The following is a 115,724-nucleotide window of genomic DNA, read 5'->3' on the forward strand; positions in this document are numbered from 1 at the left end:
CTATAGAAAATAAATCTATAGAAAATAGATCGACAAATTTCTATAGAGAAATAAGATCGACAAATTTTCTATAGAAAATAAATCGACAAATTTTCTATAGAAAATAAATCGACAAATTTTTCTATAGAAAAATAAATCGACAAATTTTCTATAGAAAATAAATCGACAAATTTTCTATAGAAAATAAATCGACAAATTTTCTATAGAAAATAAATCGACAAATTTTCTATAGAAAATAATCGACAAATTTCTATAAAATAAATCGACAAATTTTCTATAGAAAATAAATCGACAAATTTTCTATAGAAAATAAATCGACAAATTTTCTATAGAAAATAAATCGACAAATTTTCTATAGAAAATAAATCGACAAATTTTCTATAGAAAATAAATCGACAAATTTCTATAGAAAATAAATCGACAAATTTTCTATAGAATAATCGACAATTTAGAATAGATCGACAAATTTTCTATAGAAAATAGATCGACAGATTTTCTATAGAAAATAGATCGACAGATTTCTATAGAAAATAGATCTACAAATTTCTATAGAAAATAGATCTACAAATTTCTATAGAAAATAGATCGACAGATTTTCTATAGAAAATAGATCTACAAATTTTCTATAGAAAATAGATCGACAAATTTTCTATAGAAAATAGATCGACAGATTTTCTATAGAAAATAGATCAGAGACACATTTTCTATAGAAAATAGATCAGAGACACATTTTCTATAGAAAATTGATCGACAGATTTCTATAGAAAATAAATCGAAAGATTTCCTATAGAAAATAGATCAGAGACAGATTTTCTACAGAAAATAGATCGAAAGATTTTCTATAGAAAATAGATCAGAGACAGATTTTCTATAGAAATTTTATCTATAGAAAACTGATCAGAGACAGTTTTTTCTTTTTTATAGAAAATTGATCAGACAGTTTTTGTAAAGAAAATTGATCAGAGACAGTTTTTCTATAGAAAATAGATCGACAGATTTTCTATAAAACGAGGTTTTGGTAATTGAAATCGTTTTTCAGATTTTTCTGTGTAGAAAATAGATCGAGAGATTTCTATAGAAAATTGATCAGAGACAGATTTTCTTTAGAAAAAAGATCAGACTCAGATTTTCTATAGAAATTTAATCAGAGACGGTTTTTCAATAGAAAATAGATCAGAGACAGATTTTCTATAGAAAATAAATCGACAGATTTTGTATGGAAAATAGATCAGAGAGAGATTTTCTATAGAAAATATATCGACAGATTTGCTATAGAATTGATCGGAAGACTGATCGATAGATTTTTTATTGAAAGCTGATGGAGATATTTTATATTTTCAGATCGAGAGAGTCGGAAGACAAACGTTATATAGACATCTGCCATACACTGTAGTTCATAAAAATATTCGCCTATAGCCGCCCATTATTTTCAATAAATTGTTTTTGTCTTAATTAAATGTAGGCGTTTTGGCCCTCTATTCCACATATATTTTCATTTTCAAATGTCCGTATCCGTTGTAGCAAAAGTGTATACGTGTGTGTTCTCTAAACACCTCAAAAGTCTATAAATTTCAATGAAAAATCTTTTTTCTTTTTTTTTCAATTTCTTCTAAATATCTGTGCAATTGGAATGCATTAGTATTAGTGATAACAAAAGTTCAATTTGTGAATAAATTGTGTTTTTATGAAAACTTAATGTTGAGGTTTCGTAAAACTGTCCAATTTAATTAATATAAAAATAAACTCACACAATTTATGTTAAAATTTAGCTAAATATGAGAAAAATAAAACAACAATATTTTTTCAATTTGAATTTTGACATACAAGAAATTTGTTTAGTTTGGCATGTCATTAGTTGACATTAGTGTAGAGATTATTGGAGGAGAATATTGAATATTTCTTTAATTTTTTTTTTTTTTTTTTTTTTTTGAAAAAGAAAATTTGTCTCAAGGAATTGAAGGTAAAGTATTTATATGTTTTTCTTTTATTTATTTTTATTATTATTTATTGTTAACTAGTTCATAGTCTTGTTTTTACAAAAGTGTTGACTTTTATACATAATTATTACGGTTAGACAATGATGTGTAAATATATATTTTTTTAAATCTTAAGGTCTTTGTCAACACTTAATCATAGAGAAATTTATTTATAAATTTTGTGTATTTATTTTGAAAAAATATTATAAATGATTTTTGTCTACCCTTGTGATCAAGAAAAATTTTATAGAAAACTCATCATGAGATTTTGTAAAGAATCCAAATATTTAAATAGATATATTCGACAGAAATTTTCTCAATGAGTGTTCTGTAGAAAATATTTAATTTCTTACAGAAAATAAATGTATATAGAAATTACGATCAATATTTAAAAAAATTTTTTTAATATTTTTTTTTCTTAAAGTATTGATGGTGATACATATTTCTACAGAATTTTAATATAAATATTTTCTGTAAGAAATCAGATATTTTCTGCAGAAAACTCATTGAGAATTTTTTCTTATATAAAAGTGGTCGAAAAATTATTTAAAGGAAAGTGATCGAGAAATATTCTATATACTGATGGAAAGGTTTTCTACAGAAACGCGATCGAGATATTGAGCAATTTTCTGAAGGAACGCTACAGTAAAATGTTCTATCTATCTATCTATCTATCTATCTATCTATCTATCTATCTATCTATCTATCTATCTATCTATCTATCTATCTATCTATCTATCTATCTATCTATCTATCTATCTATCTATCTATCTATATATCTATCTATCTATCTATCTATCTATCTATCTATCTATCTATCTATCTATCTATCTATCTATCTATCTATCTATCTATCTATCTATCTATCTATCTATCTATCTATCTATCTATCTATCTATCTATCTATCTATCTATCTATCTATCTATCTATCTATCTATCTATCTATCTATCTATCTATCTATCTATCTATCTATCTATCTATCTATCTATCTATCTATCTATCTATCTATCTATCTATCTATCTATCTATCTATCTATCTATCTATCTATCTATCTATCTATCTATCTATCTATCTATCTATCTATCTATCTATCTATCTATCTATCTATCTATCTATCTATCTATCTATCTATCTATCTATCTATCTATCTATCTATCTATCTATCTATCTATCTATCTATCTATCTATCTATCTATCTATCTATCTATCTATCTATCTATCTATCTATCTATCTATCTATCTATCTATCTATCTATCTATCTATAATGAAACGTGATCGAGAGATTTTCTATCGAAAACTGTTCGGGCTGTTTTATTTTCCATTCTTTCTGATCGAGAAATTTTCTATAGAAACAAAAGATTATGTATTGAAAATTGATCGGGAGATTCCTAAAGGCGGATCTTCAGAAAATATATAGACATATTGTTATAGCATAGAAACATTATGGATAGATTTTGAGTAAAATATTGAACGATATTTTTTCTATTAAAAGATATGATCTAGATTTAGGAATGGCGGAGTTTTCTATAGAAAACTACTCAAGACTTTTTGTAGAAAACTTACAGACGATTTCTTTACTAGAAAACTGATCGATAGATCGTTAGAATTCCTATAGAAATCTGATTGACAGAAACATGTCTAAAATACATTTCGTAGAGAATTTATCGTGAGATTTTGGTGGGAGTTTTTCACTACAAAAAATGTAGAGAACTGACAAGATATACTCAGTAGAAACATGTGCTCGTGAAATATTTAACAAAATTATTTTCTATAAAGAGTTGTTTAAGTGATTCTTTATAGAAGACTAAAAATATTAGAAAAGTATTTTTTTTATATCCTTAACGAAAAATATTTTAGTTTAACTTATTTGTTTCTGTCTAATGTTGGGTTCCACCCCTTTTCTATTCCTTTTTATCTACATTCGTTGGTAAACACAGGATTTACTTAAAAATTAACTCAAAATAAAAAGGATTTCACTCATCATCCCAAAATATAGAAACACGCTAAGACAAATGTTTCTAGCAACATTTGCCTGCTGAGCAACATTTTTTAAGCGAAGACACACACCTTTAGCTAAACCAACATTATAAGCAACATATGTTTGGTATTTCCTGTTGTAAACAAAAATAAAAACAAACAACAAAAAGAAAACGAAAGTAAAAACACTTTTCCAAAATGTAAACAAAATTACCGAAAAGGAAATAACAAACAAATGTACACACACTTATGGCAAGAGTCATAACAAAATAAAATAGAAAAAAAATAGAGCACATTTCGAGCACAATAACAACAAAGTGAGCAGCAACACAGCTGCTCAGCAACAATGATGACAAATACTAAATGAATGAGCAATGTGTTGCCCTGGCATTCGTCCACAAACCGTGAATGAGGCAACAACGTTGCTGCGGGAAAACGTTAAATTTGAAAGTTTTTGTAAAATTTTCTTAAAGAATGATAAAATTTCTAAAAGAAATAACTAAAAATACGCAAAGAGAATTTTAGATAAATTATGAGAGTGTGATTTTGAGATAAATTTTCAAAAAATAAAAGAAAATTTCAATGAAAAGTGTGCGTAAAACGTTAAACTTAAGAAAACGTTGAAATCATTGTGAAATATTGAGTGCTTACGATAAGATCGAACACAAGAATCATAAAAAAAGGAAAATTATTTAAAATAATAAGAAAAATATTGGGGCCGAAAATAAAGTGAATTTTGAAATAGAGTGGAAATAATAAAGAAACAAATATTGAAAACAAAACGTCATCATGGTTAAAAGAAATTCAAATATTTCGATTATAAATGGAAACTTAATTGGGCGTAACAAATAAATTTGATTTAAAAAAATACAAATTAATTAATTAATACCTATTGAATAGAATGAAAAAAAAACAAATAAAGAATTTTTATTATTTAAACAATTTTAAATGAGTTTGAACCCTAGAATCTGCTAAATTGAAACAATTTTGAAGAAAAAAATCTTAAAAAATATAAAGAAATAAAAGAAAATCAAAAAGAAACCTCATAAAAGCAAATGATAATGACGATGAAAAGAAGAAAATGAAAAACACTTTTCCATTTTATCTAAATTGCTAAAAGCGTGCGCCAAAGTGTTTTTTCCTTTGTTGTTGTTGTTGCCTAAAATGAATGACTGCGTAAGTGTGTTTCGTGTCGTTTTGTTCGTTATATAGATTACGCTACTTTTAGTTTTCTATATACAGGAAAATTCGTCCCCCTTTTTCGGACCAGCACTCCCCACTATCCCAACATACGAAATAATCATCATCAACAACAGCAGCAACCAATACCAAAAAAATACCAGACACTATGTTCTTTTTCCTCTTGGTTTTGTCGTTAAAACCAGAGAAACAACAAAAAAAAATAAATTAAAATAATTTAAAAATAAACTGCAGTTTTTTTTATAAAAATACACCACAACTAAAAGCAACAACATTAAATTTGAAATAACAAAACAAAACAACAAAATCATGTAGTTTTTTATACGCCAAGCAAAACGAAAATAAAAATTTTGTGTTACAAAAGTTTAAATTAAAATTTATAGAAAATTTTATTAATTTTTTTTTAAAGCAAAACCAAAAATTCAATATTTTATATGAAATTTAATTAAAATAAATAAAAATTTGTTTACAAAATGTTTAAAATTGTGTAGAAATTTTGAAAAAGATACAAAATTTCAAAGTAATTTATTAGAAGTAATTATTTAAAATTTAAATTAATTTATTTTTAAAATTTTCGTGAGATAATATAAAACCCAAAATGAAGCTGTGGAAAACTAAAAAACCCATCAGCTGTGTCTCGGGCAAAAGTGGAGCCCTTAAAAATGAGGATAAACTTGATACAAATGGTGCCAACATACAAATGGGACCAATGTTGTCGGGTAAGTTTTTTAGTTTTCTACATGATTTTGTTTCAGGAAGACATTTCCAATTAGATTTTTAAATGTTATAGATAGATAGATAGATAGATAGATAGATAGATAGATAGATGATAGATAGATAGATAGATAGATAGATCGATAGATAGATAGATAGATAGATAGATAGATAGATAGATAGATATAGATAGTATATAGATTAGATAGATAGATAGATACGATAGATAGATAGATAATGATAGATAGCTCGCTCGCTCGCTCGCTCGCTCGCTCGCTCGCTATATACGATCGATGCCGCTCGCTCGGATCGCTAGCTCGATCGCTAGCTCGCTAGCTCGCTCGCTCAGCTCGCTCGCTCGCTCGCTCGCTCGCTCGCTCGCTCGCTCCGCTCGCTCGCTCGCTCGCATCCTCGCTCGCTCGCTCGCTCTCTCGCTCGCTCGCTCGCTCGCTCCTCGCTCCGCTCGCTCGCTCGCTCGCTCGCTCGCTCGCTCCTCGCTCGCTCGCTCGCTCGCTACGCTCGCTCCGTCGCTCGCTCGCTCGCTCGCTCGCTCGCTCGCTCGCTCGCTCGCTCGCTCGCTCCTCGCTCGCTCGCTCGCTCGCTCGATCGCTCGCTCGCTCGCTCGCTAGCTCGCTCGCTCGCTCGCATCGCTCGCTCGCTCGCTCGCTCGCTCGCTCGCTCGCTCGCTCGCTCGCTCGCTCGCTCGCTCGCTCGCTCGCTCGCTCGCTCGCTCGCTCCTCGCTCGCTCTGGGTTCTGGGTTTGTCGCTCCACAAACAGCCTAAGACCTCCAGGAAGCGCTCAGCTGCTTATTCATTTCGATTAGCACTATAGACAAGCTCTTTGTCGATAACTGTTTAAGATTATTGTGACCATATTTAAATATTTTGCTCGACAAAATGATGTCAATTTATTAAAAGGAAATGAATGAAATAAGGTATGTTAACAGTATTAAAATAATAATAATAATAAAAATTACCAAGAATTGAAATCAAGTAGAAAATTAAACAAAAAAGAGACACTGAGTAATTCGAATAAATTAAATTGGGTATGTCACAAGTCATACAAATAATTTTGCTGTGTTTCATGCTGTGAATATAAAAATTAGAAAACACCCACAAAATAATGCGAAAAAATTTAGACGAAATAAAAATATTTTCATACAATGTTTTTTTTGAAAAAGATCTTAATAAAGAATTTAATTAATTAGAATTTCTATGAAGAAAAAGTATTAGCGCCAGCGAATTTTAAGAAATAGAATTAGATTTCAAATAAATTATAATTTATTAGAATTGAAAGAAAAAAATCATCATTTAAACTTTACTGATTTGTTTTCTAATCCATTTTAAATAATTTAAAGTTTAACTAATTGAATTAGCCTATGGCTAAGCATGCGTAACAAATACAATTTTATGAAATCTTTTAAACATAAAAAATTATGATTTTTCTTGTAAGCTTTTTATAGTTAACAGATTTTTTGTTTGTGGAAAAAAATAATAATAAATTTTGTAATAATTTTTTCTGGATTCCTATTCTAATCATAAACAACTCTGCCTAAGAATTGTAATAAATAAAATACAAATACAATTTAATAGAAAAATTGCTACAAAACTGCTATAAAAGCTAAATAAATGCTCATAAATTTAAATTAAACTTTAAATGACACTCTGGCACTCGTATTTTCAATTCTAATAAAAAAATTACTCATATGAATAGAATGAAAATGCGTTAGAATTATGATGCAATTTCATTTGAAAAAAAAAGACGCAAACAAACAAATCTTCCATTGAATTGTATACAAAAGCTATGTAATTGAGCTCCAAAGCCAGATAGACAGACAGACGGACAGGCGGTTGCTGCTGCAAAGTGTATAATTTATTAATGAAATGGCATCGATATTTCTGAATGATACAAATCTCAGGCATAAAATACTTTAAAAGGAATTAATTAGGGGATGTTACAGTTTAGGGCAATAAGTTGTGATATCAAAAGTTGGAAGTTTATGAAGGGATATCGCAGTTTTTGTTAACGAAAATCTAAATTTAATTGAAATATGAGGGATGTTTTAAATAATAGCAGTTATCTAGATATTAGCATTGTTTTTAATTTAAAGAGTAAGTTTATTTCCAATTACCGTCTATTGAAGACCATTTGAAGAGCCCTTTGTTTATGTTTCAACATTCGACCGGATACGACCCATTTTTATACCCTACACTACTTCAATGCCCAAAATTAACTTATAAACAAAAATATCGCGATGAAATTCAGCACAAATAAATATTATATAAATATAAATACTTTCACAAAACTTTTGGCCCATATTTACCCCTAGCCCCCCATATAAAGCCTCCATCTTACTTGTTTTCTATATAAGGAAACTTAATTTTCTATTTAAATGCATATTTATACCCTATAAAACTTGGGAATGGTATATTGGATTTGTGCTGATGTTTGTAACGCACAAGAATATTGGTCCTGTACCCACTTAAAGTATAGCAATCATTTTCTGAGTCGATTTAGCTATGTCCGTCCGTCCATGTAAACCTTGTGATCAAACTACAAGTCGCAATTTTATGATAATTCAATGAAATTGAATTGAAATTGAATCTTCTAAGATCGGTCTATATTTCACCTAGCACCCACATAACTGAACCCTCGAATAGGGCTTGAAAATTTTGTGATCAAGCTACAGGTCGCAATTTTTATGATAATTTGATGAAATTTGGCACATGATCTTCTATGGTACCGGAGACGAAGCCTATTGAAAATGGTTAAGATCGTTATATTTCACCTAGCCCCCATATAACTGAACCCTCGAATAGGGCTTGAAAACCTTGTAATCAAACTACTGCTCGCAATTTTGAAGATAATTCAATGAAATTTCCCATACCCACCTTAAGTTATACCGATCGGCTTATAATCATTTTCTGAGTCGATTTACCTATGTCCGTCCATCTGTCTGACCGTCCATCGATGTAAACTTTGTAATCAAACTACAGATCGCAATTTTGAAGATAATTCAATGAAATTTGACACATGATCTTCTATTGTACCAGAAGCCTATTGAAAATGGTTAACATTGGTATATTATTTCACCTAGACCCCATACAACTGAACCCCCCGAATAGGGCTTTTAAGTTCATACTTAAGTTTAATATATTCGTATCTCGACAAAAAGCTGCAAAACCAAGTTCTATACTAGCCTTGATGACTTTCATGAATTTTATAATTATAGGGTCTCATTTGACCATAGCCCCTATACAAAGTCACCTTCAAAATATGACTTAAATGTCAACAATTTTATTCTTACTTGTTTTATAGCTATCATTGAAAATGTAGTCAAAACTGTTGAAAATTATCGAAAAAAATCTCTATTATTTAGAAAGTGCCACGCCCACTATTTCAATTCCTCCCATTTTTATACCCTTCACCTTCGTGAGAAGGGTATATATAAGTTTGTCTTTCCGTTTGTAATTTACATAATATAATTTTCCGACCCTATAAAGTAAAGTTATATATATTCTGGATTCTTATAGATAACGGAGTCGATTTAGCCATGTCCGTCTATATGTCTGTGTGTATGTGTAATATTAAAAGGATGCCACGCCCATTATTCCAAATCCGCCCATTTTTATTTCTAAAACATAAATTATTTAATTCTTGCAATATTATGATACTGTCAGTTCAATATTTATCGAGATAGTTGATAATGAGAGTTGTAACGCCCACTTTATGACTCCGCCCTTTTAATTACAAATACCATATTTATGCTTACAATTTATTTTACAAACTTCAGCAACAAATATCACAAACTGTGATAGCCCTTAAATAATTTGCTCATTTCTTTTTATATAAACCAATTTAATTTAAGCTTAAAATGTTCAAAAACACAACCAAAGAAAGAGAAATGCCCTTTAAATTACAATATAAAAAAACACAGCAAATGCACAAAATTTAAACTTCCTACTTTTTTTCAAACAAAATAATGTATTTATGTGCATTCGTCAAAGTATTAGTCTTAAAATTTACTCATACTTTCGCTGGTATCTCTACAATGATTTTAATCCATCAGACTCTCAGTCCGTTTGCCAGACGATGTTTTGGGCATAGTAGTATGGTATGTTTATGCAGGGTATTTTTTGTCGAATGCTTGGTTAAATTTGTATATAAGTAGTATTTGTGTAAAATTTGTTTGTATTTTTTTTAACAATTTGGTGGCATGATTGCTGCATTTCCTTGCCTTACAAGTGCGTCTCTATGTGCCTTTTTTTTAAAATAACGGCTAGAGTATGTGTGAATTGCATTTAATGAATTTATGGCATTTGTACGCGTAATTAAGATTTTAATTAAATTTTCTTATAAATTTTTTTCTACTTCTTTTTTTCCTCTATTAAAATATAAATACTGCATACCAATGAGTATTTTATGTTCTTGTATTTTTAAGGAATTTTAGAAATGTTGTTGTATTGTTGAGAAACAATTTAAATTTAACTTTAAGTCTATAGGAAATAATTTGTAACTTATTTTTATCTGATTTTAAGTTTTAATGGGATGACAGTGAAAAAATATTTTTGTCTTGTTATCGATTTGAAAAAATCTTTGGAATTAAAATAGAAAATTGTGTTTGTTAATGTAAAATGGCATGAATGCTAAAGTGATATGAGTGGGAATGTAGAAAAAAATTCTTTAGTTAGAAGTGATGCATCGAAATCTTAATATAGATTTAAATGAAATTGAAACTATGAGTCTGGATCTTTGAAATTTTTTCAAAACATTTTTGATTGTACAAAAAATGTACAAAGAAGGCATTTTTCTATATAAAACTGTTTCCGCAAAGAAGAAACTTTTCTATAGAAAACCGTCTCTACATAGAAGACACCTTTCTATATAGAAAACTGTCTTCATACGGAAGACACATTTCCATAGAAAACTGCCTTCTCAATGTCTTCAAAAAGAAAACTCTTTCTATAAAAAATATCTCCATATGGAAGACACATTTGTATATAAAACTTTCTCGACAAAGACTACACTTTTCTATAAAGAGACTGTCACACAAGGACGACATTCTTCTATAAAATACTGTCTCCACAAAGAAGTCACTCTTCTATAGAAAACTATTTTCGCAAAGAAGACACTTTTCTATAAAAGACTGTGTCTATTTAGAAGAAACTTGTCTATAGAAAACTGTTTCAATAAAGAAGGTACTTTTCTATAAAAAAAGTTTGTGCACAAAAAAGACTCTTTTCTGCAGAGAACTATGTGCTCAAAGAAGACACTTTTCTATAGAAAACTGTATCCATAAAGACATTTTTCTATAGAAAACTGTGTCCATAAAGAAGACACTTTTCTATACAAAACTGTGTCCATAAAGCAGACACTTTTCTATAGAATACTGTGTCCATAAAGAAGACACTTTTCTATAGAAAACTGCGTCCATAACGTAGACAATTTTCTATAGAAAACTGCGTCCATAAAGACACTTTTCTATAGAAAACTGTGTCCATAAAGTAGACACTTTTCTATAGAAAACTGTGTCCATAAAGTTCATACTTTTCACACTGAGTCCATAAAAATGACACTTTTCTATAGAAAACTGTATCGACATAGAAGACACTTTTTTATAGGAAACTGTTTCCACATAGAAGACACTTTCGGACAGAAAACTTTGTCCATAAAGAAGACACTTTTCTATAGAAAACGGCGTCCATAAAGAAGATACTTTTCTATAGAAAACTGTGTTCATAAAGAAGACACTATTCTGTAGAAAACTGTCTCCACAAAGAACACTTTTCTATAGAAAACTGAGTCCATAAAGATGACACTTTTCTGTGTCCATAAAAAATACATTTTTCTATAGAAAACTGTGTTCATAAAGAAGACACTTTTTCTATAGGAAACTGTGTCCATAAAGAACACACTTTTATATAGAACACTGTGTCCATAATGAAGACACTTTTCTATAGAAAACTGTGTCCCTAAAGAATACACTTTTCTATAGAAAACTGTGTTTATGAAGAAGATACTTCTCTATAGAAAACTGTTTCCATAAAAAGACACTTTTCTATAGAAAACTGTGTCTCTAAAGAAGACACTTTTCTATAAAAGACAACGTTAATTAAGAAGACACTTTTATATAGAAAACTATTTCAACAAAGAAAACCCTTTTCTATAGAAAACTGTGTCCCAAAGAAAACTCTTTTCTATAGAAATCTGTGAACATAAAGAAGACACTTTACTATCTATACAGAAGGCACTTTTCTATAGAAAACTGAGTTCATAAAATTAACACTTTTCTATATAAAACTGTGTCCCTAAAGAAGACTCTTTCCTATAGACTCTTTCCACAAAGAATACACTTTTCTGTAGAAATCTGTGTGCATAAAGAAGACTCTCTTCTGTAGAAATCTGTGTGCAGAAAGAAGACACTTTTCTATACAAAATTTTTCTATATGAAATAATCTAATCATACAATTTTTTGATATCTTTCACTTACTTCCAATTTTGTTAATTTTATATTTATTACAAAACATCAATTGCTTCCTTAATAACTCCCCTGTAACCACTTATAAGACAAATAATAATAAAATTTTTTAAAAAAAGTCTTACAATTTTCTAATAAAAATGTCAACAGTGTAATTTTATCAACAAAAATTCCTTAAATTGTTTTCCTGACATGTGAATTTTATTTTTTTTTTTTAAATAAAAACTAATTACTTAAAATATTTTCCCATAAAATGTAAGATTTTAAGAAAAAAAAAAAAAAATACACAAGAAATAGAAAAGAAATAAAGCTTTAATTAAATGTTACTTAAATTATGAGAAAAACTTTGATGATTGAGTAGTGGGCGTTGAGGTTCTATAAGTTGTATAGAGAATGGATTGGGTATGAAAGAAGTTTTAGAGCATGAAATAAAAAATATTGAACTATTGATCATTTTAATAGACAATTTTATTTATTTAAGTGGGGCTTAAGATAGTTTTTCTCAAATGTACTAAAACAATTATAAAATGAGAAAAATGTCAACCAAATAAAAGTTATTAAGAAAAATTTAAAGCGAAAATTAGAAGAAAAAACTTATAGAAATAAAATAGATTTGAACTATAATAAATTAAATGTTAAAGAAATACTTAAAGAAAGCCACCTAACGAGTTTTCTTAGTTATAACAACCAAATTACAGTTAAGACAACTAAATTGTAAATGAAATCAGTCATCGCTATAAATTTTTCTTTTTTTAATTGTAATTTTCTTCTCAAAGATATTTTAAGTGTAGTTTTTCATTTAATTTTGACTTTTAAGTGACAGATAAGGGTTTCAAGAAGTTGTGAACAAGAAAATGTGTGGCATTTCTTACATAAAAGATACTTAAACTGTACAAATACACAAAAAGTACTTGTACGAGTTGCAAGCAAGTATGAATTGTATCTTTTAAATAAAGTGCAATAAAAAAAAAGAAATAAAAGGTTTGTGTAAAAATGAAAGAACACCACCATGACAACAATGAAAAGGCCAGATGTCATTTGTTTATATTTAAATGAACATGAATGAATAAATAAATTAATACAAGTGTAGTTTTGTTTATACATTATATTATGTATATAGTTTGTAAATCCATGAGATACATTTATATTAATTGAGATTTTTGACTCTTCTTTTTTTCGCTTCAAATATTGTTTATGTTGTTTGTTTAAAGGTTTTAATTACTCTTTGTTGTCATTTAATTATATTGTTGTTTTTATTTTCCTTGTAACCAGATCCAAAAAATATCTTTTTTATTTATCATCATGTGGAAAACAAGTCCTTTTTATATTTTTTTGTTGTTGTTTTTGTTTAAAGCAAAGAAGAAAAATTGATTTTTTAAATGTCTCAATGTCATGTCATTAATGAAACGCAGAGTAGAAAATAACATGTCGTTAAAAACTCATAAAATTTAAAAAAAATTAAAAGATGTCAATTTTTTTTTCTGAGTATAAGTATTTAAGTGTGTTTGTTGTTGTTGTTTTTTTATTTGAAACTTTTTTTCTTGTGTAAAAATAAATATTTTGAAATTTTGTTAAAAAGAAATGTTATTTTAAAAGAGATAAAATAAACTTTTTAAATTATAATTAATGATCCAAAAAAAATAGTGTTGCAAAAATATATGTTTATTTTAATAATTAGTTTTAAGAATTTGAAATGAATCACAAAGTTTTTGAAAGAAATAAGAGAAATTTTCTGAAGACAACACCTTTTCTTAAAAACTATATAAAGAATACAATTTGCTATAGAAATTTATAGAAACTGCTTAAATAGAACAATTTTATGTATAAAGAAAACTCCTTAATGAAGGTATTTTTCAATAGAGAATAGATCAAAGAAAAAACTTTTCTATAGAAAACTATTCTTTAACGAAGAGACTTTTCTATATAATTTTTTAACGAACTTTTTTTTTATAAAAAAATAGTTAAAAAATTATTTTTGAATAAAAATGTTTAAAGAAAACAGTTATCTATAAAAAATTGTTTAAAGAAGACACTTTGCTATAGAAAATTAGCGAAGGTAGACACTTTTCTATAGAAAACTGTTGAAGGAAGACACTTTTCTATAGAAACCGCTTAAAGAGAACACTTTTCTATAGAATAGAAGAAAATGTGTATTTTTATAAAAAAATGTTTAACAAAGAGACTTTTCCATAGAAAACTTTTTAAGAAGATACTTTTCTATAGTTAAAAGGTGTAAAGAAAACAATTCGCTTAGAAAATACTCTTTTCTATAGAAAAAAGTTGTAAAGAAAACTATTTTCTATAGAAAACATTTCAAAGAAGAAACTTTTCTTATATATTTTTTAAAAAAACATAATTTCTTATAGAAAATATTGCAAAAATTATAGCTTATAGAAAACTGTTTAAAGAAAACACTTTTCTATGGAAAATTATTTAAAGATAACTTTTTTCTATAGAAAATTATTCAAAGAATACACTTTTCTATAGAAAACTGGTGAATGAAGACACTTTTCTATACAAACTGCTTAAAGAGGACACTTTACTATAGAATATGGACCAAAGAAAACGGGTATTTTTTAAAAATTTTTAAAAACTGTTTAACAAAGAGGCTTTTCTATAGTAAACTTTTTAAGAAGATACTTTTCTATAGCTAAAAGGTATAAAGAAAACAATTCATTAAAAAACAATTCATTAGAAAACTGTTTAAAGAAAACAATTTTCTATAGAAAACATTTCAAAGAAGAAACTTTTCTTTATATTTTTTAAATAAGATAATTTCTTATAGAAACCCGTGCAAAAATTATAGCTTATAGAAAACAGTTTAAAGAAAACACTTTTCTATGGAAAATTGTTTAAAGATAACTTTTTTCTATAGAAAATTATGCAAAAAATACACTTTTATATAGAAAACTGGTGAATACAGACACTTTTCTATAGAAAGTGCTTAAAGAGAACACGTTTTCTTATAGAAAACTATTCAAAGAAAACATTTTATTATAGAAAATGGATCAAAGAAGAAACTTTTCTATAGAAAACAGGTTAAAACTATTTTTTATAAAAAACAGTTTACCGAAAAGATTTTTCTATATGAAATTACAGTTCTTTCATATAGAAACCATTTTTATATAGAAAACAATTTAAAGAAGAAAACTTTTGTATATATATCTTTTAAAGAAGATAATTTTTTATAGAAAACAATTCAAAAGTAATTGTTAATAGAAAACTGTTTAAAGAAAACACTGTTCTATAGAAAATTATTTAAAGAAGACATTTTTCTATAGAAAACTGGTATAGGAATACACTTTTCTATAGAAATTAATAAAAAAAACACTTTTCTATAAAAAAAATTGTTCAAGATAGTTGTTAATGGAAAATTATTTAATTAAAACACTTAATATTTAAAGATAATACTTTCAATAAAACTTTTAAAGATCATTTTCGATATAAAATTTTGTAAAAAAGGAAAATAGTGTCCATAAAGAAACCACTTTTCTATAGAAAGCTGAGTCTATAAAGAAGACACTTTTCTATAGAAAACTGTGTCTTAAAAGAAGACACTTTCTATAGAAAACTGTGTCTTAAAAGAAGACACTTTTCTATAGAAAACTGTGTCTTAAAAGAAGACACTTAATTTTGAAAATTTTAAGGAAACAGTTTTCTATAGAAAAGTGTCTGTTTTAAGACACAGTTTTCTATAGAAAACTGTGTCTTAAAAGTTTTCTATAGAAAACTGTGTCTTAAAAGTTTTCTATAGAAAACTGTGTCTTAAAAGAAGACACTTTTCTATAGAAAACTGTTTCCTTAAAATTTTCAAAATTAAATAAAATTTTTTAAAAAAGGAAAATTATGTCCATAAAGAAACCACTTTTCTATAGAAAGCTAAGTCCATAAAGAAGACATTTTTCTATAGAAAAATGTGTCCTTAAAGAAGAAACTTTTCTATAGAAAACTGTGTCCTTAAAGAATACACTTTTCTATAGAAAACTATGTCCTTATATAATACACTTTTCAATAGAAAACTGTAGAAATGTTTATACAGAAAAATGTTTAAAGCTGATACTTTCCATAGAAATATGTTTAAAGAAAATACTTTTTCTTTGGAAGTCTCTACTGAAAACCCTTTCATTAATAAAATGTTGCTCACAACAAAGTTTCAAATTAATTGTTGACATTTTCCATAAACTTTTTTCTAGTCAAACTTTTCACCAAGTTGTATTAGACTTATTCCCTAGAATGTGCCAAATAATTCTCTTGTAATGTTTCAAAAATCATTAAACTTGCCCCTTTAATTAACACGTGTCCAAATAATTTTTGTTAAAAAAAAACTTTTGACTGCAAAAACTAAAAAAATAATTACTATGAAACAGTATTAATATGTCCCCTGAATGTAAAATACTTGTAGTAAAATCTATAGATTTAATGAGCAGACACAAAGCACAACAATTATAATCCATAAAATTCAAAATTTTAAAAATTCATTTTATTTTTAAATTTAGATTTATTTATTTTTTTCTAGTCTTCTAGCGTTGAAATTATGGCATTTCTCAAATGAGTCTCATTTACAGAAACAACACAGCCACAGCAACAATAATTAAAATGAAAATTATAAAAACGTAAGCATCTAAAACAAGGGAATCTATGTAAATAGAATGGTATGGGTTGTGTAAAGACTGCTCCTGCCTAGCTTCGATTTAGCGGAAAAATCATGAAAATTTTTTAATTTGAAAAAAATTAAAAATGATTTTATGGAATGGAAAAATGTCTATGATTTCTCATAATAATGTTTGTGTATAAATTTCCCTATTTTGACTTGACTTTGAAGAGCAGTCCCCGTTTTTTCTGCAAACATTAAAAGCAGGAAAATATATAAACAAAAACGGGAAACAAACATGGGTAACAGGAGGGATACACATTAAAAGAATATATCAGTTTATAAAGGAATTTATTAATTTGCTGGAAGTTTAAAATCAGCCATAACCCAGGACTATTTGGAAAAAGTAAATTTTCTATAAAAAACTGTGTCTATAAAGAAGACACTTCTCTATAGAAATCTGTGTCTTTAATGTAGACACTTTTCTATAGAAAACTCTGTTTTTTAAGAAGACACTTTTCTGTAGAAAACTGAGACCGTAAAGAAGACACTTTTCTATAGAAAAATTATGTCCATAAAGAATGCACTTTTCTATGAAAAACTGAGACCATGAAGAAGATACATTTCTATAGAAAACTGTGTCTTTAAAGAAGACACTTTTCTGTAGAAAACTGTGTCCTTAAAGAAGACATTTTTCTATAGAAAATTGTGTCCTTAAAGAAGACACTTTTCTATAGAAAACTGTGTCCTTAAAGAAGACAATTTTCTATAGAAAACTATGTCCTTAAAGAAGACACTTTTCTACAGAAAACTATGTCCTTAAAGAAGATACTTTTCTATAGAAAACTGTGTTCTTAAAGAAGATACTTCTCCATAGAAAACTGTTTCTTTTAAGAAGACACTTTTCCATAGAAAACTGTGTCCTTAAAGAAGACACTTTTCCATAGAAAACTGTGTCCTTAAAGAAGACACTTCTCCATAGAAAACTGTGTCCTTAAAGAAGACACTTTTCTATAGAAAACTGTGTCCTTAAAGAAGACACTTTTCTATAGAAAACTGTGTCCTTAAGGAAGACACTTTTCTATAGAAAACTGTGTCCTTAAAGAAGATACTTTAAGAAGACAATTTTCTATAAAAAAGTTTGTCGAAAATTTTCCATAAAAAAGTTTGTCGAAAATTTTCTATAAAAAGAAAGTTTATCGAAAATTTTCTATAAAAAGAAAGTTTATCGAAAATTTTCTATAAAAAGAAAGTTTATCGAAAATTTTCTATAAAAAGAAAGTTTATCGAAAATTTTCTATAAAAAGAAAGTTTATCGAAAATTTTCTATAAAAAGAAAGTTTATCGAAAATTTTCTATAAAAAGAAAGTTTATCGAAAATTTTCTATAAAAAGAAAGTTTATCGAAAATTTTCTATAAAAAGAAAGTTTATCGAGAATTTTCTATAAAAAGAAAGATTATCGAAAATTTTCTATAAAAAGAAAATTTATCGAAAATTTTCTATAAAAAGAAAATTTATCGAAAATTTTCTATAAAAAGAAAATTTATCGAAAATTTCCTATAAAAAGAAAATTTATCGAAAATTTCCTATAAAAAGAAAATTTATCGAAAATTTCCTATAAAAAGAAAATTTATCGAAAATGTTCTATAAAAAGATAATTTATCGAAAATGTTCTATAAAAAGAAAATTTATCGAAAATGTTCTATAAAAAGAAAATTTATCGAAAATGTTCTATAAAAAGAAAATTTATCGAAAATGTTCTATAAAGGAAAATTTATCGAAAATGTTCTATAAAAAGAAAATTTATCGAAAATGTTCTATAAAAAGAAAATTTATCGAAAATGTTCTATAAAAAGAAAATTTATCGAAAATGTTCTGTAAAAAAAAATTTATCGAAAATGTTCTATAAAAAGAAAATTTATCGAAAATGTTCTATATAAAGAAAATTTATCGAAAATGTGCTATAAAAAGAAAATTTATCGAAAATTTTCTATAAAAAGAAAATTTATCGAAAATTTTCTATAAAAAGAAAATTTATTAAAATTTTTTTATAGAACAATGTTTTTACGGAAAGAAAATTTTCCACCAAAAGAAAATTAATCGAAAAATAATACTCAGGAAATAATTAATTCTACAAAATCTCTGCAAATTCGTTTTATTATTTTTTAGACTAGACTCTTAATTCTTTTTTTCGATTTTATTTGTGGCATTCTTAGTTAGTTCGTCAGTCAGTCTTTCTGTCTGTCAGTCACTCAAGTAGGGAGTCATCATCAACAGCATTAAAAACAAACAATAACAACATACAGGCGGTATTAGTGACATTTTTTTATTTGTTGTTGTTATGACATTTAAATTGTTGTTGTTTTTTACGAGAGATTTTACTCCTATTTATGCCATTAATGATGCTTCAGCTCCTTGTGATATCATTACAATTCCAAAGAGTTTAATACATGTTTGTAAAAGTGTTTGAGAATGTTGCTCATGGGTTTTAGTCATCAACAACATCATCATCATCATCTTTATTGTTGCATTTTTATTATGATTATTATTTGTATTTGTATAATTTTTACTCACTTATACTACCGACCGCCAAAGTGTTTGTTTATTTGATTTTCTTTTTAAAACAATTCGTTTTAAATCGTAAAACGAACATCAACGAATCAGTGAATAAGTGAGTGGTAGATAGTTTCTTTGTATGAGTGTTTGTGATTGAATATAAATTGTATCTATGAGTATGAAAATCTACATTGTAAAGCTCTCGACAACAACAACAATTGTTGGTATTCGTCATTAACATGCAACAACAAATATCATATAAATATTTTTATATGTCTCTCTGTTTGTTTATGTGAATGTCCCCCAAAGGATTTTGAAAATTTTCAATGTTTTTTCCATTTTTAATTTGTTTTGTATTTTCTGGGGGTAAATGGCTTTTTCTGTTTTTTTCACTTATTTTTCCTCTTTTTTTGGGATTTACATCTTGCAATCTTTAATTTCCACAATTTTAAGTGTCTTTATGATGTGTGAAAAATGCAACAAATATTGAAAATTCATGTTTTGTTTCCCTCAAACGAATTTAATGTTCATTTTTAATTTGTTTGTTTATTTCTTTTCGTACAAGTATTTATTTGTTTAACACACAATATGGCTGCAAGAGGTTTTCCATGTCATTTGGCAGTTGTTGTTGATGTTTTTCGTTATTCCTCGAATATGTTCATTTGATAATTATTATTGGAAAAATATTAAATTTCTTGTTAATTCCCCCTTTAAATTTTTAGTGATTGTTATTTTAATAAAGTATTTTGTTGAGATTTTAACACAAATTTAACAGAATTTGTATAAAAAGTCTTGTATTTCTTTGCTACTTTACGGGGGATTGAAAAAAATATTGTAAAATCGGTTTTGAATTTCAAATTTGAGGATATAAAATTATTTTTCTATTTAAGAGGATATAGTTTAATAAGCTATTGAATATCAAATCAAACCTTTTTTTGGTGAAAACTTAAAAATTATTATGAAATTTTGAATAAAAAGACTCAATTTTATATATTACTAGCCATACCCAGTGTGCTTTGCTACCCTAAAAGGAATATGTATAAATAAATACCAGTTCGCCAGTTTCTATCTATCGCCAATTTCTATCTATCTATAAAAAAATTTAATAATATAAGAGTTTCCAATATGCACGAAATTTTGTATTTAATTCATATATGTTGGGCCAAGCCTCCCATTGAAAGTCCGCCCGTTATGCTCTAAATGTTCACATGAATTTCAAAGTTCTCCATGTAAAATTTTAAGATTCTAGCTCTAATAGTTTCTCAGATATACGAATTTTTCTATTTGATTCATGTGGGGGCTTCAAGACCCCCCAGATGAAAGTCCGCTTTTTTTTTCCTCCAAAATTTTCAGATGAATATTTAAGTTCTTCGTGCGAAATTTGAAGAATTTAGTTCCATTAGTTTTCCAGATAAACGAATTTTTGTCTTTAATTAATATGGGAGGTGCCGCTCCCCTCATGGGTAGTCCGCCAATTTATTACCCAAAATGTTTAGATGGATGTTAAAGTTTTTCGTGCAAATTTTGAAGATTCTAACTGTAATAGTTTCCACGATAAACGTATATTTGTATTTAATTTATATGGGAGGTGCCACGCCACCTAATGATCCGCCTACTTTTTGTCCTAAATAATTATATTGACACTAAAGTTGCTCCGATAAAATTTGAGGACTCTAACTGTTATATTATCTAAAATATACGTATTTAATATTTTCTTAATATAGGCGTGGCTCCTCGCCCACTTGGAATTTAAAAATAAAAAGTAGCCTATTACCTATTCCAGACATACAGCAATACGCTGTGAAAATTTGAATAAAAACGGTTCAGCCGTTTAGTAGTCTATAACGTTCAAACATACAAACATATAAACATACAAACATATAAACATACAAACAAACACACATTCATTTTTATATATATAGATAACAGAATTAGAACTAAATTAGAACTGAATTAGACTAGAACTGAACTAGAACTAAACTAGAACTGAACTAGAACTGAACTAGAACTGAACTAGAACTGAACTAGAACTGAACTAGAACTGAACTAGAACTAGAACTGAACTAGAACTGAACTAGAACTGAACTAGAACTGAACTAGAACTGAACTAAAACTGAACTAGAACTGAACTAAACTGAACTAGAACTGAACTAGAACTGAACTAGAACTGAACTAGAACTGAACTAGAACTGAACTAGAACTGAACTAGAACTGAACTAGAACTGAACTAGAACTGAACTAGAACTGAACTAGAACTGAACTAGAACTGAACTAGAACTGAACTAGAACTGAACTAGAACTGAACTAGAACTGAACTAGAACTGAACTAGAACTGAACTAGAACTGAACTAGAACTGAACTAGAACTGAACTAGAACTGAACTAGAACTGAACTAGAACTGAACTAGAACTGAACTAGAACTGAACTAGAACTGAACTAGAACTGAACTAGAACTGAACTAGAACTGAACTAGAACTGAACTAGAACTGAACTAGAACTGAACTAGAACTGAACTAGAACTGAACTAGAACTGAACTAGAACTGAACTAGAACTGAACTAGAACTGAACTAGAACTGAACTAGAACTGAACTAGACTAGAACTGAACTAGAACTGAACTAGAACTGAACTAGAACTGAACTAGAACTGAACTAGAACTGAACTAGAACTGAACTAGAACTGAACTAGAACTGAACTAGAACTGAACTAGAACTGAACTAGAACTGAACTAGAACTGAACTAGAACTGAACTAGAACTGAACTAGAACTGAACTAGAACTGAACTAAAACTGAACTATAACTCATTGTAAATTATAAATTTTCTTTAATATGTAATTTCTCATATTTTCTTGTGAAGCTCACTGTATGGAAACAAAAATTGTGTAGATCTTTCAACACAGTTGAAATTGTTGTCTGCCAGTATTACAAAAACCAAAAATGACATTCAACAGAATTAGGACATTCAACAGAAAACAGCCAAGTCTGCACACTAATGCAAAATTAGGAGAAAAAAGATGACGTGTAAAATTCAAATGACAACTGTAATTAGGAAAATTTTAATTGCATTTCAAAACTTAATTAATAAAAGAATTTTAAACAAAAATTATAAAAAATAGCAGCAAATAAAATCGTATTTTAAAATCAAATAAAATAAAGTTAACAAATATCGGCAATTGATAAAACAGCTTGAATTGATAATTTAAATTTATTACATCAAAATCTTACGCATATGTTTTTTTTTTCAAGCACAAATCCCTTCGAATTATAATCAATAAATCCACACTTCATTAGAACACCTAAATAAACATGTTGATCCTAAGTCAATACAAATAGTCACACACTCCACTTAAACAAAAACTTCAATACTTAATCTACATATTCAGAAAAATAATTGACATTTGTGTTAAAAATACATCACAACAATTTTATCACCACTTTTCCTACACTTTGACAGACTGAAATAAATTTTTCGTTAAACCACTCAATCAGTTCATAATGTTTTCAGGAAAATACGAAAAACAAGATAAAAACAATTTGTCACTTTTAAATATTTTTGCTGTTGTTGTTGTTATTATTATTTTGTTGCACTTAAAATGTTGCATGCATTATAAGGCGTACAATGGGATTCGTCAGGCCTAATTTAATTTTATTAAGAGGGACGAAATTACTCTACAACAAATTACCGTTCCATAGTATAGAACATCGAAAGTAACCACCCCTATTTTTGTCCTAAAGTTATTATTGAAGATAAGGGTGATATTTTTATAATCGTGTTTAGTATTCATAAAATGTGTTTATTTATTAATAAATAATTTTTCGCTGTTTATTTATATGTGGTAAATTAAAATACACATTTAATTATCTTGATAAAAAGTTGAATTTTGATAGATTTAAGTGAAATATTTAAATAGAAAAACTCAGATAATTATGAATGAATGGTTGGATTTTAGAAAAGAAAGGGTTAAATAGGTTTAATGAACTCTTTATAGGAGGTCTTTATCATGTTTATATACATATATACATGAGAGTTTTTGTTTAATTTCGTAAATAAAAGGGTATTAACAAATTGCTTTTGATGAGTCGAGAGACAAGAGTTTGATTTTAAAGATATTTTTATGATGGCTACAGACTGTCATTATGAATTTAAATATAAAAGGAATTTGATTAACCCGCATGAATTATTTATAAGATGAAAATCTAAATTTATCTATTCATAAGAAAAAGTCGAATTTATTGCTTTTAAAATTCGAAGGACTAACTGACTCACAGTGGGGGCACTTAACAAAAAATGAATAATCGAAACAAATACGTGGTACTGTTTTTAAAAATGGAACAAATCTAGAATAGAATTGGAATAGAACAGAACTAGAACAGAACTAGAACAGAACTAGAACAGAACAGTACAGAACTGGAACTAGAATAGAACTAGAACTGAGCTAGAACTGAACTAGAACTGAACTAGAACTGAACTAGAACTGAACTAGAACTGAACTAGAACTGAACTAGAACTGAACTAGAACTGAACTAGAACTAAACTAGAACTGAACTAGAACTGAACTAGAACTGAACTAGAACTAAACTAGAACTGAACTAGAACTGAACCAGAACTGAACTAGAACTGAACTAGAACTGAACTAGAACTAACTAGAACTGAACTAGAACTGAACTAGAACTAGAACTAGAACTGAACTAGAACTAAACTAGAACTGAACTAGAACTGAACTAGAACTGAACTAGAACTGAACTAGAACTGAACTAGAACAGAACTAGAACTGAACTAGAACTGAACTAGAACTGAACTAGAACCGAACTAGAACTGAACTAGAACTGAACTAGAACTGAACTAGAACTGAACTAGAACTGAACTAGAACTGAACTAGAACTGAAATAGAAACTGAACTAGAACTGAACTAGAACTGAACTAGAGCTGAACTAGAACTGAACTAGAACTGAAATAGAACTGAACTAGAACTGAACTAGAACTGAACTAGAACTGAACTAGAACTGAACTAGAACTGAACTAGAACTGAACTAGAACTGAACTAGAACTGAACTAAAACTGAACTAGAGCTGAACTAGAACTGAACTAGAACTGAACTAGAACTGAACTAGAACTGAACTAGAACTGAACTAGAACTGAACTAGAACTGAACTAGAACTAGAACTGAACTAGAACTGAACTAGAACTGAACTAGAACTGAACTAGAACTAAACTAGAACTGAACTAGAACTGAACCAGAACTGAACTAGAACTGAACTAGAACTGAACTAGAACTGAACTAGAACTGAACTAGAACTGAACTAGAACTGAACTAGAACTGAACTAGAACTGAACTAGAACTAAACTAGAACCGAACTAGAACTGAACTAGAACTGAACTAGAACTGAACTAGAACTGAACTAGAACTAAACTAGAACCGAACTAGAACTGAACTAGAACTGAACTAGAACTAGAACTGAACTAGAACTAGAACTGAACTAGAACTGAACTAGAACTGAACTAGAACTGAACTAGAACTGAACTACAACTGAACTACAACTGAACTAGAACTGAACTAGAACTGAACTAGAACTGAACTAGAACTGAACTAGAACTGAACTAGAACTGAACTAGAACTGAACTAGAACTGAACTAGAACTGAACTAGAACTGAACTAGAACTGAACTAGAACTGAACTAGAACTGAACTAGAACTGAACTAGAACTGAACTAAAACTGAACTATAACTCATTGTAAATTATAAATTTTCTTTAATATGTAATTTCTCATATTTTCTTGTGAAGCTCACTGTATGGAAACAAAAATTGTGTAGATCTTTCAACACAGTTGAAATTGTTGTCTGCCAGTATTACAAAAACCAAAAATGACATTCAACAGAATTAGGACATTCAACAGAAAACAGCCAAGTCTGCACACTAATGCAAAATTAGGAGAAAAAAGATGACGTGTAAAATTCAAATGACAACTGTAATTAGGAAAATTTTAATTGCATTTCAAAACTTAATTAATAAAAGAATTTTAAACAAAAATTATAAAAAATAGCAGCAAATAAAATCGTATTTTAAAATCAAATAAAATAAAGTTAACAAATATCGGCAATTGATAAAACAGCTTGAATTGATAATTTAAATTTATTACATCAAAATCTTACGCATATGTTTTTTTTTTCAAGCACAAATCCCTTCGAATTATAATCAATAAATCCACACTTCATTAGAACACCTAAATAAACATGTTGATCCTAAGTCAATACAAATAGTCACACACTCCACTTAAACAAAAACTTCAATACTTAATCTACATATTCAGAAAAATAATTGACATTTGTGTTAAAAATACATCACAACAATTTTATCACCACTTTTCCTACACTTTGACAGACTGAAATAAATTTTTCGTTAAACCACTCAATCAGTTCATAATGTTTTCAGGAAAATACGAAAAACAAGATAAAAACAATTTGTCACTTTTAAATATTTTTGCTGTTGTTGTTGTTATTATTATTTTGTTGCACTTAAAATGTTGCATGCATTATAAGGCGTACAATGGGATTCGTCAGGCCTAATTTAATTTTATTAAGAGGGACGAAATTACTCTACAACAAATTACCGTTCCATAGTATAGAACATCGAAAGTAACCACCCCTATTTTTGTCCTAAAGTTATTATTGAAGATAAGGGTGATATTTTTATAATCGTGTTTAGTATTCATAAAATGTGTTTATTTATTAATAAATAATTTTTCGCTGTTTATTTATATGTGGTAAATTAAAATACACATTTAATTATCTTGATAAAAAGTTGAATTTTGATAGATTTAAGTGAAATATTTAAATAGAAAAACTCAGATAATTATGAATGAATGGTTGGATTTTAGAAAAGAAAGGGTTAAATAGGTTTAATGAACTCTTTATAGGAGGTCTTTATCATGTTTATATACATATATACATGAGAGTTTTTGTTTAATTTCGTAAATAAAAGGGTATTAACAAATTGCTTTTGATGAGTCGAGAGACAAGAGTTTGATTTTAAAGATATTTTTATGATGGCTACAGACTGTCATTATGAATTTAAATATAAAAGGAATTTGATTAACCCGCATGAATTATTTATAAGATGAAAATCTAAATTTATCTATTCATAAGAAAAAGTCGAATTTATTGCTTTTAAAATTCGAAGGACTAACTGACTCACAGTGGGGGCACTTAACAAAAAATGAATAATCGAAACAAATACGTGGTACTGTTTTTAAAAATGGAACAAATCTAGAATAGAATTGGAATAGAACAGAACTAGAACAGAACTAGAACAGAACTAGAACAGAACAGTACAGAACTGGAACTAGAATAGAACTAGAACTGAGCTAGAACTGAACTAGAACTGAACTAGAACTGAACTAGAACTGAACTAGAACTGAACTAGAACTGAACTAGAACTGAACTAGAACTGAACTAGAACTAAACTAGAACTGAACTAGAACTGAACTAGAACTGAACTAGAACTAAACTAGAACTGAACTAGAACTGAACCAGAACTGAACTAGAACTGAACTAGAACTGAACTAGAACTAAACTAGAACTGAACTAGAACTGAACTAGAACTAGAACTAGAACTGAACTAGAACTAACTAGAACTGAACTAGAACTGAACTAGAACTGAACTAGAACTGAACTAGAACTGAACTAGAACAGAACTAGAACTGAACTAGAACTGAACTAGAACTGAACTAGAACCGAACTAGAACTGAACTAGAACTGAACTAGAACTGAACTAGAACTGAACTAGAACTGAACTAGAACTGAACTAGAACTGAAATAGAACTGAACTAGAACTGAACTAGAACTGAACTAGAGCTGAACTAGAACTGAACTAGAACTGAAATAGAACTGAACTAGAACTGAACTAGAACTGAACTAGAACTGAACTAGAACTGAACTAGAACTGAACTAGAACTGAACTAGAACTGAACTAGAACTGAACTAACTGAACTAGCTGAACTAGAGCTGAACTAGAACTGAACTAGAACTGAACTAGAACTGAACTAGAACTGAACTAGAACTGAACTAGAACTGAACTAGAACTGAACTAGAACTGAACTAGAACTGAACTAACTAGAACTGAACTAGAACTGAACTAGAACTGAACTAGAACTGAACTAGAACTGACTAGAACTGAACTAGAACTGAACTAGAACTGAACTAGAACTGAACTAGAACTGAACTAGAACTGAACTAGAACTGAACTAGAACTGAACTAGAACTGAACTAGAACTGAACTAGAAACCTGAACTAGAACTGAACTAGAACTGAACTAGAACTGAACTAGAACTGAACTAGAACTGAACTAGAACTGAACTAGAACTGAACTAGAACTGAACTAGAACTGAACTAGAACTGAACTAGAACTGAACTAGAACTGAACTAGAACTGAACTAGAACTGAACTAGAACTGAACTAGAACTGAACTAGAACTGAACTAGAACTGAACTAGAACTGAACTAGAACTGAACTAAACTGAACTAGAACTGAACTAGAACTGAACTAGAACTGAACTAGAACTGAACTAGAACTGAACTAGAACTGAACTAGAACTGAACTAGAACTGAACTAGAACTGAACTAGAACTGACTAGAACTGAACTAGAACTGAACTAGAACTGACTAGAACTGACTAGAACTGAACTAGAACTGAACTAGAACTGAACTAGAACTGAACTAGAACTGAACTAGAACTACTGAAACTAGAACTGAACTAGAACTGAACTAGAACTGAACTAGAACTGAACTACTACCTGAACCTAGACTGAACTAGAACTGAACTAGAACTGAACTAGAACTGAACTAGAACTGAACTAGAACTGAACTAGAACTGAACTAGAACTGAACTAGAACTGAACTAGAACTGAACTAGACTGAACTAGAACTGAACTAGAACTGAACTAGAACTGAACTAGAAACTGAACTAGAACTGAACTAGAACTGAACTAGAACTGAACTAGAACTGAACTAGAACTGAACTAGAACTGAACTAGAACTGAACTAGAACTGAACTAGAAACCTGAACTAGAACTGAACTAGAAACTGAACGAGAACTGAACTAGAACTGAACTAGAACTGAACTAGAACTGAACTAGAAACTGAACTAGAACTGAACTAGAAACTGAACTAGAACTGAACTAACTGGAAACTGAAAGAACTGAACGATAGAACTGAACTAGAACTGAACTAGAACTGAACTAGAACTGAACTAGAACTGAACTACTAGAACTGAACTAGATCTGAACTAGATCTGAACTAGAACTGAACTAGAACTGAACTAGAACTGAACTAGAACTGAACTAGAACTGAACTGAACTAGAACTGAACTAGAACAGTTCTAGAACTGAACTAGAACTAAACTGGAACTGAACTGGAACTGAACTAGAACTGAACTAGAACTGAACTAGAACTGAACTAGAACTGAACTAGAATTGAACTAGAACTGAACTAGAACTGAACTAGAACTGAACTAGAACTGAACTAGAACTGAACTAGAACTGAACTAGAACTGAACTAGAACTGAACTAGAACTGAACTAGAAATGAACTACAACTGAACTAGAACTGAACTAGAAATGAACTAGAACTGAACTAGAACTGAACTAGAACTGAACTAGAACTGAACTAGAACTGAACTAGAACTGAACTAGAACTGAACTAGAACTGAACTAGAACTGAACTAGAACTGAACTAGAACTGAACTAGAACTGAACTAGAACTGAACTAGAACTACTGAACTAGAAATGAACTAGAAATGAACTAGAACTGAACTAGAACTTTTTTTAGAGAATTTAAAAATTCTCTCTTATATATAGAGGTCATATTTTTATAATACGCAGATTCCATCTTTACCCTTTCTTTCTACTCTGCATTTTATATTTTCCATAATTTATTTTATCAATTTAAAAAAATTATTTTTAACCCTGTTCATTTCTCACAAAGTAATTTTACCTTCTTTGTCCTCTTTAAAGTGACACAAGGAAAAAAATCGCAATTTTTTCTTCTTTATCATCATGTATGTCTAGAATTTCTTTAATAAAAATTTTCGCTTTTCATTCAAAATATGAAAAAAAAAGAGAAATTGATGCGGTTGTGCTATTGTTGGTGGTAGCAGTGGCAATTGCTGAGTTTAAATACAAATAATGTTTATGACTTTTCAGATTGACGTCATCCACAAATGCGTTTTGTTAAAAAGGGAAAATACAAAAAGAAGAAGTCTCAGACAGACTATATACAAAAATAATGGTGCTGTTTATGCATATTTTTTTTTTTCACATTTTTTGCAGATTTTTGTATTTATAATCTGTAATCTGGTGAGATAAACAAATTATTTGGAAAATATATTGAAATAAAATGGGGGAGACAAATGTCAGGAGGCGGAAAAAATTGTGAATTTTCAAAGATATCAAGTAGTGCGTTTTAAATTAAACATTAGGCAGAGGTCACATTTTAAGTGTTAATCATACACTGAAAAAAATGTCAAGTTTTTATTTAAGCTATTTTTATAATTGATAAAAATAAGGAGAAATTATTCAAATTTTTTCCGAACAATAATATAAAAATATTTCAGTATCCATTTAATTTCCATTAAGTAATGTTTTTCTCAGTGTAGTTTTCACTTACTGCTCTCTGTAATGTTATTTAATATCTGTGTAAATTTGTCTTCTATTCTAAATTACAAAAACACTTTCTTAAGTAAATTCCTTAAATCATTCCATCAAGATGACTTGTTGACTCTTTAAAGTATTTTCGCAATAAAACAGACTAATGCCCCAAGATTACAATTACAGCGAAACAAAACTGCATGCGAAAACACTTCTTAAAGGGATTAAATGAATAAGATCCATATTTAAGATTCAAATTTCACAAAAAACTTTAACAAAAAATCCCATAGACAAACAGACGCACAGAAATGTCTTTTCATAAATCAATTTTATATTGTAGAAAATATAAAAAAAAATACTGCAACCGAGGGAAAAAAGGCAAAATGCCGCCACATACCAAACGACACACTTAACTGAACTTGTAATGCAGAAACACAAGTTATGCTTAAGAATTAAGCAGCTAAAATTGTAATTTGTTTAAATGTTCAAAAAGAACAATAACCACAACTACTCTATTACTAGTTAAACAGCAAAAAAAAGGACATTCCATTTGTAAAATGACATTTACAAGAAGACAGTAGAATACATATTGTTTATGAATGTTAACAAAAAAAAAACGAAATGTTCATATTTAATGCTTCTTTCTGTCACAAGTTTAATGTTTAAGGAGGACATAACTCAGTGCTTGAATAATAGTACAAGGGTTAAGTCCCCTCCTCTTCCTTGCGCTAAAACCAAACACACATTTGGTTTGCGTGTGTGCAGGAATATGAGAGCTGGTACCGCATATATAAAAATTCCCTTTCTTTCCCTTGCTTGGTACTATTATTGCTTTTTAAGTACTTAATAATGCCATTATATAGTGTGAGTAAATAAGGTACTCATTCTGGTCCCATTTTTAAAAGGCATTCTGACCATCATTGGTATTACAAGTTGTGAATTATTGTAAGTAAATAATATTAGCTCTTATTTGCCTTTTTTCGTTGCAATCATAAATTATCATCTTATGTCGTAGTTTAGGCATGATATGCAAACAGAGATTTAAATAAATCAATTATTAAATGTTAAGTCAAATCTTTGATAATTTTTTTAACAATATTGGGACATTTCCTACAGCCGGTTTTTATTTAAAAAGTCATATTAAAACGTTTCAATCTATTCTTGCCAACAGATGAAGTGCCTGAATTGGGCACGTATGTAATTTGCTCAATTGTAGAATAATTGACGGGCCAGAATTCAGTACCAGTTCCTTTCATCTAATGAAAAATTTAATCCGAAATTTTCAGTTCTAGTTCAGTTCTGGTTCAGTACTAGTTCAGTTCTAGTTCAGTTCTAGTTCAGTTCTAGTTCAGTTCTAGTTCAGTTCTAGTTCAGTTCTAGTTCAGTTCTAGTTCAGTTCTAGTTCAGTTCTAGTTCAGTTCTAGTTCTAGTTCAGTTCTAGTTCAGTTCTAGTTCAGTTCTAGTTCAATTCTAGTTCTAGTTCAGTTCTAGTTCAATTCTAGTTCTAGTTCAGTTCTAGTTCGGTTCTAGTTCAGTTCTAGTTCAGTTCTAGTTCAGTTCTAGTTCAGTTCTAGTTCAGTTCTAGTTCAGTTCTAGTTCAGTTCTAGTTCAGTTCTAGTTCAATTCTAGTTCTAGTTCAGTTCTAGTTCAGTTCTAGTTCAGTTCTAGTTCAATTCTAGTTCTAGTTCAGTTCTAGTTCAGTTCTAGTTCAGTTCTAGTTCAGTTCTAGTTCAGTTCTAGTTCAATTCTAGTTCTAGTTCAGTTCTAGTTCAGTTCTAGTTCAATTCTAGTTCTAGTTCAGTTCTAGTTCAGTTCTAGTTCAGTTCTAGTTCAGTTCTAGTTCAGTTCTAGTTCAGTTCTAGTTCAGTTCTAGTTCAGTTCTAGTTCAGTTCTAGTTCAGTTCTAGTTCAGTTCTAGTTCAGTTCTAGTTCAGTTCTAGTTCAGTTCTAGTTCAGTTCTAGTTCAGTTCTAGTTCAGTTCTAGTTCAGTTCTAGTTCAGTTCTAGTTCAGTTCTAGTTCAGTTCTAGTTCAGTTCTAGTTCAGTTCTAGTTCAGTTCTAGTTCAGTTCTAGTTCAGTTCTAGTTCAGTTCTAGTTCAGTTCTAGTTCAGTTCTAGTTCAGTTCTAGTTCAGTTTTAGCTCAGTTCTAGTATAATAATACACAAAATTCAAAACTTGCTAATTATGTAATTAAATTTTAATTTAAAAAGCTACGTGACTTTAAAATATGCAATTCTGACCCAATTTATTCTAAAACTAAATATTCCAAATTCGAATTAATTACTTTAAACCCTGACCTAACAAATTCCTTGAGCCTAAACTTAAAATATCCATGCTTTGTTGTTGCTATACATATGTATATAAGTTGGTATTTAGTTCTTCTGTTCATTCATTCTCCCCATGAATGGGTGTAGATTCAAGTATACAAAAGTAGTTGAACTGAACTCCTGCTAGTTGCTGCTGGTGATGACTTTTTATCTGATGACATTCTTTTTGTTTGAGGAACTACAGTTGAGTTAATTTAATTGGTTTTTCTTGTCTTGCGTGCGCTAATGTGTTGAATGTGTAAAACAGCTAAAGTTTTTGAAGGAGTTTGTTGGAATAAATGTTTGTCTGTCAAAAGTTTTTGTTCTAAGTTCATGAGTTAATAACAGATAGTGCAAAGTAGTGTTGCAATAAAGGTCCCTTTATGGGATCACTAAACATTTATTGAAATATAAAAATGAGAATAGAAATGTAAAGAATGTTTAAGAAAGCGTCAACAAGACTTGTTGTTAAGTTCAAAATTTTTGACATTTTTTCACACTATACTAAAGGAGGCTAAAAATTACAAAATTTTAGGTTGAGATCATGAAAGTTGTCTAAGGGAATTTTGTGTAAAATGAATTAGTGCAGAAACTTGTGAAAAGAAATGAACTAGAACTGAACTAGAACTGAACTAGAACTGAACTAGAACTGAACTAGAACTGAACTAGAACTAGAACTGAACTAGAACTGAACTAGAACTGAACTAGAACTGAACTAGAACTGAACTAGAACTGAACTAGAACTGAACTAGAACTAGAACTGAACTAGAACTGAACTAGAACTGAACTAGAACTAGAACTGAACTAGAACTGAACTAGAACTGAACTAGAACTGAACTAGAACTGAACTAGAACTGAACTAGAACTGAACTAGAACTGAACTAGAACTGAACTAGAACTGAACTAGAACTGAACTAGAACTGAACTAGAACTGAACTAGAACTGAACTAGAACTGAACTAGAACTGAACTAGAACTGAACTAGAACTAGAACTAGGACTGAACTAGAACTGAACTAGAACTGAACTAGAACTGAACTAAAACTGAACTAGAACTGAACTAGAATTGAACTAGAACTGAACTACAACTGAACTACAACTGAACTAGAACTGAACTAGAACTGAACTAGAACTGAACTAGAACTGAACTAGAACTGAACTAGAACTGAACTAGAACTAGAACTGAACTAGAACTGAACTAGAACTAGAACTGAACTAGAACTAGAACTGAACTAGAACTAGAACTGAACTAGAACTGAACTAGAACTGAACTAGAACTAGAACTGAACTAGAACTGAACTAGAACTGAAGGTGTTTTTTTCTAATTAGTTGTCAAATTTGTAAAACTTATCCCACTTTGACTAGACGTTCTAACAAAAATGAAGAGTTCTTGGATTTGTAAACTTTAGACTAATAAGATAATTGTCTCATTACCTCTTGAGACTCTTTAATCTTTAAATAATACTACGTCTATTTACCAAATTCAATTGTGTATGTTAAAATGCAAGTTTGTAGTATGTGTAACATACAATTTACCATTTCCGTTTCATTGCATTTTGATTGCAATAGAAATTCATCGTTAATTTATTGTCAACAGTTGCACATCGTCATCATCAGCAGCACCGACGGCCTCATCCTTCTAATCTATTCTATAATTTCAAGTTGATTCGCTATTTTTACAATAAGTCTTTGACAATTTTTGTTTTAATCTTTTCGAGAACAAAACAAATAAAAGTACTTATTTTATAGGATGAGACACAATCATCATTTCTAATATTAGAAATATTTATTATTTACATAAATACAGAATGGGAGTTTCCATTCTTTTCTTTGGGAGTTGTAAGATTAGAATAGATCACTTAAGCCATTAGCACTTTTAAGTAAAAATAAAACAAAATTAAGCAGACATACGATTAATGTAATAAAATTAGAAATACTTTTGATGTTTTATTTGTTTTATAACTTTATTAATGGATCGTAAAAGGGGCAGAATTATGAGGATAACAAATATAATTTATGGCTGAAAGGTAAAGTGTGCGATTGAAGTTTAAATGCTTGAAATAAAGTCGTCAAATGTTGGAAAATTTCGCTTTAAGAAAAAAGTTTGACCTTTGAATATGATTAATCCTAAAAATCAGTTTTTAAAGCTGATATCGGCAAAGAGCTGCGTCGACTGCTCTCTTGATTTTAGAGAGCTTATTTATCACTCTTTGCGAGGCCTGATTTGAGTGAAAGAAACTTTAACAGGTTAAAAGAGAACTCGCTTTTTAAAGATCAAGGGACAGGGGTGATGAACAATCATTTTAGAGTTTAATGTTTCCCCATTTTAATATAAATTTGATATTTCTAAATGAGATTCTGTATCTAAACCTAAATTGAGTAATTTATACTATAATCATTACTTCTGTATAGTGATGGATTGCTATAAAATTTCAAACTAGAACTTTAACCTGTATAGCAATTTAGTTCATTTTATTCAAAATTCAATTAATTAAACAAAAATCTTTTTTTTAAATTTAGACTCCTAAACCCAATAAAATCGTTCCTATTAATTAATAATAAATTAAACCTCCACCACCATAATCTTCAATATCTTTCTCATAAAAATTTTTGATTACTTTTTTGCTGATGTTTGTTGTTTACTTCATCTTTCAACTCATAAATCTATCAAAACTTTTAAACTTTTTCGACAGCTACAAATTTGTTGTACTACTACGACTGCATCAAGAAATTTAATCGACCAATATAAATTGAACTAGTTACAATGAATCGTTTGAAATAAAAACAAACCTAATAAATACACTGACAGTTAGTGGGATAGAGAAACTCGTACTCGTTCTGACATCTAGACTGTAATTAATTTGATTGAATTTATAGGGCATCCGAAATACGTAAATAACATGACAGATAATAATAAATTGTAGTTGAAATGCGAAACGAATTGAAAGTGAAAAGAAAATTTAGTTTATTATTAATGAAGGAAATTTGTTTAGGAAAAAATGTTTATTATAAATAGCAGGTACTTAGAAAAATTTGAGGGAGTATATATAATGGCAATACATTTTTATATACTTGAGAAATTTTCAAAATGTTATTAGCATTTTTCAAACAAATACAAGAGACAATTTAAATTATGAAATGTGTGTTTTGCTTCCTGGAGGAAAACGGACTAGCCCTGATTAAAGATTACTTAACCTGATGGAATTACACAATTTTCTAATGCATTGTAAACCTATTTGACTAAAGAAATTATTAATCAATTTTTATCCAAAAATGGAACAGGTCCAAGACCTAACAGAGAATGCTCAAAAGAAGTTAATTGACGTAATCGATAAACTGTGGAACGACGGCTCCTGATAATACAAAATTTCATATGTTTCAGGGATTTTGAGAAGTGTTCCTGTATAGTTTTAAATTTGTCCGACAGGTGGCAACAAAGTTTTAATTTTCACTCAGTTATACCTAAAACTCTAAACCGATTATTTTCAAATTCCATGGGTATATAGATATTAACAGTAGAGTTCACATGTCTAATCAAGGGCATGCAACGTGGACCGGCCACCACTAGTACTACAATAAAGTGATAAGTCTCATTTATGTAACAAAACTACAGCTAGTTTCTGTTCTTCGGTTGGATACTGCTACAAAATTTGTCCCATAACTATATATTATTTTATATGAAATACATCTATCAGTTAAATATGTAAATCTTTTATTTCAAACTTTGTCGGTTCCGATTACAGACATTAAGACACTGATAACGGTTTATTAGGCCCCATATAACTTTCCAAAGTGTTAACTTTTAAAAGAACTGCCACACTGTGCATACTTTTTGGCATTTTTGATCAATATATTCTGACAATTCCGAATGAATAGGTAGACGTTTTAACAACTCTACCAAACTATCCAAATTAACTTTGAAAGTCAGTCATCGATTGACCTGAAGTTTTATTGCAAAATTGTTTTCATCGGAAAAGGAAATTTTTGCCTAAACGGTTTTGTTAATAAAGAAAATTGCTGCTAAAAGAGTATATTCATCCATAACGAATCCTACAGATTCAATAAAATCCAGAAGAATGTAACGTTTGGTGCGCTTTACTCGGTCGTGATTGGCTCTAATTCGTACTTCGTCACGGATGTACTCTTTGTAAACAAGCATTTAGAGACGTAGACCGAAGTACGAACCCACCAAATAAGACAAGACTTTGTTCTTACTCACAGTGAGGTAAATCTGGTAAGAACAGAGTTTACTCTGAACATACCTGGACAAGAAAAGAAAATTCAATGGTTTCACTTGTATAAGATACCTTTCATTTATCACCATTCAACCCTGAACACTTCTCACGATAGACTCACTCTAGGTTGACGGGCAGATGAGTTCCGTATACGCCTACATTCAACCTGTATCATAAACAATTAACCCCAACTCATTTCCAACGTTTAGTCCTACAGTCACTCCTCTGTGAGGTATCTGCTGTCATTCGGCAACAGCACCGAACTTATCCCAAAATATAGATGTATCAGTCTTTTAACTGCAACTTACTCTTCCCGCGAATTTGGGTTTAACCACAGCAACTACGTGGATCAAAGAAGGAACCTCAATCAACTGACCAGCCAGGGCAAGTCCTGCAGGCAGCTGGCCACCCGTAGTACCTGATTAGAGGTACTGGTAGCACCTCTTGACCCCGGGATTGCAATACACCAAGATGAGGGCCTTTCATCAAGGAAACATGTCCCGGGGGGAAGGTGTTTGGGACAGTCCAACCGAACCGCTGGATGCTGATAAGCCAGCAACAATTGACGGCGTGAAGGCTAACATAGTTCGTGTTATTCGAAACATACAGCCAGCAATGTTCGAAAACGTGGCGCTTAGTTAAGAACAGCTGCAATGGCCATTTTATAATTCCCATTTAGTTTAAAATATTTTTGTTGTAGGTAAGAGGTCAAGGATTTGTCAATTGATTTAATTAAAATTTGGGTGCTATAACTGAACTTTCCAATAATCGAACATTCGGACTTCTAATGGAAAATATCGAAACGTGGAAGTCGACTGTCTTGTAGTAAAAAACAATAAAAATGTGTATAAAAAGGATTGCTCAATCCTGACCCTTTAATATGTTATGAACTGTCAGAGAACTAGTTACGTTTCTAGGGAATAGTTACCATATTTAATATAATTTGGGGAGGTAAATTGTTATTTTAAATATTTTATAATAAAGTTGTTTAAAAGTACTTTTTGGAATATACTTCTCACAAACAATTACGATTAACAATATTAAGATTTGGAAAAAAATCTAAAAACTCCCAATAAGAAAACCAAAAACGAAAATTTATATATTAAGCGGATGTTTTAATGAAGCGTAACACCACATATGACTGAACAGAAGAGCGTTTATTATGCTGATGATGACGACGACTACGATGTCTTCTTTCATATTATTTCTACCAAACATTTTAAAAATTTTTCTTTGGTGGTCGGTAATATGGTCGTTAAGTACTAAATTTTTTCTTTTATTATTATGGCTGAATAGCTATTAGTTCATATTGTATATATTAGTGTTTATAGCAGTTTTTCTAATAATTTATGCTTTTTTATTTGAATTAAAAAGCAAAACTTTTATTAGTTTAATTTACATTTACTTGGGCATACGGCAAGCACTGTGGTTTTAAGAGTAGGTACTTGTGTTAAGGTCTTCATATGGAGTTTGTATATGTTTTTTGTTTAGACAACCTTCGCCCTTATTTTTATTTAAATACAAGAACTCTGGCGATTTGTTGGTTTAATTTTTTGGGCCTTGATAGAGAACAACCGTATGTGGTGTTTACACCCAAAAATTTGTTCAGAATAAATACTGAAGAAATTAGATTTGTTTCTTTTTTTGTTTATTTAAATATTTTTTTCATTGTGGTAGAATAGTATTGCCAAATATATGGTAAATATAAGAATATTTTGAAACAGAAATGTAAAGGAATGCCTTAACTAAAAAATCAGGCCTATTCTGGGTGTTTATTCTTTCTCCTATACATAAGACATGCAAAAGGTAACAAGCACTCGGGGAATAATTGTTCATAATTGGCCTGATTGGTTGAAATTTGTATTAAAGTTTGATTGAATTTTAAAAAAGTATTTATTGAAATATTTTAAATATTTTTACTTTTATTAATAGATCATGTTATGGCCTATTAAATACTGAAAGAAATTTGATTTTATGGGCTTTCGAAAATGGCTCCACTTTTTATTAGTTGTTTAAACTTTAGAGGACCTTTTTGTGTCTGATTGAAAAAATAAGCACATTTTTAGATCAGCATGATCTTCATTAAGTCCTAACTAGATCTATAATAAAAATTTTAGACAGTTTCGCTATTGAATAAATGGCTTCTAATAGAAAGGTTTCTATTTATAACAATTTGTCATAATACTTTAACATAACTTAAGCTATCGGAACTATCTGCTGTTTATATCTTTAAAGTAATATTTCTTTAAAGATGTTATTCCTTTATAAACTGCAAATATTTATTTTATTTTAATTTTCTTTTGAATTATACACATGTATTTATATTTATATATATTTTTTTTTGTTTAAGTATAACATAATTATTGAAAAACATGCCACTGCCGTTATAAACAAATGTAAATCTGTCTGTCTGTCCATTTGACTGTAAAATGCGTAAATATTTTTTTATTTTGTATAATTTTTCTTTTAAAACTCAAATGTATTTTGTATCTATGTTAATTTAACAATGATTTTCTTGTTTAAATTTATTTTGTTTTATGAGTTTTGTGCGTTAAATTTGCAAATTTTTCCTGGCGGGAATTTTTACTTTTACATATTGTATTGAATATTTTAATTTTATAGTTCTTTTACTGTAATATACATTTAATGATAAATTTTGTTCTAATTAAAATATTTTTTATTATTAAAAAAATTATTCAATTTTTGAATACTTAGAATATATTTTCTTTTCATTCATTATATGCAAATGAAGGGGATTTCTATAAAAAGTATCTTGTGGTTTATTAAATTGAAGGTCATGTGTAATTTGTTGGATATAAAACAGTGTAATTAGATTATAAATCATTTCAGATGAAAAATATTTTTAATATTTTGTTATTAATTAATAGAAAACATGAAATTTTTATAGACAAAGTCATTAAAAATTTATTTGAAGAGGTTTTTAGGCAAAGAAAAAACAAGGATTATTTTAACAAATTAAAATAAAAGTATTTTTCTATTGATAAATTAATGAAATAAACAAAATTGTATTCATTAAGAACTTGAAAACATTGTTAGAAAGTAGAATGCTAATCGTTATTAATTAGTTAAAATAGGCACCAGTGTTAGAGTGAAAGCTACTGTAGGGTTCGGTAACCATATTTAACAGGAAGCGAGCCAAAGCAAAAATACGTCAAAATAAACAAGTAATAAATTATAGTCGGTCGAGGCCGACCATATAATACCCTACACCTGTTACAAAAATAAACATAATTATGAACTTAAAAGCCCTATTCGTCGGGTTCAGTTGTATGTGGGCTAGGTGAAATAATGGACCGATGTTAACCATTTTCAATAGGCTTTGTGTCCGGAACCATAGAAGATCATGTGCCATATGTCATTGAATTATCTTCAAAATTGCGACCTCTAGGTTGATTACAAGGTTTACAAGCCGTATTCAGTAGCTAAATCGACTCAGAAAATGATTCTAAGCCGATTGGTATACTTTAAGGTGGGTATAGGACCAATATTATTGTGCGTTACAAACATCAGAACAAACCCAATATACCCTCCCCACTAAAGTGGTGTAGGTTATAAAAACGAGAGTGTTAAAGTTAAGAATCGAGCAACCAATCACGATCATATATGACATTAGAGAAAATTGAACTGAGACAAAATTATTTTAGAAAAAGATACATAAGGAATAGGTATCGGGGTTCCGGTTTTAAAACTTCATATATTGCTGACTGAATTGTACTTAAATTTCTTCCCATTATTTCTAACGGACGTGTTCTTTATAATCGAGCAGCCATGATGAGTCTTCCTTTCCTCGTTTGACTTTAGAGAATAAGGAACTGAGACAAAACTAGTTCTAAAAATGATTCATAGGGAAAAGTTATTGGAGTTTGGGATTTAATAAAAATTATAAAAATGAAAAGTGGAAGAATGACTTTATTCCAGAATTTGTGTTCCATAAATAGTTCTAGAAAGATTATCCGTTTTATTTAGGCTTTGAGACAAATGATCTTTGTTCGAAATTGTCTCCTCCTAACTGGTTCTGTGGAAGTGTTTTGTATTCGATTCTTGCTAAAGAATCTGAAGAGGTTCTCCTTGTACTGTTTCGAGAATTAGTAAATTTAGATTAGATTCTACATTTCTCGGGATAGATTTAAGAAATTCTTTCTTAAGGACGTGTTCTATATAATCGAACTAATTGTGAGACTTAATTTTCTTATATGACTTTAGAGAAGTTCCCTATTTTCTGTTCTGTAAATGGTTCATAGGGAAAAGGTATCGGGGTTTGGGATTTGAAGATTTGAAGAATATAGGGCGGGCTGAATTGCACTTAAACAAAATTTATAAAAAAAACTAAATTTAAACTAAAACTGGAATGATTTCTTCCCAGGAATTTATATTTTTGTTCCATAACTAGTTCTAGAAAGATTATATCCAGTACTAGAGTTTTATTTAGGCGTTGTGACCAATGATTTTTGTTCGAAATTGTCTACTCGTAACTGGTTTTGTGGAAGTGCTTTGGATTCGATCATCGTTCTATGGAACGATTCTGCTAGCAGTTCTTTTTAATCAATGATTTTTGTTCCAATTTGTATCTCCCGGAATTAGTTCTAGAGAAACTTCTTTAGAAATGTTTAGAACTAATTCTTTTTCCCATTTTGGAGAAACCATTAATTGATTATCATGGGCTCAATTATATTTAGCAAAATTACTTTTAATGCATTTTCTTCAATGCATTGATTTTATTTTTCTAAAATTTCAATCAACTGGTTTCAAGAAGTTGCTTCGGAAATTTCTTTTAATACATTTGTCTTTTCTAATTAAATTGATCATATTTTTTTTTTTAATTTCTTTTAATATTTTTTAAGAAGTTCTCTTGAAACTTAGTATTCATTCCAAAGAACTGGTTCTTAGTAATCTCTTTTGAAGTATTTTGGAATCACAACATTGTTCCACAGAAAGAGTCTCCTAAGTAATAGCGACATTACATGTTCCAAGGTTACTGTTCTGTAATATGAAGTATTTCATTCCTGTTTGCATTCCTTCTGAAACTGGTTAATTTAGAACAAATTAGAATAACATTTTTTTATAACAAAATTGGAAAATTTTGATCTAGCATTTGATTTCAGTTCTATCACTTTGATATGAAGACGACTTAGAAGTGTAAACTGGCTCCTTTTAGAACATTAGATTTTTTCTTAAAAATCACATCGAAAACCTAACATTCACTTACAGGGCTTCATTTTTTTGGGACTTTTGGATGGGGAAAGTGACACGGCAATTGCCATTAGTTATTGGACTAGTTGATTTAACCGAATTGTTGCACATTTTTTCAGTCTATTGATTAATTTTCTTAAAATAAACTCTTCTCATATCCTTATTTTTTTAAACTATATTAGTGTTTATTTAAAAAATCATCATTCAATTGAAAGCTTTACATTCCATCCTTCCTGAAGCTGCATTTCAACACGTCTATTAGACAAAAAACAATATTTTCTTTAGTTTCAGTTCTTTTTACAGCAATTAATGATGGATTTATTTCACTGGAATTGACCGTTGCATAAACAATTTATTAAAGCACCAGCTTCTACTTAACAAAATCTAAAAAATAGTGAAATTTATTTTTTTGGAATTACAACGTATTAAATGCAGCTGTCATTTTTAAATAAAAAAATTTGCTACGCAATGGTGTGGTCCACCCGCGGCGAGCGCGTGCTGTAAATGCATGCGCTTTTTCGGGGATATTTTTGTTTTGTTTGTATCTTTGAAAAAGATCTTCTTATATGTAAATTTAATTTGAAAAAAAAATTGGTCATGCATTGTGCTGAATTTACCTACACGCTGTGGTATGCGTTGAAATTAAAAAATAAAATATTAGATTGTTACCGGTTGAGACGAACGATATTAACCCCTTCATTATAAATCATTATTTTTAAAAGTAATCTCGAATGAAATAAAAATAAAGTGAATAAAATGACCACTTCTATAAAGGTGGAAATTATGTTTGACGCATCAAGAAGTACATACCAGGAGATTCCCTAAAAGACCTACAAAGTGTTGTTTTTCCTAAAGTACTAAATGAAAATTTTAAACCCTTTAGCCATGAGCATTTTTTAAGGTTAGTTTAGGATATATTCATGTTAAAATGACGTTTTTCAAGTGGTGCCAATACCATCTATACCAACCACTTGTAGGACTAGTTCAGTTCGTACTATGAAAAGTATATGAGTTTTCTTAGTGTAGGGTATTCAAAATACCTCTTTTTTCATTTTAAACTTTTTTTTAATAAAAAGTATTATACCGCTTGCAAATTGGCATAATAAGATTAACCGAAAAAAAAAAATTTGTGAAAAAATAAAAAAAACACCACAAAAAATATGGTGGTATAATTGAGAATATGGTGCATAAAAATGCATTTAACTTTGATGTATATTTTTTCGCATTTTTTATAAAACCAGATAAACAGTAGAGGGTGTTGAATAAATTTTAAGTTTTTTTTTTAATACAAATAAATTCATTATTTGCCAAGAATATAAAGCGAATTGTATTATGATTTTAAATGGTTGCGGCAAATTAAATTCTTTGATATAGAATTTTTTTGATTAAATTTAAATTTGCCAAAAAGAAAAAATTAAGATGAAGAATATAATAGAAGATATATTAAAACTATGGGGTAGAATTATAGAAATGTTAGAAATAATGGATCCCATAGAAGGAAAATACTCGCAATTATACGAAAACATTAACGTGCCAGTTGCCCTTCCTGCAGGACTGAGGTTTTCACTGATAGATTTCGATACTCTATTAACCACTCCTAAAATAGTAAAATGGATTACAAAGAACTGAACAAATGTCTTAGGAGTCTAATAGGTAATTTAACGCGACGTAGTTCAATTAGAACTTTTATTAGTGAATGGAACAATATCATACCGCATTTCTGCAGGTTATGTGAGGATGATGAGAAACTACAGATGATTGATCATATAATTTTATCATAAAATACTTAGCCAAAAATATTTAAAATATAGGTTCCACCATGAACTGGGACTCTAGTAGGGAATTTAAGTGGACATTGTTCAATTAGAACTTTTATTAGTGAATGGAACAATACCATACCGCACTTCTGCAGGCTACAGAGTATCAGGCAAAATGGGTGAAACGTCTGCTATCTACTTTTATCGGGACAATAAGTCTGGTTTACGATTAGAGACTATTGCAATGATTCGAATATTTTCTTTTATATCATGAAATCAATCTAACTAATTAAGGAACCAGGCCGGAGGTCCTTTGGACCTCTGTCGTGTTCCATACATCTCAATTTTTCTTTTTTATCTCTCTCGATTTAAATCTTGATATTGAACCATAGCGGTGTCCGAGTTGAGACCCACTTAAACGGTTGGGCAGACTGCTGAATGTTTGACAGTCGTCCACAAATTGTGGATACTTACACAACTAAACTATTACGCTGGAATTTCTATCGGTTGAAAGTGAAAGAAGTTAAACAGAAGTAGTGAAAGAATCCAATTCAAAATTAAGAAATATTCTTAATCATTGATTATTCTGAGCCCCCACCTTTAAATGCTGTTGGTTTTCATGTTTACACAGATGGATCAAAAACAAGCAAAGGTGTTGGCGGACTATAGACTCAATGATGAGTGTATTATCTTACAAGCTGAAATTTCGACGATAAAAAGTGCATCAAATTGACTTAGGTATTATCAGATATCTCACAGAGATATAAGAATCTATACTGATAGCCAAGCCGTCATTAAATCCCTGATCGGTGTATATTCTATATCAAAACTTGTCAATGAATGCCGGTCGTCTCTCAAAGAGATGGCGAGACATTAAACAATTACATTTATTTGGGTCAAAGGACACGGGGAACATCCTTTCTAATAGGTCTGAGTAGAACGCATCTGAGAACTCTTTTATTAGTTATCACTGGTCATTGCAAATTTGGAAATCATGCAAGACGCATGGGTCTTCCATATATCGACTTCTGTAGAAGCTGACAGAATGAGGAAGAGGAAGAATAAATGACTCATCTTCTGTGTAACTGCCTGTCCCTAGAAACGATTCGATATGTCAGTTGTTCAACTGGAACAAATTCTTGCATTCCTAACATGTTTGTGTACTTAGTTTACATGACTTTTAGCATTCTAACAATTAGAATGTTCATTTCATCTCTGTCTATTTCTGTCTTCTTTCTACCTTCGTATAGACTATATCCATAATCGTGCACCTGTAATTTTATTTACTGAATAAGCTAGTTGGGTTTTCAATGTTTGATTATTTTAGTTATTCCTAGAGAATTTCGATGAATTATGAAAAAAAGTAGTTAGTCCCACTGTACTTTGTACTTGACACAATGTCTTTATGAAAATGCTTAACCAATCTTTATTTTCTTTACGCTTTTTTTGTCTTCTTTTGAAGTGGTTGTCTGTAAAAGTATAAGTTTTGTTTTTAATCCCTCAGAAACAAAATCATCCTTTTGTTAACACCTCATAAAATGAAGTTTTTATAAAAATTTAAAAACAAATAAACAACTAGGAATTTAGTAAAATAAACATTAAATGGTAATAAAAATTTGTAATGGCTTTATTGTAAAAGAAATTGCGATAAAAACTTTATTTTCTAAACAAATAATGAAAAAAAAGTTAATACAGAAAATTTCGCACATTAATTTTGAAAAATATTGAAAGGAAAAAATGCACTTAAAGAATACAAAGCTATTTAACAACAGCAGGGGCTTTGAAATTTTTGAAAACTTTAATAAACTCTAATATTTTATGGTTTTCAAAATGCATTCTATAATGTAAATTGTTTAACATTATTTTTGTAATTGACCCATTTGTTTAACTAAATTTATTGTTTTGAGTTCCATTAAAGTTTATATTAATATTAATTTTTTATTTGTTTTATAGAATTTTGTTTCGTTATTTTTTATGTTTTGTGTTTTTGTTTTTTGTTTCTGTTTTCTAGCAGTGGATCGCGCCATGAGTCCAGCACAATCAGAAGATTCTGGTTTAGCACCAGATCGTGGCACAACATATGCAACCATAACATTACCAAGAGATAATAGCACAAATATGGGCATAACATTGGCAGGTGAGTTGAAATTAAAAAAGAAATAAAAGAAAAATATTGAAATTAAAAAAAAAATCATAAAGAAATACTACTTCAAAAACGTTGTCTAAAGGTACAATATGTAGAAGATAATGACATCTTTTAACTATACATATGCAAAGGCAAAAAAATTATTTTTTCAGTAAAACCTCTTTAAATTTTAAACGGTTCGACGCTTCTAAAACAAATTTCAATGGAGTCTTGGGTCAATTATAAACCAAACTCTTTAGAACTTTAAAAAGTTTAGGCCTTATTTAAGATGTGGTAATAGCGCGAAGACATCTTTGTAAACTCTATTATGGCATTTGAAAGAAAAATCTGTAGACTTTAAAAGAAAGATTTTACTTTTTATCATTAAGCTTGAGCGAGCGTTTGTCCCGAGGAACACCACTTTTAAGAACCAAACGAAAGGGTTCTCAGTTTTCTAGTATATCTTTACAAATGAATGTTAATAATAAAAAACATGTTTCATTATTTTATATAACAATTACACATAAACAATTCTCTCTTAAATTTGAATGTTTTTTTAAGAAAGTACTTGAGGTTTTCTTTCTCAAAATCCTTACTTAAGTAATTTACACTTAAATACAAATAATTCAGGGTCAAATTTAATAGAAAAACCGCAACACATCAAAAGAAATAAACGACTTAATACTCAAACACTTGAAATTTTAATTCCATTTAAAAGAAAATTATTTATAGAAAATCCCAAAAAAAAAAAAACAAATTGAAATTACTTCAACAAGTGTTTACAATTTATTTAAATAATTTCCAAAAAAATTTAAATTTGTTATTATAAAGATGTAGCTAAAAATTAATACAAAAATCTGTTTATCTTGTTTCAATCAAAAAAATCACATTTGGAATTTCTGACAAGTTATAGAAGAATCACTGAAATTGTATATTTAAATTGGTAAATAGAATGAGTGATTGCGTCATTAAATCAATAATTAAAAATATAGTTTTTCGAAGTTTTCCGAAAACATCAATAAACAACAATTTTTTGACATAAAACGTTGACGGAAGTGTCAAATTTGTTTGTAGTTTTCTTTTGGTAGCAAAGTAGAAAATCTTTTTTATTTGCGTAAAAGGGTTGAGTGAACGTACGCACTAGGAGGAACGCAATAAGGGGATCAGTTTGTAAACAAATATGGCTACACTGGGAGAAAAACAGTTTTCTAAGTTATCAACAGATTTCTCAAATTTTCAAAATTTCTTTATCCTTCAATATGAAAAAGGATTAAAAACAAATGAGCTTTCGTTAGGCTCGTGGTTTCGATTCTCATTGGAGACAGGAGGATAAGGAGAGCACAACAGTCGTTATAGGGAGGTAAATTGGATTTAATACATCTTCCTTTCAAACTAAGACCTGCCCAAGTCAACAATAGGACAATAATTTGTTAAAAAATTTCGATATTTTTTTAAAAAGACAACAAGTCTTGTGAAGGCTTTTATTTCAAACCAATTAAAAAATTATATTCAAATGTTAGAACTTATTCTCAAGCCGTTTCCCTATTAGGAAAGCTAATGCTTTCAAATGATCTCTACAATCGAAATGTCAAAAGCCATTCCTCCTAAACTTTAAACTTTATTTTATTTCAAATTCTTGAATTAATTTCAATGTATTCCAATTTCCGCAACAATAATTATTGAAAATTAATACGAAATATAAACGAAGGTTAATGAGCAACAATCCAGAGAATGTTGCGAACAAAAAAAAAGAAAAAGAAAACATTAAAGAGTTTTTCCAAACAAAAATGTTTTATATTTATTTTGCCATTTTAAAAGTGATAAACAACATTTGACAGCTGTCATTTCCTTTACTCGGCCCCTAAAATACACATGCAAAAGAAATTTCCACCAAAACAAAGAACTCAATTTTCTTTGGAGTTTTTCTTCCACCACACTACAATTTTGTATATGTTTATAAAACGAAAGATTTTGTGAGTGAGTGATGGCAGAAAATGTAAACCAAAAAATGCCTGGTAGGTAAAGTACTGGTTAAACCAAATGTTTTCTAAATAAATATTTATATTAAATTATGCATTTGTTTATGTATGTTAATTTGTGTAAGCCATATATTTTCACTTTTACTTTAAAAAAAAATGAGGTACAAAAAATTGCCATAAATTTCTACATGAAACAGTTTCAGTTTAATGTTTGTTTTCTGTTTTGCTTGAAAATTTGTTACAATTTTGTTTAATGATGCATTAAAATATCATGTGAATATTGATGATTTAATGTTAATTTTGTTTTCTTTTTTGTTGCCAATTTTAGGCTAGGAAATACGGTTTAATTAGGAAATATATCTTTAAATGTAGAACATACATTTTGGAAAATTTTTTGAATTCATTTTAGGATATTTTCGTATACTTATCTGTTAAATTATGAAAAACATCTAATTACCATAGACATAAACACAAACATACCTGAAAGAAGAAAAAATGTTAAATATTAAAAAAGGTCTTTCCTTTTTCCAATTAGATTTTATAAAATTCTCTTAATATTTTTATATAAAAAAAGAAAAAAAAATGTTTGTTGAAGAGATTATTAATAGAAAGTTATGTACGATTTATCAATAGTAATCTAATTTCCTATGGACTTATGTACATATGTATGTATGTATGTATACGCAAGGTAGAGTTAGTGATGGATTAAGATTTATAAGTCTGTGATCAGTTAGTATATTGACTAGTCTATAGTTGAATCTAAGGTAAAGTTTATAAACTAGTCTATTGAATTATTCTATTACATACTACTGTCAAGTCAACTGACTAGTTTGTTGATCATTCTGGGAACAATTTTATTGACTTCTCTTTAGACTTTTTAATCCTAAAAAGTCTTTATTTTATATTTAAACACTTTTATTTTCCCTCCGAACTTAAAATAAGCAAAAATGCTTTTTACATGCAAATGAAAAACAACAACTTCTACTAAACAAAAAAAAAAAAAAAACAACAAATGGATCTCCGCTCCGCAATGAACCGATTCTCAATCGGCCAAAGATTGTCAACTCAGCAACAGCTGCATCAATCGGAAGTTTTTCCCTAGGAAAGAACATCCAGTCACAGCTAATCTGTTACAACAACAACAAAAGTTCACAAACTTTGGCCAAGGGAGTCTTAATGGGGCTACTAGGAAAATCCTGTAAAAATCTTCGCCATGTTAGATATTTTTTAATAAAATTAAACTATTATAACTAAAAAAATAGATTTATTACAAAAATATTTGGAAATTTTGTTTAGAAAAGTACCTTTTTTAATAAATTAAATCACAGCAATTAGACAAGTGGAGACCGCCAAATTTCACAACATTTTTTATATGCACAAACACAGACACTTATTAAATTTTCTATTTATTACATTATCTAATTGTATTTAATTAATTTTTCACTAAAATAATGAAAGTTTATAGAGTTTTTTTCTAACTTTTTATAAATTTTAGTAAAACACACACTTTTTTGTTGCAAAATTCTAATAAGGATCAATTTGTTTTCTCTTTTGTATGGTATTGCCAGATGTTAATGTTAAGCTACTGTGTGTGGGTGGCATTGCCAAAGTGAATTTTAATAGAAACTGGTAGAGAAATTGAATAAAATATTTTTTTAAATTAAAGCATGTATTGTAAATTTTAATAAAGTAAAAGTTATATATTATACCTCATAATAATACAGACAACATAGAATCATGAAATTTTGACAGTATATACAAATATTTGGGGTCTTCTGAAAACTGATTCCAATATACAGACGGACATGGCTATAGCATGGACTATGGAAATCTGGCATGGAATATTAAAATTTGTAAATAGTACTAACTTATAACTAGGGTTCTATAGTTGAAACGAAAAGTCGACTTTTCGACTTTTTGCATTTAGTTAAAAGTCGTCTTTTCGACTTTTTGCATTTTATGAAAAGTCGATTTTTCGACTCTTTTTCAATTAATTAAAAGTCGACTTTTAGGCTTTTCGACTTTTCGACTATTTTCGAATTCTTTCGACTAGTTTTTGACTTTTTTCGAGTTTTTCCGACTATTTTAGAGTTTTTGACTATTTTTCCACTTTCTTAAAATTTTCGACTATTTTTGACTTTTTTCTACTATTTTCGACTTTTTTTCGACTTGCGTCTTTTTTCGACTTTTTACGGCTTCTCGACTTTTTTGGACTTTTATTTACAAAATCGACTTTTCGACATTTTTCATAGACGATAGTCGAGTTATCGACTTTTTTGGAACAAAATAGTCGACATCGACTTTTTTCGACAAAAAGTCGATTGTTCGATTATTTGAAAGTCGATTTATAGAACCTTACTTATAACATAAAAAGTACTCTTTTTTAAATTTTAAAGTACTAAACTAGTTTTCTGCTAGACCATAGACTGAAAATAGCCTATACTATAGACTATAAACTAGACTGTAGACTAGGCTATAGGCTACACTATAGCCTAGACTATAGACTACACTATAGCCTAGACTATAGACTAGACTATAGACTAGACTATAGACTAGACTATAGACTAGACTATAGACTAGACTATAGACTATAGACTAGACTATAGACTAGACTATAGACTAGACTATAGACTAGACTATAGACTAGACAATAGACTAGACTATAGGCTACACTATAGACTAGACTATAGACTAGACTATAGACTAGACTACAGACTATACTATAGACTATACTATAGACTAGACTATAGGCTATACTATAGACTAGACTATAGGCTATACTATAGACTAGACTATAGACTAGACTATAGACTAGACTATAGGCTATACTATAGACTAGACTATAGACTAGACTATAGACTAGACTATAGACTAGACTATAGACTAGACTATAGACTAGACTATAGACTAGACTATAGACTAGACTATAGACTAGACTATAGACTAGACTATAGACTAGACTATAGACTAGACTATAGACTAGACTATAGACTAGACTATAGACTAGACTATAGACTAGACTATAGACTAGACTATAGACTAGACTATAGACTAGACTATAGACTAGACTATAGACTAGACTATAGACTAGACTATAGACTAGACTATAGATTAGACTATAGACTAGACTATAGACTAGACTATAGACTAGACTATAGACTACACTATAGACTAGACTATAGACTAGACTATAGACTAGACTATAGACTAGACTATAGACTAGACTATAGACTAGACTATAGACTAGACTATAGACTAGACTATAGACTAGACTATAGACTAGACTATAGACTAGACTATAGACTAGACTATAGACTAGACTATAGACTAGACTATAGACTAGACTATAGACTAGACTATAGACTAGACTATAGACTAGACTATATACTAGACTATATACTAGACTATATACTAGACTATAGACTAGACTATAGACTAGACTATAGACTACACTATAGACTACACTATAGACAAGACTATAGACAAGACTATAGACTACACTATAGACTAGACTATTGACTACTATGAGGTGTACTTATCAAAAGTTTATAAATTAGAAAAAGTACAAAAAATGTCGTGGGAGAACCGATATCAAAAGTACCTAAAAAATACAAAAGTATTGAATTTTCCATGCGTGATAGAAATTGCAAAGGGAATGACAAACTTAAATATACGCTTCTCACGAAGTTGCAGAACATTAAAACCTTGAATTTTGAAATTGATTACATTTCTATATCGTCACACTTTAAACAAATACGAAAATTATTAATTAGTCTCCCCGATTTATTGTAATTTCGAAAAATATTTGTCATATTTGTTTGATTTATTTTGAGGTTTTGAATTTTATGACCAGCATAACCTAAAAATTTTAATAATTCTTTAAGTTTTTCAGAACAGCCCACTTGTAGTTAGTTTTTTTTTTTTTGCTGTTGTTAATTAAAAATTAAATATGTTTGAAAAATATAAATCAATATTTTTACTTATAAAATGCTGTATAAAAAGATTTAAAATTTATTTTCATAAAACATGATTTATATCTTCATTTGTATATAAATATACCCCAGAGTGAGAATGAATGTAATATGAATTTGTTAATTTTTTATTACTTGTCATTTTATTTAAGAGCTACTGTTTTTTATATAAAAAAAATAAAATTTTAATGTTTTTAATTTATTATTGTTTAGTTTTATGATATATTTCGTGTTGTTTTTTTGTTGTTGTTGGTTCTTAATTCTTTTTGTTTACGTGTTTTATTAATGCTCGAGAAGAAGATAAGGAGTGGGTGTTTTTATTATCAGACAAGTACTTGTAACTCATAAATATGGAATTGGATTAAAAACAGATATACATTTGTATGTATGTGAAGTCTGAAATGTTTAAAACTTTTTGCACAAAAAGCTGTTTCTTTTTATTAAAGTCGTTGAAAAAGGAACACAGTAAATTATAAATAAAAAAGTTTCTGAATAAGATTTTAGTATGAATTTTTATAAAAATATATTCAATCTCGATGACCCCCCTAATTTTACCACGTCTTTGTCTTTGGAAACATTTTTTTCTTGCTCCATCATGTTTACAAAAAAAAAACCTAGAAATGTATACGCAACTTGTTTTTTGTTGCTGAAACCCCTGTCGCTATAAATCATTGCAGATAATCAGACTATAAAGAGCTTTATTGTTGTCTATAAAGACTCTTTTACGTTGCTTGCCACACTATTTTCTAATCTTTTTTTTTCACTGGGACGTAACCAAATATTAAAAATGAAAAATTTCACACAAAAAATATACAAATAATAAATCTAAAATCTTTCAATATAAGCGATAATGATTTAGTATTATTTTATATTTAAAACGTTAAGGATGAACTAAAAATCTTAAAAAATATAAAAAAGTCTAAACTAAAAATATATTTTAAAGAATTAATAACATAATTAAAGTATTCAAATAATAAATATGCATTAATTGTCATAACTGTCATGCTTTCTTAAAGGTATAATTATTTCTCAGAAACAAAAAAAAAGCAAAGTTCTGAAATCTTTTCATTTATGACAAAATTTCTGCCAGGCATATAAAAACACATTAAAATTGATAAATTTGATGAAAAACATTTATGAGTGAAAGAAAAAAAAAAAAAAAAAAACAATAAAATAATGTTAATTTAAAAATGAAAATTATGAAAATATTAAATAATACTGACCAAAATGTCTAGACATTTACTACAACAAAATAAATAAAAATATACATTTGTATTTCACATGCTAGATACATTTTTTGTAGAAAAACAAAAAAACTAAAAGATGTTTTTGACGACATATTATCCATGCGTAACTACATTCTCATTTCAGCATTGTATCTGAAGACAAAAATGAAAATTTTTAGAAGAAAAAAATTTGGCACATGTTTTGAAATATATACACATTAAATAAAAACACATTTTAATACAAGAAAACCCCATTCAACGGTAGCCAAAAAAAAAAAAAAAACAAATAAAGGAAAACTGAAAGAAAGACAAATTATTAAAAAGACGAAATCTTTTCAAAATACCGGCAAAAATAGTGGAAATGTCAACACTTGTCATTAAGCGAATTTAAACTGAGCTATTAACTTACAACAAAAAGAATAAACTAAGTTTTATAAAAACTACCCAGCTAACAACTTTCAATTCTAACCACTTACCTATTAGTATACTTTATAATGACTACTTCACATTGTTCTGATTACATAGAAGTAGTCTAATAACGCCTAATTAATGATGTGTTATATATGTAAATACTTTCTAATTCATTAGAACATCTGCTTCGTGAAGCTATATTAGTTTTTTCATACCACTTATTATTGCTATTACTTGTAAGCGATTGTGTTAGCATTCAATAACATCACTAATGACTTAAAATGCTATTGTGTCAGTAAATTTTAGCATTTTAACTCCAAACTTGTTAATGAAAGTTTTTGCTGGGTAATGTCTCTCTACAATATTTCATTTGGAACGGTCCATAATTGACCCTAGCCTGCATAAACCCGTTTTTGCAGAAAATCTGTTCATTTTCGATAGATAATAAATTCCGAGTCCTTATAGACAACGGAGTCGATTTAGTCATGTATGTCTGTCTGTCTGCCTTTTTTTATTTGTCACATATTTTTTCCATCTAGGGATTAACACAGTTGAACATTTTTAGAATCGGTTATGTAGCTTCCACACTAATTTATATGCTCCCGAAAAATGGATTTTTTTTAAACTGCCCTCTACAATCTAATATTGATAGACATCGTATTACCATTAAAACCTGGATCGATCCTATACAAGACCCACTTCCGAAAATCAATTAAACGAACATAATTCACTAACGAATAACCACGTCGGGGCGAAATTTTTCTGGATCGGCTCATAACTGGTCATAGCTATGATATAAAGTTCACTTCTGAATTTGTTTATATAAATCACTTAATAGTAAATAACTCATGAATTAATGATATAGGGATAAAATTATATGTATATATGTATATAGATCATTCTGTGAACATTTTTTTTACGCATCGACCCATAATTAGTCATAGTTCCCTCTTCTGAAAATCATTTAACCGTAAATAACGTATTACTTAATAATGATATGGAGATAGAATTCAATACGAATATGTTGAATTATAAATTATTCAGCGTATTTTTTTCCGGATCGGACCCTAATTGGTACAATTCGAATAAAGTACAATTTCGGAAATCACTTAATCGTATATAACTCACAATTTAATACTGATATCGGTATAAAATTATACTTATATATGTTCCGTAAATAATTATGTGAATATTTTTCCGTTCCAAAATTGGTCATAGCCTCAATATAAAGCGCTCTTCTGAAAATCGCAAATAACTGATTACTTAATAATGATATTGGGATAAAATTCTACAAATGTTGTGTGTCTACATATTGTTGGTCACATCAGCGATATAAAGTCCATTTATTGCCCATAGTTACCATATAAAATCCATACATCTCATATAATGTCAGTTAATCGTAAATAATTCATGAAATAATAATGATATCGGTATATTATTTGTAATTTAAGCTTTAAAAAATAAAATCTAAATTTCTATATATGTTTGATGTCTTGGTAAAATAATAACTTATAGATGAAGTGTGTTTAAAATTCGGCATAGCAAAATATAGCACTGTATCTATTATTGTTCGAAATTTTTAAGATCGGGTCTAATTTCGGGAAAATTGTGAATTATACTGAGAAAACCTATTTATGTTAGTTAGTTAGTTTGAAAGGAGGATGTATATACATTAAATCCGAAGAAATACACCTAGGCCTCTATCGGGCCTGTTGTGCGCTCCTTAACCAGTGCCTCAGGTGGGAATCGAACCCGCCACCTCCGGTCTACCAGGCAAGAACACTAACCTCTAACCTACCGGAGGCCACCTAACCTATTTATACTTCTATCTTTCATAAAATTTGTGATGTTCTAGATATTTGACATCAGGATATAACCAATGTATAATCAGTGGCAAATATCCGCGTCCTTGAAAATTCCTTAGAAATACTGGAATACAACTTTTAACGTTGTTATAGTTCTGAATGTAATGGCAACATCATTAGTTCCAAGGTTGCTGTTTGATTTTCCTAAACTTTATGTACAGATGTATATCAAATGAGAGGCCTTTCAAATTGCTTTCTGTTAATATACATACATACTTAACGGACATAGTTAAAAGGACAAGATTTTTCCCACTAAAGTGAAATTTATAAAAAAGTGTAGGGGAACTTTCAAAAAACTTTTGATTTTTTTAAACTATAAAAATAATTGTGTTTTTTTTATTGCTTGGGGCCAGTGACAAAACAATTTTGGACTAGATTCAAAGATTGTTTGTCAAAAAAAAATCTCAAATGAAAAAAAAAACTATATGAAAAATCATCATCTTAATGATGATTTATATAAAAAAATTTATAAATTTCAAAATAAAAAGCAAACGGAAGTTGAATGTAGAAAGAAACAAAAAAATTAAAAGAAAAATTGGCAACATTTTGTGAAGACAAAAATATATTTCATTGAAGAAAATTATTTGTACAACAGGAAATAAATTTTGTTTGAAATTTAAGATATTTTCTTAAATAAATAAAATATGTTTAAAAAAAAGAAAACATTTGCTCTTTATCTTAAAACAGTCTAGCCAGTTAGAAACATATTTGTAATATATACTTTCGACATGTTTTTAAAAAAATAATTTTTAATGTTATTAATTTGTTTTTTTTTTTCTAATTTAGAACGCAATGACCTTTCATATCCACCTGTTATAGCGACGTTAAGTCCACTGGGTCATGCTGCTGATTTTCTAGCGCCAGGAGATCGTCTTCATCAGATAGATGGCATCTCAACAATTGGGTTAACAAATCAACACATTATGAGCATGCTGTGCGGCGGTGGCACAGCAGATGGTCCTGCTATAGTTGAAATTGAATATTCCCTGCCCGAATACAGTGAGTATTTAATTGAAAATAAGACAAATAATAATAAAAATGCTAAAGTAAATAAAACATGTAATTACATTACGAGGGTTGTGTGAGAAAGCCATGAGAAAAAATCTACATATTTAAATTTAAAGCATTTTGTTTTAAGTACTTTTTAGTGACACTTTAATATTGACACATTTATGTTTATAAACTTTACACAAACATTTGTTTATATACCTTTTTCTCTAAGCAACATGTTGCTAAAGCATAAACCAAAATAAATTACCAGAAAAATATGTTTTTTTCATTTGAAAATTACATGTTGAAATATTCCATTTAGATTTTTCTAACACTTACATTTGTCAAAAATATTTTTATACCAAAAATTTTTTTTCTATTTTCTTTTCATGTTATGTCTTCTCCCTGTCGATTATTGAATATTAAAAATGTAATACAATCAACCCCCATGTTCATCATCGGAAAACGCGTGTTCGTTGTCCACATCTTTCAACACTTTTTAATGCATTTTCAAACAAAACATTTATTAGTTTCCCAAAATAGTCTTTGTGTAACATCGAAATTGGCTCAAATAACAGTGGAACGTGAGAGTGGTTGTCTGGGTCTAACATTGCGCGGTGGTGCTGATTATCCTTTGATTGTAACACATGTTCGGCCTCATGGTCCTGTTTATAAAACGGGTCGAATAAAACCGGGTGATCGTTTGCTGAGAGTGGATAATGTAAGTTTGTTGGCTTAATACTTGATGCGTTGTGGTACTAATCCGATTTGCAGGTTTTAAAAAGTGGTGAATCTTAAATACCATTCCTTTCTAGTTTTTCATTTCAATACTTTCCTTTTTTAGTTTTAAATTCTTTAGATTCCCATATTTGTTTTAATTTTTATAAAAAATCCCAAATTTCGACCATAAATTGTTGAAATATAAGCAAAATACTGCAAAACCCATATTTTTGTACATATCTGCAATAGTCAGTTAGTACCGTAAATAATATAAATAAAAAATGAAAGGCCCTTTAAATACCTTTGTTTTGATATTACATATTGCTTATATTCAGCGAATCACAATAAAAATATTTGCCGGGAATTTGATCATATTTCTGATATGGACCGATATTAATGGTTTTAAATTATAAAATTTTCAAAGCAATATCTTATAGAATGATGTACGGTTTGTATTCTTAAGATATCTAGGGCCTTCAGAAAATTACTTTCAACATACTGACGGCCTTTGCTAAATCGGCTTCGTAAGGATTCAAAATACATAGACTTCCCGAAACATCGGTTGAAATTGTTTAAATTTGAAATTTTGAAAACAAATTTGTTTATGTAAATCTGATAACATATGGTTCTAAACCAGAGGCTCTTTTGTAAATAATTTTTGTAAATATAAGACCGTAAATGACCCTAGAACACTTTTTTTTTACTGATTTCGAAAGAGAAATTTTTATTGAAATTTATAATCGTTCTTATAAATTTGGCAAAGATTGATCAATAACGGATCTGAGGCCTCAGGTATTCTTTTTATAAAATTTAATATACATAACTTACAAACAACAAATCTCTCTGTTAGAATCGGACCATTATATGTCCCCGATTTCTAGAAATTTTTAGTTCTAAAAGGATTTCCTGCAAATCTGAAGAGTACCGGAACCAAGTATAATTCAAAATTTTAAATTTTTATTAAATTTATCTTTGTTTCAATTATAGGTCTCCCTAATTGGCAAAACTTTGGCTGAAGCCCAACAAATAATAAAAAATGGTGGCCATATATCGGGCTATACAAATCTAACAATTGAATACGATGTTTCAGTAGTGCAAAGTGTGGAATTTTCTATGGGCCCGCTCTTAATAGAAATTGAAAGACCCATGAATGATAAATTGGGTTTGGTTTTGTGTAATTATACATCAGCAGCTGGACTGACTGATCATACAAAAATCGATGAAGTAACACAAGCGGGTGTGTATATAGCGAGTATTTTACCAGCCAGTATAGCAGATAGGTAAGTATTAAATAATAATCGGAATAATAATGTGATTTTACCAAATAACTGATCTCCCTCTTACCAGATGCGGAGCTTTAACCGTTGGCGATCAAGTACTTTCCATAGATGATATTAACATAGAAAATTCTACCTACACTCCCGATGAAGTAATGACAATATTGGATACCAGTTCGGGTCGTGGTTATACACAAATGCAAATAATGCCCGCACATGCTTTGGCCAGAAGAGGTGGGTACTACATAGCTAACAAACTAACTAATAAATTTTTTAAAACTTGGACAATTAAATGTTGAAAACATGATAATATTATGTTAAGAACAAAACCATAAAACTCATCATACATACTAATATACACATAATAAAGTTGTTTTCATGCAAATGTATAAAGGGAAACATATAAATTTGTTGCGTCTCCATAGTTTGCACATGAAAAGTGAAATGAAAAATTGGTTTCGTGACAGGAACATACATGTCTTTTTCGAAGTATAACATGGCGCCAAATGTGTAGGAAAAACAAAACCCCACGACAGCAAAAACATGTAGAAAATTAAAGAGTTTTCTTTAAAAGAAATTATAAATTAAGATTTTTTTTTTTTTAATTTTAGAAAATTTTAAGTTATTAAATTTTAATAATTTTAATTATTCTCAATAGTTTTTGTCTTAACTTATATACAGTTTAAACATATTTCTTATTTATTTTCCTAATGATTTTTGCATGTTGCTCCACATAAATTTTGCCATCAACGCCTTAGTATCAGTGCTCCGATCGCAGCCATTACATATTTCTCATTGTGTATCAAGGCTGTGAACACACGCATTTATATTCTTATACTAAATGTCCACAACAACAATAATAAATTCAAAATATGACAACCTCATTATCATTAAGAAATTGTAGCAGAGTGGCAGTGGCACGGAGGCAAACAGTCAGCCAACCACCAGCAATAATCATCAATATCAATTCTCAATCTCAGATCTTTGAAATGTATGAAGAAATAATACATACATATGTTGAAAATAATTATTAAAAAATACACTTAAAGAAATCAGTGGTGCCTTTACAGACACTATATAAAAGTATCTTTATAGACACAGTTTTCTATAGAAAAGTGTTGTCTTTTTAGATACAGTTTTCTATAGAATAGTGTTGTCTCTTTAGATACAGTTTTCTATAGAAAAGTTTTGTCTTTTTAGACACAGTTTTCTATAGAAAAGTGTTGTCTTTTTTAAACACAGTTTTCTATAGAAAAGTGTTGTCTTTTTAGACACAGTTTTCTATAGAAAAGTGTTGTCTTTTTAGACACTGTTTTCTATAGAAAAGTGTTGTCTTTTTAGACACAGTTTTCTATAGAAAAGTGTTGTCTTTTTAGACACAGTTTTCTATAGAAAAGTGTTGTCTTTTTAGACACAGTTTTCTATAGAAAAGTGTTGTCTTTTTAGACACAGTTTTCTATAGAAAAGTGTTGTCTTTTTAGACACAGTTTTCTATAGAAAAGTGTTGTCTTTTTAGACACAGTTTTCTATAGAAAAGTGTTGTCTTTTTAGACACAGTTTTCTATAGAAAAGTGTTGTCTTTTTAGACACAGTTTTCTATAGAAAAGTGTTGTCTTTTTAGACACAGTTTTCTATAGAAAAGTGTTGTCTTTTTAGACACAGTTTTCTATAGAAAAGTGTTGTCTTTTTAGACACAGTTTTCTATAGAAAAGTGTTGTCTTTTTAGACACAGTTTTCTATAGAAAAGTGTTGTCTTTTTAAACACAGTTTTCTATAGAAAAGTGTTGTCTTTTTAGACACAGTTTTCTATAGAAAAGTGTTGTCTTTTTAGACACATTTTCTATAAAAAACTGATGTCTTTTTAGACACAGTTTTCTATAGAAAATTGATGTCTTTTTAGACACAGTTTTCTATAGAAAATTGATGTCTTTTTAGACACATTTTCTATAGAAAAGTGTTGTCTTTTTAGACACAGTTTTCTATAGAAGAGTGTTGTCTTTTTAGATACAGTTTTCTATAGAAAAGTGTTGTCTTTATAGATACAGTTTTCTATAGAAAAGTTTTGTCTTTTTATACACAGTTTTCTATGAAAAGTTTTGTCTTTTTAGACACAGTTTTCTATAGAAAAGCGTTGTCTTTTTAGACACAGTTTTCTATAGAAAAGTGTTGTCTTTTTAAACACAGTTTTCTATAGAAAAGTGTTGTTTTTTGAGACACAGTTTTCTATAAAAAAGTGTTGTTTTTTTAGACATAGTTTTCTATAGAAAAGTGTTGTCTTTTCAGACGCAGTTTTCTATAGAAATGTGTTGTATTTTTAGACACAGTTCAATAAAGAAAATTGTCTTATATATATATTTAAAGTTTTCTATAGAAAAGGCGTCGATTTTATAGATACAGTTATCTGTAGAAGAGTCTCATTTGGACCCTTCAAGTTCATTAGTTCCCCAGGGGTCCTCTTAAAAACTTAAAAGTTTATTTTTAGAAAAATGCTCTGTTGTTTTGATTTATTTTCAAAATTTAAGTATTCAGTTCATTTATTTAAGTGTATTCTAATGATCTTTGTTCATATTGATTTGAAAACAAAAACAAAAATCAAATAACACACAGCTAAAAAAACCTCTATAAACATGTGACTTGTGTCAATATGATTTTGGTGACATTTGTCGATCGTAAACAGACATAAAAAATTAAATCCCCAAAAAAGGGGGGAAAGAAGCATTTTCTGTAAGTTGACTAAATTCACTTGTAGGTAGTACAACTAAAACTAAAATGACTAAAAGATCTTTTTGAATAAGAAAAGAGTTCAAATCGTAAACGTGAAATCCCAGAGAAAAATATGTTCTTACTTACTGCTCCGCTGGCATTATGAAGCGTAACATAAATTCTTGTTGAAATCGGCGTCATTCAGGCATGGTAATAATACGACTCGTACATTTTCTTAGTTTTATGATTTGTCTTCGCTTTGTAGACTTTACATGAAAATGATTTTTGTTTTTAATCTTTTTTATATGTATGTGTTTTTTAAGAGATCATTTTCTTTCATAATTTTCAAATTTATTAAATTAAGATTTTTTCTATATAAATAAAAGAACTTTAAGTAAAATGCCGCAAAGGGAAGTTAATACATATTGCTTAAGTTGACTCCAATAAGAGCGGGTAAAATAAGTCTAACGTTGAAAGGGGGCGTAGAGGTTATAAGTGTGTCGCAACTAATTTGAATATTTTATTTTAATATTTTTATTATTACTCCAATAAAATAAAGCACAAAAGTCGAAGTAATTAAAGTGTAATTTATAATAAAAATAAATAAAACTACAAAAGGAAGCAGGTGTTTCAAGAACTGTGGACTATTTTAGGGTTGAATATCAAAGAACTAAAAGATTTTGCTTAAAATATAACACTAAAGATCACTAGTGATCATTACGGTCATGTTCCATAAATTCAATTAATTATTTTCAAATCACAACATCAAACATATATTTTTCACTTCGAATTAATTATTCCCAAATTACTAAAACTTTTTTCAAAATCTATGTCCAATTTTTTACAAAATCTTCATCAGATTTCTACAGTTTTCTAAAGAAAAGTATCTTGTTTGTGGACACAAATTTCTATGCAAAGATGTCTTAATTATAGAAATAGTTTTCTATTGAAAAGTGTCTTCTTTATGGAAACGGTTTTATATAGAAAAGTGTCTTCTTTATGGAGACAGTTTTCTATAGAAGTGTCTCCTTAATGGATACAGTTTTCTAAAGAATAGTGTCATCTTTATAGATACAGTTTTCTATAGAAAAGTGTTGTGGTTTAGACACAGTTTTCTATAGAAAAGTGTTGTCTTTTTAGACACATTTTTCTATAGAAAAGTGTTGTCCTTTTAGACACATTTTTCTATAGAAAAGTGTTGTCCTTTTAGACACATTTTTCTATAGAAAAGTGTTGTCCTTTTAGACACATTTTTCTATAGAAAAGTGTTGTCCTTTTAGACACATTTTTCTATAGAAAAGTGTTGTCCTTTTAGGTCTCTTTAGACACAGTTTTCTATAGAAAAGCGTTGTCTCTTTAGACACAGTTTTCTATAGAAACGTGTTATCTTTTAGACACAGTTTTCTATAGAAAATTGTTGTCTTTTAGACACAGTTTTCTATAGAAAATTGTTGTCTTTTTAGACACAGTTTTCTATAGAAAATTGTTGTCTTTTAGACACAGTTTTCTATAAAAATTGTTGTCCTTTTAGACACAGTTTTCTATAGAAAATTGTTGTCCTTTTAGACACAGTTTTCTATAGAAAATTGTTGTCTTTTTAGACACTGTTTTCTATAGAAAATTGTTGTCTTTTTAGACACTGTTTTCTATAGAAAATTGTTGTCTTTTTAGACACTGTTTTCTATAGAAAATTGTTGTCTTTTTAGACACTGTTTTCTATAGAAAATTGTTGTCTTTTTAGACACTGTTTTCTATAGAAAATTGTTGTCTTTTTAGACACAGTTTTCTATAGAAAATTGTTGTCTTTTTAGACACAGTTTTCTATAGAAAAGTGTTGTCTTTTTAGACACAGTTTTCTATAGAAAAGTGTTGTCTTTTTAGACACAGTTTTCTATAGAAAAGTGTTGTCTTTTTAGACACAGTTTTCTATAGAAAAGTGTTGTCTTTTTAGACACAGTTTTCTATAGAAAAGTGTTGTCTTTTTAGACACAGTTTTCTATAGAAAAGTGTTGTCTTTTTAGACACAGTTTTCTATAGAAAAGTGTTGTCTTTTTAGACACAGTTTTCTATAGAAAAGTGTTGTCTTTTTAGACACAGTTTTCTATAGAACAGTGTTGTCTTTTTAGACACAGTTTTCTATAGAAAAGTGTTGTCTTTTTAGACACAGTTTTCTATAGAAAAGTGTTGTCTTTTTAGACACAGTTTTCTATAGAAAAGTGTTGTCTTTTTAGATACAGTTTTCTATAGAAAAGTGTTGTCTTTTTAGACACAGTTTTCTATAGAAAAGTGTTGTCTTTTTAGACACAGTTTTCTATAGAAAAGTGTTGTCTTTTTAGACACAGTTTTCTATAGAAAAGTGTTGTCTTTTTAGACACAGTTTTCTATAGAAAAGTGTTGTCTTTTTAGACACAGTTTTCTATAGAAAAGTGTTGTCTTTTTAGACACAGTTTTCTATAGAAAAGTGTTGTCTTTTTAGACACAGTTTTCTATAGAAAAGTGTTGTCTTTTTAGACACAGTTTTCTATAGAAAAGTGTTGTCTTTTTAGACACAGTTTTCTATAGAAAAGTGTTGTCTTTTTAGACACAGTTTTCTATAGAAAAGTGTTGTCTTTTTAGACACAGTTTTCTATAGAAAAGTGTTTTCTTTTTAGACACAATTTTCTTTACAAAAATGTTGTCTCTTTAGACACAGTTTTCTTTAGAAAAGTGTTGTCTTTTTAGACACAGTTTTCTTTAGAAAAGTGTTGTCTTTTTAGACACAGTTTTCTATAGAAAAGTGTTTTCTTTTTAGACACAGTTTTCTATAATAAATGTTTTAATTTTTAAAACAGTTTTCTAAGGCGTAATGTTTTCTTTAGAAGTTTCTTTGTTTTATAAGCAAATTATAACTCAATGACATAATAAATTAGACTGGAAAATATTTTTCTAAAAATAAACTGAGATCATAAAAACAAATCGAACTTGTAATTGTAATCTGGAAATCCTAAAAAATAATGACATTTACAAATTTGAAAATACCAAAAACTATACAATAGTGATCATGACTGTCAATGTCAAATCACAAAGAATTTCCAATGAATCTATAAAAAGTTGGAAATTTTAGAGAAAAGAAATGAAGTGTCAACATAAAGAAATTAAAATTGAAAATATTTCAAAAGTATAAGAATAATAAAAGAAGAAATATTTTAAAGTTTTAGAGAAATAAGAAGTATTTATTTATTAGCTGACACAGTGTTACGAACAAATGTGTACAGCTTTTCTAATTTTTCCCATTTCCTACTTTGTGTAGAATAGCTGAGGAAAAGCCCTTTTGAATAATCATAAATTATGCCCGGCATAATGGGAAAACAATAATCAGGGGGGATTGGTACAAAGAAAAAAAGCTACAACATTTTATTTTGTTGCAGCAGAGAAGTTTTCAAATGCAGAGGGGGGAGTGAGAACTATAAATAAATTTTGATTTCTAATTGAGGGCTCTTCCGTTTTCTAGTTTCTTCTTTTAAGTTTTTTTGTGTTATCTGTTAAGTATTTTACATTTAGAGAAGTATGTACAGTATGTTTTTCATCTTTTTCTCTTTTTTAATTTGTTTACAGGTCACAACACTTTAAACAGTCCCAAATATGGTTTCAACACTTTAGAATCGCGCAAATCACGTCAGAGACAACGTTTCGTACGCAAAAGTTCTCTGCCTTTAGAATCGGCTAATGCAGCCGCCTCTACCAGTGCAGCAAGTGCTGCGGGCAGTAGCGGCAGTGTTAGTGGTCCCAGTGGTGGCAGCAGCAGTGTAAGTGGCAGTAGTTTAGGTGCCACCAGCAATAGCACAACATCCGGTTTACATCATTCTACCAGCATGGGTATTTGCCGAGCTGAAACATTTCCGGTTTTATTAGACTGCAGCATGGGCAGTGGTTTGGTATTGGGTCCACAGACACCCTGTGGTCGGGCTGTTACAATTTCCAAAATTTTACCCGATTCTGTGGCCGATCGTTGTGGTTGCATACAAAAAGGTGATCGTATAGTGGCCATAAATAAAATGTATAATCTGGAGCAGCAAACTATGCGTCAGCTGTTGGGTGATATGGGCTCAAGACCTCCCCATGCTCCTGCCAATTGGTTGGAATTGGAAATAGAATTTGATATGCCCGATACGGTGGTGCCTTCTAGTGGAGTGTTTAATGTTAAAGTATTACGTGCCGGCAAGGCTGGCTTGGGTTTAAGTGTTAATGGCTCTAGTCATGGAGGTTTTGTTATAGCCGATGTTAAACCCGGCAGTCCAGCTCATCGCACCGGTTCTTTACGTACGGGCGATATTCTTCTAGCAGTAGACAATCATCCTGTGCAGCACTTTAATGTAGATTCTTTACTAAAGGAAGGTTCTATGGGGGATTTCTCTACTTTGACAGTGAAACGAGTTATGTTACCCGATTTCCTGTTTGATGCCCAACAAAAAGTACCCAATCATATTTACAGCAATTGCCCTAGTAGTCCCACTACCGAACATGATCTATATAGTAGTGCCTATGTGGCCAAATATAATGATTGCATGTCCATAAAATCATCAACACCACAACCTGAATATTTTCGTGGCCCCACTTTGGATGATAGCACTTTGAATTCTGTGCAAATAAGACATCATTTAGCGGCACCCAATTGGACTAGTACAGGCACTATGGGCCGTTCATTCCATAATCAGAATACACAAAGTTTGACCACAGAACTGCCGGATGATGAAGTAAATTATAATGAATTTGGTGGTTACGATTTGGATAGATATGCCAGGTAAGTTGATAAACAAATGTTATAGATTTAATTAAATTTTAATTGATTTTTTTTTTAATTACAGTGTTGATTGCACTACTTTACCACCACCAATGGAAAATAAAGTTTACGGTTCGGCGGCCAGTTCGAGTAGTAAAAGTAGTGGCACTAGTTTACATCAGATTATATTCACCGTACGTTTAGAACCCAAGGGAGGTTTGCTGGGCATAACTCTGGCCGGCAGTGAGGATATATCTAAGGCCATTACCATAAGTGGTATAGTGGAAGGTAAGTTTGGAGTTAGTACTAAACAAAAAAAACAAAAATAAATGTTCTATTTCTTGTTTCAATAGGTGGTATAGCCCATAAAAACGGACAAATCCAAGTGGGTGATCAACTTTTAGCCATTAATGCCGATTCCATACAGGGTATGCCTTTATCGCATGCCACCAATTTATTACAGAATTTAGGTGATATAGTAGATTTGAAAATTCTTCGATCACATGATGTGCAAAATAATTATGGTTCTGCTACGGAAACCAACAATCTGCCACAACCCCAAGCTATTTATGCCAAAGTTCAGAGAAGACCACGCAGTCCCTCGGCTAATACCGATAATGGTTCTGCAAGTGGTAAGGGAGAAAAACCCCGGGTCTTTCATGTTACTTTATATAAAGATAAGGTATATGATGATTATGGATTTTCCGTATCCGATGGTCTCTATGAAAGAGGAGTTTTCATAAATCGTATAAGATCGGGAGGTCCAGCCGATAAGTGTGGCCTTTTAAAGCCTTTTGATAGAATAATGCAGGTGGGTAAAAATATTTTAAAGAAATTTAGGAAAAAGAATTCATAACATTCTTCTAATTTTTTCCAAAGGTTAATGAAATCAAAACCCAAGATTTTGACTGTTGTCTTACTGTGCCTTTAATAGCAGCAGCTGGAGATAAAATCGAAATGATTATACAACGCACAGAATAGTATATTAAGAGCCCCCTGAAATACTAAAACCCCAACTGCTTTAGCAGTATGTGCCTTTTTATGGAAAACCATTCACCTAAAATTTTACAAATCTATTCAAAAAACGATTATTAAAATAACAATCGTTAACACTAATCGTTCCCATGACAATCGGTTTTTAGCACCGGAACGACTAGCAGTTCAAGGAACAACGACCCAGTATTGTCAACTAAGCAACTTTACACGTATCGCTGCTACAACAACAGCAACTAAGCACTTTTCCATAAGATTTTTAAAATTTGCTTAATTTGAATAATCGTTTATGAATACAAGATCTGGAAAAGATCAAAACTAAGTTATTGTCTAACCAAATATACAATTTTAAATTATATTTTTATACAATTTACGAAAAAAATGCCAAAAACCAAAAAATTAATCAAAAACTTTAAAATAAATTACGTAAAATTATTAAAAACTTAAATTAAGTAAAAGTATTTTTAATTAGTTTTTTAAGCTGTAACAAAAAGAATACCCCAAAATCCAAATTAATCATGCCATAGTTTTTCCAAAAAATAAGAAAGAAAAAGGAAATTAACTTTCCTAACTACTAATAATTTTAAATAAAATTTTGTTTTTAAGTTTTTTAAATATAATAATGACAATAATGTTTGAGAAAAATCTTAATTTTGTATGTATAATTTTGAGCTGAATTCTTGAAAGTGCTTTTTCATCTTAAAGGATTTATATCAATTGCCTTGTTTTAATAATAAATTGCCTTTTTTTCTATAAATTTTAGTTTTAATTATTTTGTATATCTTAATTTTTTTATATAAATATAAAAGTATTTTAAGTAATTTTGATAGTTATATGAATATAATACTTTACGGTCTGGCCGATATTTTTTTTTTTTTTGGAATCATAAATCATTTCATAGATGCTAAAGGATTAAATTAAAAAAATTAATAATAATAATAAATGTGTTCTTGCTTTAAATATTTTACTTGAAACAAATAAAAAGATATTAGTTTAGAACAAAATACAAATTGGAATTTTGTTATAAATAAAAAAATATTTCAGATTTATTTTAAGCATTTCCCAATTTTTTTAAAAACTTCATATTCCTATGCCAAAATTTTTCTTAACAATCCATAATGTAAGGCTATCGACTTCAATCGGGTCTAAGATCTTGTTTTTTCATAAGTGAATTAAACCTGTTATGGTGAATCCATGGGCTGCACAAAAGGTCCAAAATAGGGTCGCAGTGCTTAGGGCTCTCTCTTATCTAAATCTCCTGTAAATCAATCATAATTTCCTGCATAGAGATATTTAGCGCAATTTTTATACCCTACACCACTTTAGTGGGGAGGGTATATTGGATTTGTGCTGATGTTTGTAACATACAAAAATATTCGTGCTAGACCCACCTTAAAGTATACCAATCGGCTTAGAATCATTTTCTGAGTCGATTAAGCTATGTCCGTCCGCCTGGCTGGCTGGCTGTCCATGTAAACCTTGTGCGCAAGGTACAGGTCGCAATTTTCAAGATAATTGGATGAAATTTGGCATGCACGTTTTATTTGACCCAAGGACGAAGCCTATTGAAAATGGTTAAAATCGGTCCATTATTTCACCTAGCCCCCATAGAACAGAACCCCCCGAAAAGGGCTTCTGAGCTCATAATTATGTTAAATATACAGATATATCGATAAAATACGGCACAACTAAGTTTTATAGAAGTCTTGATGACCCTGCCAAATTTCATAAAGATCGGGCCCCATTTGACCCTAGCTCCCATACAAAGTCCCCTTCAGAAAATTACTTGAATGTCCCAAATTAACCTATAAACACAAATATCGCGATGAAATTCAGCACAATAAAATATTATGTAAATATAAATATATTCACAAAATTTTATCGGGCTTGGTCCATATTTGCCCCTAGCCCCCATATAAAGCCTCTTTCAGAAAATTAGTTTTTCATCCATAAATTGCTTAAATGTATCGGAACAAGGGAATATTGAAAATAAATGCTTTACTATGAAAAATAAATCACATTTAATATTCATAACTGGTGTAGGTCGGCCTCGCCCGACTATACTTTCATACTTGTTAAATATTATATAGGTACGACGAAAACCTAATTACTTTTGAATTCTTTATACTATCAGGACCACTTACATCTTATTTTAGAATCTCGATATTATTTAATTTGGTTGTTTTAAGAATACGTTAACACTTCAGAAAAAAATAATTCAGATCACCTCAATTAACAAGTTTTGAAGGAGTGTTAGTAATTCCAGGAGTACATCACTTTAATCGGTAGTAAATAGTTTAGGTGCCAGTAGCAATAGCACAATATTAAGTTTAAATCATTTGACCAGTATGGGCAGTATTGGGGTAAGATATTTCCAGATGATTTTCAGTCCACAGTAGTGTTTTTCTTTTCAGGGATTTTTTTCAGTTCCCGGAAAAACGGTATTCATTTTGAAATTTTCCCGGATCCCGGTAATATAGCCGCCAGTTAAAAACACTTGGCCACAGAAATATTGTGGTTGGGCTACCACAATTTTCTAAATTTTAACTGATTCTAAAAGATATCATTGTGGTGTGGTATCAAAAGTGTGATCGCATAGTAATTACAAATAAAATCTAAACATTAGCATGGAATTCTCTGAACGATCACTAAACTTACATATATGAATTAAGTTTAAAAAAATAGACCCACTTTAAACCAATCAGTTCAGAATTACTTTCTGATTTGATTAAGCAATGTCCGTCTATCCAAATAAATCTACAGGTTACAATTTTTTAAAATAATTTTATGATTTTTTTTGGTCTAAGAATCTTTTAAATCGGTATATGCTTTCGCATCGACCTCAACCAGCAGTTCCCTCGAAATATCAATTAAAAACCAATTATTTTGTTAATCATTAACATTGGACCGTAGTGCCCATACAAGGTTCTCCTCAAAAAATAACTTTTATGTTCAGCATAAATAAGTTTAATATAAACTTCAATAACTTCACCAACTTTGATGAGGATCGGTCCACATTTGACCTAAGCCTTTCCGGATAAAATCGTATATTATTGATTTAAACTAATCTAATCGTCAAAGATTTCGAATAATTATCGATTTTGTAATAAATCTAATAAAAATTTTATAATAATTGAGAAAATTGATTCAAAATTGACGTTGCGCTAATGGCCAACCGGCTATATTTTCTTACTTGTTTATAGTGACCATAAAATTGGATTTAAATTTGGATTTATGCTAATGAAATCCGAATTTTTTACTAAAAATTGTTACATGAAATCTGCTATTCTAAAATTTTTATTATAAAGTCCGATATTTTAGCAGGAATCAACTTTATAGTGAAATTCAGAAACTCTATTAAATTTTGAAAAAAAATATGTTTAATTCTAATTTTTTTTACAAAAATAATATTTTTAGTAATAATCCTAAATTTTCATTTGATTCGGATTTTTTTCATAAAAAATCGCTTATACCTTTATTACCATAAATCCCAATTTTGTTAAATAGTCTATATTTTTAATCCCAAATTACAAGGGACTACAAAATTAATCAATTACATCATGTTTTCTAGATATCGTAACATGAAGTATGCACGAAACCTATTTTTTGCCCATATTTGAGGCTCCGAGATATTTCGAAGAAAGTATAAGATATAAGAGCAATTAAAGCTTTATTTAAAAGTCGTCTGATTGACTTTCAAATGACATAACAGATTTTATAAATAGGTACAAATGTTTTCGCGCAATTATAGCCTCTCACAATTATAGCGGGTTTTTTTAAACTTTATGACACGATATCTGGGGAGCATGATGTGATGCATAAATTCAGATTCTGATTCAGCGCTGCTCAATCAATAACAATAGTATACTTTGAGCTGGGGGTTTTTGACTTGTTTTCAAATTTTGCTGCCCTATGTTATCAATCAATGTTTTAAATCAAAATTTTCAACTCGATCGGTAAGATATAATATGAAAACCAAGACTTATAAATATAAATAATAAAGTCGTGCTAAAGATACTTAAATGATACTAAATTTAGTACTATTTTATTGAGAAATACTGTTGAATCTATTAAGTAACTTTAATTTTCATTCAAAAGGTTTTAAGAGAAAAAGAGTTGTTTTATTAAAGAAAACAACCGGAAGGCGATAGAGAAAAAAATCTTAATTAAATTTTACACAATCCCAGTTTCTTTTTCAACCAGTTTAAAGTGCATTGCACACCTAAAATTTCTTTCTCGTTTTTAATGAAATGCTCAGATGCATTTCACATTCAAATTATTAATTAAATATTGGTCTTCTAATCTAAATAATATTTACGTATACATTATTAAATGACTTTGATAATTATTTCATTAGCCCTATGACGCGGCAAAAGCCAAAAAACTGTTAATTAATTTTTAAATAAAGTAATAAAAGAAAAGTTTAAACAATTTCGAACACAAATTTCAAAGAAACAAAAAAAAAGAGATTATCATCTATCAATCTCATAAAATAAATAGTTAATTATGTCAAGTTTCTTTTTTTCTCAGCCTCATTTAAAAGTTCAAACTTTTTACTATTTATGAAAAAATCTATTAAAATATTTATAATTTTATTTATAAATTTTATTTTTACTAAAAAATGTCTGGTTTTTGAAAAATGTGAAAATTATCGCTGGATTAAATCTAGTGCGCACGCCGCTTTGTTACTTTTTTCTTATGTTTGTTTGTTTTTTTTTTTTTTTTTTTGGTGAATATTACTTTCTTATATTTTACGGTGTTTTAAAATATTGTTGTTTTCTTTTTTGGTTATAATTTTTTAACACTCTGGGTCGTGGAATAGTTATACTGACACTTAAAAAAGTAGAAAGAGAACAAATAGTCCCCTCCATATACGGACACCATCTAAAACTCTATGTCTTCATCAAAATCTAATTACTATCTAGAATCGGACCTTGACAACAAATCAATATCACCCATCTATATCTATCTCCTATCTATCTACTATCTATCTATCTATCCTATCTATCTATCTATCATCTAGCTATCTATCACTATCTATCTATCTATCTAGCATCTACTATCTATCTATCTATCTATCTATCTATCTACTATCTATCTATCTATCTAGCTAGCTATCTACTATCATCTATCTATCTATTATCTATCTATCTATCTATCTATCATCTATCGAGCTATCTATCTATCTATCTATCTATCTAGCACTCTATCTATCTAGCACTACTATCTATCTTATCTATCTATCTATCTATCTATCTATCTATCTATCTATCTATCTATCTATCTATCTATCTATCTATCTATCTATCTATCTATCTATCTATCTATCTATCTATCTATCTATCTATCTATCTATCTATCTATCTATCTATCTATCTATCTATCTATCTATCTATCTATCTATCTATCTATCTATCTATCTATCTATCTATCTATCTATCTATCTATCTATCTATCTATCTATCTATCTATCTATCTATCTATCTATCTATCTATCTATCTATCTATCTATCTATCTATCTATCTATCTATCTATCTATCTATCTATCTATCTATCTATCTATCTATCTATCTATCTATCTATCTATCTATCTATCTATCTATCTATCTATCTATCTATCTATCTATCTATCTATCTATCTATCTATCTATCTATCTATCTATCTATCTATCTATCTATCTATCTATCTAATCTATCTATCTATCTATCTATCTATCTATCTATCTATCTATCTATCTATCTATCTATCTATCTATCTATCTATCTATCTATCTATCTATCTATCTATCTATCTATCTATCTATCTATCTATCTATCTATCTATCTATCTATCTATCTATCTATCTATCTATCTATCTATCTATCTATCTATCTATCTATCTATCTATCTATCTATCTATCTATCTATCTATCTATCTATCTATCTATCTATCTATCTATCTATCTATCTATCTATCTATCTATCTATCTATCTATCTATCTATCTATCTATCTATCTATCTATCTATCTATCTATCTATCTATCTATCTATCTATCTATCTATCTATCTATCTATCTTATCTATCTATCTATCTATCTATCTATCTATCTATCTCACCCCTTGTCCCAACTCAGACAAACTCAATATCTAAAATGAAAGTGCAGAAAGGTTTCACATAGGCATTCTTAGTCGGCACTATAACATTGTACAAGTCAGATCGTATGAACTAGTCACGTAACAGTTATTGCAGAAATTGTTTACACGAAAAAACATCGGTACAACATCTTTTGTGAGACGGAGAGCACACTGAGTTATCTTGGTCTAAACCACTTTCTTGACCTGGACTGTTACAGGAATATGTCTCTAGCAAATATAATAAAAGAAGTATCGGATGGTTCTCTTTGGGGCCATTTTAGTAAAAATACCAAAATTAGGAAATAACCTAACCAGAACTGAACCTACTAAAGAACAGTCAATCCCCTTTTAATAAGGTTATAAGAACTGCCGATGTTTGGAGATTATAACACATTTCTTTTGTGAATTAAAATCTTTTACAGAATTTTGATTTGAAGTCCGACTCCAAAATCTCTACAAATGCGGATATGTCGGAAATTTCTTCTTTTTCCCTTTTCGATTTATAATTATTTCCATTACTATAACCATATACTTATGAAACAAAGTCCACCATGTCTTTTTTGTTCGTGTTTTTAATTGGGGAAATTAAGTGACATCTGTCTGACCCATAGAGATGGATGGATGTTACTGCTGAAGAAATACTTCAATGATATTCTATATTTAATATGATTAATAAAGATTTATTTGGTGTGTGAGTGTGTGTGTATGAATGTATTATTTTGGACTTGATGCGAAATATAAGAAACAGGATTAATCTGTCTATTGACGTCAATTGCAGCGTAGTTAGTGGTAAATAGAGAAGAGAGGTGATCTAGGATCAAGACTAATTGAGCGTACTTATCTCTAGCTTGATTGGTTAAAGGGGCTTGTGAGGGGGTCTGAACAACTGGCAGTTTTAATATGGCGGACTTGTTTTGAAAAACAAAAAACTATTTTTATAAAATTATACTTGAGTTTGAATAGTTTTTTTTTTTAATTGAATTCTATATTAAGTTACTACATCTGTTTGCTTGTAATAAGGTTTGACTTAGTAATTGGACTTTAGTTTGAGTTTTTTTCAATCTTATCAATATTTTTGAGCAAGAAAGTATTTTTAATAGAATTTTTCTAAAACAAAGTCTAAAGTCTGTTTTATTAAATTTGATTTAAATGAGGATTCGCCTTGTAACTAAATAAATTGTTAAAATTTTGGTATTTTTATTGTAATTACTTTGGTGGTCTTTAAAGATTTCCTTATTATCTTCAATGATTTGATATTTTTGTTTTTATATTTTTATTAACATCTTCACTTTGATTTATTTGTTATTTTCATACCTTTTTGACGTTTTTAAGAAGATTTTTCGTAAACAATTTTTTGTTGATAACCTTGCTTGTTTTTACACGTATTTTTACAGTGTGTAAACAAATGATGTCATTGTAAGTAAAACATGTAAACAATATAACTTTTTTTTTGGTAAATAATTAGATGGGGGTTTAGAATGGAAATTTTTTGATTTGAAAATGTTTTTTTTTTTGGAAACCTTGAGCAAAATTAGCTTAAAAGATTTCCTCGTTCAAAAAAGTATGAAAATATTGCCAAATTTTAACTAGTTCCCATAAAACTTAATCGATTGAAAGGAAGGAATCATAAAGCAACATGAAATTTAAAGGTCACGATGATATATTAAAGAATACTGCGGTAGATTACAGCATAAATAGTTTGGTCAGAATCCATCTAGCAGCAAAACTTTGGTCTTAAAGGCCAATATCCCGACTTTCGGTTTCAGTTTATTTACAGCTTTTGAAAGGTCCTCATAATATTAATATTATATATTTTACTTCTCATTGTTTTGCCGTTTAAACGCTTTTCTTATTTCAAGGATTCTATGAAATTCGGATTCCAAGGAATTTTATTCAGAATCTATAGATTACAATGTCAGAACAAGATTCTTTTAAAAGATTGTAAAATATATTTTTATGAAATTTATATTTCTAGAGTATCGCGTGATTATATTCATTTGTCAAAGTTTTCCCGAAGGGTCAGGTTTCCTTGGTGGATCATCCCACATCTTAGTGTTATTTCAACCCCGGGGTAAAAATGTGCTATCAGTACCTCGGGTTGGCCACTATTTCAAACTGTAGGAATCTCTGATCAGTTGCCCGCCGGACATATCCTGCCCTGGTTATTTATAGTGAAAGAGGTAGCTGTGGTTAAAACCCAATATCGGGAAGAAAGTATTGGTTAAAGGTCTGATATATACAAATACTTTGTCTAAGTGTTTCGGTGATATTGTGGTGTCAACCATATCTGTAATGTGACTATGTGGAATACATTGAATTGTTAGGGTTTACGACCGCCCTTCAGTCGGTCAGTGACTGCCTCTACGAGTCGGGTATTTGTCTGGATGTATGCTCGTTATAATTTAGGGAAAATCTTAGTTTGGCTGAACAACTGTCGCAATGAAATCCTGTTCCAGTGGGGCGATTATTTGGTTCGATTTAATTTCGTGGAGAGTTTACTAGGGATCTTGATGATATATTTTGGATTATCGAATATATATCTCCAGATGCTGTAGTTGAATCAAGAATATTTATCGCAATAGTGTAGTTGCGAGGGGAATGCATCATTACATTGACGATAGCCTTCATTTGGTACGGGGTTTCGATAACTTTAATACTTGAGCAAAGTACATGACCCGTATAAATAGTGTAAAAAATTGTTTACTGAGTCTCCTTTACAAGTCACAAGCGGGTGACTTGCACAGTGGATGAGAAATGGATGTTAGTTGAATATCAGCAGAATCTATCGGAAAGCGATCAAAACGAAAGTGGTTTGTATTCGAAACTTAAGCCGTTTAAAATCGGTTCAGAATATTTCTATTGGCAACGGGTAAGAACTACTAATATTTTCGATGTCGCAAATGTTTTTTGGAAATTTGGTTTAAAATAAGATGACAAATGATGAACCAGATTTAAGACATTTTCTAAAAGTAGGCCAAGTTATAGAGACAGGTCTCCTTAATTAAGGTTTTCGAAGTAGAGTCGATCTCTTCCCAAAGCAAAATTTTGTAGCGATCCCGTAATTGATACCTTCGGTCTAGAATATTGATAAGTTTTCTAACAAAATATTTCTTTTAATTATCATATAAAATTCAAATTCTAAGACATCAAAGTTTCTAACCCCCACCCTTTTCTCGCAGTGCACTACAAATATGTGCATATTAAAAAATGCGCAATGCGCACGTCAATGCAGCAAATGAACTTTTCCGTTTTATTTTTGCAGTTAAGCGCAAAAACAAGAATGAAAAAAAAAAACAAAATGTGATTAAAAACATGTACAACTGAAAAACACTATTGCATTAAGCTCAAGCCCAGCAGTGAGTCCACAAAAAAAACAAAAAACATAACCCAAGATCATACGCATTCAATAGAAACTAAACAACCGCAAAAAAATAAAAAAAACTGAACCACTTTACGATCAGTTGAAAGCCGGCAAAATTCTCATAATTCATGTGTAGAAAAAAAAATATCAATAAGACGAAATACCGATCAGCAAGCAACCAGTGGCCACTCATGATGACGATCCCCAATGATACTCCTCATATCAGTAAAAATAAAGTGAGCAGCACGAGTGCAGGCAAACACTCTTTGCAAGTGAGCAAGTGAAAGAAAAGGGTTACCAGGTTGGTAAATCATGAGGATTGTTGAGGATTTTTAAAACTCGGAATTGGAATTTTCGAACAGTCTATAGTCTAGTCTATAGTCTAGTCTATAGTCTAGTCTATAGTCTAGTCTATAGTCTAGTCTATAGTCTATAGTCTAGTCTATAGTCTAGTCTATAGTCTAGTCTATAGTCTAGTCTATAGTCTAGTCTATAGTCTAGTCTATAGTCTAGTCTATAGTCTAGTCTATAGTCTAGTCTATAGTCTAGTCTATAGTCTAGTCTATAGTCTAGTCTATAGTCTAGTCTATAGTCTAGTCTATAGTCTAGTCTATAGTCTAGTCTATAGTCTAGTCTATAGTCTAGTCTATAGTCTAGTCTATAGTCTAGTCTATAGTCTAGTCTACAGTCTAGTCTATAGTCTAGTCTATAGTCTAGTCTATAGTCTAGTCTATAGTCTAGCCTATAGTCTAGTCTATAGTCTAGTCTATAGTCTAGTCTATAGTCTAGTCTATAGTCTAGTCTCTAGTCTAGTCTATAGTCTATAGTCTAGTCTATAGTCTAGTCTCTAGTCTAGTCTAGTCTATAGTCTATAGTCTATAGTCTAGTCTATAGTCTAGTCTATAGTCTAGTCTATAGTCTAGTCTATAGTCTAGTCTATAGTCTAGTCTATAGTCTAGTCTATAGTCTAGTCTATAGTCTAGTCTATAGTCTAGTCTATAGTCTAGTCTATAGTCTAGTCTATAGTCTAGTCTATAGTCTAGTCTATAGTCTAGTCTATAGTCTAGTCTATAGTCTAGTCTATAGTCTAGTCTATAGTCTAGTCTATAGTCTAGTCTATAGTCTAGTCTATAGTCTAGTCTAGTCTAGTCTATAGTCTAGTCTATAGTCTAGTCTATAGTCTAGTCTATAGTCTAGTCTATAGTCTAGTCTATAGTCTAGTCTATAGTCTAGTCTATAGTCTAGTCTATAGTCTAGTCTATAGTCTAGTCTATAGTCTAGTCTATAGTCTAGTCTATAGTCTAGTCTATAGTCTAGTCTATAGTCTAGTCTATAGTCTAGTCTATAGTCTAGTCTATAGTCTAGTCTATAGTCTAGTCTATAGTCTAGTCTATAGTCTAGTCTATAGTCTAGTCTATAGTCTAGTCTATAGTCTAGTCTATAGTCTAGTCTATAGTCTAGTCTATAGTCTAGTCTATAGTCTAGTCTAGTCTAGTCTATAGTCTAGTCTATAGTCTAGTCTATAGTCTAGTCTATAGTCTAGTCTATAGTCTAGTCTATAGTCTAGTCTATAGTCTAGTCTATAGTCTAGTCTATAGTCTAGTCTATAGTCTAGTCTATAGTCTAGTCTATAGTCTAGTCTATAGTCTAGTCTAGTCTAGTCTATAGTCTAGTCTATAGTCTAGTCTATAGTCTAGTCTATAAACTAGTCTATAGTCTAGTCTATAGTCTAGTCTATAGTCTAGTCTATAAACTAGTCTATAGTCTAGTCTATAGTCTAGTCTATAGTCTAGTCTATAGTCTAGTCTATAGTCTAGTCTATAGTCTAATCTATAGTCTAGTCTATAGTCTAGTCTATAGTCTAGTCTATGGTCTAGTCTATAGTCTAATCTATAGTCTAGTCTATAGTCTAGTCTATAGTCTAGTCTATAGTCTAGTCTATAGTCTAGTCTATACTCTAGTCTATAGTCTAGTCTATAGTCTAGTCTATAGTCTAGTCTATAGTCTAGTCTATAGTCTAGTCTATAGTCTAGTCTATAGTCTAGTCTATAGTCTAGTCTATAGTCTAGTCTATAGTCTAGTCTATAGTCTAGTCTATAGTCTAGTCTATAGTCTAGTCTATAGTCTAGTCTATAGTCTAGTCTATAGTCTAGTCTATAGTCTAGTCTATAGTCTAGTCTATAGTATAGTCTATAGTCTAGTCTATAGTCTAGTCTATAGTCTAGTCTATAGTCTAGTCTATAGTCTAGTCTATAGTCTAGTCTATAGTCTAGTCTATAGTCTAGTCTATAGTCTAGTCTATAGTCTAGTCTATAGTCTAGTCTATAGTCTAGTCTATAGTCTAGTCTATAGTCTAGTCTATAGTCTAGTCTATAGTCTAGTCTATAGTCTAGTCTATAGTCTAGTCTATAGTGTAGTCTATAGTGTAGTCTATAGTCTAGTCTATGGTCTAGTCTATAGTCTAGTCTATAGTCTAGTCTATAGTCTAGTCTATAGTCTAGTCTATAGTCTAGTCTATAGTCTAGTCTATAGTCTAGTCTATAGTCTAGTCTATAGTCTAGTCCATAGTCTAGTCTATAGTCTAGTCTAAAGTCTAGTCTATAGTCTAGTCTGTAGGCTAATCTATAGTATAGTCTACAGATAATTAGTTTAAAATTAATTTAAAAATATATGTGCTCTATGGGGCCCGTCGTGTGCTCCTTAACGTTTGCCCCAGGCCTACCAGACTAGAACGCTAGCCACTAACCTACCGGAGGCCACAGATAGTCTGGCATGAATTTTTCATGGCAGATCTAAATATGCTATCATCAAGTTAAAGTCAAAAGTCGGCTGAACATAAAAGTTCAAACTAGATTCGGTTAAGACATTACCATGAGAAAATTACCGATTCATGGCAACTCTAAACAGACCCACTATTAATGAAAACAAGAAATAATAAACATCACAGCCAAGACGATCGTTCATCATAATCAGTTTAAAAACAATGAATTAAACAAAAAAAAAAAATCAACCAAAGAGATCTATAAAAGAGTAAAATAAGTCACCGAGAGCGAAAGATTGATTGATCGAAAAGAGGATTGAGAGCATAGCGGGGCTTATATATAAAATCGAACATGTCTGTGAATTAAACTTAGTATAGCGGTGAATTTCAACAAAAGACAAGGTTTAAGAAAAAGAAAAAAATATTAAGAAAAAAAGTACGCTAAACTTTAAAAAAGAAAATCAATTTAAAAAATACTATATTAAAACTAATAAAAAGATAAGATTAACAACAACAAAAAACCAAATATTTAAATTAATTAAAAAGAACACAGACAATTTAATGAACTAAAATAAAAGTGATAATAAATCCTATGGTTAAAAAATATTAATTAATTCTAAATTTCCTTTAAATTTAAGAAATTTAAAATTGTTAAAAAAAAGTAACAAAACAACAAGTTCCTGTTGTAATATTTTGTGCACCAAAAGACAACAAACATTTTTTTTTAAAGAAAAATGTATGTTGCAAATTCCACTGGTGGTCTCATGTTGCAGACCATGTTGTATTTGGCAAATCATACTAGCCGAGCTGCTGTGAACACATTAATTGATCTACCTCCTGCCCCTAAAAGTGGTAAGTAAGAGCTTTTAAACTCTAATGTATATGAAATCTTTAAACAATTTAAAATTTTTTTCTGGAAAATTCATTGATTACATTTTTTGGTTTTAAATTACAAAAAAAAAAAAAATGTAAACTTATATTTCTTTGTTTAACAAATTATTGTGTTGTATGAGCCAATTTAACGTGTTTAAAATTAGTTGCTACAAAAAAAAGTACCTCGTGTTAGGTTTCTACTTAGTTGCAATGGCTTTTTTTTATTTATAGTGAGTGATTGCTTTTAAGTCTATTTATTGCATTTGGTTTTTCTTTGTTGGTTTTGATTTTATTTAGCAGATAATGTAGTTTATTAAAAATGAGATTAGCTTGTTTCTTTTATATTTTTAATTTACAGTTGGAAAGACCCTATTGATAATGAATAATTGTAACTCGATTTATTTTATTATTATAAACCATCATTATCTTCAAAGGAAATATCAGAAGTTTAATAAAAAAAAAATATGAATTTATGAACCTATTAAATCTATGAATACTTTGGCTGCAACTGTTAGCAGCTGTAGAATGAGATCTGAAATCCAATAAAGGGCTTTTAGTTTGCTGTACTTAAATGGTCGAAATATGTCTCTAATGTATTTAATGCATTTTAAACTAATTCAAAATTTATGAAAATAGGTTTTAGTTTTTTGAAATAAATCTAAGAGGTTCCAACTAGTCTGTCTACAATACTTAAACGTTTAAACTAGAATTGACTCTCGTCCCTAAAGAACTAGTCAGTAGTCCAGTTTTGAGTAAGTTTACTTTCCTCTAGTTTTGGTATTTGTGACTCTAGTAGGTGTAATTTAAAATCAACTCACGCAGTTTTTATTTGTAGAAGGGTAGTAATATCAGATTCTTAAATATTCCTGAATCTAAGTTGCAAAATTGATTACTCCTCAAAGGACTGATGCGAAACTAATCCAAACGTATGACATACTCCATTTAATATTATCTTTATAATGTCCTAGATGTGGACCACGTAATCTATCCATTCATAATATCAGACTAATCCCAAAAATACTCCCTTTGCAAAATTATAGGAGTACATGATCCGCAAAATGGTCCTCCGGAATGAAGACCATGGACCATCTAGTTTAATAAAAGAATAAACATGGTCCATACCTGCATTTCATAACACTTCTAAACGGATCATGTACTCCAATATTATTTACAGGGGAGTAGTTTTTGGAATACCTAAATGGATTATGTACTCCAAAAATGTTTGCTGAATGTATCATCAGAGAACCAGACATAGTTTTGTGCGTAAGACTTATCGGAAGTCGTTTAATTTTACTTCAGAGTATTTCTCTGAAGATTTTTAATGAAGTAAGCTTTAACTAACGTTTCTCTGAAGTTCTATATTTCCTCCAAAAGTACTGGAGCCTCACAAGATCAAATATGGTCAAAAAGTTTCAAATTATAGTCGATCCTTTAAAAACAACCAAGCTTGTTTCTTCCTTTTCCTATATGTTCATATTTGAGACTATTGTGACTGTTGTCTAAAATCAGTTCTCGGTTTTCACAAGGCCATCGATTGTCAAGTAAAGATCAACTTAATGGAGTGAAAGGTTATGTTCTCGTGGAAATAACTTTCGTTTTGAAAATATGCAGATCTTTAGGTTTAGGACCCCACTGCTGTACAATTCATACTTTTCAACATATTTTAAATCACTTCTGATCGAAGAAGTCAGACTTTTTGATAATAACTGTAAATTACAAATAGACCAAACAATTTAATTTAAATTTGCTCTTGGTATTCAAAATGGAGACTTAATAAACTGACAATCAGTATCAATCGATCGTTTAATAGGCTCGAAGAGATCAGTCCTAAAACTATTATTGGTAGGTTCAAAATAAAGACTTACAACGATCCGTCATCCATTAACTAAAGTTGCAACTGTTCGACTGTTCTGAAATCTGCTACAAGCTTTCAGTTATCGACTTTTAAGAAATTTCTCAGTGGTCAACATTTAAAGTAAAGAACTATTATAAAACCGGCATGGACTCACCTCTATGCTTTTGGAAAAACGGCTTAAAATCATGGTAATAAAGCTTCTAAGCTTGACAGTGCTGTCGCTAAATTGATCTTCTAAGCTGTTTGTGACAGGAGTCTGGTCTAAAACTGTACAAATAAACAGATATATATATATATATATATATATATATATATATATATATATATATATATATATATATATATATATATATATATATATATATATATATATATATATATATATAAAAGAACCACCCAGTGTATTAGTTGATCGCTTCAGATTTATTAATGTTAGGGAACCTAAAAGCTTCATCATGATCAGCTTGCAGCAGCTAAAACTTAAAATGAATTTAAAGAATGCCGCTAATGATTAAAAGCTTTTTAATAGTACTCGTAATAGTAAACAAAAGCTATTGAATTCTCTTGATAGTTAATATATTATTCTACTATTTGGACTTAGTCGATGCAGATCACCGTACATCTCTGGTTTAAAACAGGTTAATGAAGCATGAAATACATTCATAATTTGTAAACATCAAGGTCTCTAAAAGCTTCATTGTATTATAATTGAACATCTTAGAGACCCTGAAACAGATTTCAGAAACTTTTACAAATTTCAAGTAATCAAATGACTTTAACACTTTCCAAAACTTAATCTTTTGCAAAAACTTTCCTAGTCACCAAGGGGTTATTTTATTATTAAAAAATTGTATTTAATGATTTGTTGTCTAGAAACAACGACTTAGAAATCATTAACCTGGTAACAAAATTTTAATATAATATAATACATCTTTATGAAAACTATTAAACTAAAAATAGACAAAAAAAAAAAAAAAAAAAACAAAAAAAGACAATTGTAAATATTTAGACGCATTGAACCATAAATAATAAAAAATGCAAAAAAATATATAACCGGGTTATCTATCAATCCAATAACAACGTACTTGAAGGGTTCAAGCATGAGAGATTATTTAGAAGAATACAATTACCACAGAAAAAAAAAATATAGTTTTACGAATAATTGAATTAAATTGATAAGCTAAAACTTTTAAAGAAACACTTAAAGAAATTTTATAATAAAATTATGATTTCTTTCAGATCCAAATGAAGTAAAATGTTATGGTGTTTATGGCTGCTTTCCATTAAATGGTCCCTGGACTGCTAAGACCCGTCAGATTAATGTACATCCTCAAAAACCTTCCCAAATAGAACCACATTATACTTTGTATACCACACGAGCATTTGATCAACCCAAATATATAGATTTAAATGATCCCGAGGCAGTGCAACATATGGGCATTAATCCTAAGGGAAAAATATTCTTTTTATCGCATGGCTATTTGGAAGCGGGAAATGTTCCATGGGTAAGTTAAGGAAACATTTTGAAATCTTTTTAAAATAAACTAAATTTTTATCATTTACCTTTTTAGATGGTAGAATTGGCTAAAACTATATTGAGCCATGAGCCGGAAGGTGAGGCTGCAGTAGTGCTTATTGATTGGGGCGGTGGCTCCAGCCCTCCTTATGTTCAGGCCGTAGCCAATATACGTTTAGTGGGGGCTATTACTGCTCATGTTATACACATGGTTTATGAGGAATTGGGCTTAAAGGATTTAAGTAATTTCCATTTTATTGGCCACTCTTTGGGTTCACACGTGGCCGGTTATACTGGTTCTTATTTACAAACCGATTTTGGCTTGAAATTGGCTCGCATTACAGCTTTAGATCCGGCTGCCCCTTTATTTGCTGAAACTGATCCTATAGTACGTTTAGATAGATCTGATGCCCATTTTGTAGATGTTATACATACCGATGGCAATTTATTGGGCGGTTTGGGCTTGTATCAGCGTGTTGGTCATGTGGACTTTTATCCCAATGGCGGTATAAATATGCCGGGTTGTGATGCTAAATTGCAAGATTATATGCGCAATCGTCAAAATTCCGTATTCGCTAATATGCAACAGTTTTTGGGTTGCAATCATATTAGAAGTTATCAATACTTTACGGAGAGTATAAAAAGTAAATGTCCCTTTATGGCCATAACCTGTGATTCGTATGAAAGTTTCCAGGAGGGAAAATGTGCCAGATGTGATGAAAATGGTCATCAATGTATGCGCATGGGTTATTATACTTTGGAGGACTATAAACGTTTAACGCAGCAGGAAAAGATAAATCCAGAAAAGCCACCCATATTATATTTGATGACCGGTGATCATCCACCCTATTGTCGTAAGTATTAAAAATTTCAAATAAATCTTAATTAAAATATAAAACTAACTCACAAATTTTCTTCTTATTACAGGCCACCATTATAAAGTTACAGTCCACGTTTCGGGTCATGATGAAAGTACCTCGCATGGCGGTGAAATTGGCACTTTATCCGTGCGTTTACATGGTAAAAATCGCAAAAGAACGACAGAGAAAATGAAATTCTCCCCGAAACCCATGTATTTCGAACCCACTCACGAATACAGTTCCATGGTGGCCGGCAAATATATTAAAGATCCTGTCTACGCCAGTGTATTTTGGGAATATCAAACAAGTCTGTTTAATCCGCTCACCTGGCGTATTCTATCATCACCTAGAATATTTATATCGAACGTTCATGTTGAATCATTAGAATCACCTCATATGCATCTGAATTTATGTCCCATCACTGAAGATTCTGCTGTAATAGCGGGTAGTGAAAATATAATGCAAGAAAAATACTGCGCGAATAAGAAAAATATGGGGAATCACAATTAAAGGGTGGGAGACTACACTAAACACACACAAATCGTCAAATTGTAAAAGATTGCATAAGACAACAAAAGTGTAAATTTAACGAAGAGCAGCATTTAGCAGAAACACAAACCACAGAGGGAAATTTTTCATACTAAAATTAAACCAAAAGGAAATTTAGCTACAAGGCAAACCTTCGATATAATTTCCCTTTCAAGGTTTGTTTCCCAACTAAAAAGGGAAATTTGGTAAATAAATTCCTAAAAGGGAAATTTATTTAAAACAACCAAATTTCCCATGGTAACAATCACACAAATTTCCTTTCATTTAATAAAGGAAATTTAGTCTATATTTTAACCTTTCAATTTTTAACTTTGGCTAAAGGTTTTTGTCTCTGCTGTGTACCTTACAGTAAAGCTCAAAAATTTTTCTACTTTTGTTGTTTTCTTTAATAACTAACCAAAAATAATTTCTCTGAATAATTTTAATTGTTGAACATTTACTTTTTTTCTTTTTTTAGAAATTATTTTTGGTTAAACCATCATTTATAAGTATTTATTTTTTATTTTATTAATTTTTGTTTTAAGAAAACCTATCAATGCATTTTCATTATTTATTGGCTTAGGTACATTTTGTAAATATATTTCATTAAGCATTTTTAAATTATACGTGTATTTTTAAACATTTATCATACAACTAATATTTATGAATTCTATTTTTAAGAAAATTTTTTTAGAGATTATTATATAACGCCAATCAAAACAGAAAAAATATTTATGTATAAAATATTTATAAATTATGAATAAAATTTATATAAAAAAGAGAAAAATTGATATTTATTAAAAAGCTATATTTCACTATATACTAGATTATAGACGAGACTATAGACTAGACTATAGACTAAACTATAGACTAGAGTATAGACTAGAGTATAGACTAGAGTATAGACTAGAGTATAGACTAGAGTATAGACTAGAGTATAGACTAGATTATAGACTAGACTATAGACTAGACTATAGACTAGACTATAGACTAGACTATAGACTAGACTATAGACTAGACTATAGACTAGACTATAGACTAGACTATAGACTAGACTAAGAATAGACTATAGACTAGACTATGGACTAGACTATAGACTAGACTATAGACTAGACTATAGACTAGACTATAGACTAGACTATAGACTAGACTATAGACTAGACTATAGACTAGACTATAGACTAGACTATAGACTAGACGATAGACTAGACTATAGACTAGACTATAAGACTAGACTATAGACTAGACTATAGACTAGACTATAGACTAGACTATAGACTAGACTATAGACTAGACTATAGACTAGACTATAGACTAGACTATAGACTAGACTATAGACTAGACTATAGACTAGACTATAGACTAGACTATAGGACTAGACTATAGACTAGACTATAGACTAGACTATAGACTAGACTATAGACTAGACTAGAGCTAGAACTATAGACTAGACTATGACTAGACTATAGACTAGACTATAGACTAGACTTATAGAATAGACTATAGACATAGACTATAGGAACTAGACTATAGACTAGACTATAGACTAGTACTATAGACTAGACGTATAGACTAGACTATAGAAATAGACTAGACAGACTATGGACTTAGACTATAGCTAACTAGCGACTAACTAGAGCCTAGAACTATAAGACCTAGACATACTAGACAAAGACTAGACTATAGACTAGACTATAGACTAGACTATAGACTAGACTTATAGACTTAGAACTTAGCCTAACTATAGACTAGACGATAGACCTAGACTATAGACTAGACGATAAGCTAGACTATAGACTAGACTATAGACTAGACTATAGACTAGACCTATAGACTAGACTATAAGACCTAGACTATAGACCGGACTAGAGAACTATAGACTAGACCTATAGACGAGACTATAGACTAGACTATAGACTAGACTATAGACTAGACTATAGACTAGACTATCGACTAGACTATGAACTAGACTATAGATCTAGAACTATAGACTAGACTATAGACTAGACTATAGACTAGACTATAGACTAGACCTAGACTATAGACTAGACTAGAGACTAGACTATAGACTAGACTATAGACTAGACGATAGACCTAGCTATAGACTAGACTATAGACTAGACTATAGACTAGACTATAGACTAGACTATAGACTAGACTATAGACTAGACTATAGACTAGACTATAGACTAGACTATAGACTAGACTATAGACTAGACTATAGACTAGACTATAGACTAGACTATAGACTAGACTATAGACTAGACTATAGACTAGACTATAGACTAGACTATAGACTAGACTATAGACTAGACTATAGACTAGACTATAGACTAGACTATAGACTAGACTATAGACTAGACTATAGACTAGACTATAGACTAGACTATAGACTAGACTATAGACTAGACTATAGACTAGACTATAGACTAGACTATAGACTAGACTATAGACTAGACTATAGACTAGACTATAGACTAGACTATAGACTAGACTATAGACTAGACTATAGACTAGACTATAGACTAGACTATAGACTAGACTATAGACTAGACTATAGACTAGACTATAGACTAGACTATAGACTAGACTATGACTAGACTATAGACTAGACTATAGACTAGACTATAGACTAGACTATAGACTAGACTAGATAGACTAGACTAGACTAGACTATAGACTAGACTATAGACTAGACTATAGACTAGACTATAGACTAGACTATAGACTAGACTATAGACTAGACTATAGACTAGACTATAGACTAGACTATAGACTAGACTATAGACTAGACTATAGACTAGACTATAGACTAGACTATAGACTAGACTATAGACTAGACTATAGACTAGACTATAGACTAGACTATAGACTAGACTATAGACTAGACTATAGACTAGACTATAGACTAGACTATAGACTAGACTATAGACTAGACTAGACTAGACTATAGACTAGACTATAGACTAGACTATAGACTAGACTATAGACTAGACTATAGACTAGACTATAGACTAGACTATAGACTAGACTATAGACTAGACTATAGACTAGACTATAGACTAGACTATAGACTAGACTATAGACTAGACTATAGACTAGACTATAGACTAGACTATAGACTAGACTATAGACTAGACTATAGACTAGACTAGACTAGACTATAGACTAGACTATAGACTAGACTATAGACTAGACTATAGACTAGACTATAGACTAGACTATAGACTAGACTATAGACTAGACTATAGACTAGACTATAGACTAGACTATAGACTAGACTATAGACTAGACTATAGACTAGACTATAGACTAGACTATAGACTAGACTATAGACTAGACTATAGACTAGACTATAGACTAGACTATAGACTAGACTTGACTAGACTATAGACTAGACTATAGACTAGACTATAGACTAGACTATAGACTAGACTATAGACTAGACTATAGACTAGACTATAGACTAGACTATAGACTAGACTATAGACTAGACTATAGACTAGACTATAGACTAGACTATAGACTAGACTATAGACTAGACTATAGACTAGACTATAGACTAGACTATAGACTAGACTATAGACTAGACTATAGACTAGACTATAGACTAGACTATAGACTAGACTATAGACTAGACTATAGACTAGACTATAGACTAGACTATAGACTAGACTATAGACTAGACTATAGACTAGACTATAGACTAGACTATAGACTAGACTATAGACTAGACTATAGACTAGACTATAGACTAGACTATAGACTAGACTATAGACTAGACTATAGACTAGACTATAGACTAGACTATAGACTAGACTATAGACTAGACTATAGACTAGACTATAGACTAGACTATAGACTAGACTATAGACTAGACTATAGACTAGATTATACACTAGACTATAGACTAGACTATAGACTAGACTATAGACTAGACTATAGACTAGACTATAGACTAGACTATAGACTAGACTATAGACTAGACTATAGACTAGACTATAGACTAGACTATAGACTAGACTATAGACTAGACTATAGACTAGACTATAGACTAGACTATAGACTAGACTATAGACTAGACTATAGACTAGACTATAGACTAGACTATAGACTAGACTATAGACTAGACTATAGACTAGACTATAGACTAGACTATAGACTAGACTATAGACTAGACTATAGACTAGACTATAGACTAGACTATAGACTAGACTATAGACTAGACTATAGACTAGACTATAGACTAGACTATAGACTAGACTATAGACTAGACTATAGACTAGACTATAGACTAGACTATAGACTAGACTATAGACTAGACTATAGACTAGACTATAGACTAGACTATAGACTAGACTATAGACTAGACTATAGACTAGACTATAGACTAGACTATAGACTAGACTATAGACTAGACTATAGACTAGACTATAGACTAGACTATAGACTAGACTATAGACTAGACTATAGACTAGACTATAGACTAGACTATAGACTAGACTATAGACTAGACTATAGACTAGACTATAGACTAGACTATAGACTAGACTATAGACTAGACTATAGACTAGACTATAGACTAGACTATAGACTAGACTATAGACTAGACTATAGACTAGACTATAGACTAGACTATAGACTAGACTATAGACTAGACTATAGACTAGACTATAGACTAGACTATAGACTAGACTATAGACTAGACTATAGACTAGACTATAGACTAGACTATAGACTAGACTATAGACTAGACTATAGACTAGACTATAGACTAGACTATAGACTAGACTATAGACTAGACTATAGACTAGACTATAGACTAGACTATAGACTAGACTATAGACTAGACTATAGACTAGACTATAGACTAGACTATAGACTAGACTATAGACTAGACTATAGACTAGACTATAGACTAGACTATAGACTAGACTATAGACTAGACTATAGACTAGACTATAGACTAGACTATAGACTAGACTAAAGACTAGACTACAGACTAGACTATAGACTAGACTATAGACTAGACTAAAGACTAGACTACAGACTAGACTATAGACTAGACTATAGACTAGACTATAGACTAGACTATAGACTAGACTATAGACTAGACTATAGACTAGACTATACTAGACTATAGACTAGACTATAGGCTAGACTATAGACTAGACTATAGACTAGACTGTAGACTAAACTATAGACTAGACTATAGACTAGACTATAGACTAGACTAGACTATAGACTAGACTATAGACTAGACTATAGACTAGACTATAGACTAGACTATAGACTAGACTATAGACTAGACTATAGACTAGACTATAGACTAGACTATAGACTAGACTATAGACTAGACTATAGACTAGACTATAGACTAGACTATAGACTAGACTATAGACTAGACTATAGACTAGACTATAGACTAGACTATAGACTAGACTATAGACTAGACTATAGACTAGACTATAGACTAGACTATAGACTAGACTATAGACTAGACTATAGACTAGACTATAGACTAGAAATGTAACCAAAAAAAGTTGTGCAACAATTTTGAATGTTTGAATTTGATATTACCTACTAATTTATCGACAACTTTTGAACTTTCATACCCATTATCCATATTTTTTACGCACCAAAATAAATCTTTCTAAATTTATAGAAAACATTAACAGAAATTTTAAAATGAAAGAAACAAAAAAAGAAAATACTATAATTTATAAACAAATCCCTATGAAAAGGTCAAAATAAAAGCACAGTGGTATTAAGAATGAATGTGTGGATAAAGTCATCAAATGTGGCCGAATAATGGAAATAACATTAGAAACCAAAAAGAAGCATAAATAAAACTACAATAAATGGATAACTTACTTAGAGATACAAACAAACAACAGCAGCAGCAACAAAAAAATAAAAATCATTAAACCAACCAAGTGGAAAGGATATAAAATTGCAAAAAAAGAACTCCCCATATAAATGTATGTATGCATGTGTGTTGTTAGTAAAGAAAACGAGAGTTAGAGACATGTGCTTTAGAGCTTGAAATTAGATTTGCTACAGCTCCATTAACAAAACACCAGTCAAAAGCGGAAGCAGCCATTTTCAAGCGGAAAGTTGAAGGAGAGCAACCAAACATTATAGTCATCAATTTAAATTTGTTATGGGGTATTTTTTGTGGTCTTAAGCAACACGTGATTTTAAATCTCTAATAAATAAGTACATAACACAAACAAAAATAAATTACGACTAGACGTTTTTTTTTCCAAAAATTACGTATTTTCCATAATTAACAACTAGGCGCCAAATTTTAAATAATTTTTAACTAATTCCTCAAAAACTCCCTCTTAATGCTTAAGTAAATTCCTTAAATATTCCAGAGTATAAATTTTCCCCTTTTTATCATTCGTTGTATTTATTTACCTCATTTTTTGGTGGCTGCTTTTAGAATTCCAAAATAATTATGCCTGATTTATTTTAGTCGATGTGTGCAACCCGGTTGCTTAAACATTTGTCCGTCTGGATGTCTCTTATTTGTCGGGTTGTTTAGTTTGTACCTTGTGGATGAAAATAGAAGCAAATAAAAGGGGAGAATTCCTTATTTTATTTATGTCTTTTATATATTTGTATGGAGAAAACAAATAAAATTGGTTTGTTTATGAGAGGATTACTGGGATTACGACAGTCTCTAGATGGATTTCTATTAAAAATTAATGAAGCTGTAGATTAATTTGAAATAAATTAGCTTAAGGGGAGACTGTATGTGAAAGTTTGTAAGTGAAAAAGGATGATTCTTTATGATTTTAAAAATTTGTATACAATTAATGGATATTTTCAGATTTTCCATCAAATAACAAAATTTTTCGAATTTTTTGTAAAGAATTATTAAGGGTTTCATGTTGTAAATCGAAACGACAAAATTGTAAAGATATTTAAAAAACAAAATGAAGTAGGAGTATTAGAACCTGCTATACCGAGTCCTACTTTTATACCCACCAGCAAAACATGAGTTTTAAATTTAAACAGATTTTATCAGACAGACATGGCTGATCAACAATAGAATCTAACACTTAGTATATTATAAAACCACTATCAAGACATTATCATATATACGATTAAGGCTGATGTCAGAGTGGGCGCTACAAGCAATGCGAAGCTTTGCGCTACAAACCTTTCCTTGTGTTTTCCTATGTGTCATGTAAGAGTGAAAGCGTAGCTTGATGCGAGAAAACACAAGCGAAAGTTTGTAGCGCCCACTCTGACATCAGCCTAAGATGACCTTCAGAAGAGGGACTTTTTCAGTTTTTGGTCAATTAAGGGCCAAATTGTAAAGAATTCGAGATAGTCATTAACTAAAGATAATGACTCTCTCGAAACGCTAATGACTTGTCAAAAATCTCTTGCACTTGTTGTTAAGGCCCGAGATTTTAAAAGACAGAATTGCCTAAATCATCTTAGGATCTAATAAAACCAATGTTTTAATCGGAACGACAAAATTGATATATCCCCTACCTTAGGGTATAAAAAATTGTATTGGGTGTATAATATGAAAAGGCTCTGGGAATAATGAAACGGTGGGTACAAACACAAAGATCTTATGGGGCGATCCTAACGAGAGCAGGGCGAAAGCCCTCTTCAAAACAAGTAGGAAAGTATAGTCGGGCATGGCTAACTCTATGATACCCTACACTATGAGTATATTTTTAAAATTATTTAGTTTTCATAAAGAAACTTTTATGTTGAATTTTACTTTAATTCCGATGTATCAAACGACGGCCCATCAATATAAAAATCGGCATGACCATTTATGCCAATATAAAACTTAGTTGTTTCAATTTTGGAGAAATATTAGCATATTTAACATATTTATGAGTTAAAAACCCGAAATCGGAAGGTCAGGTTGTATGAGGGCTAGGTGTAATAATGGACCGATTTCAACCACTTTCAATAGACATTGTCCTTGTGCCGAAAAACTCGTATGGTCCAAATTTTATCAGCCAGACAGTCGGACAGGTGGACGGACATGTCTTAATCGACTCAGAAAGTGGTTCGTTACTATAGTTGATCGTTATACTTTAAGGTGGGTGTAGGAACAATATTTTTGTGCGTTAGAAACATCAGCAAAAACGCATAATACCCTCCCCACTATAGTGGTGTAGGGTATAATGAGCAAGACTGAGATTAGTATGATGGTACGTATTCTGAGTGGATACACAGGATAAAGGCTATACTAAATTAGATGGACGGATTCACACAAATGTAGACCATGTAGAGAGAAATAAGATCCATATATCTTGGGAATTATATCCCAATCACGAACACTGATTGGAATGTTTTTACCAAAAACATTTTTCATGAAAAGTAGCTCACAACAGGCCCGATAGTAGCCTAGATGTATTTCTTCGGATAACCATAACTTGAAAACGCGAAATTTTTTCAAATAACATTTCGTTTTTATTCTGAAACATCTGTCAAATATAAATTTATTCAAACTACTATTAGCTATGAGATCTCGCGCCAGAAGAACTGCTAACCTTTGGAGGCCATTAACAAATCAAGCCAATTTCGAATACCCAGTTTTGAAGTAATGTATATCCCAGATAGAGCGATCTTTATCGATCTAGATATAAGTAGGTCATATGGAGCAATGTCTGGACTGATAACTCGGTATTTGATAAAATCTCTAAACCATAGTTTTGTTCTATTCGAAAGTATGGCCACCTATGTTCGCAATTTCTATAAATCTAAAACAGACTTCTCCACACTACGCTGTTCCTTAAGATCTTCAACCACAACGAAAATAGTTTTCCTTTAGTTCCTTTTCACTTATCTGAAAAGTAATAGCACTAAATTTTAATTGTTCTAAATGTGTTTTTAATTGAAACACCATGTTGCCACTGCCACACTCTACTAGAAAATATCAAAAATAAATATTTAACATTCTATAAAGTAAAAGATCTATTTGACATCTGTCAACAAGACACTCTGGTTTAATGTCAACACATAAGAAAACAACAAATATACAAGCAGAACTTCTCTATCTCTCCTTGAAACTTGCAAACTGACACCAAATGTAGAAAAAGAAAAATATAAAAACGAAATGAATGAAATTGAATGAATAAATAATATGAAAACGATCCCCTTAAAATTGTCAACCAAATACACAAAATCTATTTATGCCATATACCAAGTGATGACACATGAAAAGTCGCCTAATTTATGATTAACAATTTTCCATTTAAAAGTACTTTAAAGAAAGATATTTTTGGTGGATCTCCACTCCACCATAAGATCAATTAGCAAACACTGGCTGCTGGCAGTCCCCCTCTCTCTGCTTTTAGAAGATGATCTCCAAAATAAATGTTTGTCAAATTGAAAATTTAATACATTCATTAAATTCTAAAATAAAAAAAGTTTTTTTTTTTTTTTCGTAAATTGTAATTTAAAAATTGTATTGTAATTAATATAAAACAACTTGTGCGGCTGTTTGCCCTAGGGAGATGCTTGTTGGAGTTTTAAAAAAAAAAGTTCATATTGCATTTGTGAAAAAAGGAAATTTTAAAAATTTCAAATTGTATCCATTACTGTCGCTGCGGTATGAAAGAAATATTTTATGTCCCCCCATTGACGCTGAAGAAGAGACATTTTATTTTATTTCATGTTTTAAGTTATTTATAGGCCTGTCATCACAATTCAGCTGTTTTATTGAGTTTTAAATAATTCCTCTTTTTGGAAAATAGTTTTAAAAATGTTTTGTCTTTGTGTTTGAAAAGTTATAATTTCGGATGATGAATTTATTTGATGACGTTTGAATCCGCACTTCGAATTTTGTATAGCTGTACCCGTTATCTTGTATGTCCACACAGAATCATAATACTACGCAAATGAGCTATTCTGTCATTTTGAAGAGGCTTTTAGTCCTGCTCTCTAGACTATAGACTAGACCGTAGACTAGACTATAGACTAGACTTTAGACTAGACTTTAGACTAGACTATAGACCAGACTGTAGACCATACTATAGACTAGACTATCGTCTAGACTATAGACCAGACTATAGACTAGATTATAGACTAGACTATAGACTAGACTATAGACTAGACTATAGACTAGACTATAGACTAGACTATAGACTAGACTATAGACTAGACTAGAACTAAGACTAGACTATAGACTACACTATAGACTAGACCATAGACTAGACTATAGACTAGACCATAGACTAGACTATAGACTAGACCATAGACTAGACTATAGACTAGACTATAGACTAGACTATAGACTAGACCTAGTAGACTAGACTATAGACTAGACTATAGACTAGACTATAGACTAGACTATAGACTAGACTATAGACTAGACTATAGACTAGACTATAGACTAGACTATAGACTAGACTATAGACTAGACTATAGACTAGACTATAGACTAGACTATAGACTAGACTATAGACTAGACTATAGACTAGACTATAGACTAGACTATAGACTAGACTATAGACTAGACTATAGACTAGACTATAGACTAGACTATAGACTAGACTATAGACTAGACTATAGACTAGACTATAGACTAGACTATAGACTAGACTATAGACTAGACTATAGACTAGACTAGACTAGACTATAGACACTATAGACTAGACTATAGACTAGACTATAGACCTAGACTATAGACTAGACTATAGACTAGACTATAGACTAGACTATAGACTAGACTATAGACTAGACTATAGACTAGACTATAGACTAGACTATAGACTAGACTATAGACTAGACTATAGACTAGACTATAGACTGACTAGACTATAACTAGACTATAGACTAGACTATAGACTAGACTATAGACTAGACTATAGACTAGACTATAGACTAGACTATAGACGAGACTATAGACTAGACTATAGACTAGACTATAGACTAGACTATAGACTAGACTAGAGACTAGACTATAGACTAGACTATAGACTAGACTATAGACTAGACTATAGACTAGACTAGATACTAGACTATAGACTAGACTATAGACTAGACTATAGACTAGACTATAGACTAGACTATAGACTAGACTATAGACTAGACTATAGACTAGACTATAGACTAGACTATAGACTAGACTATAGACTAGACTATAGACTAGACTATAGACTAGACTATAGACTAGACTAGACTATAGACTAGACTATAGACTAGACTATAGACTAGACTATAGACTAGACTATAGACTAGACTAGACTAGACTAGACTAGACTATAGACTAGACTATAGACTAGACTATAGACTAGACTATAGACTAGACTATAGACTAGACTATAAGACTAGACTATAGACTAGACTATAGACTAGACTATAGACTAGACTATAGACTAGACTATAGACTAGACTATAGACTAGACTATAGACTAGACTATAGACTAGACTATAGACTAGACTATAGACTAGACTATAGACTAGACTATAGACTAGACTATAGACTAGACTATAGACTAGACTATAGACTAGACTATAGACTAGACTATAGACTAGACTATAGACTAGACTATAGACTAGACTATAGACTAGACTATAGACTAGACTATAGACTAGACTATAGACTAGACTATAGACTAGACTATAGACTAGACTATAGACTAGACTATAGACTAGACTATAGACTAGACTATAGACTAGACTATAGACTAGACTATAGACTAGACTATAGACTAGACTATAGACTAGACTATAGACTAGACTATAGACTAGACTATAGACTAGACTATAGACTAGACTATAGACTAGACTATAGACTAGACTATAGACTAGACTATAGACTAGACTATAGACTAGACTATAGACTAGACTATAGACTAGACTATAGACTAGACTATAGACTAGACTATAGACTAGACTATAGACTAGACTAAAGACTAGACTATAGACTAGACTATAGACTAGACTATAGACTAGACTATAGACTAGACTATAGACTAGACTATAGACTAGACTATAGACTAGACTATAGACTAGACTATAGACTAGACTATAGACTAGACTATAGACTTGACTATAGACTAGACTATAGACTAGACTATAGACTAGACTATAGACTAGACTATAGGCTATACTATAGACTAGACTATAGTGTAATTTGACATTATTTTTTTTTCTTGCGACCCACTAACAAATTAAACATTTTAAATACAAATTAACAACATGATTTGTGGATTCCATTAGAAACTATTCCATCATAATGAAACCATATGTTTAATTAGAGAGTTTTTGACATCACCAAGAGAAGTCTTTATTTCGCTAGAACAGGGTGTGGACAAGGAGTCAAGTAATCCATCAACATAAATTGTAAAATAACTTCTTTATTAATAGATTTCCCTTAGAAAAAAGTCCATTAAGCAGAGTATTACAAGTACTTTAAAGATACTTGACACACAAATAATAATATACATAAGTAACCCTAGTTGTATTTAATTTGCAAACAAATGTCTAAATATTAAAACAAATCACACATACAATAGAAAACAACCGAAAAAGGACATAAAAATATATACATCTTGTACTAATTATCCTTGTAACATGTAACACCCTTGTTTCCGAAAAAAGACATAATAGAATGTATGGTAAAATACTACTAGTTCAGGAAGACTTGAAAATCCCTTAAATTTTGAGTGTTATTTTATAACATTGCACTTTTACACACATCTAGACCAACTTTACATATCATCCATTTTGTGTAGTGTAACTTCTTTTTTTTAAAATTTTGCCAACAAAATTGCTTGCCTTTTATATCAGTGTGAAATGACTACGAGAGACAATATTTTGTCAATTATTACATTTTATGTTTGTTATTTCAAAACATACTTACAACAAATAATACAAAAGGACAACAAGTGGTAGTATTGTTGTTAACAATAAAGGATAAGAGGGTGGTGGTACTGTTCTGGTTACTCTCACAAACCGTGGTTGTGCACAGCAGGAAATAAAGTAATCAAGTTAACAAACATAGATAGACTTTATACACATAACGCTTTTATACAAATCTATTTTGAATTAAAAACAATAACAAAAAAAATATTTTTTAACTTCAAGAGGGTTCGATGAAATTTATGATCTGTAAGAGCTTTTTTCTTCTTCTGTCATTTTATCTTAGGATAAATAAACATTTGTACAGAAAGTCATGTGGTAGATTTTCTTAATGCTTGAGTAAATTTCACTTGTTAATGTGATTAGATTTTTTCGTGAAGGATAGTATAAGGATGAGGGAAATTATCGAAAATGAGAAAATAGTAATAAGTTGTTGTTGTTAAGAGAATAGGGAATTGTAGAATCATGGTACATAAACTTAGGCGAAAGCCGATTTTGTGATAAAAGATCACTTTAGTTAATGCCAAAAATTATGGATTTAATCCGATAATACATTTGTAACATTCTCTAGTACGAGGAATTGGAAAGCACATTGAGCGATTGAACAATAGTTGCTCTCGAATAATCGGATTAGAACCTTTCATTTTTATAAACCCTGAATATACTGGGGAAAACTTTCTCTTAGCACTATCGGGACAATGTAGTAGTACATTGAATCTTATAAAGTGAAACCGAAGTTTCCATAAAAGACCTAAATCGGATCATAGTTGAGAGCTTAAACCAAACTGCTTGAACATTTTTAAATTATTATAAAAACCGCGATTAGATCAATGACATGTTATTTCTGTCTGTTATTTCGGTCCGTTTGATATTCGTAAGTATCTCACGGTAGAGTTTTTTTCTGAAAAATCTTTATATAGTTTTACTGTATGATTAAGAATGACAAAACGGATCTGGGGCTCTATTTGGAAAATCCGGAAACCGTAATATACTTCAATCTTCCTAATCACAACATTAGCTTCTAGTCAAAAGTCCTTGATATTACGGAATATGTAAAATGGTTTGAATATGGCGCCAATAGAGATTTAGATATTTTCCGACAGTTAGAAGACAATTAGGGCCATATTAACTGATAAGATAGTATTATACCGTATACTATTTCAGTTGTAAGATCTGTATCATATATATAATCGGTAAAGAAAGATCGAATGTACTTGGTATAAAGAGAAGGGGACTTGAGAAAGCTCCTCGAATGCAGAATTGTTCGACACAAAAAGGGTTGAATTAAAAATATATGAAACGGTAGGTAGGATCACTAAAATATATTGAGGGTGACGCCAATGTGAGCCGGATGAGAAGACTTTTTAGAATGTATAAGGCCGAGGTTGGTATGTTGGTTTACGGGCGAACGGATTTAAACCAAAGTAGAATAGGAGACTGAACGACTGGAACACTTAATGATGACCCTTGCTTAACTTGCGATGAAATTATAGTAATATTTTGAAAGTTTCTACAAATTGGACGATTATAATTCTCATATATCGATATATAAAGTATAGCTATATAAAATTCTCAAAGATATAGGAATTCTTGTGTTATGTAATTAGATATCTGTTGGAAGCATTGCTTAACTTGATAGACCCTTAATGATTGTTGGATGGTATTGTGAGTTTGGATGGTTCCAGAATGAGAAAAATTTTAGAAACTGGAACCCATGATACCACAATAGTCTAAAATGTGAAAATATGCCCTATAGTCTCGGCTAGATGAGGGCCATGAAGCAATAATCAGGAAGGAGGATACTTTTAAAGCTCGTCCATGAATTCCACTTTAAATAGCTCTTAACTTAAAAAAACCAGGTGATCACGAGACTTCATTAATTAGTTTAAAAAAGAAAATAGATTTAGATTAACTTCGATTTTCCCATACATACAGTTTAAAGAGTCGACTAGACTACAGGATATAAAAAATCAATTACTAAGAATAATTTCTTAATTTTTCCTCTTCCTTCCTATAACACTACTCTCCCCCCTTGGGCAAGCAAAAATGACAACAATTTATGAAAAGAAAAACACTTAACCCATAAAAACAAGACTACTTCATGTAATCGAATAACTAACTGGAACTGGTACTCTATACACAAGAAATGCACTTAACAAATTACAGATGTGAAATTTTTCAATTGTTTTGAATAGGAAAAACACCAGCAAACTGACTCACACAAATACACTCTACATCCCCCTCAGCGGGAAAAACCAAACCAGCAATAGCACCCACACACTCAATTGAAAGTTGTTTTTGTTTGTATGTTTGGAAATATTAAATTAGAAAATGATTAATGGACTCAACCACGTTTTGAGACTAGAAAAAGCAAAATAAAAACTGAGAAAAAAATTTTCAAAGAAAACTGGCACACTTCATACCAACAATACGTAATGATACTCAAGAGGATAACAACATTTGTCTGTCTCTGGGTCCAACTAACTGTTGAAGTTGGGGGAGGAATTAAGGCAAAAGCGGCGTCATTTCCGAAGCATTTCCCTTGTAAGTGTTTTGACAACCACATACTGCTGCTTTGGCATCCTGTTTTACTAGGACTTCATGAGGGGGGAGAGATGATAATAAAACAAAAATTCACTCTTCCGTTACATTTAATTTTCTACTCATACTTACAACAACAGGATCTAAAGAAAGGGGGTGTATTTGTTGTCATTATTATGGTAGATTTGAAACAGCCTCAGAGTAGGCAAGAATTTAAAACATTAAACAGTAGAGCATCCTTTCGTTTCGCACCATGATTTTTGGGTGTCTGGCAGCCAACTTTTGGTTTTTAACATTACTGATAATTTACTAGTGTTGTTCTTTTTTTTTTGCTGTTGTTGTTGTTTTTCGTTGTACTTAAATTATGAATCAAATTACATTTAAAAATCCTTTAGATTTTAATCTGAAGGGTTTTTATTTGACAAATGGATTTTTATGGCAATTTGTAAAACTGCATTGTGGAAAGGAGTCTGAAATTTAATTTTACTTTTTTTTTTGGTTTTATTCAAAAAGGGGGTGTTTTACCTTGTTGTCTGTAGTGTTTTCAAATTCATGAGATTATTGTGGCATTTTTTGTCTGTGTGTTCGTCGTTGTTAGTGATGTCAAGGTTCACATTATTTTGACATAATCTTTGTAGAGAAATCTCTGATTAGATTTTATTCCTCTTTTTGTTTGTTTTGAAATTTGTTGAAAAAATCTGTCTTTGCTGATTATTATGTTTTCAGGATTGTTAGGAATTTTGACACTTTGGCATAAAGATTTAAATTTTGAGATATTAAAAAATATGCTGTTCGAAAAAAAAAAATAATTACATGTGCATTGAAAATTATTAACACATGGCAAAAGTGTTAAGTTGTAAGGCTGTTGTTAGGTACATGTTAGTAACAGACTTTGTTATCGGAAGTAAATTGGTTCCTAATAGGATATACAATTATTCCGGATTTTAGTTTTAATGGCTTAATTCCACAAATAATTTGTCGAGGCTTTAGACCTGAATATAGACTAGACTTTAGACTATATTATAGACTGGACTATAGACTAGACTATAGATCGGACTATAGACTAGACTATACTAGGCTATACACTAGACTATAGCTTTAATGGCTTAATTCCACAAATAATTATTCGAGGCTTTAGGCTATAGACTCGACTATAGACTAGATTATAGACTAGACTATAGACTAGACTATAGACTAAACTACAGACTAGACTATAGACTAGACTATAGACTAGACTACAGACTAGACTATAGACTAGACTATAGAATAAACTATAGACTAGACTATAGACTAAACTAGAGACTAGACTATAGACTAAACTATAGACTAGACTATAGACTAAACTATAGACTAGACTATAGACTAGACTATAGACTAGACTATAGACTAGACTATAGACTAGACTATAGACTAGACTATAGACTAGACTATAGACTAAACTATAGACTAGACTATAGACTAGACTATAGACTAAACTATAGACTAGACTATAGACTAGACTATAGACTAGACTATAGACTAGACTATAGACTAGACTATAGACTAGACTATAGACTAGACTATAGACTAGACTATAGACCTAGACTATAGACTAGACTATAGACTAGACTATAGACTAGACTATAGACTAGACTATAGACTAGACTATAGACTAGACTACAGACTAGACTATAGACTAGACTATAGACTAGACTATAGACTAGACTATAGACTAGACTATAGACTAGACTATAGACTAGACTATAGACTAGACTATAGACTAGACTATAGACTAGACTATAGACTAGACTATAGACTAGACTATAGACTAGACTATAGACTAGACTATAGACTAGACTATAGTCTAGACTATAGACTAGACTATAGACTAGACTATAGACTAGACTATAGACTAGACTATAGACTAGACTATAGACTAGACTATAGACTAGACTATAGACTAGACTATAGACTAGACTATAGACTATAGACTAGACTATAGACTAGACTATAGACTAGACTATAGACTAGACTATAGACTAGACTATAGACTAGACTATAGACTAGACTATAGACTAGACTATAGACTAGACTATAGACTAGACTATAGACTAGACTATAGACTAGACTATAGACTAGACTATAGACTAGACTATAGACTAGACTATAGACTAGACTATAGACTAGACTATAGACTAGACTATAGACTAGACTAGACTAGACTATAGACTAGACTATCGACTAGACTATAGACTAGACTAGACTATAGACTAGACTAGACTATAGACTAGACTAGACTATAGACTAGACTATAGACTAGACTATAGACTAGACTATAGACTAGACTATAGACTAGACTATAGACTAGACTATAGACTAGACTATAGACTAGACTATAGACTAGACTATAGACTAGACTATAGACTAGACTATAGACTAGACTATAGACTAGACTATAGACTAGACTATAGACTAGACTATAGACTAGACTAGACTATAGACTAGACTAGACTAGACTATAGACTAGACTAGACTAGACGACTAGACTAGACTAGACTAGACTAGACTAGACTAGACTATAGACTATAGACTAGACTAGACTAGACTATAGACTAGACTATAGACTAGACTATAGACTAGACTATAGACTAGACTATAGACTAGACTATAGACTAGACTATAGACTAGACTATAGACTAGACTATAGACTAGACTATAGACTAGACTATAGACTAGACTATAGACTAGACTATAGACTAGACTATAGACTAGACTATAGACTAGACTATAGACTAGACTATAGACTAGACTATAGACTAGACTATAGACTAGACTATAGACTAGACTATAGACTAGACTATAGACTAGACTATAGACTAGACTATAGACTAGACTATAGACTAGACTATAGACTAGACTATAGACTAGACTATAGACTAGGCTATAGACTAGACTATAGACTAGACTATAGACTAGACTAGACTATAGACTAGACTATAGACTAGACTATAGACTAGACTATAGACTAGACTATAGACTAGACTATAGACTAGACTATAGACTAGACTGTAGACTAGACTATAGACTAGACTATAGACTAGACTATAGACTAGACTGTAGACTAGACTATAGACTAGACTGTAGACTAGACTATAGACTAGACTATAGACTAGACTATAGACTAGACTATAGACTAGACTATAGACTAGACTATAGACTAGACTATAGACTAGACTATAGACTATAGACTAGACTATAGACTAGACTATAGACTAGACTATAGACTAGACTATTGACTAGACTATAGACTAGACTATAGACTAGACTATAGACTAGACTATAGACTAGACTATAGACTAGACTATAGACTAGACTTTAGACTAGACTGTAGACTAGACTATAGACTAGACTGTAGACTAGACTATAGACTAGACTATAGACTAGACTATAGACTAGACTATAGACTAGACTATAGACTATAGACTAGACTATAGACTAGACTATAGACTAGACTATAGACTATAGACTAGACTATAGACTAGACTATAGACTAGACTATAGACTAGACTATTGACTAGACTATAGACTAGACTATAGACTAGACTATAGACTAGACTATAGACTAGACTATAGACTAGACTATAGACTAGACTATAGACTAGACTATAGACTAGACTATAGACTAGACTATAGACTAGACCTATAGACTAGACCTATAGACTAGACTATAGACTAGACTATAGACTATATACTAGACTATAGACTAGACTATAGACTAGACTATAGACTAGACTATAGACTAGACTATAGACTAGACTATAGACTAGACTATAGACTAGACTATAGACTAGACTATAGACTAGACTATAGACTAGACTATAGACTAGACTATAGAACTAGACTATAGACTAACTATAGACTAGACTATAGACTAGACTATAGACTAGACTATAGACGAGACTATAGACTAGACTATAGACTAGACTATAGACTAGACTATAGACTATAGACTAGACTATAGACTAGACTATAGACTACTATAGACTAGACTAGACTAGACTATAGACTAGACTATAGACTAGACTATAGACTAGACTATAGACTAGACTATAGACTAGACTATACTAGACTTAGACTAGACTATAGACTAGACTATAGACTAGACTATAGACTAGACTATAGACTAGACTATAGACTAGACTAATAGACTAGACTATAGACTAGACTATAGACTAGACTATAGACTAGACTATAGACTAGACTATAGACTAGACTATAGACTAGACTATAGACTAGACTATAGACTAGACTATAGACTAGACTATAGACTAGACTATAGACTAGACTATAGACTAGACTATAGACTAGACTATAGACTAGACTATAGACTAGACTATAGACTAGACTATAGACTAGACTATAGACTAGGCTATAGACTAGACTATAGACTAGACTATAGACTAGACTATAGACTAGACTATAGACTAGACTATAGACTAGACTATAGACTAGACTATAGACTAGACTATAGACTAGACTATAGACTAGACTATAGACTAGACTATAGACTAGACTATAGACTAGACTATAGACTAGACTATAGACTAGACTATAGACTAGACTTAGACTAGACTATAGACTAGACTATAGACTAGACTATAGACTAGACTATAGACTAGACTATAGACTAGACTATAGACTAGACTATAGACTAGACTATAGACTAGACTATAGACTAGACTATAGACTAGACTATAGACTAGACTATAGACTAGACTATAGACTAGACTATAGACTAGACTATAGACTAGACTATAGACTAGACTATAGACTAGACTATAGACTAGACTATAGACTAGACTATAGACTAGACTATAGACTAGACTATAGACTAGACTATAGACTAGACTATAGACTAGACTATAGACTAGACTATAGACTAGACTATAGACTAGACTATAGACTAGACTATAGACTAGACTATAGACTAGACTATAGACTAGACTATAGACTAGACTATAGACTAGACTATAGACTAGACTATAGACTAGACTATAGACTAGACTATAGACTAGACTATAGACTAGACTATAGACTAGACTATAGACTAGACTATAGACTAGACTATAGACTAGACTATAGACTAGACTATAGACTAGACTATAGACTAGACTATAGACTAGACTATAGACTAGACTATAGACTAGACTATAGACTAGACTATAGACTAGACTATAGACTAGACTATAGACTAGACTATAGACTAGACTATAGACTAGACTATAGACTAGACTATAGACTAGACTATAGACTAGACTATAGACTAGACTATAGACTAGACTATAGACTAGACTATAGACTAGACTATAGACTAGACTATAGACTAGACTATAGACTAGACTATAGACTAGACTATAGACTAGACTATAGACTAGACTATAGACTAGACTATAGACTAGACTATAGACTAGACTATAGACTAGACTATAGACTAGAAAATAGACTAGACTATAGACTAGACTATAGACTAGACTATAGACTAGACTATAGACTAGACTATAGACTAGACTATAGACTAGACTATAGACTAGACTATAGACTAGACTATAGACTAGACTATAGACTAGACTATAGACTAGACTATAGACTAGACTATAGACTAGACTATAGACTAGACTATAGACTAGACTATAGACTAGACTATAGACTAGACTATAGACTAGACTATAGACTAGACTATAGACTAGGACTATAGACTAGACTATAGACTAGACTATAGACTAGACTATAGACTAGACTATAGACTAGACTATAGACTAGACTATAGACTAGACTATAGACTAGACTATAGACTAGACTATAGACTAGACTATAGACTAGACTATAGACAAGATTATAGACAAGATTATAGACAAGATTATAGACTAGACTAGATTATAGATTATACTATAGACTACACTATACACTAGACTATAGACTATATTATAGTCTATACTATAGACTAGACTAGATTATAGATTATACTATAGACTACACTATACACTAGACTATAGACTATATTATAGTCTATACTATAGACTATATACTTTTACGGAGAAGATAACTAATGAATTAGAAAATTATTAATAAGACGTTATTAGACTACTTATATGTAATCAGTACAATTTGTAGTAGTCAGTATGTAGTATGTAAATAGGAAAGTGGTTACAATTGAAAGTCAATACCAAGTTTTTGCTGGGATTATAGAGTAAATAGAGTAATAATATGTAATCAATTCTTGGATAGGTTTTTAATTTGTTGAACAATAGTTTTATTTCAATTCTATTCAATCCACCAAATTAACAACCACACAATTTAAATACATATTTAATAAAACATTTAACATTTTCCTTTTTTCATATAACTCATGCCTACCCCTAATACCTGCTTATCTTATATTTAGGACCTTTATACTCTTTATTCTTGACCAATTTTCAGTTCTTAAACCATTCAAACAAGATACGACTTTAACTTTGTTTGTTTTTGTTTTTTTCGTTCGGGTATGTACAAATATGTGTACCAAGAATATGTCGCATTGCGTGCCATATGACAATGTCATAAAAATTTATAATAACAATATTTCAATGTCACAGCAGGATATCATTGTTACCATGTTAACGCTTATTTTTTCAGACACACAAAATTGAAAAGAAACTCTGAAAAAAACAAGGCCTAAATACACTTACTTAAAAAATATATATACATTTTTTTGTTAAAGAGGAGCGAGTTGTGGAAGTAAAACCGAAAATAAAACCAAAAACAAAGAGTTGAATCTTTAGAATTTGTTTCTGTTTGTTTTTATACATAATTTGTATAAAATCTGCGTTATTTTAGTTTTTTTTTGTTTTGTTTTAAAGGAAAATGTATTAAAAACTTTATAATAAGACAATGAGGTCCACAACAATGACGGTGATTTAGATGATGATGATCACCATGTGATGATCATAATGTGGTTGATTGTTAATGCTGACGATGAGGATGTTATAAATGGTGTAGTTAAAGATAAAGAATTTTTTTAGGTTCTTTTTTTTGGCTTGGATTTACTGTAGTTCCTTTTTAGGTTTATTTGTTTTTTTGCGGTAAAATATCTAGAGAGTGATCGTAATTTTTATATAGTTAGTTGTTGTATGGTTAAGCAAATAGTACAGTGAGTGTGAAAAATAAAATAACTTTTATAAATTATGAAGTGAAAATTAAAAAATTGATTTTTGAAAAGTGAGCTACATATACATAAATATAACGATTACTAATACATATAACTATTGTTTTAAGATCATAATAAGGATCACTGATCAGAAACATAAAAATTTAAATATTATTAGACTTTATATTATCACTCACTGTACTTATACATGTATGTATGTATTTCCTATCTATATTTATATAATATGATCTTACGTAAAAAACGCATTTCGCGGTATTTTTACGCATGGCATGTTTAACGAAGATATATTTTTGTTTATAAGCAGCTCTTTATTAAATTTTTTTCTTGCTGATTTAAAAGAAATTCTACCTTTTTTTAAAGGAAGAAAAAAATTTAACAACAGAAAAAGATATAAACGTGAATTACGTTAAAAAGGTTTTAAATTTCATTCACAAGAATTTCTGTGTGTTCTGATCAAATGATGAACATATTATTTGTTCTCCACTCTCTCACTCTCTATCTTATTATAGTCAATTAACCCTTTGTGGAGAAAATGTTAAGAAAATGGAAGAAGCCTAATGTTCTAATACGATTTGTAACACAAACTTTCCGATTTTGTTTAGACTGAAATCGTAAGGATCTTTATCCAAGTGTTTTGCATCTTAATTAGGATTAAAATATCAATGATATTTTAACCAAGTTAATTTTCCTCGGTTCTCGACCAACAAATTAATTTTGAAGGAAAAGGATCACGAAACCCCTTTTTAATTTTAAAAGTGTTTTAATGAACTTAAGTGTGATCTCAATCAAAAAATCGTATTTTAAAGGAAGCTCCAAATCTTCTTGCATGAAAGGGTTACTTTAATGCAACAAGATCTTTTGCCGACAAGGATCGCAACAAATCGATCAATAAAGAAGCATAATAACGTACTTTTTTTGGACTGAAAGGAAGATACGAACTTTTGATACGATTTGGTTGCAACAAGACTGAACACTATTTTATACATCTCCAACTGTCGGTCTTTTGAGGCCCTGTTATTATAAAAATGTCGCTATTGTTGGAAGTTCTTTCCGGGCGAAAAAGTTTCCGATTGATACAGCTATTGCCGAGTTGAAAGTCTTTGTGAATAGGGTCGTTACAGAGCTGATATCCAATTGCTGTGGAAACGTTTGCGCACTAGTCGTCTGGGTTCCCCCGGGGGCATGTAACCTTGATGAAATCTCCATCTTGGTGTTATTGCAATCCTGGGAAAAAGAGGTGCTACCAGAACCTCTATTCTGCCGGGACTATAAGCTAGTGATGATTAAATATATCGTCGGTCTTTACTTCGAATGACATGGGGCCTAAACAGAGCACCAGACAATATGGTACTACGGGTGGCCAATTTGCTACAGGACTTTGTCCTGGTTGTCAGTTTGTTGAGGTTCCTTCGGGATCCACATAGTGGCTGTGGTTTTCACTCAAATACACTGGGAGAGAATCTTGATTTAAGGACTGATATCCAAATGTCGTATATGTCTGGATTCTCTCTCACAGAGAGATGTGATCCAAATGTCGTATATGTCTGGATTCTCTCTCACAGAGTGATGCGATAGAGCAACTTTTGCTAGATTTCTAAACCCGTTGAGTATCTTTAACTCTTCGGTTAGGTTGACATTCCGTAGTTGCTTGTCATTCCAGGGATCGTTCTTTATGATATGAGTATGGAACTGCTGTGAATTTGGGAAATTTCGGAAAAGTCTCCTTTGCCCGATGGGAGACTATAACGATTGAGTATGCCTTACTTCAGGGAAGTTCTTGGTGCTGTTGCCATTTGAATAGGATACATATTGAAACACATGTTACGCGACTAATGGTTAAGGAACGTTAGTCAACCTGTTGGGGCAATTATTGGGTTTATTTGACTTTGGAAATTTCTACATTCTTTGTCTATATTCGAAAGCGATCGAAATTTCTAATAACATTTTTTAATTTCTATTGAGTTTTCAATTGCTTTCGAATACCATTGGCTGGGTATTTCAGACTACGAAATATATCTCTAGGAGATTAGATAGTTTGTTGCCGAAGCAACAGAGCCCTGAGCACATTCATCAACCATTAAAAGGTTGATGACTGTGCTTAAGTGGATCATTGCAGCATGCTGCTCATGACATGATCCATGTCAGATTAATGCCCGAGTTTATTGATCCAACTCCTTGTCGGGGTATGCATTGGGATTGGTCTCCTCAACGCGATCACTTGGTAAGAGATTAGATAGCTCGCGTATTCCAGCAGAACCATATACAATAATTGCCACCTGAGTGTTCATTATGGAGATCATTCCGAGGCGCGTGTTAGACCGTCCCAAGTCTACCTAGTGGATGCAAAAGGCCATCGTGATATAAGGCCGTAAAGGTAGGTGTTTGCGTAAAGCACTTCGACATTCTAGTCGTCTGAGTGCTGTAAATTGGCCGCATCTGCCTTGCTATTTTGCAGGTTTTGACTATTTTATGTAAATTATTCTGTAAAGATCCATGTTATTCGAATAATCTACAAACGATCCGAACCTTAAGGCAAACATCGTTAGAGAAACTATTAAATATTGTACAAATGGTTAAAGAGAAATTTACAGTCTTTTCATTTTCAACCTGAAAAACAATTTTATTCGACTATTTATTATTCGATAATTACTGATCGTTCTGAACTGAACTGAAAATTTTTAATTGTTCGAATAAAAAGATTTTTTCCCTCGATTATTCGTATAATTTTAATTTTAATGACAGCCTAGTAGAACTTATGTTTAAATATTAAAACCACGAGCAAATTCTTTGTATAGTTAATCGATTAAAACATAAAGTCGAATAATTAAACACTCTAGATGTTACTGTTTCTTTACTAACGGTTTTCAAAGGGTTAATACACTGTAATTACTAGGGGTGATCGACTCGATTTTTCAACCGGTTTTAAAACCGGTTTTTTCTGCTTTACCAGTGTCGGTTTTTTCTTAATGTTGATTTTTCGAATATCGAATAACCCGGTTTTTTCACTTTTTAAAAACCGGTTTCGAATACTTTTATTTGCTTTGTATTCAAAGATTATTTAAATGAAATTTTTAAGTAAATAATAATACAGCCCGCCTAAATTTTAAAAATATTCGAGTCGAGAAGCTAGCGTATATTTTTCTAAAGCTCCTTTAGTTAAACTTTTTGATTTTCCTAATTAATTAAAAAAAATTTATTTGTAAAATTGATAACTATTTGATAAAATTTTATCAATCTTAAGATTATATTCCAATTACAATAATTAATTTACGGCTGAAATTTTATGGAAGTGTTGGAATGCCTATGCAAATTTCCTAAACAGGGCTTTTAAAATAAGCTATGATTACCTTATGTTTAACAGAAGTGTCCCACTTTTTTCCTAATTTTTTTATATTAAAGAAATAATGTAAATCAGACGACTAGATCTAAAGTTATAATCTTTTAAACTGTTAAAAATCATTTCGGGCCATGTTTTATTAATCAAATTTAAACATAAACATTAAGTTTTTCAAATTAAAATATGTTTTTTTATTTATAATGAAAAACCGGTTAACCTTTTTTTTCTGAATTTGAAAAATATCAACCGGTTTTTTTAAATGTCAACTATTCGAACTATTCGAAAACCGGTTTTTGGAAAATGTCGAATAATCGATCACCCTAGTAATTACACACTTTAAATATACATTGAACAAAAAAAAATGGAAATACAAATATGTACAATTATAATTTATAATAAATTAAATTTAACTACAAAAATGTTAATTGTTATAACACACGAATCTTCACCCAGCAGTCACTTAATGTCAGTGGTTAATTATTTTCTAATTCATCAATAACAACAGCAACAAGAGAATGATTTTTTAAAAGTTTTTAGACAAAAAAAAGAAACAAATTACCCACAATTAATTTTAAAAAACTAAACAACGAAAAATAAAAAACAATTATTATTGACGCCTGTTTGACTACTTGACCAACTACTGCACTTACAAACACGATTCATTCATTTATATCAACATCCATCCATCCATACTTCAATCATACAATACTTCTCGTAAAAAGTGGCTTCAAATGGAATGTTTTGAAAATTGTTGTTTAATTGATGGTTAGCAATACATCACTAAAACACATTTTCAGGTTTGAACAGTTCAAAAAGAAGGTGATTATGCTGAACCCAGAACAGAAATGCATTAGCAGTTTTTAAAAACTCATATTTTATAATTTCGTTTCCTACTTTACGTTTTATGTGGCTTTATGAAATGAAAAATCAACAAAAAATTCAGGTAGCTTCTTTTTGTTCAATTTCATGTGTGTTTTTTAAATACAAAGTTGGCACCTTTTGAGATCAGAGTGCTCAAACGGTGTGTGGTATTTAGTATGTGGCCTTTTAAGGCCTTCCTAAGCCATAGTGTTAAATTGTGGTTTTCCGCATTCTGCGTTGGTTTTTTTCCTTCTATCTTTCTGTTAAATGTGTTAAGAAGTTGGCTATAAAAAGTTTTTTTTTATAATCCATAACATCATAAACCTTAATTTGACTAGAAACGCCCAAAATTTGGCTTGATAGTGTTTCTTCATTTAAACTTAAGTATTATTTATTGTTTTGTAGTAAATATTTGTAATTCATTCAAATATCAGTTCGTTATTAACGCTTCTTTTTTCTACTATTGTTTTTAGTTTTACGATTTTACGATTTTATGATTTATGTTAATTTTGTCTCTAATGAAATAGAAAACTATCCGTTAATAATTTCAGTTCAAATATTTTGATTTTCTAATATGCTTTTTCCTTATTTAATTTCAAAAATAAAAAAACATTAATTTAATGTCATTAGTTTTACGATCGATTTTATTGACATTTAAAATATGTATCATAAAATGAAATAAATACTAATAATAATCATGGTTAAAGCTGGTTAATGATCGTAAAAAAAGAGGTTAACCATGTCTGAGGTATTTTGGGAACCAAATATATAAAAACTTGTTAAAACATAAAACGCCTTTTAGGTTTATTATATCAACAATAAGACGTTAATCTTTTATTGATCTTATCATATAAATATATAAATACTTAAGTAATAATCTAAATGTTTTTTGAAATTGGAAACTAGGCTGTATTTTTTGAAAAAAAAGTCGTAAAATTTTTTATAGGTTTCTTGTATGAAGGTCAGTTTTGTAAGCGAAAGTTTTGCCTAAATTGTTCGACCAATTCTCTTGATTTTTCTACAATTTTCAATTTAAACGAATAAGAATGATCATAAAATAAGCGTCTTTAAACATAGGTGCGGGTTTTCGAATCTGAATCCTCAGATATTAATAACAACATAACATAGGGTGAGATATAGCATAGCTACGGCACTCGTAACTCCAAATGAAAAATCGGATTCTCACCCAATGTCTGAGGCAAAGAGAATCAGATCACCCGAGAAGTTGACAACCTCTCAAAAGAACCCTGAAAATGAGGACGGAGAAGCTAGACGGTGGAAAAGGAAAAGAGCCGCCAAAGTTGTCAAGAGAGGACACCGGGACGATTTCTGCTATGCATGATGCCGGAAATCTAACAGGCAAAATTTTAATGGACCAGCGGAGTAAGGTAGAAGATCTGATCAACAATAAGAAAGTGGGCCTCACAGCGTGAGTTCAGCATGGGCTTGATTTTGATGAGGTTGGAATCTCACCAATGTGTTGGTACCCTGAAGAACTTGTTGGAAAGTATCCCCCCTCCCTGGAACGGTGCTAAGCTGAGAAAAGTCCACTGTCTACATGAAATGATTGGGCAGTAATATAGCTGCCCTGCTGAACTAGCCGTGGATAAATGGGATGTCTTTCATAGGAAACAAGAACCTGTGGAAACTATACTTGTAGTAGGTATCGACAAGAACTCCATGGCTAGTCTTGCCAAGAACAAAGGTAGGGCTTATTTCGCTTCTAAAATTGTCATCTTCAAATCTGGAAAGGTGCCGATTAAAAGGGCTGTTACAGCAAGCCCCGACATAAGACGGTGCCCACAGCATTATTACCCAGTACCGATAACTTTGAAGAGTAAAATCCTAAAAGCGAGGAGGAAATCACTCACTCACGTTGAGGAGTCAAATTCTAAAAGATGTAGCTGCTATTGCAAAATTGGGAAGGTGCTGTTTGAAAGGGCTGTTACAATAAGTACCGACAAGGACAACTGAAGGAAATCACTCAATCACCAGAAGACAGAGCAGTGATCCTTTCCAAAATTGGGAAGGCGCTATTCCTAGACCTGATAAGGACACCGCAGTACCATCAATAGTACCCACTTCAACCAAGATCGAAACTGCTACAACAACGCCAAACGATCTACTGTTTGAGCCTTAAAAATTGGCGCGTCATCTTGTTTTTCAGTCCTACAAAAAAAGTACGTAATCATGCCTCTTTATTGCATAATTTGTTGTGATCCTTACGGTGTTGATATTTTTGCATTAAGTAAAACTCTTCCTACGTACTCACTCTACAGGGGATCCCGAAGAGACCATTAATGATCATTGAGTTTTGTCCATTATTAAAACAGTGTCACGAACCCTTTTGCACAAATTCTCGCGGTAGATTGATCATTTCATAATTTTCAACAAACGAAAATATTATGTTGCTCGATCGTAACTTGTACTTGATTTGATCAGCTAAAGAATAATACAAATTGTTAGTGAATCATCGGACGTGCCAGATCGCATACCAGACACAGAATATGTCACGAACAATGAAACACTGATCCCAGATAGAATGTCATGAATATAATAGCTAATATGGGTAAGAGAACCCAAATGCCTTTTAAAATAATAACACGGTGGGTAGAACTACAAAGATCCTATGAGATGATCCTAATGAGAGCATGATGAGAAGCCTTCTCAAAATGATCAAGACTGAGGTTAGTATTATGCTACGTATTCTGAATGAACACACAGAATTACGGACATGGCTATACAAAATTGGACATGCGGATTCAGACGAATGTAGAGCATATAGAGAGGACAGTGAAACTCTGGAGCACTTTCTTTGTCACTGTCAGGCTTTCGCCGAAATTAGATGCAAATATCTTGGGAGTGATATTATTCCGATACAACATCTCTCACGATTATTGATAGGAAAAATTCTTAGTCCAGGAAACTGAATTTCTGAACATTGGAACATTCAGTGAATACTATATGAAAAGGAGCGCACAACAGGCCCGATAATGATCTAGTCGTATTTCTTCGGATTTGATGTAGATACACCCTCTTAAGAAGCTAAATGTTTCCGAATATTTCGAATAGAAAAATATTCATCAGTGTCAAAGAAACTTATGATTTAACTTAAAATGTGATTCTTAAATCCAATATAAATTTTAGATTTGGGAATGTACTGGATATCAAATTGAGAAAATATACGTTTTCAAGTCTTATTTTTTAGTTCTTCTACTAAAAACTAGTATCATGACTAGTTAGTTCCTAGCCCTTTACGAAAATTATATAATTTTATAATCAAACTCTCTATTAATATTTTTAATCCAATACAAAACAAGTCTATTTTTGATAGATCAGAAACCTGCCACAGAATATCTAAAATGTTAAATGTACTCTCGATCTGTAAATGAAAGATATTTCGAGTCGAGACTTAACTTCAACTGCAGTAAGATATGTAAGCCGATTAATCTATATGTTGCCACAGAATACCTGAAAGGTATCAAGTGCTGGCCTTCTTGGACATCAAATCAAGTTAAAGTGGCATATACCCTTCATATTAAAATGTGATCCAGCCGAGGACTAGTCTTATCGTTCTCTTGCCTTCGAAAACTTAATATCCCCTGTCAACGTTTTCTGTTCCTCAATCAACGCCGACAAATCTCACAATTTCTAAAACATTTTTTCAAAATCATTTCACAAAAATGAATAAAATTGTTAATTTAAAAGGAAACCCAAAGAGAAACATAATTATTTGCCACTTAAAATTAGCATTACTTTGACAAACAACGACACAAATTGCAACAATTGTCAGAAATTTTTCAATGAATTTTACTTTATGAATTAAGAAAAACTAAACGAAGAATGACGCCGACAAGTAATTCTCATTCTACAAAGGAAAATTTAAGAAAAACTAGTGAAAAAGATTTGAATTTTCCTACACACACATGCTAAATGTCACATTAAATGAAATATACGACATGAAGGAAAAAAATAAATAAAACTGCAAATGCACTAAAATAAATTAACAAACTACACAAGATACAAAAGAAATAAATAAAATGGGAGAAAAAAAGAGCGTAAATTAAGAAAAACACACAAAAAAGGAAACGACGATCATGATGCTGAAATACATGAGATACCTGGCATATAGTTTAATGTTGTCAGCAATAGAAATGGCCTACAGTGGTGGTATAAAGTGAGATAACTAATAACTTTTCATAAAAGAGCTAAAAGCTAGAAAATAAAATTTTAGCAAAAATAGCTTATAACTTGACATCAATTTTCCTTCTTTAAACCAATTTTGTCTGCATTTTTTTTTTTAACATCCTGTTAAAATCTCTTACAAATGGTTTGGGTTGATCCCATGCAACATTTAAAGTTGTGAATTGTTGTGTTTCAGTTTTATTTAATTTTTTTTATTTGCTGCTGCTGTTGAAA

At 30.3% G+C, this 115,724-nt stretch overlaps 2 protein-coding genes across 4 annotated transcripts; both read left to right on the forward strand.

The window, feature by feature from the left end:
• Positions 1-5,632: 5,632 nt before the first annotated feature.
• On the forward strand, positions 5,633-67,665 carry LOC119611514 (glutamate receptor-interacting protein 1). 3 transcript variants are annotated; one of them, XM_037967121.1, is made up of 10 exons: positions 5,633-5,876; positions 45,653-45,778; positions 56,005-56,217; positions 56,739-56,929; positions 57,916-58,208; positions 58,276-58,439; positions 64,503-65,688; positions 65,753-65,955; positions 66,021-66,478; positions 66,547-67,665. In XM_037967121.1, exons 1-10 carry the CDS (start codon positions 5,756-5,758, stop codon positions 66,646-66,648), a joined length of 3,057 nt encoding a protein of 1,018 aa, XP_037823049.1. In that variant the 5' UTR covers positions 5,633-5,755; the 3' UTR covers positions 66,649-67,665. The 3 variants fall into 3 exon arrangements, with proteins under 3 accessions (XP_037823049.1, XP_037823050.1, XP_037823051.1); XM_037967122.1 differs by having other exon boundaries at positions 45,656-45,778; XM_037967123.1 differs by lacking the exon at positions 45,653-45,778.
• Positions 67,666-79,258: 11,593 nt separating this feature from the next.
• On the forward strand, positions 79,259-85,304 carry LOC119611513 (pancreatic triacylglycerol lipase). Its single transcript, XM_037967120.1, has 4 exons — positions 79,259-79,751; positions 82,867-83,132; positions 83,199-83,997; positions 84,071-85,304. Exons 1-4 carry the CDS (start codon positions 79,634-79,636, stop codon positions 84,511-84,513), a joined length of 1,626 nt encoding a protein of 541 aa, XP_037823048.1. The 5' UTR covers positions 79,259-79,633; the 3' UTR covers positions 84,514-85,304.
• Positions 85,305-115,724: the final 30,420 nt, after the last annotated feature.

The sequence above is a fragment of the Lucilia sericata genome, unplaced genomic scaffold, assembly GCF_015586225.1.
Source record: "Lucilia sericata isolate MDLA Ls3-8-SP2 unplaced genomic scaffold, ASM1558622v1 Contig001469F_arrow, whole genome shotgun sequence".
Lineage (NCBI taxonomy): Eukaryota > Metazoa > Arthropoda > Insecta > Diptera > Calliphoridae > Lucilia > Lucilia sericata.

Bases quoted from the DNA above. Each gene is read 5' to 3' on its own strand.
- LOC119611514 (XM_037967121.1), top strand. From the start codon at position 5,756: ATGAAGCTGTGGAAAACTAAAAAACCCATCAGCTGTGTCTCGGGCAAA. The intron at 56,218-56,738 runs GTGAGTATTTAA...AACATTTATTAG, and splicing joins ATATTCCCTGCCCGAATACA to TTTCCCAAAATAGTCTTTGT. The intron at 66,479-66,546 runs GTGGGTAAAAAT...TTTTTTCCAAAG, and splicing joins CTTTTGATAGAATAATGCAG to GTTAATGAAATCAAAACCCA.
- LOC119611513 (XM_037967120.1), top strand. From the start codon at position 79,634: ATGTATGTTGCAAATTCCACTGGTGGTCTCATGTTGCAGACCATGTTG. The intron at 79,752-82,866 runs GTAAGTAAGAGC...GATTTCTTTCAG, and splicing joins ACCTCCTGCCCCTAAAAGTG to ATCCAAATGAAGTAAAATGT. The intron at 83,133-83,198 runs GTAAGTTAAGGA...TTACCTTTTTAG, and splicing joins AAGCGGGAAATGTTCCATGG to ATGGTAGAATTGGCTAAAAC.